This window comes from Peromyscus leucopus, chromosome 23 (genome assembly GCF_004664715.2).
Source record: "Peromyscus leucopus breed LL Stock chromosome 23, UCI_PerLeu_2.1, whole genome shotgun sequence".
Taxonomy (NCBI): Eukaryota; Metazoa; Chordata; class Mammalia; order Rodentia; family Cricetidae; genus Peromyscus; species Peromyscus leucopus.
Window position 1 is genome coordinate 36,931,221 of NC_051082.1, and position 144,179 is coordinate 37,075,399.

The window sequence follows — 144,179 nt, forward strand, 5'->3', positions numbered from 1 at the left end:
ATATTCTTCCTTTCATTTTCCAAGTGCTGGGATTATAGGCATCAAGTGCCGCCACCCCTGGATCTTGGGGACAATACCTTATTCTCAGGCTCCCTTTACAACTTCTCCCTCCCTCTCTCCTCCCTGACAGCCCTGAACTGAGCAACTTTGCTCCTCACCAGGCTCTTCTGCCTCACCACAGCCCCAAGCAACAAAACAAAGTGACCTCTTTATCCTTTCAGAGGGATGAAACCTCATCTGAAATGGAATCAAGATACCTCTTTACGCCTTTAAGTTTATTTTCTCAAGTCTTTTGTCACAGCAACATGAAGATGACTATTGCAGTGTTTGGAAGGGGCGGGGGCAGAGCCTGGCATCAGTACATCATAGAACTTGAGTAGGGTCTCCGGAGGCTTCTTTACACAGGGTGGCAGAGAAAAGAACAGATTCTCTAGCTAATAGGGTGCTTTCAACCATACATACAGTCCTGGGTTTCAACTGCAGCACTGTAATCAATCATGGTGGTGAATGCATGCCATATCTAGCACTTGAGAGGCAAGAGGATCAGAAGTTCAAGGCTGTTCTTGAGTATATAATGAGTTCAAAGCTCAAAGTCATCTTTGGCTATGTAGAGAGTTTGAGGGAAGCTTGAGGTGTACAGTAACTAATCTTGGTTGTTAGCTGCATCTGGAACCAACTAAAACCCAAGTGGCTGGGCATGCCTGTGAGGGATTTTTTTTTTTTTATATTGGATCATTTGAGATGGGAAGACCATAAATCTGGGCCACATGTTCTGGTGGCAGCCCATATAAAAGGACGTGGAATAAGGAAGCTCTTGCTTTTTGCCTGCTTGTTCTCACTCTCCCAAGTTTACCTATGCTGCTGCTGAGGTATTACTTCCCTGATATTAGAACTGACTTCCAACTTAGACTGAAGACCAGCAGCTCTCTAGGAATCCCCCAGGACTGCAGCACCACACAGTGACTGCTGAGCCTTGTGCACTGAACAACTACCACATCCTTGGCCTTTCTGTCAGGAGATAGCTATTGTTGGACTACCAAGACCACTTCCTGGAAACTGCTCTAATAATTCATATATATATATGTAGCTGGGCACTCCTTATCCTTATCCTCAGAGTCCAGTAGAATGAACACACACACACACACACACACACACACACACACACACACACACACACAATTTATTTAGGGAACCTGACTAATGCAGGGTAAATGAAACCAAAAAGGAAAAGAAGGGAGGAAGAACTTAGCATGTTTGAAGGCCACTAAGGATGAATCTTTCCCTCATAATCCACAGTTTGTGAAACCAGCAAGTAAAGCTCCAGGTCTTTGACTGGCACCTAACAGGAGGTCTGACTCTCCAGGGGCCTTCACATGTATGATCTCTGTCATCCTCGACTCTTTTCTTCTTGAAGAAAAACATTTGTCTATGTTGGCCTCTGGGACGTGGGGCCTGGGCTCAGTAGGTGACACAGGCTTGTTGTGCAGATGTACATGCAGCCACTCTTCTCTCCTGTGGGTCAACGGAAGGGCAGTGTCATGTGGATTTATTATATCCTAGGAGACTGGAGGCCAATACATTGTACATGAGCATTTGCTCCAGTGGATTATCCCTCCCAAGCTGCCACAGTGGGTGAGATGGAGACCCTAGTACCAAAGAAGACCTATGCAACTCCCAGTGGTTAGGGAAGGGATCCTACGGGGGAGGCAAGGATGGGCTCAGGACTCCAGCCCATGGGGATTGTGCTGCCCACACTCACAGTGGGCCTTGCCATCTCAGTTAACCTAATTTAAGAAACTCCCTCCCAGACATGTGCAGAGGTTTGTCTTGACATGATTCCAGAACTCTTTCAAGTTGTCAAAATAAGCCATCACAGGTTGGGGAGGAAGCAAGTGGAGGCAGAAGTCCTAAGGAACCCCCAGAATCACAGTGGTGATAAGTTAGCCACCATCTCCAGCCTCTTCCTCAGGAGCACTCCCAGGGCTGAGTGGACAGCTGGAAGGTTCAGAATGACTACCATCCTAGTTCTGTTTCTTTGATAAAGCACCCTGACAAAACAGTTCAGGGAGAAAGGTGTGTCAGCTGCTGTGACAATACACTAGACGAAGGCAACTTAGAAAAGAAAGTTTATTTAGGTTCACAGCTCCAGAGAGCTAGAGTTTTGATCATCATGGCAAGGATCATGGCAGCAGGCAGGCAGGCAGGCAGGCATGGTGCTGGAGCAGGAGCTGAGAGCTTGTATATCCATCCATAAGCATGAGGCAGAGAGAGCTAACTGGGAATGCCATGAGTCTTTGAAACCTTAAAGCCCACCCTGTAGTGACACTTCCTCCATCAAGGCCACACCTCCTAATCCTTCCTGAAAAGTTTCACCAATTGGGACCAAGTATTTAAATACAACCACCACAAATCAAACTACCACAAAGGAGGTTGTTTATTTTAGCTCACAATTCCAAATAACACCTCATTACTGTGGAGAGTGAAAGGATCAGCCAAGGCACCCCAAGACCAAGTTCTTAACACAAAGGAGATTTATTTGCTCCAGAGGGATAAAGAGCAGGGAATAAGAGACAGAGGATGAGGAGAAGGGAAAGGGAACAAGGGAGAGGGAGGAAGGATATTTGTCCTGGAGGGACAGAGACTGCCTCTGGATAAAGAGGAGACACATGTGGCCCATAGGGAAAAAGGGAAACCCTATGTTAAGATGAGGTGTTTATTTTGATTGGACATGTTAATTAGGTGAGCCAAAGGGGGCTTTAGATTGCTGAACTTCAGTATTTTGATAGCTGGACCTTGGTGGTCAGCCTGGGATGGGGGGTGGGGGGGGGGGGGGGTGGGGGTGGGGGGGTGAGAGTTTGGGAGTGGGGCGTGGGGGAGGGAGGAAATGTCCAAATAAGGGAATAGACGACCTTGGGGGCTAGCTTTCAGAGTGTAATCTGATGGTTTTTAGCAAGGCAGAGAGCATGGGGAAGGCAAGGCCTGCCAGAGCCGTGTTTGCCATGCTAGATCCCTTGGGAGAGGTCAAGGCGGCAGGAGGGTGAGGCAAGCAGTTGTATTCACAGTCAAGGGCAGTGCTTACTTCACTCTCCTCATTCTCATACAGTCCAGGGCCCCGAACCACGTAAGGTTGATGTCCAATTTCAGGCTAGATCTTCCCACATCAATTAAATCAGAGAGGATGATCCCAGACAGACCTTCCCACAGGCCAACCTGATCCAGGCAGCCGCTTGCTGAGACTCTCTTCCCAGGGGATTCTGGGTCGAGTCAAGTTGACAAAGCTAATGAGCACAACTGGGACAGCGGTTATTTGCAGGCAAAACACGCACACATAAAATAAGTTTAAAAACAAAGCCAAAAGGGGTGCTGAGGTGGGTAAAATGTTTGCTGCCGAGCCTGATGGCCTGAGTTCAATCTGTAAGACTCACACGATGGTATGAGAGAACCAACTCCCATGGGTTGTCCTCTGTCTTACACATGCCCACACATATACATAGTATAATAATGTAATAAAATATTTTAAAGTTTGAAAACACCATAACAATACCAGTACTCTGCATGCTAATTTAAAAAATAAATTAAAAACCCAAACATACAAAAAAAATGAGGCTTGCTATGCACCAAGTCCTGGGTTCTAGCCCCAGCCCTTCATAAACTAAGCATGGTGCATGCCTACACTCCCAGCACTTTTTTTTTTTTTTTAAGAGACAGGGTTTCTCTGTGTAGTTTTGGTGCTGTCCTAGATCTCATTCTGTAGACCAGGCTGGCCTCGAACTCACAGAGATCCGCCTGTCTCTGCCTCCGAGTGCTGGGATTAAAGGTGTGCGCCACCACCGCCCAGCAGGACCACTCATTTCATGAACAGTATTTTTGTTGTTCTGTTGAGAGGAGAATCTCACTATACAGCAAAGGTTGGTCTCAAACTTATTATCTTCCTACCTTGGCCTCTCCAGTGCTAGGATTTGTAGCATTTCTGAATCTTCCCCGATTGGTAAAGGGTTATATATTAGACAAACACTCTACCACAGCCCTCTTTTTACTAAGGCAGATCCTCACTAAGTTACTGTTAAACTCTCTGAACTCTGCAGTCCAGGCAGACCTTGAATTTGGATGTCTCAGCCACCCAGGTACCAAACTCATGCAGTGTGTGTGAGGGGTGGCGGTGGGGGTCGGGGGAAACTCATATATCCCAGGCTGGCCTTGAACTTCTGATTTTTCTCCACCTGTCTCCAAGAGCTGAGACTACAGATGTGCACCTCCAATTTTATGTGGTGGTAGCATTAGAATGTCGATTTTCATGCATCCTAGGCTAGCTCTCTACCAGCTCTACGTCTCCAGCCTAGAACTTTGTCTTTGATTCATGGCCTTGTAACCCTTGAACATCCTGTCTCCTGCCCACACACCTGCACCTGCACCTTGAGCAGGCACCTGTGACCGTACAAAGCTACTCGCTTAGACTCCCTCTCCCCTTCCCCATGAAAGCTGCTGGCGGGACAAGCCCTGATCCTTAAGTTGGGAAAGTGGGTACACATTCCAAGAAGTGCCCCTGAGACTTGGCCTCAGCAGGTATTGGGAAGCAATGGACCATAGCCGGCCGGCTAGTTTGCCACGCTGCGTCTCCAAGCCCGCAGCCACGCGGAGCAGCGTCCCAACCCAGCCTCACCCACCCTCATCCAGAGGCGCTGAGGAACCTGAGAAGCACGCGGGTCTGGGGGCTAAGGGTGGGGCTTGCATCCCCTCTACAAAAAGACTGCTGGGTTCCTCCCCCAACGGATGCTGTGGCTGAATTTGCACCCTGATGTAAGCCTCACCCAGAAGGCCCCACCTTAGGCCACAAGCTCTTCTATTCAGTACTTCATCTGTTGTTATACACCGGCTGTAAATTTTATCCACCAAGCCCACTCATATCTCCACCAGCAAGTCTCAGCCTCAAGTACCATTCCTCAAAACTCATCCCCTGGTGCCATTTTCCAAATCTAGACGGCAGCTTTCTGCCCCGCCCTGGATGCCTGGAGCTCTGAGCTCCATTTATCCAGCCAGACCTTAAGCCTCATTTACCTGCGCTTGGCCAGCACCGTTCCCCCAGCCCTACTCCCGGGCGGGGGGGAGGGGAGGCCCCGACTGAGTAGGACTAAGTAGAGCTGGAGAAATAGGAAGTTCAGAGTGTGAGAAATAGCCCCAGAAAGGACTGGGGTAGCCAGCCTCGAATGAGGGAGATAAAAAGTTAAAAGCAGTAAGTTGTGAGGTCTGTGGCAGGCCTTCCCTCCCCTCCCTGCACCTGCCTGATCTGCTGAAACCCCTATCCCCCAGAGGGTCAAGTTAACCAAAGGGAAGAAGAAATGCTTTCTAGGTGAACCTTGTTTTGCCTTCCTGCAGACAGGAGATGCCGTTACTTGGATCCTGGCTTCACATTCCAAACCAGAGCATTTCTTTCTTTCATTGCTGTGGTTGTTAAAAACAGTTTTGTTGGGATGATTCCCAATATAACATTGGGGGAAAATCACGTGTCGCTTACTGCCCCATTGGAAATAGACCTTTTCTGACAGTAAAATGACTGGAGGTGCCTGGCACTAAGCCTGATGACCTTAGTTTGATTCCTGGGTTCCAATGACTCTCCAAGTTGTCCCCAGATCTCCACACCCTTCCTCACTGTGGTTCTCCTAACCCCCGGCACCAGATAAATAAAATTTAAAAAGTGCACCATCAGCTGTAATTTCATTCAGCCATTGAAAATGAAATTATGAAATTTCAGGAAAATGGATGAACTGGAAAATGCACCATCAGGTGACCAGGCTTTAGAGGGAGTAACACTGAGTTCTCTCCCACAGGCCTCAGCTTTGCTTTGCTGGATGTATGTATTCATGTTGGAGCGAGTGTGTCTAAGTCTAGAACAGAGCAAGAAAAAGGCGAGATGGCTCCTTGGTTCAGTGGGTAAAAGCACCTGCCGCCAGGCCCAATGACCTGAGTTCCGTTCCCAGGACCCACATGGTGGAAGGAGAGAACAGATTGTGTCCTCTGATGCCATGGGTATGCCATGGTGCATGTGTGTGCCTCCAACCATGTACAAAACAGTAAAGAAAAAAAAAAGTTAAAAGTAATAAAACAATTTAAAAGCCAGTTAGTTATAAGAGTATCCATGAGAGGCTGGGGATACAAACTGTTAAGGGAGAGGGCTGGAGACAGTGTTGGACCCCATATAATAAGGTAGTGGGAGGAGATGCTGGTTGAGAGGCCTGGGTAAAGTGGAGGCAACTTCAAAGCTCATGAGGCAGGTAACCTGGAGAGACAGATGCAAAGGAGAGCTTGGTCTATCTGTGGGAAGTAGAAGCCCAGCCGAAGTCTCACAGAGTGGGGGAGGGGAGGAGCAAAGGAGGGAGGGAGAGAAGAGAGAGGGCAAGTCACTGCAGGGCGGGCTCTGACTATAAAGGGTGAAGGATTGATCCACAGGCAGTACACCCTACAAGCAAGCACCGGCTCCCCGGACCACACCGGCACTGGTGAGTTCTCCTCTGACTTGAGCGGGTCCTTTGTCACCTGCCTCTCTTTCAGAGAGTTCCAGGGCCTGGCTTGAGACACTGGTGTCTTTATCCTTCCCTCCCACTTCCATAGGTGGCCTCATTAAACCTTCAGGTACCCGGAGAGGAGATCTGGCCTGCACCATGAAACTGTGGCTCTTTGCCTGCCTGGTCGCCTGTTTTGTTTGGACCTGGGTGCCTGTTGTCCGTGTCCAAGGTACTGCCCGTAGCCACCCTTTCTTTGCTCCAGCTCTCCAGATGTCGCTTTCTCGGCTCACTTGGGCTCCCCGCCCCCTGCTTGTTGAACTCTTCACTGATTCTGTATCCTTTGAGTTCTTCAGTGTCTCTTGAGAGGTTGGGCAAAGCAAGAATTCCTGGTACTACTGGGGCTGGATGGATAGAAACAAAGGGTCCCCAGCTACCTATTCCAGGACCCCTCACCTCCATGCTGGCCTGCTTCCTTTGCAAGACTCAAGAGGCTTGGGAGCTGCAGGAAGCAGAAGGTGGCTTCCAACTGGGGGAAAATGCACTTAGAGCCAGGAGTGCATTTGGATGCCTTTCCTCTGCCTAGCTAGGGGTGTGAGGTTGAGCTCTGAGCCCTGGGTATCTACCAAAGTGGATTCCCTGCCTTTCCTCCCTGTGTAGTCTAGCTAAGGGCCTAACGTTGTCCTTTGTGAGACTCAGTTTCCTCATCTGCCAAGGAGAAATGAAAAATGTAAGAATCCAATGAAAAATACTCCCAGGTCACTGTCAGGGAACCATTTCTGGATCTTCTTCACCCTACTGGAAAGCAGGTACTTGAGGATTCAGTCACTCAAGGCCAAGTCTCAGCACAGAGCATCTCTACAGAGTCTTGCCACTCGGTGCTTCATCTGAGGAAACATGGGGTCTCAGCAGGTGTCAAAACAAGGTCCCAGGCCAGGTTGAGGACCCAAGATCCTACCCCTTGCCCTGCCTGCTCCTCTGCTATGTCCTACAGGCTCAAGCTTCCAGCAGAGTCTACTTTATGTTCGGGAGGGAGGCTTGGTTGCTTTCTACAGTCTGCTATCAGAGCCAGGCCCAGCCTCTGCCCTTTGATCCTGGGAGAAAAGTGGCCCCCAGTGTTTGAAAACACCTGCCAAGGATCCCCGGAGCCCCAGTTCTTATCTAGCACCACTGCCCCTTGTCCTCAAGAGCCAAAGTAGAGGAATGGCAGGGAGAATGAGTTCTCTCCCTGAACCACTGTGCTGGTTTCTACTTGACCTTGGATTTGATTCCAGAGGCAAGATTTGGCAGATAGGGCTCACAGATATCCTTGAAGGCTGGCTAGATTGAGGAACCCACTGTACTATCAACCCTTTTTTGTTTATTCATTTACTTTTCTACTTCCCAGAACTTTCTAGAATCATCTCCTTCTCCTTGGGCACTCCTCCGAGCTCCTGCATATACTCTTTTTGTGTAGAAAACTTCTCTGTCTCCTCTACCAGGTTGAAACTCCCTGAGACACTAGGTCCAATTTATGTCAGTATTGTCTAGATATTTGGTACCTAGGAGAACTCTTTTAAGCTTTTGTTAGGCCAGCAGGGGAATTAACAAAGAACGATCAGGTCAATTTAGCAGTTATTCAGATGGGTAGAGGAAGGAAAAGGAATTTAAGCTGGTATTATGTACGGACAGGCCAGACCATAGCTGAGTGAGATCTTCAGAAAAGTTAAGTAATCTGTCTGTTTATTTATCCTAGTTACATATATCCATTTATTTATTTACTTTATGTGGAGACAACAGGACAGCTCACAGGAGTTGTTTCTTTCCTTCACTATGTGGGTCCTCAGGATCAAACTCAGGTTATTAGAACTTGGTGGTAAGTGCCTTTGCCTCTCTGGCCCCAGATGTGTGTGTGTGTGTGTGTGTGTGTGTGTGTGTGTGTGTGTGTTTTAGAAAAGGTCCCACTATGTATGTATACCTCACTGTGTAGACCAGGCTGTCTTCAGACTCTTAGAAATCCTTCTGCCTCTGCCTCCTGAGTGCTGGGATTAAAGGCATGTGCTACTATACTTGGCCTTTAATTTTTTTTTTTTCATTAAAAAAAATTTTTTTTTTGGAGATGAAATTTCCCTATGTAGCCCTGGCTGTCTTGGATCTCACTCTGTAGAGCAGGATAGCCTCAAACTCAGCAATCTGCTTGCTTCTTGCCTACTGAATTTGGGCATTAAAGTTGTATGCCACCATGCCTAGCTAATTTTTCTTTTTTCTTTTTCTTTTTTTTCTTTTTCTTTTTCTTTTCTTTTTTTTTTTTTCTTTCTTTCTTTCTTTCTTTCTTTCTTTTTTTTTTTTTTTTGGTTTTTTGAAACAGGGTTTCTCTGTGTAGCTTTGTGCCTTTCCTGGATCTCGCTTTGTAGACCAGGCTAGCCTCGAACTCACAGAGATCCACCTGCCTCTGCCTCCTGAGTGCTGGGATTATAATTTTTCATTTTTAAAATTAAGAAAGGATCTTGCCTGATGGTGGTGGAATTTAATCCCAGCACTCGGGAGGCAAAGACAGGCGGATCTCTGTGAGTTCGAAGCCAACCTGGGCTACACAATGAGTTCCAGAACAGGCTCAAAAGCTACAGAGAAACCCTGTCTCAAAAACAAAACAAAAGATAGGGTCTCATATATTTCAAGCTGGTCTCTAACTTGCTACCTAGCTGACTTTGAAATTCTGATCTACCTGCCTCCATTTCCCAGGTGCTAGGATTCCAGGCATGTACTACCACACCTGGTTTATGTAGTTCTGGGGATCCAACCCAGGGGCTCATACAAGCTAGGCAAACACTTTACCAACTGAGTTATAGTCCTAGTCAAAATTTAGGTGGTGCTGTAAGACAGGGTCTCAGTGGCTCAGACTGGTTTCAAACTCATGATCATCTGCACCAGCATCTGGACTGCAGGGCTTACAGATGTGCATGTGCCTCGATGTCTACAAGTGTGCACCTGTCCTCTACCTCAGAGCAGAAACAGAAAGGCCCCTGGGATGTCTCTTTGCCTACCTGCACTCTACAATTCCTGCCAGCGTCCTTATATCAAGAGCTGAGAGCAAGCCAGGAAGCTTCCTTATCTCCCAGGTAGCCTGTTGACCTCTGTATCTAGAAGGTGGTGTACGTGTGTGTGCCATGCTCACATCTTTGATTGTCCCAGCCAGTAATGTGCCCCTGGAATCATGGATGTGGCTGGGTCATCAGGTTGCAGGTATCTTTTTGTGATTTTTTTTTATTTTTGAGTATTTCATATATGCAAATATGTTTTGATCAAATCTATTCCTTATTCCCTTTCCTTCTATATCACCCCTATCTCCCTACCACTTCCCCCACCTGACTTATTATTCTCTGTTTTTAAACCCACTTAGTCCACTGAATGTTGCCTGTATGTGTATGACTGAAGGATCATATATTAGAGCTGGGGTAATCTTTCTGGGACCATGTCCCTGAAGAAAACCAAGCCTCTCCTAGCAACCATCAATTTCCAATAGCTTGTCAGATGAGTCCCCTCCACCCACCCATGATGAGATTCTGACTGCCTTGATCTTGTGTGGGTCTGTGCACGCATCATGGCTCCTATGACTGATGCGTACAATGGTCTCGTCATGTTCAGCAAATACTCTTGCTTTGAAGATGTCTTCCTCTGAGTCTTGCAATTTTTCTGCCCCCTCTTCTGAGATAATCCCTGAACCTTGTGGTAAGGAAGTATGATAGATGTCTCATTTATAGTTGGAAATTCCATGGTCCCTTACCCTGAATGTTGATCTGTTGTGCGTCTTTGGGGTAATTGCCATCTAATATAAAAAGAAGCCATGGTAGAATATTATTTTAAGATATGTTACATTTGTTTATGCTCTGGACCATTTGTTTAATGATGCAAAGATGTGCTGCATTCTTTTATGTTGCATTTGTTTAACTCTGTGAAGCTGTGTTACTTGGCCTTTCTAAAGCACCTGATGGTCTAATATAGCGCTGAAAGGTCAATAGCAAGGGAGAAAGGATAGGTGAGGCTGGCAGGCAGAGAGAATAAATAGAAGGAGAAATCTTGGAAGAGCAAAAAGAAAGAGCAAGAGAAAAGAAGGAAGAGGATATCAGGGGCCAGCCACCCAGCTACACAGCAAACCACGGAGTAAGAGTGAAGGTAGGTTACAGAAGTAAGAAAATGAAAGAGCCCAGAGGTAAAAGGTAGACAGGATAATTTAAAGTTAAGAAAAGCTGGCTAGAAACAAGCCAAGCTAAGGGTGGTATTAAGAATAGGCCTCCGTGTATGATTTATTTGGGAACTGGGTGGTGGGCCCCCCAAAAAAGCAAAAACAACCAACAATAAAAGTTCACTGATGAGGGTATAACTTATGAGTATATGGATAAGAATGTAAAGACAGTTTATTACTATGTCTACTTATTAGAATAATAGTATTAGGTTCTCATTTAGGGCCTATGACCCAGTTTCACACACACACACAACATGCACGCACACACGCATGTATGCAACGCATGCATGCACGCACACATGTGCTACATGTTTATGGAGGTCAGGGGATGATAATTTGTGATTCTCTGCTATGTGGGTTCTGGGGATTGAATTTAGGTAGCAAGCACCTTTACCCTTTACTGAGCCATCTCACTTGCCTTTGTAGGTGCCTTTGAAGACTGCTGCCTGGGTCACCAACCCAGGATCAAATGGAATATTCTCCAGCACGCTAGGCATTATCGCGTGCAGGAAGTGAGTGGAAGCTGCAACCTACGTGCTGTGATGTGAGCAGGACCTTTCGTGTTGCTGGGTGAGAGTCATGAACACCTTAGATCCTCCATGCCCTAACCTGGCATCCACCTTTCCACCCTCTGTAGATTCCACTTCCGCCAGAAAGGCAAGGTGTGTATGAACCCAGAGGACAAGGATGTGAAGAAGGCAATGGAGATCTTGAAAGCTAAGAACAAGCCAGTTGACAATCCCCAGAAGACCACCTCAGGTAGGTAAGACCCCAGCCAACAGCTCAGGGAGGAACACAGCTCAGCATTCTAACATGCTGCTAGCTAGCCCTCTTCAAAGAGTCAGTTGCTAGTGAGTCAGCGATGGAATGAATAGCTAATCAATCGCATCAACCTCAGGTGTCCTCCCCCAAGAGCTTTCCCCTTTCTTCCCTTCAGTACTGTGCACTGAATCCAGGCTCTTGGATATGCTACACAAGTGTTCTACCACTAAGAAACCTCTCTAGCCATTCCATTTTATTTTCTCTGTGTGTGTGCTGCATGCATGAGTATGCCGTTGTGCATGTGGTGGTCAAACCTTTTATTGCTCTCCTGTCTTTACTGCCTTGAAAAAGGGTCTCTCACTAAACTGGAAGCTTGCCATTTTGACTAGGATGACTGGCACTGGCCTGTGGGCTCTTAGGCTGTGCCTATCTCCATTTCCCAAAACTAAAATTATAGGCATGTACAGCCATGCCTCATTTAAAAAAAAAAACAAAAACAAAAAAACCCTTTTTTTTTTCTTGTTCAGATAGTTGCACATACCTTTAATCCCAGCACTGACAAGGCAGAGATAGGTAGATCTCTGTGAATTCGAGGCCACCCTGATCTACAGAGCTAATTCTGGGATAGTCGAGGCTACATAAAGAAACCCTGTTTTGAAAAACAAAAACAAAAAAAAATTTTCTCTTATTTTTTGAGATCATAATAATTGCATAATTTCTCCTTTCACTTTCCTCTCTCCTCACCCTCCTGCATGCCCCTCTTGCCCTCTTTCAAATTCATGGCCTCTTTTTTCATTAATCGTTATGTAATACATAAATTCCTAAACACATGAATATAACCTGATCAGTCTATATAATATCACTTATGTGTATGTTCCATTTTGTATTCGATAACCAATTTGAGTGCTCTTCCATGGGGAAGACTATTTCTCCCGCTCTCAGAATGGGAGTAGTCTAAGGTTGAGGCCTCTTGGACTCCACCTGCCTCCATCTACATTAGTATGTCTACTGTTGCAAACTGCCTGGTCCCCTGACTCTTAAAAATCTTCCTGCTTGCTCTTCCACAATGTTTCCTGAGCCTTTGGGGCAGGAGTTATGTTGTAGATGTATCCACTAGGACTGGGCTCCACAACTTTGCATTTTGATTGGTTGTGGTTTTCTGAAGTGGTCTCCATCTGTTGCATCAAGAAGTTTCCTTGATGAGGGGTGAGAACTGCACTCATCTGTGGGAATAAGGACAGATACTTAGATTGTACTTAGGGATTATGCTGGTTTAGTAAAGCGGGCGTTGTAGGTTCTCTTCCAAGATCCGTGACTTCACTGGGCAGTTTGCCGAAGTTTCCAGTACCAGGCATGATTTCCCTCTCTTTGAGAAGTTCTTAAGTCCGATTAGAGAGTTGTTGGTTGCCACCAAGGTATGTGTGTTACTCCTGCCCGCTTTGGGTGACCATGCTGTGCAGGCTGTTGTTGTGGTTCACAGGCTGAGCAGCCTGGAGAGGGCTGGTGGTTGCTTCCCTCCTCTGAAAGCTTGCTGGTGCCGTGAAACATGCCTCATTTTTGCACAGTGCTTGAGGTTCAAACTCAGGTCGTCAAGGTTGCAGAGGAAGCACTCTTACCTGCTGACCAATCTCCTCAGGCCTCTATGTCTCATTTTTTTTTTTTTTTTTTTGAGACAGGGTCTCTCTCTCTCTCTTTTGTTTTTTTTTTCGAGACAGGGTTTGTCTGGGTAGCTTTGCGCCTTTCCTGTGACTCACTTGGTAGTCCAGGCTGGCCTCGAACTCTGGCCTCGAACTCACAGAGATCCGCCTGGCTCTGCCTCCCGAGTGCTGGGATTAAAGGCGTGTGCCACCACCGCCCGGCCTGAGACAGGGTCTCTTTATGTAGCCCTGGGCTGTCCTGGCACCCACTATGTAGAACAGGTTGGCTTTGAACCCACAGAGAGCTGCCTGCCTCTGTGTTTCTGTCTCCCAAGTGCTGGAGTTAAAGGTGTGTGCCACCATGCCTGGCTCCACCCTGTCTTTTGAGACCAGGTGTCTTACTAGATCTGGGGCTTGCTTCTTAGGCTAGGCTGGTTGGACAGCGCGCTGCGGAGATTTTTTGCCTCATCAGTGCTGGGATTACAAGTATATACCTACCACACCTGGATTCCTACATGGGCGCTCGGGACGGAACTCAGGTCTTCATGCTTGTATGACAAGCACTTTACCCCACTGAGCGTCTCTCCGGTACATCCCTGTTTTAATTAATGAATTAGGTTTGTTTTCAGGGAGATCTAGGGAGATTGCTCACCTGTTAAAGTGCTAATCATACAGGTGTGAGGACTGGAGTTTGGATCCCCAGGAATCCATGTAAATGTTGAGTGGGTGTGGTGGTCTTCCTGTAATTCCAGCCTCAGAGCATGGAGACACAGGACCCACCTAACAAGCTGGCAGCTCTGGGTTTGATTGAGAGACCCTACCTCAATGGATAGGGTCATAGAGCAACAGAGCATAATTTCTGACATCTGAGAGCCTCCACATGCATGGGCACACATGTGCATGTGCACCTACATGAGGAAAAAATGCATGCACATACATGCACACTGTAAAATGTTACAACTCAGAGGAGAAAGGTATCCTGACAGTCGGGAGCCAAGAAATGCCTCAAAGTCATAGGGCTCAACAAACCTCACACAGAAGATTTATTTGGAAAGACACAGGAGGGAGGGTGGCTGCCTCTGCTTGGGCAAGAAGCCGCAGGAATGGGTAGGAGACAGGGTTATGTAGGGTTTTTTTTGGGGGAGGGGGCGGCTTTCCAGTGTGGCCCGGGATTGGTGGGAATTTTGTGGTCTGGTCTTGGGACATGCTCAAGGATTGGTGGTATTCTTTTTCTTGACCCTGTCTCAGGCTTGGGGGTCAAGTCAGGGTCAGGATGTTCTTTTCTTGGCCCTTTTTATCCTACACATAATATAGATACAAAATGGGAAAAATGAAAAAAATTTTCTCCTCCCATCTCCTCCCTGGAGAGTTTCACTTTATTTCTACTTTAATGGACATAGACATGATTTTATTAGACTATATAAAATGTAGGAATCACAAATGAGAAAAAAACAAAACATTTGCCATTTTAAGATTGGCTTAATTCAAGTGGGGCAGTGGTGGTGCATGCCTTTAATCTCAGCACTCGGGAGGCAGAGACAGGCGGATCTGTGTGAGTTTGAATCCAGCCTTGTCTACAGAGTGAGTTGCAGGACAACCAGAGCTGTACTGCAAAAGACTGTCTTGGAAAAAATTAAATAAATAAAATAAAATCCATTTATTTTAATTTTATATATGAGTGTTTGCTGTAGCTAGAGTTTTCCTGCCTTGCCCACAGTCTGGACAAATCTTTGTCATCCGCCAGTCCCACAGCCGCTCAGACCCAGCCAAGTAAACACAGAGACTTATATTTCTTACAAACTGTATGGCTGTAGCAGGCTTCTTGCTAACTGTTCTTTTTTTTTTTTTTTTTAAATCTCTATTTTTTTTATTTATTTTACAACACATTCAGTTCAACATAATAGCCACAGATTCCCTGTTCTCCCCTCTCGCCCCCCCCCCCCCCCCCCCCCCACTCCCACCTCCTCCAGATCAAGGTCTCCCCCGAGGACCGCTAACTGTTCTTATAGCTAAAATTAGTCCATTTCCATAAATCTATACCTTGCCACGTGGCTCGTGGCTTACCGGGACTTTACATCTTCCTTGTTCTGGCAGCTGCTGTAGGCAGTGACTCCTGCCTTCCTGTTCTTTTATTTCTCCTCTCTGTTAGTCCCGCCTATACTTCCTGCCTAGCCACGGCCAATCAGGTTTTATTTATTGACCAATCAGAGCAACACATTTGCCATACAGACCATCCCCCAGCACAGCCAAGTGCAGACCATCTCAGACACCTGCACTCAGGCCTGTTGTCCTAATCATCCTCTATGAGGACCTGCTGGGTAAAGCCACGAGGAACCCAAGAACGGGCTCCCACAGGATATACAGAACATCCCACAGCAGTTTGCTTTTAAGTATGTGCACAAAAAGTGGCCCTGGTGTCAGATCTCCTGTAACTGCAGTTGTAGATGGTTGTGAACCATCTTGTGGGTGCTAGGAATTCAACCCCAGTCCTCTGGAAGAGCAGCAGGTGCTCTTAACACTGAACCATCTCTCCAGCCCCTGTTGGAACACTTAGCTGTTTCTCTCTCTGTTTTCCAATAGGCTCTCATACTGAGAGGAGGAAGTTAAACCATGTGAAGTCTAAGGTGAGGAACCCCAGCAGCACCAGCATGAGGAATGCCACCCTAGGCCGGTCTAGGTAAGGACTCTTGGTCATGTGACCTTCCTCCATCCATCACTTTGCTGACAAGGTCTACCCCCAGGAGCTGCATGGTCACACCCTGAGATTCATGTGCAAGGGCCCTAGGCGGCTGTTGACGTCTTTAACCCAGTTTAGGGGGCATTGGTAAAGGCTGATGTGAAACACCAGCGAGGTGGGCCAAGAGTGTCTTCTCACGCCACTCACATTCCCTGCCTCCCACCCCTTCCCTCTCTCCCCTTCTCTTTTTCTTTTTCCTTCTCTTAAAAAATGTTTACATAGGCTGGGCGTCGGTGGCGCACGTCTTTAATCCCAGCACTCGGGAGGCAGAGGCAGGTGGATCTCTGTGAGTTTGAGGCCTGCCTGGTCTACAGAGCAAGATCCAGGAAAGGCACAAAGCTACATAGAAACCCTGTCTCGAAAAACCAAAAAAAAAAACAAAAAAAAAAAAAACCCAAAACAGAACAAAAAAAAGTTTACATTGATTGAGTCATTGTGCGTGTGATTGTGTGTGTGTGATTGTGGGGGGGTGGGGGGGCGGGAGTGCTTACACAAACCATGTTTCCAGCTGGCGGCCATAGGTCAATTTGCAGGAGTCCTCACTTTCTACAGTGTGGGTTTCTGATGGAACTCAGGTTGTCAGCCTTAGTGGCCATCTTGCCCCTCTCTCTCCTCTCTTTCTTCTTTTTCCTTCCTGCCTTCCTTCTTCATTCCTTTCCGTTTTATGGTTTTTCCCCAAGCAGGTCTCATGTATCTCAGGCTGGCCTAAGACTCCCTATGTAGCCAAGGATGCTCCCAAACTTCTGATTCTGCTGCCTTCACCACCCAAGTGCTATGGTCACAGGCATGTGCTACCATGCTGGGTTATGCAGTGCTGGAGCATGGAACACCAGGGTGGCCCTTTGTAAGAACAGTACACACTTTGAATTGCTGAGCCATCTCTCCACACCATACAGAAGTCCGTCCTTCCTTCCTTCCTTCCTTCCTTCCTTCCTTCCTTCCTTCCTTCCTTCCTCCTCCCTCCTCCCTCCCTCCTTCCTTCCTTCCTTCCTCCCCTCCCTCCCCCTTCCTTCCTTCCTTCCTTCCTTCCTTCCTTCCTTCCTTCCTTCTTCCTTCCCTTCCTTCCTTCTTCCTTCCTTCCTTCCTTCCTTCCTTCCTTCCTTCCTTCCTTCCTTCCTTCCTTCCTTCCTTCTCCTTCCTTCCTTCTTTCCTTCCTTCCTTCCTTCCTTCCTTCCTTCCTTTCTCCTATCCTCTCTTTCTTTCTGCAATATTAGGGCTTGAACCCAAGACCTTGTGCATATTAGGCTAGTAAGCACTACCCCCATCCTTTCTATAATTTGTATTTTGAGGCAAGGTCTCACTAAGTTGCCCATTTTAGCCTTGAATTCAAACTGTAGCTGAGGCTGGATCTTTTTTTTTTTTTAATCTTTTTAAAATTTATTTTATGTGTATGGGTGTGTTTTGCCCTGTATGTGTGTCTGTATACCACTTGCTTTCCTGGTAGCCACAGAGGCAAAAAGGGATGTCAGATTCTGAGGCTGGATCTTTAGCTCCTTCTATCTCAACCTCTAAAATAGAGTTATGGGCATGTGCCATCATGCTTGGCTTCAATGTAACACACAGAACAAATATCATGTGTGTGAGCCTGCACACATGTATGCTTGGGTGTGTATGAGTGCATGCCACTGTGAGCAAGTGGAGGTTAGAGACAACTGTTTGGAGGTGCTTCTCTCTTCCCACCGTGTGGGTCCCAGGGATCAACCTCTGGTCATCGGGCTTCATGGCAAGCAATTTTGCTTGCTGAACCATCTCATGAACCATCTCACTAGTCCTCAACACGACACATCTGATGCCAGATCTGAAAGAGGAAGTTCCTCATGAATCAAGCAGATGCCAGATGTCCTGTAATTTAATTCAATTCGGTTCTGACATGTCTACATGCAGATCACATCTGGTTCCACAGGTTAAGGACACAGCCATATGAGTCTCAGTTTTCCCATCTGTAGATGGGGGGACAATACTAACACTGTCTATTTCACAGGATCATGATGATGACCAGAAAGATCCACAATTAAGTTATTCAGCGTGAGCACCAGCCGGACGATGGGAAGAGTCCCCTGAAGTGCTGTCTTCTGGGCATGACATGGCCACTGAACTCACAGAAGGCACAGTTACCTGTACTGGACTGGACTCAGCAGTGTTTCAGCGTGGGCGAGTGAGGGACTCACAGGGCCCCACCCCTCATCAAGGAGCTATTTATTGGCTGTTAATGATTGCTGGGGGAAAGGGAGTCTTTTTCTCCCCAGAAGTGTTACCATAGTCCAGTATACAATCCCCACCCATGCTCATGCAAGCAACCCTAATTAAATGCAGTGAGTCACACACAAAGGAAGAGAGGTATGAAAGTAGGACAGGGCTTGTTAGGAAGAAGGCATTCAGTGGGAGAGAGAGGACTACAGCAGGATGAGTATGTGTGTGTGTGAAAATGGTCAAATGCACACATACGTGAAATGGTCAAAGAACTAAAAATTAAAAAATTTAAAAGCCATTAAAAATGAATTACTTGAGCCGGGCAGTGGTGGTGCATGACCTTAATCCCAGCACTCAGGAGGCAGAGGCAGGCAGATCTCAGTGGGTTCGAGGCTAGCCTGGTCTACAAATCTAGTTCCAGGACAGCCAGGGCAACACAGAGAAACCCTGCCTCAACAACAACAACAAGAACAACAACAATAACCTAATTACCCACAGTGATGTCTGGTATGTAGCATGCTCTCAGGATGTTAGTGCCTGTACCTTGGATTTACCTGCAATAAATTAGGGTTCCTGTGACCCCCTCTTTTTATTCAGCCACTTTTACTAGATCATTAGCTCCTTGGGAAGTACTAAGGGAAGTACTTTTCTTATATTTCTTGGTTATTCTTTAGAATGTTATAAACGATGTAGGATGGGTGTTGCTGAAGGAGTCTTAGCTGGGGTTTCTATTGCAGTGAAGAGACACAATGACTCTTCTAAAGGAAACCATTTAATTGGGGTGGCTTGCAGTTCAGAGGTTTAGTCCATTATCCTCATGGCAGGATGTGGCAGCAGGCAGGCAGACATGGTGCTGGAGAAGGAGCCGAGAGCAAAGGAGCTACATCTTGATCCCGAAGGCAACAGGCAGCGAACTGTCTTACTAGGTGTAGCTTGAGCATATATGAGAACTCAAAGCCCACTCCCATAGGGACACACTTCCTCCAACAAGGCCACACCTCCTAATAGTGCCACTCCCTATGAGCTTATGGGGGCCAATTACATTCAAACTACCACAGAGTCTAAGGCAGGAAAATCATAAGCTTGAGGCCAGCCTGGGCTGCAGTACAAGTTTGAGGCTAGCCTGGGACACATAGCAAGGCCCTGTCTCAAAATATAAACAAAGAAATGAAAACTAAACAAGAACAGGACTGAGCAGATGGCTCAGGGTGAAAGAGCTTGCTTTGCAAGTCTGGGGTCTGAGTTTAGATCCCCAGAACCAAGTAAGCTGGATGTAACAGTGTGTGTCTGCAATCCCAGAGCTCCCACAGTAAGACGGGGAGATAGGAGAACCCTGGAAGACCGCTATGGCTGTAAGCAGCAGTGAGAGACAGAGAGACCCTGTTTCAAGGAAGGTGTGAGGCGAGGGTTGATACCTGAGTTCGTCCTCTAACCTCCATACTCTTCCTGGAGGGAGGCTCCTTAAGATTCAGAAAGTCAATGGCTCACAAGCATCAGCATCCCTGAAACCTACCAGAGGACAGGGCCCCTCCCTGCAGTAAGTACTGCCGAGGAGAGGAGACTCACGCCGCTGTGAGGAAACCTGGAAACCCTATTGGTTGTCAAGCTGGACTCTGGTGGTGGTGTTACTTGATCTGTAGCTTCTCTATCTGGGGTGAGTAGATATCTGTTCACATCTCCCCAGGAAAAGTGTCACACAACAGGGATGCACCACCTTCCTGGCACACGGATGTGTTTGGAATCTGGAAACTCTTTGAACCTCACAGTTCAATATTTTTATGGAGGTGTTTCCACACAGCATGATTGATTATTAACTTCACTTTCAAGCCTTCTCTTGTTTGGAGCTTGAGGAGTGGAACAGAAATCTAATCAATGGCTCACTTTTCCTTGTGACCAGCCCTTGACACACTCAGGAAATTCAGAGCCATGCAGGAAATCCTGAGGTCTTTGGAGCTCTGTGTCAGGATTTGGGGCCAAGGACCAACTATTAGAACAACATTTGCACAGGGGCCAGGGATGCGGCTGGCTTAGAGCTGTCGTCCAGCATTGATTAAGTCTTGGTTTTCACCTCATTCCTGCATAAGCTCGGTGTGGTAGGAGCGCTGGACCATCACCCAGCACTGAGGAAGCAGAGGCAGGAGGATCAGGAGTTCAAACTCTTCTTTTTTTTTTGTTTTTTTTTGTTTTTTTTTGTTTTTTTTTTTTTTTTTTCGAGACAGGGTTTCTCTGTAGCTTTGCGCCTTTCCTGGAACTCACTTGGTAGCCCGGGCTGGCCTCGAACTCACAGAGATCCGCCTGGCTCTGCCTCCCGAGTGCTGGGATTAAAGGCGTGCGCCACCAACGCCTGGCCAAACTCTTCTTTAACTATACAGTTTTTTTTTTTTTTTTTTTTTTTGAGGATGGGTGGGTAGGTTGGGTGTGTGGGTGTGTGTGCTTGGAATAGAACTCAGAGCCTTGTGCACCTTATCACTTTATCACTGAGCCATCTCAAGCCCTCAGTTCAAATCTATTTTTTTTTTCTTTCTGAGATAGAGTCTCAAGTAGCTCAGTTGAGGATGATGTTTAACCTCTGATGCTCTTGCTCCACCTCCAGAGTGCCGAGATTGTATACGGCACCACCATGCTCATGAAGCACTGGAGATGGAACCATCATTTCTGCCCCTGGTGTTCGTTCTCTCTCTCTCTCTCTCTCTCTCTCTCTCTCTCTCTCTCTCTCTCTCTCTCTCTCTCCTCTCTCTCTCCCTCTCTCTCTCTCTGTGTAGGTGTATATGTGTACATGTGTACATGCTTGTGTATATGGGTGCAGACCATGGGTGTTGCTCTTCAGGACAGTATCTGCCTTGGTTTTTTGTTCCTTTTTAAAAAATTTAAAAACCCACATCATGTTTTTTATTAATTCTTTAAGAATTCCAAACAAACATACAGTGTATTTTGATTATATTCACCACCAACTCTTTCCTTTTACTTCTTCAAAACCTACCCTCTCAACATCCTCTTCTCCTTTTCCTTTTGTTTTTTTGTTTTTAAAGCAAGTTTATTTCTGCAGAGGAAGCGTCTCATGTTTGTGTCCAGGGAAGAAGTAGAAAGGAACTTCCCCTCTCAGACCCAGATCCCTGAGTCCTCAGCAGCAGTATGTTATGTTCCATCATCTTCACTGGGGACCAAAGATGTTGGGATCATGAAGAGTCAAACCAGTCACCAGTTGTTCAAAGTTACCCAGGTTCCAAGGTGGACATGACAGATTTTCAGGGCCAAGAGACTAGAGGGGGGCTAATCGAAGGTGAGCAACAGATCGGTCTGGTACTGGGGCAGCCGAAGCAAGGCCCGATAGAGTGTGACGTCCTTTGCTACCTGCTGCTTGCCAGAAAGAAACCAGGCATCTTGACAACAGCCCCTCAGGGATAAGTTGTCCAAACAGAGAGGCTTCACAGATAACACGTGCACAGCCCCGGCCCCCTGCACCCCGCCAACGTCCTCAAAATGGTACCGCGCAGACGCTTTGCCCCGCATGTGGGCCTGCAGCTCCAGAAGTTCCACGATCAGACTCTGGTGGGTCACGGGATGGCAGAAAACTTCTTGGTTGTCCGGGACCAGTCGGAGGTCGCGCACATCAATGGCCCCAGGGGGGAGGATGGCAGAGAAGGCGCCTCCGAACAGTGGACAGTTTCTGGTGGGCTCCATAGATCTGGAACTTGAGTCTGGACATTAGCGAGGTTTTAAAGACACCTACATGGGCCTTTGAGGCATCACTTCCTCTGGGGTTCCTTCCTTTTCCTTTTTTTAAATTTGTATTTTCTAGGTTTCTTTGTTATCAAGAAAAACAAAGAATTAAAAAAATTATGGCTGGGAATCTTGGCATAGGCCTTTAATCCCAGGACTCAGAGGGCAGAGGCAGGCAGATCTCTATGAGTTTAAGGTCAGTCTGGTCTACACAGTAAGTTCCAGCCCTTCCATGGCAACATAGTGAGACTGTCTCAAAAAAAAAAAATACATTTTAAAGTGTGTGTGCCACAGCACACGTGTAGAGGTCAGAGGGCAACTTGAAGGAGTCAGTTCTCTCCTTTCACCATGAAGGTCCGGAGCTCAAACTCAGGCCCTCAAGCTTGATGGCAGGTAAGCGCCTTCTCCCTGAGCCACCTCACCAGCTACTCTTGGCTTTTATTGAGATGGAGTCTCTCATTTGGTGAGGGATCACCAGTTAGGTTAGGCTGGCCACTTAACCTCTGCTCTGGCTCCTCAGTGCTAGGATTACAGTTGGATCCACAGTGCATTGCGGCTTCTTCCTCTTCCTCCTCTTTTTCTTCTCCGTCTCTTCTTCTCCTCCTCCCCTCCCCCCCTCCTCCCCCTCCCCCTCCCCCCCTCCCCTCCTCCTCCTCCGCCTTCCCTCCTCCCCTCCCTCCCCTCCCTCCTCCTCCCCCTCCCCCTCCTTCTCCCCGTCCTCCTCCCCCCCCTCCTCCCCCTCCTCCTCCTAAGTGTGGGTCCTAGCTTAGGGATCAAACTCGGCTCCTCACGCTTGTCTGGCAAGTACTTTACCAGCTGAGCCGTCTCTCCAGCCCCATTTTTTGTTTGTGAGACAGTGATTCACTCTGTATAGGCTGGCCTTTGTCTTGGGACCCTCCTGCCTCAGGTTCCTGTCGTATTTTACTGGGAAATGCCCCAGCCTGGGCTGAATCCCATGTGAGTTTCCTTATCAGAAGATCTGTGCTCTAGTCTTCCTAATAGTTTAATAGATGGCTCCTTGGGGGACGACCCGGGGCAGGTCAGGTGTGACCTAACCTTGGACCATTGCTTCCTCACTTTTGGTAAAATGGGGCCCCTAGTTTATGTAGCGCTGGTTTTAGCCCAGGGCTTTGGTGCATACTAGACAAGCACTCTACAACTGAGTTACACCCTGTGCTCTCTGTCCAAATCTATTTATTCATTGCTGTTGTTGTGGGATGGTAGTGGTGGGTGTGCATACTTCAGAACATAATTTAGGGAGTGGGATCTCTTCTTTCACTTTGGGGTCTGGGGATTGACCTCAAGTAGTCAGTCTTATATAGCAAACACTTTTTTTTTTGTTTGTTTTTATTTTTGTTTTTCCAGACAGGGTTTCTCTGTGTAGTTTTGGTGCCTGTCCTGGATCTTGCTCTGTAGACTAGGCTGGCCTCGAACTCACAGAGATCCACCTGTCTCTGCCCCCAAGTGCTGGGATTAAAGGTGTGCACCACTACTACCACCACCACCACCACCACCTGGCCAGCAAACACTTCTATCTACTAAGCCAACTTGCCATCTTGCTGGCCCTTGGTGTATGTATGTATATGTGTGTGTGTGTGTGTGTGTGTGTGTGTGTGTGTGTGTGTGTGTATATATATATATATATTAAAACAGTGTCTCACTGTGTATCCTTGGCTAGACTGGAACTTGCTATGTAGACCCAGGATGTCCTTGAACTTACAGAGATATGCTCTTGTCTGTTTGCCAAGTGCTAAAGTGTGTGGGCCACTGAAGGTGTGAGCCACCACATCAGTCAAGGTCCAAATCTTAATCTCAGTGTCTGTGCTGAATTTCTCTGTAAAATTTGTCTGTAAAATGGGGGTCATTATGCTTGCTATGTCCAGATTCTGGGGGAATCTAGACAATGGATGAAAAAGCTTTCTGCCAGCCCTAATGGGATGCCCAGAGGTCACCGGGTCAGGCTTGGAGCAAGGCTAGAGCTCTGGGGCCAGGCACTAAGACCTGCAGATAGAGGTTGGTTATTCAGCTTCACTTCTGCCAGTCTTTGGGAGTGGTGGTGTTTTGAATGAGAATGACCCCCATAGACTCATGTGTTTGGATAATTGGCCCAAAGTTGCAAACTGTTTGGGAAGGATTATGAGGTGTGGCCTTGGTGGAGGATGGATGTCACTGGGGCAGGCTTCCAGGTTTCGAAAGATTCAGCATTCCTAGTGTGCCCTCTGCTTCCTGCCGCTGTTCCAGCAGCCAGCCATGCCTTTGCTCAGCCAGCGTGGATGGCCATGCTCCTGTTTCAGTCAGTGTTCTAATTGTGAGGAGACACCACGACCACAGCAACTCTTACAGAAGAAAGCATTTAACTGTGGCTGGCTTATGGTTTGGTGGTTTAGTCCATTATTGTCATGGCAGGAGCATGGTGGCACACAGGCAGACAAGATGCTGGAGGAGTAGCTGAGAGTTCTACGTCTAGATCTGTAAGAGAGAGAGAGGGAGAGGGAGAGAGGGAGAGAGGGAGAGGGAGGGAGAGGGAGGGGAGGAGAGGGAGAGGGAGAGGGAGAGGGAGGGAGCCACTGGGCTTGGGCTTTTGAAACCTCAAAGCCCACCCAGTGACAGATTTCCTCTACCAAGGCCACACCTATTCCAACAAGGCCACAATTACCAATTCTTCTCAAATATGCTACTCCTTGATGACTAATCATTCAAACCTATGAGCCTATGGGGGCCATTCTTATTTAAACTACCACCCCTCCCAAACCATAAGTCTCAGAATGCAGAGCCAAGCAGATGTCTGTGTGTTTGAAACCAGCCTGGTCTACAAAGAGAGTTCAGGCCAGCCAGGGCTACAACGTGAGACCCCATTTAAAACAACAACAAACTTTTCTAAAAAAAGCTGGAAGGACTAAGGAAGGACTCAGGGGTAGAGTGCTTGCCTAGCACCCCTACAGTAAAGCTGTGGGTTCAATTCCTACTACTGTCCAAACAAAAACACAGCAACAGAAACAACACAGAACACAAAAATCCTAAAACAAATGTTTTCTTTGTAGAGAGCACTCTTGGTGATTTGGAGCCAGACTTCAGAACGCAGTGTCAGGAAACACACACATACCCCCTAAAACAAACAAACACACACACAAACATACAACCAAACAAAACCAAAAACTTCAGGCCCTAGCCTGTACTATAAATGGTGATCCCATCAGGCTCCCATACATTCTCTAAACCTCAGGGTCCATGTGATAATACTGCTTTCCTTGGCTAGGCTTGCTGGGGACTAAATGTGCCAGTATTTGAGAGTTACCCTCCAAGTACAGAGTTCATATTGTGATGCATATTCCAGCTATTGTGTCAGAGCCAAGGCACAGTGATTGACAGCACAGTTTCCAGTGCTGCTGCCTGATCCTGGCCATGTTGCTCAACTCCTGAGCATCAAACGTTGTTCTATCAAACAGGGACTCTGTGGACACTTGCTTATCCTCCAGAGTTTCAAGACAAATAGCAAACAGGCGAACACCTGAGAAACCATCAGGGCCCTGAGAGCTTGCCACTGTCAGCCTAGCTTGAGGTTTGTGCCAAATGTACAGGTGTGATAGTGCCTTGACCCACTCTTTTCCCGATGCCCTGAGGTAAAGAACCTTATAGCCGGGGCTGGAGAGATGGCTCAGAGGTTAAGAGCACTGACTGTTCTTCCAGAGGTCTTGAGTTCAATTCCCAGCAACCACATGGTGGCTAACAACCATCTGTAATGAGATCTAGTGCCCTCTTCTGGCCTGCAGGGACACCTGCAGACAGAACACTGTACAAAATAAAATAAATATTAAAAAAAAAAAAAAGAACCTTATAGCCAAAGGCCAGGTAGTCCTGGGGATACACAAGATCAACTTGGGTCCTCCAGCTTCCCCAGGCAGGAGTCGTGTGTGTGTGTGTGTGTGTGTGTGTGTGTGTGGTGTGTGTGTGTGTGTGTGTGTCTTTTGTAGGAGGAGATAGCATCTACATATTTGAGAACACATAGGCAGATTCAACCCCCAAGTCCTTTATTGTTTTCTTCAGTTTCAATAGAAAAGGATCTTTAGAACCCTAGCCCAGGCTCTGGGGAATGAATCTGGTAGTCAAGATGTGGGGGACAAGGCTCCCATTTTGATTCTGAGGGCTGGCCCCCACACCCACCCTAGTCACTTGTTCCCATGTCCCACCAATACCCTTGGTGAATCATAGTGCAGTCTTGAAGTTTAAGCTTGAGGATGACAAGACGCAGTGAATACCAGGGGTCCCTCCTGCTGACCCTGGCTGTGGGGTAGGGGGCTGAGTGTCGTGACTTCTAGTTGAGTCCAGGAGAGATTGAGGTATTGCCCCACCTCAGATGGGATCACCTGGTGGGCTTGCACAGGCTGGGTTCATCTGAGGTCATAGTGTAATGTAACTCTTCCTGAGTTTTGAGGTTCAACTTGGTCAGCTTTTGCCCCCGAGATCAGTTCTAGCCAGTTCCAGAATCTCCACTTTCAGATGTCATGGGAACTGTAGGTGCACTGAGCTTCTCTGCTAGAGCAGCTGTAATTGGACTGTTAGCCGCAAGGCTCGCTTTGCTGGCCCTGGTTGACCCCGAGCTCCTGCTACACTCACCACCTCCAGCTGGTATTTCCCCCGTCTTGGTCTCCTATGGCCCAGGTGCAGGGAGCTGAAGCCATCCAGGTGATTCATGCAGAAGAAACCTTGGTCGTTGCCTCTGGCAATAACGTAACGGATCTGGCCTCCCAGACTCTCAAGAGCTGGTCGAAATTCTAAGATGTGCTTGACTTGGCCAAGGTGTGAGATGTACAGGCTCAAGGTCAAGGGGACTTCCGTGTCGAGGGTGGCCAGGCTCACCTAGGAGGAGGAACCAAGTGAACTGTCAGAGTCTATGTAAATAAGGATGCAAGTGGGTAGGGAGGAAGCTGTCATGTATGCTTGTTTCCTGGCTTCTTTGTCTAGTCATCTATGTAGAATGCCAAGGTCAGCTAAGGCTGAGAACGTAACAGCAAAGGCTAAAACTGGTGCTTTGATGGAAAAAAGAAAACTCAAGAGGAGAGAGACCGAGGACGGCTTAGGTAATAAAGTGCTTGCAGTCAAAGTCTGAAGATCTGAGTCCAGATCCCCAGTACCCACGTAGAAAGCTGGGTGTGCTGGTACATGCCTATAGTCTCACTGGAAGGGCGGGGAGAGGAGGACCCCAGGGGCTTGCTGGGCAGTGGTAATATCAAATGGTGAGCTCCAGGTTTAGGGAGAGTCTCAAAAAAAAGTAAGTGGAGCTGGGTCCACAAGTTGCTCAGCAGATAAAGGAGCTTGCCATCAAACCTGAGGACCAAAGTTTGATTCCCTAGAACCACATGGAAAAGAAGAGAGAATTAGTTCCTGCCAGTTGTTCACTGACTTCCACATCCATGTCTTGTGCATGAATGCAGACACACACAATCACCACCGTCTCTTGTCTCCAGACATGGCATACTCGAGCACATGTATGCATGTGCATCTCTCTCTCTCTCTCTCTCTCTCTCTCTCTCTCTCTCTCTCTCTCTCTCTCTCTCTCTCTCTCTGTGTTGTGTGTGTGTGTGTGTGTGAGAGAGAGAGAGAGAGAGAGAGAGAGAGAGAGAGAGAGAGATGCATAGACACACACACACAAAGATACCGACAAATATAAACATACCAAAAACAAAACAAATAAAAAAGCAACAGTTAGGGGATCCGAAGATTTGTGCCTTGAAGAACGCAGCAAGGCAGTTCAAGGCAGGTTAATGTATCTTTGGGCTCCAGAGACACTTATACAGTGGTGTGTTGTTATTTCAAAGGCAGGGCCTAGGTGACCTTTGAGAGGATATATTGTATATATAACCAAGGCGCCACAATAGTGCTCCCGCCCCACCTGGTTTCTCTTACCCCCTGCGATTACAAGCCCAAAAACTGAGAAAAAAAACAGTAGCATAAAAAACAATTAGATAATAAATGAGAACTAACTATTCAGTTCCATCTCAAAAAAGCACTTAAGCCCTCGGTTTAGAGAGAGATCAAGTAACGGAGTTACAGAACTATGGATAATCTTGCAAGACTACGCTCAGGAAAGAGAGCAAGGAGAGGCCCGCAGAAGAGCCTTCCCGCTGGGGTTCCATTGTCACTTCCCTGTCTGGCTCTATGCTCTGAGTGATGACCCCTTCTGTGTAGCAGATTAGAACAAAGGCCCTTCTTGAGGTAAATAATACTACTGAGCTCTATCTGATAGTTGCCTTTCATGCTCCCTGGCAGCAGGACTACTCCAGTGGGCTCAATGGCAGGTCTCCACCTGCTACTTTGAGAAACACCGAACGCGCGGTGCCATGCTTCTTTTTGATTTTCCATCATAAAACGTTTTTATCTTACTGTGCTTCATCATCCGTGTTTCTCGTATACCGGCCGCCCCCCTGGCAGGTAGGCTATGTGCTGTGTCTGTTTTGCAACTCATTTGCATGCCTGTTGGAGTTATTTGCCGGTTACTCTAGCTCTGGAGAGAGAAAAACTATTTAATCAGTCTCTCTGCACAACGCAATTCTGGGAAATCCTTTTCTTTGTGGTAGCGTGAGTCACCTAGCGAGCTCAGGCAATATGCTACTAACAAATATCTGACACCGCGGGGTGTGGCAAGCAATAAACAGTGCGGTTCAGTACTCCACAGAGCCACAGGCATGCAGTTATTCTTAGACAAACACTTTCACAGTAACTTCATACACAGTCATCCATTATCGCATTAAGCTCCAATATCACTGCTGTAGATGTTCGCTGTGCCTAGGTGCCCAGATCAACGACTTTGGCAACCGAAACTCGCTGAGTTGCTACTCTTACAACTCTGTTCTATCTCAGTGAAAAGTGCGACAGAATAGGGGCTGGCATAGGCTCAGAATATTAGTTGGGGTTAGTACTTTGTGCTTTTCTTAACCCATCACTGGAGAAATAGTTAATCACATCTTTTTTCTTAAGAGCAATAAAGACGCGTAAGAGAAAAACGTTGAATAAATGTGAAATGGTGCATATCAAACTAAAAGCACTTTTAGGAGGAATGAATTTGAATTAATAGATTTGAATCATATTTAGCATACCTTATATGTGTCGGACAAGTCTCTCAGACCCTAAATTACACAGTAAATACCACACAGATAGAAATTCAGTATTGGAGCCGGGTGGAGGACTTAATAAAAAAAGTGGTTGGGAAAGTCTCCTGGATCACAGCCGCCTAACATGTCACTCAGTTTGTCTTCCACAAATAGAATAAAGCATCTTTACTGTGTCTTCTGTTGCGGCAATGATCATGTTCTCTGTTTTTGAGCGATAACTAGGGGCTTATAAAGCAGTGGCTTATGTGGGTTTCCTTAATGAGATCCCCCCCCACTCCATCAGTTGTATTCACTGTCAGGTGAGCACGTGGGCTTCTTTTTTCTCGCTCTCGTCATATTCCTTTATGCTTATTGACGAGATTGTTTTAGGCCAGCTTGTCAAAGAAAGGTTTTGAGAGCGCTTAATTTGTCACAGGAGAATGAGTAACACTAGCTTCAATGGCCAAAGGATATGTTTTTCCCAGTAGAAAAGAAACACCATAAGAACGTTGGTGGCAGATAATGCCTATATAACACACAAAGCAGTCCGCGAGTGAGCAGTACAAATCCTAGCATTATCATATCGAAGGATAAGAATCATTATGACTACAAGGATAGTAACTAAGTTAATAATGGTAAGCACAGGGCTGCTTATGTCCTCTTCCCTTTTTATTCAATAGGACAGATACAGATTATTACCAACTGGGAGCGCTCATACTGGTGCATAGTGGTTCCTCATTACCATACTCAGGACAGGGAGCGAGGTGCTATTTGACATTGATGTCTAGTCTTTGTATTTATCAGTGCCGTGAGGAGCATGCTTCGCGCCCAGTTTCACATAATGAGTTCACATATGAACACTGACTTAGGACCTTATGCATTTGTCTAGCAAGTTATTTTTGCCAGCCTAAAGGTACACTTTCTAGATCTGTGAGTTCTCTCTTGAGAGATCACATGCTTCCTTCTGGATTACCCTCAGATAGCACCTGTTAGTGTGGTAGCTGTATCTCTTCACCACGCAGGTTGTAGTCCCGATGGCAACTGGAATAAAACACTAGTAATCCTGGGATGCTACCTCGCTTTGTGATGCTTGCGGTCTCTTTGGTACGCAAGATTTTTGAAACTAGAATGTGCTATTCACTTCGCTGAGTGGGTTAGAGGCCATTGATCTTGCAATTCATAGCAGGCTTTCATAGGGCGAAGGTAATTCTTCCTTATCTGGGGTGGCCTGAGATCCAGAGCTGAACCCAGGGCTGGAGATGCAGTGTCTGAGCCAGATGGTATGGGGGAAACGTTCAGAAGCAGGCTGGTTGGCACCTCACCCCCACCATCTCCATCATCCCTTATTCAGAGCCACCAGGTTACACGACACCATCATGACAACATGTGAGCAGTGTGTTTGTTTGTTGTGTTGTGAGTGTGTGTGTGTGTGTGTGTGTGGTGTGTGTCGTGTTGCTGTGCATGTGGCTGTGTATAGTGCATAGTGTCAACCCTTACTGGATGGATGTGTGTTTTGTATCCCTTGGTTTTTACTGTGGACCTGCTTGGTGATTATTGAGAAAAACCCAAGAGATGGCACTCCGACTCTCTTTATCCCTCCATTATTTGTGTTTGCACTGGAAGAGGATGGGAGATACACAGTAAAGGATAGTTGATTACCTGTTGTATATGGGTCCAGGGCTAAGAAAACAAACAAAGTGATTTATCTCATGTTGTGGCGACGCTTCATTGTACCAATTACATTATGGACAAAAGCGGGACGTATTGGTGTGCACAATCATCTAGTATCTACAAACACTCTGAGTTGACTCCTAGCAATTAGGAGAGATGCATTAGGATCTATATGAGTGGGGTTGGTAGAAGTCTAATTTAAGTAAAGTCCCATCACTGTTGAGGGCTTGCTTACATATGCTTCAGCTGACCAACTACAGTCTGAGTACATCTGCTCGTGCGTTGTAAAAGATCCGTCAGGAGGTTTCTGGGCCTAAATTTGCACCTCTCAGTTTTACGGCCAGGATAAATAATGTCCAACCATTATCAGTTGTATGCTTGTTTCTTCGAGATTGGCCAAGATGGGTTAGCACACCTGTTGTAGGGTTCTGGGGACATTCCTCATATGTCTAACGTTGTTGCTTTCACAAATGATTCTTAATGGCATTTGAACAGCGTATGGGTTACTAAGGGAACTTGTTGTGATCTTTTATGTATTTAGAACACTCGCTTCTTAGTTAGCACCTGTCATTTCAATCGCCTACTCGAATCATTTAGCCGTATATTCATAGGAAGTTTTGTTTTTCTTGGTAATGCTTCAACTATTCACCATAAAAAACGGATCGAGTGGTTGTTCATTATAGGTGTCCACTACTATATACAAGGACTAAGAATTTAACTATTTTATTATAGGCGCGTTTTAAAATTATGCAGAGATGATTATTTTAACTTCAAGGACAGGTCCCTTCTATATTATATGAGAGAGGAGGAATAGCTCTTAGTGCAACCTCTCCTCATTATACTTTCCTTCCTCTTATATCCCTTCTATGGACTTTCTTTCCGTTGTTATTCCTATAGTTTGCTGTGGGCTCCCATCCGCTCTCTAAGTGGCGACAGTTGGTAGAGATTATAGCATGTGAAGGCCATCCTTATTAGAGACTGGTTGTACACTTAGATGTCTGAAGTCGATCAACACCCAAAAGGGACTTTTATATGTTATAGTGAGCCTTCCTACATAGGCAATACGCCATGTCTACCGGGACACATAAAGTATACGTGAGCTATATCACCCACTCTAGTACTTGAGATGAATACTGAATAAGTTAAGAAGTATATGGAGGAACAATGGAGCTCTCTTTCTAGTCTTAAAGTAGCTCACTTCTTGTGAGGCGTTGCGTCGCGAAATAAATCCCAATGTCCACCATATATTGTACGTTCATTGATGATTAATGGACTTAGACTACATTTCTCGCAGTAATCTGGCATTATTGGAGGTTATTCCCAGTTGAGCCATAAAGGGTAAGTTTGATTGAGCTATGGGTTAATATAGTAAGCTTTGTGTGTGGTTGGCTGTTTTGATGGAATGTTCATAATTCTGGTCCTTTCTTTTGAGTTGATTTAGGTTCCATAAAGCACCTCCAGATAGATAAGACTAAACTCATTACATATTGTTCTTCAGGAGGTCTCTGAAATGAAAACTGTACTTAGCATTGAGAAAGCCAATGGACCTGATTTCAACACCACTCCCCACCGAAATTCGCTCCAACATTTCAACTCGGCGTTTAGGTGAAGTTGTATTGTATGCCTCCCCTCCCATTGGGTTCATATACAGCAGTAAGGAACACTGAGAAAGGCATTCTTGTTAAGGGTGCCTCGAGATTCTTGCAGTGACGCTCCAGGAATCCAGACTTCACGCTCTCGGTTGGCTTAAGTCATCATACAGAAAACACTCTTAGTGTTTCGAGTACAACACTCAGGATCTTTTCCTTACTGTTCTGGGTTGTGGGTTGTCCTTGCTTCCTTTATATCTTTATATACTTTCTTTTAAGATTTATTTTGTATAGGTTTGTGATGTTCACTACACGTTAGGCGATTGGTTTTTGTGCACGCTGGGCATTCATGTCATGCACCACCATGATAGAGGGAAATTTAGTAGTCCTCTCGAGTGGGATCAAAGACAATTATAATATGGTGGTGGTTTTGCCTTAGAAGACACACCATGTGAGCGGTGCTGGCGCAGGGTGTGGGGAATTTCTAAGTTTTTCTACAGAGACCTATCTGGAAGAGGCAAGGACTCCAGTGAACTTCACTGCCTAGTTTCACACTGCTCTGATGAAGAACTAAGTAAAACAGCAGATGACTTTTCTCCTTCTCTCAGCACTTTTGCAGGGGGTCCACTATTATTTACAATAGAGTGTAACATTTTTCCTCTGTGAGGCACATGGTCTTTATGTTGTTGGTGCGCTGTAGTAGGCTCGATCTATCTCTCACTATCTTCTCATAATTTATCTATAGTAACTCCAATTCTGGTTAGTAGTAAACTCAACGTGGTTCACCAAGTTTGGAATTTAATGGTATATTTCGGGAGTTAGTTTGCTGATACAGGTTGGTTATTTCTGTATTCTGGGGGTAGGAGATGTTGTTTGTTTTATTGTCACATTTTTCAAGGGGGTGTTACAGCACTTACTCTAATTTTAGCATTGGATTATTTTGTGACAGAGGAGCGTTGTTTGATTTTATTTGTGTGTGGAGCGGCGTTCATTGATGATATAGGCACATATCTTTACTAATGTGCTGTCGCCTTGATGGTCTTTTTAAGAATCCCTTGAGCAATGGTCGCATCTGATTAAAGAAAGCAGTGGAATAGGCTAGAACTTGAAACTTCGAATTGTTCAGTGTCGTGAACTCCGTTTTTAGAACACGACAAAGTTGGTGCATTGTATGAATTGCTCAAAGATGAGATAATCAGTGATGGCACTTTAGGACCTGTCACGACAGTCTAAATAAAAGCACTCTGCTGTAATTCGAAGCAATACGCATGCAGTTTTATACCCTGAATGACTTTTGCTGTGCTTTCTCGTCTTTAAGACTCAGACATGAGTTGTTTTTGTGCTTTATGTACAGGTAATATATAAAATGAGACGAGGGAGGGTGTTGCAGACCCATAACGTTAATACCTTCAGTGAGGGCCTATGTCCAGATTCCCTCTCATATAGGTATACGCGATGTAGGCACCGTGAACATAACGACAGGCAGATAGTGCCGTGCAACATGTGCTAATAACAAAAGACGTTGTTGCTTTCGCGCATATCATCATCAATGATGTGTTATAGTGCAGGGGTCCGCAACGTTCATGGGAGCATTATAACACGTAGTTTTCAACCTCAGTGAAGGCTATATTGAAGAGAAATGTTGCAACTTAAGTAACACTACACTCTTTTAGCCCATAAACAAGAGCTTCTATCCATCTCTCTTGAAGCTCTATAGACCCTTGGTCTTTCAGTCCCGGACAGTTAACCAACTGGAGGCGAACATCTTTGTAAGCGCTCAACACAAGATAGCCACGCTGCTAGTGGTTGGTGTTTGGCAACAACCATTAATCGGTGCAAGGGAGCTTGCGGACCTTGCATCGCTGTCACACTTATTGTTATTTGCACTGTTTTATGGCCAGAATAGGTCGCATAACAATAGTGGGCTAGTTCTTCCACATTCCTGGCAGGACGCCCGTCAAACGGCTCCTCTTGGGTTGAGAGATATAATTTGGAAAAACACCTCGAGAATTAGGGCTGAGACAGGAAACAACGTTGGAAAACTGGACAATCGATAACTGAAAATTGTTCAAGTGGGTGCAGCAAACAGTAGGCATCTACCACAACTGCCTTGGTGTGATAAGCTTACACTTACATATTTTAATCACTCTGTAGGTGAAGAAGAACCGATATTAGAGGGACAGGAATGGGAAAAGGTTTATAAACTTCGTAATTTTCGTATGCCAGTTGGCGCCTTTGGAGACCATTCACGACAAAAAAACCCCACTCGCATGATTATTCTTTACTGCTTAGAAAAGGCACGAATTTCGTTTCTTTCTTTGCGCATCCTTCATATATTACTAATGCTCCTGTTTGTTTTCGGTACTCAAGACATTTTTAGGCTAAGGTGCCAGCTAACCAAACACAGCATCTTTTTACTGGGTGTGAAAGCTTTCCAGTAAATCTCATTAGGAAGTTTTCTCAAACTATGTGTAGAGTCTGTCCTTATTGTGTCCATCAACCGATGGGAGTAATTATAATTTACAAGCTCCTAAGGGCCCTTTATTATGCCATTCTCAAATTTTCCCTTATACGTGGCTTTTTCTTAAGTTGCGCTCAGGCGGTACAACTCTAAAACGGTCTGAGAACAGGCAGCTTTCTATCTCATCTCACTCGTGGTAGCTCCAATGATTACATTTCTTGTGCGATAAGGGATTCAATTAAGAACTGTAGGATACCTGAACAGAGATAATACTATGAGATGCGCTTATAGCCATATGAATACTAAGGAGCAAACCAGTCATCCCCTACCTGTCACTCTGTACTCTTTTCACACACTCTCACCAATTATCAAACTGTACCATGTTGGCTGCGAGCAGGTAAACCAGAACGTACGCTGTTAGCTTTGTGCTATATTTAAGCACCAAGTCCTCAGGCGAGCTTTGTGTATGGTCAGATAGCCACTGCAAGAATCAACGTTCGCGACAGATATCTTTCCTCTACTCCGTCTGTCTAGCTCTTTATCGCTTTTCCTTCTCTCACAAATTCTAGAGCCTCTGTTTGCAAAGTCCTTAGTTAGAGCGTGAAAGGTAGAGAGTTGAGGAGAAAGTCAACAAGTGTCACTCTAAGTTGCATGAGTTAGACCAGTTGTTATGTCACACATATGTGAGAAATGTTGCTACTTAATAACAAACACGTGCACTGAGTTATAGTTATTATTAGATAAAGTTTTGTATCTTGATATATTAGATCTTCTTAATTCTATTTCTATCTATCTTATCTACTTATCTATTCATCTACTCATGCGTTATGTGCTCACCTCATCTATACTACTTTATCTAAGTCTCTATAATACATCTAAACTCTACATCATTATCTTTCATATATTTTTTATGATATATGTATACATAATACTATGATCGTATTATACTATCTAGTCTATTATCTATCTAACTATCTAATTCATTCCCTCTTGCTTCTACTGTGGTTTCCTATACTTGATGCATGTAACACAATCTTAAGGTGAAAAAAGAGGTTCAGCGGGATTTTGGAAAGGAAGTGAAAGGAACGCGCGTATAGTATGGGCAAGGGTTGGGAGGAAGAAAGGTGATGAAAGTATGATATAAGATCTTAATTTTTAGTACCTATGTACCAGTTCAAAAATGCAAAAAAGATAAGAACTAGTAGACGGTAGAAAATGTTTGAAAGTGATAGAGATGAGGGTGTTGATAGGAAAGTCTTGTCTGCATGCAAAATATTATGGGGAAATGGTTGTTGAATAGTAGAAGGCAAGTTCTTTTTACCGTTTTAAGAGGTCCCTCTTGAATAATTTGCTATGGTATTGAATAGACTAGAGTTGTGATACAGAGGGCAAGTTCTTTACCTCAAGAGCCTCTGAAATTGCTATGGTGAAGACAGCATGTGTGTCTTGAGAGGCGTTGCTGTACTCATGGCAGACATGACTCATCAACCACACTATTCTCTCCATTGCATCTATGGCAGGCATTGCTAAACCTTTCTACTCTGCGCAGACATTGCTAATCAATCACAGCATTCTTTCTGTTGCACACTTGGTAGACACTGTTAATCCCAGTCTTTTGGTGCTGCACTTTTTCCGGCTAGTCAGGCCATCACTCTGTAACAAATGGACTTGAACATCATGCCATGTTTGTTCACCAGGTCAGTGACTTCCCAGTGGTCAACCTTTTAGGCTGGCCCATTTGATTTATAAATGGACCAGCTTGTCATAACATCTGCAGGGGAAAAGATTCCTACTTGTCTGCTCTGGAAAGATTCTGGTGAGTGCTTGGCTGTGGTGATGTATTGTGTACCCTAATAAAATTTGCCTGGAGATCAGAGAACAGAACAAGCCACTAGATTAAACATAGATGCCAGGCAGTGGTGGCTCACACCTTTAATCCCAGCACTCGGGAGGCAGGGATCTGTCTGGATCTCTGTGAGTTCAAAGCCACCCTGCACTTCATGAGATTGACTCAGTCGAGGAGGGGAACGGAGCTGGGAAGTGGTGGCACACACCTTTCATCCCAGCACTTGGGAATCACAAACCTTTAATCCCAGCATGAAGAAGGAAGTGATATGGCTGGGCAGAGAAAGGTATATAAGGCTTGAGGAGACAGGAACTAAAGCTTTTTGGCTGAGAAACTCTTTTCAGATGGGGGGCCCTTTTCAGCTGGACCCCTTTTGGCTGAGGACTCAGAGACATTCAAACAGGACTCATGGAGTTGGCGAGGTGAGACATGGCAGTGGCTTGTTCCTTTGTCTCTCTGATCTTTCAGCACTTAGCCCAATATCTAGCTCCGGGTTTTTTATTATAAAACCTATTAGATTTTGTGTTACACTTGGCTTCCTCCCAGCCCTGGCCACTCACCCACACACTGGGCCCACTGGGCATGCTGGGTGAAGCCTTGGGGGCAGCTACAACGGTAGCCCCCCAGCTCATTCTGACAGCCAAACTGGCAGCGGTGGGGCCTGCCACACTCGTTTACATCTGAGACACAGAAGAGGAGAGAAGATCGGTGGGTGCTTCCTGGGATCATCCCCCAGGCTGAGAACCCACTCAAACTCTACTTCACCTTCACAGCTGTGGCCAGAGCTGTCCAGGATGAAGCCTCTGTTACACTCACAGTAGAAGCTGCCTGGGGTATTTTGGCAGTGTCCATGGGTACCGCACAGGCCAGGTTGGGCCAAGCACTCATCATTATCTATAGAGGACAGAGAATGGGTCGGGTTGCTTTGTGGTTAGAGGGTGAATATGAAGGGCTATCATGCTGGTGTTGACACTACACTGTGTGGCTTCAGAGGAGTCCCTCCCTTTCTGTGGTGGTTTCTTCCTCTGAGAAATGAGATAAGAATCGTTCCTAGCTCACAGAATTGCAGCCAGTGTTTGTGGTACTGCATGTAAAGTGCTTTGCGTGGAGTGTTAGGAAGTTCCCAGGAATCCACAAGGATGACTCCACCATAGACTACTGGCAATAGTCGAGAGGGTGCCTGAGCTGGCCTACTCTGATGACTGGATGGCAGAATACCCTAACTGTCATCATAGAACTCTCATCCAGTGACTGAAGGAGGCAGATGCAGAAATCCATGGCTGGGTCCCAGGCAGAGCTCTGGGAGTCCATTCGATGAGACAGAGGAGGAATTCTATGAGCAAGAGATGTCGAGACCATGATTGGAAAAAGTGCAGAGACAACTAGCCAAACTAGTGAAAGCACATAAACTGTGGACCAGTAGCTGGGGAGCCCCCATGGTGCTGGACTGGACCCTCTGGATAAGACAGTTGTTTGGCTTGAACTGTTTAGGGGGCCCCAAGGCAGTGGGACCGGGACCTGACCCTAGTGCATGAGCTGGCTTTTTGGAACCTAGTGCCTTGGTGCAGGGAGAAGGGGCTTGGACCTGCCTTGGCTGAATTTGCCGGGCTCTGCTGATTCTCCATGGGGGACCTTGCCTTGGAGGGGGTGGGAATGAGGGGTGCGTTGTGGGGGAATGCTGATGGATGGGAAGAGGGAGAATGGAGGAATCTGTGGTTGGTGTGTGGAGTGAGTGGAAAATATCTTAATAAAAAATATTATTAAAAAAGTGCTTTATTTGAAATGAGAATTCAGTGGATTTATCCATGAGAGAGCTTATAACAGTTTCTGCTATGAAAGTCAGACATTACCAAAACTAGGCTGAGGATGTAGCTTAGTGATAGCATGTTCTCCTGAAATTCCCAATACTGTTTTTAAAATGTTAACAAACCCTTATGCAGTCAGATGTGTTACACAGGCCCATAATCTTGATTACTTAGGGGCCTGAGGCAGGAAGATCACAAGTTCAAGGCCAGCTAGGTCAACTTAGTGAGAACCTGTCTCAAAATAAAAAGCAAAATGAGGGTCTGGGCAGCTGGCTCAGTCAGTTAAGTGCCTGCTGTACAAGAATGAGGACCTGAGTTCAGTCTTCAGAACCAGATGTGGTGTTTGTCATTATCCACGGAGACAGGTGGTCCCTGGGGGCTGGGCAGCAGTTCATCCTAATCAATTAGCCCCAGTTCCTAATGAGAGACACTGTCTCAAAAAATAAGGTGGGGATGGAGCTGGAGAAATGACTCAGTAGTTAAGAGTCATTTTGGCTGCTTTTCCAGAGGACCCTGGTTTAATTTCCGAAGCCAAGTAGGTAACTACAGTCTGTAACTCCAGTGTTCCCTGCCCGTGGCCCCTGCGAGCACTGCATGTGTGTGATACACGTACAGGCATACATACATACAGGCATACATACATACATATACAGGCATACATACATACAGGCATACATACATACAGGCATACATACATACATATACAGGCATATATGCATACAGGCATACATACATATATACATACAGGCATACATATATACATACATACATACATGCATGCATACATACATACAGGCAAAACATCCATACTCATGAAATAAAAATAAGTAAAATCTCAGGTCTGGTGATTGTGGCCCACATCTTTAATCTCTGCACTCAGGAGGCAGAGCCAAGTGGAACTCTGAGTTCAAGGCCAGCCTGGTCTACAGAGCAAGCTTCAGGATAGCCAGAGCTACAAAGAGAAATCCTGTTTCAAAAAAAAAAAAAAGTAAAACCTCAAACAAAACAAAACAAAAACTCCAACAAGGTGTGTGTGTGTGTGTGTGTGTGTGTGTGTGTGTGTGTGCTTCTGTGTGCATGTGAAGGCCAGAGATTGGCCTCAGGTGTCTTGCTCAATCACTTCACCTTCTTGTTGAGAGTTTCTCGTGGGACTTGGAGCTTATTTATTTGGCTAGACTGGCTGGCCCTCACCGCCCTGGGATCCTACTTTCTGTACCCCCCCAGGAGTGCCTAGCTTTTAATGTGAGTGATGGGGATCTGAACTCAGGTCCTCATAGCCTGAGCAGCAAGCACTTTTTGCTGACTAACACATCAGTTCCAGGATGTTTATCAATCAAATAGTCTATGGACATCGTTACCACAGCTGGTGCTAGCTTAGAGGGTTTTGGGAGGGGGGGCTGGCACTAGAGGGAGTTCTCGTTCCCACAGGCCCAGAAGACACTAAGAGGCCATGGCAGATAGCTTGGTGGCTTTGGCTTCTGAACTACTTTCTCCAGAGTGACTGTGTAAACTCCTGAGTTTGGGAAACATCCTGGGAAAGCTCAATAAGAGAGGACCCAGCAGGGATGGATCATGGGGAAGGGGAGACATGCTGGGCCCAGACCAGAGGGATTTCTGAGGGTAGCCCTCCCACCTCCCTAGGGTAATGAAGAAGGTTCTAGGTGTCACCAAGATGCGTGTATCGAGGGACTGTGTTCTAATCACCCCCTGTCCTCCCGGCCTGACACATGAGGAGTGCTTGACGCTGCTTTTGTCTCACAAACAGGTGAGGGTGGGGTTGTGAGGGTTGTGTTGGGGAGCGGGGTGGGAAGCAGATAGCACAACTCACCGAAACAAGCTTGCTGGTGTTGTGTGAAGCCAGGGGGACAGCGGCAGGCGAAGGCGCCCACGGTGTTGACACAGACGAACTGGCAGTTGTGTTGCCTGGAGGCGCACTCATCCAGGTCTGCGGACAGGGGGTTCCAGGGGGCAGGGGCAGGGCTCAAGGGTGGAGCTCAGCCAGAGGACTAGCCAAGGGGACGGTCCTCAGAGGAGCTTGGGGATGGTGGTGAGGAGACAGGCTCGAGGGTGTGTGGGTGTGGGGTGGCTTTAGAGGGCGGCTTGAGAGGAAGTTTCAGAGGCTGGGCTTGAGGACAGAGTTCAAGGCTGGGACCATATGGGACCAGCCCGGGAGGCCGGGCTCAGAGGGGGTTTGAGGGAGGAAGCTCAACTGTGGGCTTGGGTGTATGGAGAGGGTGGGGAGTAGGTTGGAGCGTTGCTGGGGCGGGGAGGCTTGATAGGTGATAGCTCAAGGACAAGGGTTCAGGGGATAACCATGAGTGGGACCTAAGGGTCCGGTCAGGGGTGGGGCCTGGGATCACTCTTGCCACTCCAAGCAGGGTGCTCTTGCCACTGATGGAGTGGGAAGGGAGGTATCCTGGCTGTGGTGGGGCCAACTCTATGCAGCTGGGAGTGTCTTGAGTCCAACAGTGACGAGGAAGATCGAGGGAGGGAAGGACATCACCTTTGCAGGTCCTGAGATCTTCCTCCAGCAGGTAGCCACGGGGGCAGGCGCACAGAAAGGTACCCTCTGTGTTTTTGCAGAGGAAGGAACATGGCTTGGGGTCCTGGCCGCACTCGTCCACGTCTAGAAGGGATGGCAGGGCATGAGGGGGACTCATACAGACATATCCAGGGCTTGATGGGGGCCTCACAGGCTGGGACCCCTGCTCAGACTCTGGTTATCTGAAATTGTGGAACTACTTAAGTTATTTCATTTTTATTATTAAACTTTATTTCTTTACTTTTTCATTTTCATGAGATAAGGTCTCGCTGGGTAGCCCAGGCTGGCCTGGAACTCACAGAGATCCACCTGCCTCTGCCTCCTCAGTGCTGGGATTAAAGTTGTGGGACACCATGCCTGTCCCTAAAACTGTTAATGACATTTACTTATTGCCCGTGTATATGGGGGGGCACACATATTTGACAAGTGTGCATGTGGAGGTCAGAGGACAACTTGCAGGAAGGAGTTGGCTCTCGCCTCTAACATTTGGGTGCCAGGTTTTGAACCCAGGTCAGCAGGCTTGTTGGCAAGCATCTTTACCCACTAAGGCATCTCAATGGCCCTGTTTTCTATTTTTATACAGTGCTGGGAATCAAACCCAGGTCTTTATGTTGGCAAATGACAGGAAAGAACTCCACACCCCACTCACACTTTTTCCAATAAAAAGCCAGATAGTAAATAGAGTACCTGTGGACTCAGCAGTGGAAAATATTTTTTGGGAAAAAAGTGTCTGTACTGAACATTCAGATTATTTTCTTTCTAGTGTCCCAAATAGTACACATCACAACTGCTACACTGTATCAGCCTTCATCAATACTGAAGAGACAGTGCATTAGCATCTATGTTACATTGTAATAGAGATGAGAAATCATATAGAAATGATTATTTTATTTTATTTAAAATGAAAAAAAGATTTTGTGTGTGTTTGTACGGATGTTTTGCCTGCATATATGTATGTGTGTACCTCCTGTGTGCCAGGTGCCTGGAAGGTCAGAAAGAATGTTGGATCTCCTTGAACTGGAGCTACAGACAGTTGTGAGCTGACATGTCGGTACTGGGAATCAAACTCTGCAAGAGCAGCTGGAGCTCTTAACTGATAAGCTATCCCTCCAGGACCCCATTTTATTTTAGAGACAGAGTTTCAACTTGTAGCAGAGGCTGGCCTAGAACTCACAAAGTAGCCAAGGCTAGCCTTTAGCTCACTGCAAGCTTCCTGCCTCAGCCTCCCATGTGCTAGGATTGTAGGTATGAACACCTAGCAAGATGGCTTAAACATTTTTAGGATGCAAATATGGGAAAGGGGATTATAGGGAGGAGGTGGGGTGTGACAAAGGTGGGAAGGAGATGAGAGCTGGGTGAGTGTAATGGAAATGTATATAACACATATCATATATAACATGTAGATAATAATTATATAATGTACATCCACGAAAACTTCAGAGAACAAATTTAAATAATAAAAATACTTTTAAAAGGAGTTGTGGTATGGCTCAGCAGTAGAGTGTCTTTCTAGAACATACCACCGAGGGGCTGGGGGAATGGATTAGAGGTAGAGCTCCTGACTAGAACCCAGTGAGGGGCTGGGGGTGTGGCTCAGTGGTAGAGCCCCTGCCTAGAATGTGGGGTCCCTAGGTTCCACTCTTATCATCACAAAAAGTAAAAATGAAAAAAAAAAAAAACCTAAAGGAATATACAGGAGGATGTGTGTAGGTCATAGGCAAATACTACACCATTAAAATTTTGTTATTTTAATTTGTGTGTGTGTCCCTGAGTGTTTTGTATGTGCATCATGTGAGCGCAGAAGCCAGGAGGCCTGAAGAGGGCATTGGGTTCCCTGGAATTATAGTTACAGGTTGGGGAGCGGCCCACTGTGGGTACTGGAAACTGAACTCAGGTCCTTTGCAAGTTCTCTTAACCACTGAGCCATTTCCTCAACCCCAAAGCCACCATTTTATACTAGAGGTTTAAGAAGCTCCCAGTTTGGTATGGTAGGGAAATGAATATTGGAAAAAAAAAAAAAAAACCTTTGGGTCTGAGGGATGAATGAATGTTTACCTTTGTGGGTGTGGTGGTTTGAATGAGAATGTCTCCCATGACCTCATGTATTTGGACCCTTGGTCCTCTGTTGGTGGTACTGTTTGGGGAGACCAAGGAGGTGAAACTTTCATGGAGAAATTATGTCACTAGGGGTGAGCTTTGAGAGTTTAGACTCCTGCAATTTCTGGTTTTCTCTCTCTTCTCTGTGCTTGTGGTTCAAGACAAGGACCTTTTAGCTTCCTGCACCTGCCACCATGCCTGCCGCTAGCTGCCACGCCTCCCGCCACCGTGCCCGCTGCTACACCTCCTGCTGCCTTGTCTCCCAGTCATGGAAGACTCTCATTCCTCTGAAGCGTAAACCCAAATAAAGTCTCTTCCATAAGTAGATGTGGTCATGGTGTTTTATTACAGCAGCAGAAAATCAAACTAATATAGTTGGTTGCATTGTGTAATCACAACTAGCTAACACAATCTGCCCATCAGGAAAATAGTCACCGAAGGTAAATAAACACACAGGCATGGCTGTGTGCCAATAAACTTTACTTACAACTTGGCCCTCAGATTGGAGTTTGTAACCCATGATTTGGAGGAACACCTGGTACACGGTGTATTTAAAAAAAGAAAAAAGAAAAACTTAGGATGTATGAAATAACAGGAGGAAATAAGAGCTGGAAATGTGACCCAAACAGGATGGAAATGCCAAAGAATGTTTGCTTCTGGTCTATTTTTTGGGTTCCTTAGGATATGGGAACATTTTGTGCATGAAAACCAAGAGACAGAAAGTGGGTAGGCCCCATGGAAATGGGGGCTACAGGCTTTTACAGAAACATAACTAGACCAAAGGCACAGGGTAGGGGTGGGGCTTGGCTCACCCATGCAGGCAGTGGCAGTGGCATCTGGTGTATACCCAGCTTGGCAGTCACAGTGGAAGGAACCAATGCTATTGATGCACTCGCCATGGGGGCACAGGTCGGCAAACATGTGACATTCATCCACATCTAGGAACAAGCAGAGCAGGGCAGAGGTTGGCTGGCTATCTTGTTCTCCTAAAGCACACCTTCTCTACCCACAAGCCCTCTTCCCAGAGGCAAGTCCAGTCTTCCTTTCCTTTACTCTGACCACATGGCTGCCACCCTTAGGCTTTGGGTCAGTCCTGAGCCAACAGGATTGCTGATAGAGCTTCATTCCATTGAGTATGCACACACACGCGCGCACGCGCGCACACACACACACACACACACACACACACAAATACACACATATACATACGCATGTACACATACATACATACATACATACATACACAAATAAACACATATACACATTTACCTCAGCCTCAGCCTGACGAGCAAACAGCAACACACATACTCAGAGGGACTCATAAACACATAGAGCATCTTACTTCAGCCACACACCCAGATGCTGCTGCAGAATCTTGAGTCACAGGGACATGCACCCAACCCAGGGCTCCTTAGTCCCTCAGGCACACTGAAAATAGGCATTTCTGAGGTCTGGCCATATCATTGCTGTTTACTCAGGAAAACCATTTCGCCCTTAGTGATATACATGGTCTATATATATAGACTCACACTCATTCACAGATATGCATGCAGTCATGTACCTACCCTTATAAACTTGGTAGAATTCATTAACACCTGACAGGCTCACTCTTCCACACAGTTTTCTAGTTCATGCAATGAGTTGTTCACAAAGTCCAGTAGCCCCCATGCCCAGGAGCAATGCAGCACTCTGTAAGCTTTCACACACAGAGGATACAAACCAGCTCATACACACATACATTAACAGGCTTTCTCAGAGAGTACACACCTCCTAATAGGGTCTCCCATGCACATTAACAAGTCTGTACACACCACAAACAACACACACACACACACACACACACACACACACACACACACACACACACCTCTTCCCATGTCTGCTCACTTGGCCATTGCAGTTCATGCACGCACAGGGCAAATACTGTTCTTGTATCTGCTAGCACACTGGCATACACACACATGCACAAGCACACAGAGTAGCTCACACCATTGTAGCACAGCCACATAACTTTAACATGACCTCAAGGACACTCACCTTGGCCCTCGGTGCTATAGCCCTTGCCATGGGGGCAGAGCTTCCTGTGGGCGGAGGTGCCAGGCAAGGGACAGGGCTCACAATGGGGGCCCCAGCCCCGGCCGCCCCCGCAGCAGCACTCGGCTCTGGGCACGGCCTCACCACTGCTTGACCAACTCTGGCACATGGCCTGCAGCACCTCAGAGAAGCAGAGCCCCTGCCGGATATCTGCAGAGAATTGGTAGGAAGGGTGGGCAGGAAGACTGCTTTGCTCAGGACCTCCTTCTCTGTGGTGCCTAGCAGCCAGGCATATGAGTGTAGGAGGGGCATCTTCCCCTTGGCACGGGACACTGTGAAACACTCTCAAATGGGTTAGGTAACGCCCGTTCGCCTCAATGGACTGGGGCAAAAGCTACCACCCACCCAAATATCAGTGTTAGCTCTGGGATAGGTTATGAAAGCTGGGTGGCCTCTGTGGAGGGCAGTGTCTTTGGCCACTGTGAGAAAGGATAATTAAAGGGCAGAGGGAAGCAGGGGAACAGAGCAGGAAGAGATGATGCTTGGGATAGAACAACAGGGACAGAGGAGAAAAATATCGGGGCTGGTGAGATGGCTCACTTGCTGCCAACCCTGATGACCTGAGTTTGATCCCTGGGACCCACAAGGTAGAAAGAAAGAGTCAATCTCCACACATATACCATGGCACACTGTGCACAATGGTCCCCAAACCCTCAACATTGATAGCAAATAAAGTGTAATTAAATAGAATAAAAAATAAGATCAGAGAGAGGTGGGAAGTGAGGGCTAATTACAGACGGGAAGATTCTCGGCTGGTCACTCCATAAAGCCAAGTCAGGATATTCCAATCACTGAGATGGGGTTGGAGGCAAAAATGCTGAGCTGACTTTGGGGTAAGCTATAGTGTTGGGGTTTGGGAATGGGGTGTCTAGAAGATGCATAGCATCTGGCCTGAAGCTAGGGGATGCACCTTATCCATGGGGAGGAGAGAAGAGGATGCAAACAGGAATGGACAGGTGCCTAACACAGAAGGCACTGTTAAGGTCATCTGCTGGGTTCAGTTCTTAGGTTGTTGTGGGAAACCCACACAGAGATCATTCTGGGGTGATGCCTCTGGGGTCAGAGAAGTCATGGAGGTGGGTGGCAAAGAGGAGGGGGAGGACAGGGAGGAACTAGCTCCTCTATGGAGCGTGTACAGGCTCATGTATCTATATTGATGATGGCACAGCGATTCCCTTCATGCCTCCTCAGTGTTCCTGACCTCATCCTTGCCTCAGACCTCCCAAGTTTCTGTTCACCTTGCTTGTTCCTGGTTACACTCACCATGGCACTCAGTGAGGGTGGAGCTGGGATGGAAGCCCTCATCACAATCACACCGGAAGCTTCCCACTGTGTTGATGCAGCGGCCGTGGGCACAGAGGCTGGACTGGGCCTGGCATTCGTCCTCATCTGAGATGGGAGGGATGAAGCAGGCCAGAGGGGGAGGCCAAAGCCACCAAGCCAGTTGCCCTTGGCCTTGAAAGTTCCCCTTTCACTTTGAACTCTCCCCTCCATGTAGCTTTCCCTGTGCCCTGGAAGTACCACGTACCTGTGCAGTCCTCCCCAGAGGGCTGGGGTTGCATGCCAGGCGGGCAGATGCAGATGTAAGTGCCAATGAGGTTTTTGCACAGCATGCCTCGGGTGTGGCAATCCTGAGACCCATCTGCACACTCGTCCACATCTTTGGATGACCAGAGAAGGTGGGTAAGTCAAGGTCATGCCTTCCACAGCTTGGTTCTAGATGGGACGAGCCTAGATCCCATCCCTTAGCAGCCATAAAGGGTCAAGGTGTCCCCCAGAAGCTCATGAGTTACAAACTTAATTCCTAAAGTTTTATGGTGATGGTATTTAGAGCTGGAGGTGATAGGATTAGATGAGGTCATGATGATGGGGGGGGCTCCCATGATGGTGTCAGTGGTGTTATAAGAACAGACCTGATTCAGCACCTCGATCTGCCTTGCTTTGTGCCACCTGGAGACCCTCACCACTAGCACCAGGTGTGCATATCCACACACATGCAAGAAGGCAGAGGGGACTGTCACATATCCTGTTCTGTCACGCTCTGCCTTGTTTCCTTAGTCTAGTATAGTCTAGTCTGAAACTAGCTAACCTGGTATCCAGCAAGCCCCACGGATCCTTCTGTCTTTGCAGTGCTGGCATTAAAGGCCTTCATGTGGTCTCACCCAGATTTTGACATGGGTGCTTGGGTCTGAATTCAGGTCCTCATGCTAGTTAGTACAGCAAGTGCTCTTAGCCACTGAGTCATCTCTCCTGTCCTAGATTCCTGTTCTTTATCAATTACCCAGTCTGCAGCAATCAGTTATAGCAAAAAGCTACTACTTCTCCAACAAGCAAAAACCACTTCTTCTTCAAAACCAAGTGTCTATTTCCTGCCCCAGTCCAGCTGTCTGCTGTGTGAGCTTCTTTGCTGCTCACTTCTACCCTCTGGGGTCAGTTCAGTTTCAAGACAGGAAACCAGAGTGCTGAGACCACATCTGGATCTGTTCGAAGTCAGGACCATTTTTGGTGTGATGTTAGTACACAGTGGAGATCATAAGATCAGTGGTGGGGAATCAGAGAGCCCTGCCATTGGCAGTCCCTACCTTGGCACATGGCACCATCCTTCCTCAGTGCGTAGCCAGCTGGGCAGGTGCATAGGTAGGAGCCCTCAGTGTTGTGGCAGCGGAAAGCACAGAGCAGTGGATTCAGGGTGCACTCGTCAATGTCTGTGGAGGCCAGCAGAGGTTTCATCTGGGCAGGCTCTCCCTGGGGTACCCCTGGTACCTCTTAAGGATCAGCCCATGTCAATGTTATACAGCTCTGGTCTTGCTCAGGATGTATCATACCTTCACAGGTCATCATGGGGCCGGGCTCAAAGCCATCAGTACATGTGCACTTGAAACCTCCAAAGACGTTGGTGCACATGCCTTCCCCACAGGGGTTCTCAATGGAGCATTCATCTGTGTCTGGTTGGAGACAAGTGAGGAGGACATCATCACTTGAAGAGAGCTCCCTCCCCTCAACACTGCCATGTGTTTTCCTTTGACTGACACAGGTTGGATGGGGCAAGATTTGTGGCACCTTCAGACTGGCTGTGGGTATATGTTCAAAGAATGAATAGCTGGAGCATGAATGAAAGAATGAACAAGAGAGCATATGAACGAGCCAAGAATTTGGGGGATACATGTGTGAATGAGTAAGAGAATGAATGAGCAAGGGGACAAATCAATGCATGAATGATGAGGTAAGTTCGTGAATGCATGAGCGAGCAAGGGAGTAAATGAATAAATGATGAAATGAATAGATGAGTGAATGAATTAGTGAATATGTGTGAATAAATGGGCAAGGGATGAATGAGTGAGCAAGAATAAACAAATAATCAAGGAAATGAATAAATGAGTTTATGAATAAGTAGATGAACAAGTGAACGAATGAGTTATTGGGTGCATTAGAGAATGAAAGAGGTAATAAATAAGTAGTAAGGGAAGTATATAGAGGAATGAATTAATGATTTGTTGGAAGAGTAAATGAATGCATGAGAAATGAACTGAATGAGCAAGGGAATGAGTGAACAAGAGATGAATGAATGACAATATAGTACTAGAAGTTCTAGCTAGAGCATTAAGACAACAAAAGGAGATCAAAGGGATACAAATTGGCAAGGAAGAAGTCAAACTTTCCCTATTTGCAGATGATATGATAGTATACATAAGTGACCCCCAAAACTCTACCAGGGAACTCCTACAGCTGATAAACTCCTTCAGTAAAGTGGCAGGATACAAGATCAACTCAAAAAAATCAGTAGCCCTCCTATACACAAATGATAAAAGGGCTGAGAAAGAAGTCAGAGAAACATCACCCTTTACAATAGCCACAAATAATATAAAATACCTTGGGATAACACTAACTAAACAAGTGAAAGACCTTTTTGATAAGAACTTTAAATCTCTAAAGAAAGAAATTGAAGAAGATATCAGAAAATGGAAGGATCTCCCATGCTCATGGATTAGGTAGGATTAACATAGTAAAAATGGCAATCTTACCAAAAGCAATCTACAGATTCAATGCAATCCCCATCAAAATCCCAACACAATTCTCCACAGACTTGGAAAGAAAAATACTGAACTTCATATGGAAAAACAAAAGACCCAGGATAGCTAAAAGAATCCTATGCGATAAAGCAACCTTTGGAGGCATCACCATCCCTGATCTCAAACTCTACTATAGAGCTATAGTAATAAAAACAGCTTGGTACTGGTATAAAAACCGACATACGGACCAATGGAATCGAATTGAAGACCATGACATTAATCCATGCACATATGAACACCTGGTTTTTGACAAAGGAGCCAAAACTATACAATGGAAAAAAGAAGTATCTTCAACAAATGGTGCTGGCATAACTGGATCTCAATATGTAAAAGATTACAAATAGATCCATATCTGTCACCATGCACAAAACTCAAGTCCAAGTGGATCAAAGACCTGAACATAAATCCAGTTACACTAAACTTAATAGAAAAGAAAGTAGGAAGCACTCTTGAATGCATTGGCACCGAGACCATTTCCTAAATAAAACACCAACAGCACAGACCCTGAGCACAACAATTAATAAATGGGACCTCTCGAAACTGAGAAGCTTTTGCAGGGCAAAAGACACAGTCAATAAGACAAAAAGACAGCCAACAGAATGGGAAAAGATCTTCACCAACCCCACATCTGACAGAGGATTGATCTCCACAGTATATAAAGAACTCAAGAAACTAGACATCAAAATACTGAACAGTCCAATTAAAAAATGGGCTAAAGAGCTAAACAGAGAATTCACAAAACAAGAAACACAAATGGCTGAAAGACATTTAAAGAAATGCTCAACATCCTTAATCATCAGAGAAATGCAAATCAAAACGACTCTGAGATACCACCTTACACCCGTCAGAATGGCTACGATCAAAAACACCAATGACAGTCAATGTTGGAGAGGATGTGGAGCAAAGGGAACACCCCTCCACTGTTGGTGGGAATGTAAACTTGTACAACCACTGTGGAAATCAGTATGGCGGTTTCTCAGAAAATTAGGAATCGAACAACCTCAAGACCCAGCCATCCCACTCTTGGGCATATACCCAAGGATATAGCAGCACTATTTGTAATAGCCAGAACCTGGAAACAACCTAGATGCCCATCAATGGAAGAATGGATGAAAAAAATGTGGTACATATACACAATGGAGTACTACCCAGCAGAGAAAAATAATGAAAGCATGAAATTTGCAGGCAAATGGATGGAACTAGAAAAAATCATCCTGAGTGAGGTAACCCAAACCCAGAAAGACAGTCATGGTAATTACTCACTCATAAGTGGATTCTAGATATAAAATAAAGAACAATCAGACCACAACCCATAGAACCATGGAGGCTATATATATAGCATGGAGGTCCCTAGGACGACTGTGGCTTATAATAAATTTCGGTTTTACTCAATTATTGAAAAAAAATAACCAAATGAATGGAAACACAAGAACTATGAACCAATGGCTGAGGGGCCCCAGCTGGATCAGGCCCTCTGAATAGGTGAGACAGTTGATTGGCTTGATCAGTTTGGGAGGCATCTAGGCAGTGGGACCGAGTCCTGTGCTCATTGCATGAGTTGGCTGTTTGAAACCTGGAGCTTATGCAGGGACGCTTGGCTCAGTCTGGGAGGAAGGGACTGGACCTGCCTGGACTGAGCCTACCAGGTTGATCGCAGTCCTTGGGGGAGGATTTGCCCTGGAGGAGGAGGTAGGAATGGGGGGTGGACTGGGGGTAAGGGGAGGGGGTGGGGGGGAGAATAGGGGAACCCATGGCTGATATGTAGAACTGAATGGTATTGTAAAATAAAATAAATAAAATTAAAAAAAAAAAAAGAGATGAATGAATGAGCAAGGAGAAGCTAAGGGAAGAATGAATCAATGGAGTCTGAGTTGGTGAACAAACAGTGAATGGGTGAGTGAACTGGATGAGTGAATGACCATGAGGACAAAATGGAGAAGTGAGTCAGTGAATGAGTGGACTCAGTGAATGAGTGAACAAATGAGTGACCAAATGAATGCATAATTAAGAAAACAGGTGAACCAACTCCAATGTTAGTGAATGAATGCATGCACAATGGGAAATGAATAAGTGAAGGAGTGAGCAATGGGAAGGGAGGAGGCATGCTGAGCTCTCATGTTACCTTGACACACCTGGGAAGAGTCTCAGTGAGGGATTGTTTACATTGGGTTGGCCTGTGGGTGTGTCTGGGGCGGGGGAGAATGTTTTCATTAATCAATGTGGGAAGACCCAGCCCACTGTGGACCGTTTCATTGCCCAGACCTGGGGTCCTGAACTGTGTAAGAGTGCAGATGCAGAGCTGAGCACAAGAAGTGAGCATGCATGCATTCATTTCTCTCAGCTTTTGACCTCGGATATCATGTGACTAGTTGAAGGTCTTGCCTTGACTTCCTCACTATGATGGACTATAATTGTGAGCTGAAATAAACTCCTTTCTCCTCTACATTTTTTTTTCTTCCTTTTTGAGACAAGGTTTTTCTGTGTAGTTGTGGCTGTCCTAGAACCCACTCTGTAGACCAGGCTGGCCTCAAACTCAGAGACTCACCAGCATCTGCCTCCCGAGTGCTGGGATTAAAGGCTTGTGCCACCACCACCCTGGCCCAAAGTTGCTTTTTGTCAGGATTCTTTTTAATCACATCAACAGTAATTAAAGTAGGACAAAGAGAATGGAGAACGAGGGAAGTGCCAGTGTTAGTGAAGGACTCCTTGGCTACCCACCAACGCAGGTGCTGCTGCTGAAGTCCAGGCTGTAGCCGAGGGGACACTCGCAATGGAAGGAGCCATCAGTGTTGACACAGAGGCCACCAGTGCAGATGCCAGGATTCTCTGCACACTCATCCACATCTGCAGGGTTGAGACAGTGTCTGTCCGCCTGTCACTGAGTAGGTTCCGGGGCAACTTGTGGAATCTAAAGCTTGAGGATCCATGGAGAGCTGAGTCAGGAGGAAGGAGTTCTTAGAACCCAGAAGAAAGTCTTACCTTTTCTGGAGTCATCTGGGCCTGGGTCAGCCCCATGGCCAAAGGGACAGAGCTCTTGAAAAGTAACTGGGAAGAAAATGGGATTAGGGGTCAGCACAACAGTCTCCAGCACCTAAGAAGGGCAAGTGAAGAACGGAGGAGGGAGGAATGTAGTGGGACAGAGGCTCAGAGAGGCCAGAACTCACCACTGTCATTCTGAGGGCACAGCTCACAGGGGTCCCCCCACCCCTCGGCAGGGTTCTTGCTGCAGCAACACTGGGTCTTTGTGGTGTTGAAAGCTTTGGGCACTGAACACTTTCCGGCCTCAAACTGGGTGAAGCAAAAACTCTGGCGAGTGTCTGTGAAGAGGGAGGTGGGGACGATAATAAAGTGATTGACAGCCAGCAGCTCTACCTGACTGCCTCTCCTCCTTTATCACACCTTACTGAATGGGCGACCCTGGTCCTACCAGCAACCAATGAAAGCATGCCATACACTTGGCTATAGAAATTGCTTAGGAATGAACCTGTGATGCACTCTGGGCCAATGACAATGAGCTGGGAATCCTTTCCAGCAGTGTTCCAACCACCTTGTGTGTGTGTGTGTGTGTGTGTGTGTGTGTGTGTGTGTGTGTGTGTGTGTTGCTGACAAACTTTCAATGTGGCCCTTGTGCCAGGAAGAATAGCTAAACTCCACCCATTACTTTTGAATCAGAGGTCTCTTCTTAGAGTGACAAAGATAATTTTCAGAGGGCTGGAATACCTGGTGTGGCAAACCCTCAGCCTCCAAACTGTCAGTCTGTGCTCTTACAGGCAGGCTGGGGTACGGTTCACCACTGTGCCCTGTGTTCCCTAACAGCTGATACTGGCTAAACTGGACTGTAGGCTCTGGAGCAGGCATTTGTTTATATTTCTCACAACACTCACAGAAACAATAGTGTCCACTGTCAGAGAGGACGAAGCCAGGCGGGCAGAGGCACTGGAAGGTCCCAGGACTGTTGGTACAGGTGCCAAAAGAGCAGAGGCTGGGCTCCTCCAAGCATTCGTCAGTATCTGCAGAGGCAGCGACGGGGGCTGAGACAGGACAACATGGATCTCCAGCAAAGCGGGGAGGGTTAGCTCTCCAACGTGAGCCATTCTAAGCATGGAAGCAGGGTGGGGACCTATGGTTGCAGTGTGAGCCACCACTAGGTGGGCAGTGTGTACTGGAGGTCTTTCTCAGGTGTCTTCAGAGTCAGGCTCATGGTCAGGAGTTCATCTTTTAAATTTATTTCTATGTTTTTACGGTGTGCGTGTTTGTGTGTGTGCACATGTGATGTGGGAATGTACCCATGAGTGCAGGTGCCTGTGGAGGCCAGGGGTACTGGCTCTCCCTGGAGCTGGCAGTTGTCAGCTGCCCGATGTGGGTGATGGTCTTCTGCAAGAGCAGTATGCTCTCTGCTGAGCCACCTCTCCAGACTCAGAAGTTTATCTAAAATAAATAATGCTGGATATGGTGTGCATGTCTTTAATCGTAGCACTCAGAAAGCAGAGGCAGGCAGATCTCCATAAGTTACAGACTAGCCTGGTTTACATGGAGAGTTCCAGGATAGCCAGGGCAACATAGTGAGATCTTGCCTCAAAAACAACAATTATTACACTTTTATTTATTTTGTGTGTACATGTGTGGAGATCAGAGGACAACCTACAGGAGTCCCAAAGGTTGAACTCAGGCTTGGTAGCTAGTACCTTTACCTGCTGAGTCATATCACTGGCCCAAGTTCATCATTAGAGACTTAAAACTGGGCAAAGTTAACTGAGACTAGAGATACTGTGCCTGTACTAGTTAGAGTTAGCTCACATACCATGCTACCCTAGGTAGACTAAATTAAAAAAGACCAGGCTGTACTGGTCTAAATGAGTCCATTCTATACACAATAGCACAATTGCTGAAGCTAGAGTGGTCTAAGTTAGCCTAGGTTATACAAGGCTAGCCCAAATGGAAAACAGTATCAGATGTTGGCGAGTCAAACTGGCCCAGATTGTGAAAGGTTGGTACAAATGGAAGACTGGATTATCAGCAGTTGGGTCAGACTGGATCAGATCATGGCCAAGCTGACACACTTGCCCAACCAAGGTGGTGCACTCATAATGTCTGCAGAGGGGAGTGGGAGGTAGGGTCACCATGGACCCCAAGGTTATTGAGCTTTCCTTACGTTCTGCCCACTGGCTGATCAACCTGCTCAGGTTAGACTAGTCCAGGTTAGTCTATACTATATGAGACTAACCTGGTGAATTAACCAGATAAGATCAAGTTAGACTAATTAGTCTAAAGTATATGAAATGATTCTTGTGGGTGAGAATTCAGAGGAGTCTCTGAAGTACGGTGACACTCCAAACCCAAGTATATCTTACAGGGCGCACAAAGAACTCTCTGAGCCCTTGGAGGAAGGCCTGAGCCAGGAGCCAGGACAGTTCTGATAACAATGGAGCTGCACTTGGTGCTATGCCGTGTGCACCTGCACTCTGACAGGGGTTGGACACTCACCAATACAATGGCCGCTCTGCACCTCGAAGCCAGGGGGGCAGGTGCACTGGAAGGAGCCTTCCGAGTTCTGACAGGTGCCTGGCAGGCAGGTCCCTGGGAGCCTCAGACATTCGTTGATATCTGTGGAGGGAAAAGGAGGGGCATCCAATGCCAGGGAGGAGGCAGAGCGTTCCTGAGGTCTTTGGCTGGCACCCACAGGTTAGCTGGGGGACAAGCCCTTCCAGGGAACGTTTTGGGTCCAAGGGAAAGGTTGAGGCTCGGGAACACAGAGGCAGCGGAGGAAGGAAGGGTTATTTGTTCTTGCTGGGTCTATGGACCTGGAGGGAAGCAGGGAGCAAGATTTATGAGCCACTTGCAGGGTTCCTCCAAGATTTCCATGCCATCCATTCAGTACGTCTGCTATTTTTTATTTCATAAACTTCCCGTTTGCAAGACGGCCTCACCCTGAACTATAGTCAGCTCTTCTTTTTTTATACCTTAAAATAAATAAGATGGATGAGTAAGGAGCTCATGAAGTCCCAGCCCACCTGAAGAGCTGCTGCAACTGCAGGCTGCTGCGGGAGGAATCCAGTTTTCGACCAGGATATGGCCCCTAATAGGCTGCCTGTGCTCTAGCAGAGGACCCCACACCCACCCACATACTGGCACCAGTAAATGGACTCAATGTGCCTAACAAAGAGCACATGAGGTTGAGAGGGAAAGTGGTGGTGGGATAGAGGAGGTGGAGGGTAGCGAGCTGGGGGTGGATTTGATCAAAACACATATGCATGTCTGAGATTCTCAATTTAAGAAATGCACAGATGTGAACTGGAACTATGCTCAGTCAAAAGTAGCAACTGCAGGTATATGAGGAACAGACTCTCTGAGATGGGCACTGGGGAGAGACTCACCCATGCAGTCCTTCTTGTCAGCTGTGAGCTCAAAGCCATCTTGGCAGAGGCAGTGGAAGGAACCGGCTGTGTTGAGGCATTGGCCAAGCTGACACACTTGCCCCACCAGGGTGGAACACTCGTCAATGTCTGCAGAGGGGACGGGCAGGTCACCACGGACCCCAAGGGGACTGAAACTTCCTTGTATTTCTGTTCACAACTAATTAACAGGTTGACTTTGATTTATTAAGGACTCTATATTTTATCTTGTGAGGTAGGTACCAATATTTTCTAATATACAATCATGTAATTCTATGAATTTGTCACTAAGTACTCAATTAACTATATCCCACACATTTAGATTTATGTTTTCATTCTTATTTAATTAAAATATCTTCTAATTTTAATTTATTTCATTTTGTTATACTATTTATTATACTCTTTCAAATTTATACATTATTTCCTAATTTAATTTACTAAATTTCATTTAATTAAAATATTTCGTATTTTTTAAAGAATCTTTACTTTTATTTATGAGTCTGCATATGAGCCTGCATGAGTTTACATGAAACACATGTGTGTTGGTATTCATGAAGGCAAAAAGAGGGTATTGGATCCCCTACAACTGGAGTTACAGATGGCTATGAATCACTATGTAGGAGCTGGGAACTGAACTCAGGTTCTCTGCAGGAGCAACACATGCTCTTCACCAGTGACCCCTCACATCCTCAGCCCCCACGTCACGCAGGCTTTGAAGCTCTATTTTTGGATTGCTATGTGCTATGATTAGGTCTTCTCAGAGGGATGAACCTGCTTAATGTATGCTCTGCATCTTAGTCTTTAACATGGCCCTGAGCATGCTAGGCAAGAGGTGCTATTGTTTCCAGACAGGGGAGATGGAGGCACAGGGGGTTAAATTACTTGCCTAGTGATGCAACTGTAGTCATATTTACACCCATGCGCCAGCCTTGGACTACACAGGCAGGACTCACATCCTGCCTACATGATCTCATTCCACCAAAGCCATTTCCAACTTCTAGGCCCCAACTGCTTGTACATTCTCTCTTCTGCCCCAATCTTCTCTGTCCACATCAGACTTAGGACTAACAAAAGAAGTTCACATGCCCAATCTCATTGCAAAAATACCACCAATATGAAAGATCAAGCCACCATCTTCTCTCCAAAACCCACCAGTCCTGTAGAAAGGTTTACCAATGAGAATTAGACTAAACCCAAGATACAGAATTTAAAAGAACAATCATAAATTTCATCTAAGAATTCAAGGAGTTTAAAAAAGATACACACACAAAAAAATCCAGCTTGATGAATTTAAGGAGAAAGAATTTAAGGAGCATAAACATGTGAGAGATGTTCAAGAAAACACAAATGTAAGGCTGATGGAAATGATGATAATACAGGATTTGAGAACGGAATTCAATATGGAGACAGAAACACTGAAGAGGACTCAAGCTGAAATTAAGATGAAATTGAAAAACTCAAAGGAAAGTCTTACATATAAAATGAATCATGTGGAAGACAAAATATCAGGTCTAAAGATAAAATAAAGGATCTATACCACTCCCTGGATATGCCCAAAGGACTTGACGTTCTACTCCACAGATACTTGCTCAGCCATGTTTTAGTGAAGTCATGAGTCTTGGAGGAGAACCTGCAACCACCACTTTACTAAACCAGCATAATCCCCAACTACACCCTAATATTTGTCTTTATACTCATAGATAGGTGTAGTCTTCACCCTTCATCAATGAAAGTTCTCAATGCAAGAGACAGAGACCATTACAGAAAAGTAGAACCAATCTAAATGCAGAGTTGTGGAGCCCAGTCCCAATGGATGCATCTACAACACAACTCAGGGAACATGGCAGAATAGGGGGCATAAAGAACCAGAGGATCAAGGGATTAAGGAATTTGCTGAGACATTGTATTTCCTAGTAATTTCCAAAGCTATACCCATAAAGTCTCACCAACACGACTGCCTAAACATGAGCTGAACAAAGGCAAGAACAATAGGCAAGGTAAAGTGGACAGGGTAAAGCCCAGGAGACCTCAACCCTAAACAAAGAACTACAGGCAACCGTGGAATAATGAGTGGGAAAAAGAGTCTTCTCCAGGGAAAACACTAATTGGTTATCCAATACCAAATGGTCAGCCCTGAAAACATACATACAAGTAACATTGTACAGTCTGATATGGCTAAGTTTAGGGATATATATGAATAGACATAAACATATATGCAACAATTAATGAAAGAAGAGACTATGAATTTGAAAGAGAGCAAGGAGGGGTACATAGGAAGACTTGGAGGCTGGAAAGGGAAGGTCTACCTTCTAAATTTCTAAATAATGTAATTATATGATAATCTCAAAAAGAAAAGAAAAAAATTCTAAAATAGCACATCTTAAGCTGGGCAGTTGTGGTGCACACCTTTAATCCTAGTACTCAGGAGGCAGAGGCAGGTGGAGCTCTGTGATTTTGAGGCCAGCCTGGGCTACAGAGTGAGTTCCAGGACAGCTAGTCCAGTTATACAGAGAAACTCTGTCTCGAAAAACCAAAACCAAAACCAAAAATACATCTTAAAAAATAAAATAATTAAAATTCCATTTATATATTTAACTTTTTCCCCACATAGTCTTATTTTTTTTCTTTTAATTCAGAGCTGAGGACCGAACCCAGGGCCTTGCGCTTGCTAGGCAAGCACTCTACCACTGAGCTAAATCTCCAACCCCCATGGTCTTTTTTAAATTTAAATTTTATCTATTTATTGTATGAGCATGCGTGCACGTGCGTGTGCGTGTGCGTGTGCGTGTGTGTTGTTATGAATCATGTGTAGAAGTCAGAGGATGGGGATCAATCATTGGGGATTGAACTCAGGTCATTAGGTTTGGGGGGAACTGTCTTTACTTATTGAGTCCTGTGTCCCAGTCACAGGGCCACTTTTGTGTGTGCTTGTCCAACCCAGGCAGCTCACCTGCACAGTCACTGTTGCGTGTCACCACAAAGCCAGGGAAACACAGGCACTTATAGGAGCCAGCACTATTCCTGCAGGTCCCATTTCCACGTGGCTTCTGGTCACATTCATCAAGGTCTATCAGAGCAAAACCCACAAATCCAGAAGACTCAACCTAGGGAATTAATTAACCAGAAGGTCAAACTGGCTGGAGCTTGCCTTCCTCCCCTGCCTCTATCCCTGCCCAAAAGTGACCCCTGAGGAGATGACTGGGAAGTATACTCATGTTAGTATCAATGATGCCCATTTGACATATGGGAAAACTCATGTGGAGAACAATGCAATCCCAGACTCTCAAGATCTCAGTGTCTGGGTTTAAATCTTAGAGGGGGCGTGAATTAGGATAGATAAAAGGATAATATCCTCAGAAGAAATGAAGACCCCAGAGAGAGAGCCAGGCACATGGTTTGGTCAGGTGAGGCTTGGAAGCCGTGGTGACAGAGACACATAGCCATCCCCAGTGTCCATGCAGTCACCATGGCTACAGACATTTGGGATGTCCAAACACTCCTTCAAACCCCACCTGATGACGTTTTGCTGAGATCTCCGTATACAATACATGTAGATAACAGGGAGCAAAACTGTTCGGAGCCCCATTCAAGCTCCAACCAGGACCTTGTGTTGCTGACATCAGGCCCAGGTGTCACCTGTCACATTTTTACTCTGTGCTACCAATGGCTGCGCTCTGAGCTGCTCTTCCATCCTAGCAGTGGCAGCCACATCCTACCTGAGTCATAGCAGGTGGCAAAACCTGGCTTGCTTACTTCCCTTCCTTTTGCTTTGCTTAAGTCTGACCTGTCACCTCCCGGGGGACCCCACTCAACTACACAGGTCCTACTGGGGACAGCTTGAATCCCTGGGCACACTGCATTCATGACTTCCAGGGACACTGATGCAGACTGCGCCCCTCTGGCACAGTCTCTTTCCATGGGCACACTCATCCACATCTGGGGAGTCCCACGAATGGGATGGGGTGAAATAAAAGCCTATCCTGATAGAGCCCCAACCTCTTTTGGAAACAACTAGAAGTGAGGTAAGGTTGATTATATGGGACAGAGACTCTGGGGAAGGTGCCAGTTCCTTAACACAGACAGGGAAACTGGGGCTCGTGGAGTGCTCAGACTGGAGAGAGAGAGAGAGAGAGAGAGAGAGAGAGAGAGAGAGAGAGAGCCCAGCCATAGAGTTCAGAGCTCTCTGTGTGCTGCATCTTCCCAGGCCCGAAAGTTTCTACTGTAGTTGAAGCCAATGGGGCATTCGCAGTGGAAGCTTCCACTGTGGTTGGTGCAGACACTGTGGGCACAGACGGCTGGAATCTCCCCACACTCACTGATATCTGCGGAGAGGGTAAGTCATAAGAGACAGCCCAGGCTAGGGGACCTTCCAGGTACACTGGACCTCCTGAAGTCTGACAGAAGATAAAGCCACAAGATGGCAGGCGCTCCAGAAATCATGCTCTGAATAAAATACAGCCATTTATACCTCAAAGAGGTCAGGATGTGGGAGGAGAGGTGAGATCAGGGGAACGGTTGGTACAGTGTGTGCCTTGCCAGCATGAAGGTCTGAGTTTAATCTTTAGCTCATACATAAAACAGCTAGTGTAGTACCTTTCATAATCCTAGCACTGGGGAGGCAGAGACAGGTGGACCCTGCATCTTGCTGGCCAGATAGCAGGCAGAAAACAGTAAATTCCAGGTTCAGTGAGAGACTTGGTCTCAAATCATAAACTAAAGTAATTGAAGAAGACGTCCTGATGTCTGCCTCTGGCCTCCACCTGTGTAATGCACCAGCATACAGACCTATACAACACTAGTGCGCGCGTGCACACATACACACACACACACAGACACACACACCACAATTAAACAAGTGTATCTCAGGAATAGGGGTGTCTCTCAGAGGGGAAGTATGCTTGCCTAACATGTGCCAAGCTCAGGATTCCAAACTTTGAACCACAAAATGAAAAACAAACGAGAAAACACCAAAAGTTGTTGGGGTTGTGTTTCCCTAGTTGGTGGAGTACTTGTCTAGGATACACAAAGCCCTGGGTTTGATCCCCAGCACTATACAAACTGGGTATGGTGGCAGATATCTAGTCCCGGCATTCAGAAGGTGGAGGGTGGAGAATTAGAAGTTCAATCTGTGGTTGCATGGCAACCTCCGGGCCAGCCTCAGCTACCAGAGACCCTGTTTTTAAAATCAATCAATCAAACAAACAAAAAACAAATTGTCAAGTACAACCAAATCAATTAAACAAACAAAACCACAAATTGCATCCCAAACTAGACATGGTGGTGCTTGCGTGTAACCCTAGCATTTAGGAAGCTGAGGCAGGAGGTTCATGAATTCAAGATCAGCCTGGGCTACAAAGACAGACTCTGTTTCTACAAAACTAAAACGACTTGGTTATGGTGGTTTATACCTGTGCTCCCAGCATTTGGAAGGTGGAGGCAAAAGGACTGTAGTTTGAGGCTAGCCTGAGCTACATAGTGGGTTCCAGACAAGTTTGAACCTGGAGACTCTCTCCAAAAAACTATACCCTCCCTACAACGCTCCCCAAACTCTCACATTCGAGGCTTAGGAAGCATCGTGGAGGAAGTCCAAATGTCTAAGAGCTGATGGATGGGGACATGGCATGGCTGTTGCAGGCACAAACTCACAAGATCAAGCCAGTGGGCATCCCAGCGGGGGGTCAGGGAGGGCCTTCAGAGCCCCACCCTCAGCGGAGGAGCTACTGGCAGCAGACAGCTAAGTGAGGAAGAGTCCCTCTCCTTCAGGTACATGGCTGTGATCTCCACATCCCAGCGGAAGGCCCTACAACCATGTGCAAATGGGCAGCACTGACTGGACACAGGGGCTTATTAAAAACAAAAAGGAAGAAATGAAGCTGGGAGGGAGACTTGGGGGAGGAGTCATGAGGGGGAGCTGGGGGGAGGTAGTGGTGCATGACTGTGATCAAAATATGTTGTATGAATGTGTCAACATTTCAAAGAATAAAAATATTTAAAAAGGATTAGTATATATGTGTATATATACCTCACTGTAAATAAATTAAAACCCAAAGGGTAGTGGTGGTGAAATCCAATAAAGAAAAAAAAGAGATGTGTCTAGGGCAGGATTCTTCAGGGTGCTGGAGGCACAGAGCCGGTGAGGAGGGAAGGTGGACAGGAAAGAGGCAGCGGGGAGAAGGTGAGGTGAAGGGATCTGGGACTGTAGGTGGAGAGTTTGCTGGCTACTCACCGAGAACCTTCCCTGTGTGGATGTCAGCAATGAACCCTGGCACTTGCTTCCCACAGAGGAGCTGGTACTCAGCTGGACAGAGAAAAACAGAACTCCAGACCATACCCCAGCCCACCCTGACAGGTACATCTCCACACTCCCATAGCCTAGCCCTGCCTGGCCTCCCACATTCCTTCACTCTGTGTTGACTATCCCTAGGTTCAAGGCTGCCCCAAGTCTATGCAGGGTTACTTTCCAGAACACAGATGGGAGACTTCCTGGGTGTTTGTCTTTGGTGAGCAGCACCAACCATGCCTATTACTCTTATTAAAGAGAGGACCAGGGAGACGGGTGAGCTGGTAAAGTGCCTGCCTTTGAATCATGAGGATCTGAGTTTAAATCGCAGGACCTATGTATAAAAGCTGGATTGGTGGTACATGCTTGTATTTAAATCCAGCGTTAGGGAGCCAGAGGCAGGCAAATCTCTGGGTCTATACAAAATAAACGAGGAACTCTAAAAATATAAAGAGGAGAAATGACTGAAGAAGACATCCTGATGTCAACGTCTGTCCTCCACATGTGCACCTACACCCATGTACACACACACACACACACACACACACACACACACACACACACACACACAGTGCTCAGTTACCACCTCAAGACTTTTCACTCTAGCCCCCACAGTCCCTGCAGGGAAGATTCTTGCATGTAAGTCCCCAGAGTTCCTGTGTGACCATTAAGTTTTAATTATTAAAACTTGACAAAACCTCGATTAGACAGGGAAGGAAGTCTCAGTACGGCACTGCCTAGATCTGGCCTTTGAGCATGTTTTGGAGGCATTGTCTTCATTGCCTGAATAGATGTGGGAAGACCCAGCCTGAGGTTTCAGGCTCCACTGTCCCCTGGCTTGTCGCCCTGGGCTGTGGGAGTGGAGAAGGTGAGCTGAGCACTAAGCATGCGTGCCTTCATTCTTTAGCCTCCAGCTGTGGGTGTGGTATGACAGGCTGTTTCACGTTCCCGCTGCCTCGACTTCCCTGCAATGGTGGACTAAAACCTGAAGTTGTAAGCTGGAACAAACTCACAATATGCACCCCAAGTTGCTTTTTGTCAGAATATTTTACTCCTACAACAGAAACAATACCAAGACAACCGGCATGTCCCAGTACGACCTGCTCCTTTAAGCTGCCAGAGAAGAGGAGCCTCTTCCATGGCCCTCCCTAATGGCTATCCTTACAGTGTGTCCTCCAGAGTTTCCATGTTAGAAATCTAAGCCCCAGGTGGGATGCTGACGGTGTCTGGAGAAGAGGCTTAGAGGAGGTCAGCAGGATCAGGGAGGTGGGGACTCAAGGTGGCATTACAGCTTCCAAAGAAGAGAAAAGGCACCCAAACTGGCACCCGTGTTCTGTCTCACACCGACACCCTCCACCATGCTGGGATGCAGCAACACAGCCCTCCCAGATGCTGGTGCCTTGATACAGAGCTGCTAAGCCTTTAGAACTGTAACTGAACAAATTTGTATTTGGGCTGGACACGCAGTTCAGTGCTAGAGAGCTTGCCTACCATGAATAAAGCCCTGGGTTCAAAACCCAGCACCACGAAATAAAAAAGAACCCCCAAAACCAAAATCCAAATCAAAACCTCTATTTTTTCTTTTAAGGATTATTTTGTTTTAAATTACGCATCTATGTGTGTGTCTGAGTCTATGAACGCAGGTGCCAGTGCTGGCCAGAAGAGGGAGCCGGATCCCCAGGCACCTGAGTTAGAGGTGGCTCCGAGCTACCTGACAGAGGTGCTGGGAACCAAGCTTGGGTCCTCTGGAAGAGCACTACATGCTAAGCTCTCTCTCCAATTGTTTAGAAGTAATCTAGTCTCAACTATTTTGTTACAGCAACCAAACCTCACACTTAGAGCCATGGCTTGAATGTGAAATGTCCCCCACAGGTCAGTTTGAGTGATTGGTCTGAATGATTGGTCTCCAGCCGGTAGTGCTGTTTTGGGAGACTGTGGAATCTTTAGGAGGTGAGTGGGGCTTAACTCAAGTGAGTGGGCCACTGGGGGTGGGTGGATCCTTGGAGGCTATGTCTGCCTTTGAACAAACAAACAAAACTAAGCCCCAGGTGGATCTTCGGCCTCCACAAACAGGTAGGTACTCACACATGCATATACCGCATGAAGACACATCCACATATGTGGCACACACAGAGAATAAAGCAGGCCTAGAAGCCTCAAACTATGTGTCCTTCTGTACTGTGCTGGGAGGGGCTAGGCTGAGAAAGTGGTTGGGGAGGGGAACTCACAGCTGGCAGGGGTAGACAGGCTTCACAGGGTCTATTCTAGGCCTGCCCCATGTTGTAGGAGCAGCAACACATCTTCTGGGTCACACCGAAGGTCAGTTTTTTTTCGCACATGAACCATAATAGCACCAGAAACACACGCTCTTCTTCATGTCTGCAGTTGAAGTCGGGGCAAAGAATGTGGGCCTCAGATTGGTGAAATGGCTCGTCTGGTAAAGATGGTTGCCACCAAGCCTGACACCCTCTGACCTCTACATGTGTGCCATGATGCACACGCAGCCCCCATTTCCCATGCAGTAAGTAAATGAAAGGTAAAAAGAAAAAAAAGAAAGGATATGGGAATGGGTCCAAGTCAGAGGAAGAGTGCAGACTGGAGAGGGAGCTTATCTGTGGATTGCTGTGAACACTGGCTTGATGTCTCTTCTCCAGTATCTTTCAGCCTTTGTTGGTCAGAGCACGACCTGGGAGGATTACTATGGCTGCTCTGGGCTCCTAAGTCCTGCAGTATCGTTCAGTGTCACATTTAAGCACGTCAAACATACGCATGTGTACTGTTTCTTCTTTCAAACATACCTCTCTCTGCACCTTCCAAGGCTCAGAGGCTCTTGGTAGTTCTTCCCACACCCAGGTTCTGCCATAGCAACCACCAGCCTTCCAGCCCTCAGCCCAGTCATCACACTCCCTACCCATACAGTCGTTGCCACCATTGACCTGCAGGCACTCTGCAGGGTGGACACAGGTGTAATTTCCTAAGTCTTTGTAGCATGTGCCAGGGTCACAGATGTCTGGGTTATGGGGCACTCATTCATATCTGCAGGGGAGGGAGGGTGGGATAGGTCGGGTGAGAAATGTCAGAGATTGTTTGGGTGACTCCCTTGGGGGATTCCCTACCCCAGGCCAAGTGAAGACACCTCATAATTGGCTTCTGTTTGGTTTCATTAGCTTAAAATTACACAGCTATCTGGGCCAGGGAGACAGTTCAGTGGGTACAATGATTGCTGCACAAACTTGAGGATCTGAGTTTGAATCCCCAGAACCCACATATAAGCTAGGTAGAGTAGCATACAGTCCAGAGCTCCTGTGGCAAGGGTGGGCAGGGACAGAAGAATCTCAGGAGGCTGTAGGTAGCTAGCCTGGTACACACAGGGCACAGACCCTGTCTTTGATAAGGAGGAAGGCAAAGACTGACCCAAGGCTGTCCTCGGACCTTCACATGCACACTGTGGCATGACCACCCACAGTCACACTCCCTGTGATGATTTTTTTGTTTGTTTGTTTGTTTTTCGGTCAGGATATTTTATCACAGGAATGGGGCTGACACTAAGAGACAATACGCAAATAACTAAAAGCAATAAAAGCAGGAAGTGGGGCCATTACTTCCTACCTTACAGAAGCCAAGGAAACATAAGACAATAGAATAATTGTATGCCCTCTCAAAGAATCAGATGGATTAGAGGAAATTCATCCATTCCTAGAAGCATATAAACATAAGTGGAGCTGGACAGATAAGAGCATGTACGTTCTTGCAGAGCATTCACTGAGCCACTGAGGGGCTCTGAAACCACTTGTAATTCCAGCTCCAGGGGATCTGATGCCCTCTCCTGGCTTGCATGAATACTGCACTTGTGCACACAAAAATTAAAATAAAATCTTAAAGATTTACACAGAGAGAGAGACGGGGGTGGGATGGGGTGGATATTGAATGGCAGTATAATAGAAAGAGATGGAATGCAGTAGTTTAAGACCTTCCAACCAAGAAAAGTCCATAACTAAATGGCTTCACTGGTGAATTCTACCACATTCTAAAAGAATACCAATTATACTCAGGCTTTTCCAGAAACAGTAGAGAACCATTCCTAACTCATCCAATGATATCAGAATCACCTCCATATCCAGAACAGACAAAGATACCACAAGAATAGATGCTGCAGGACAGTACCCCTTGTGAATGCCCCTAAATGCAAAGGTCTTCCATAAGTGGTCGGAAATGAGGGGCTGGCAATGGGGTGCCTAGCACCTGTCTAACATGTGTGAGGCCCTGGGTTCCATCCCTAGCCCTATAAAAGAAAATACTTGAAGCCGTTATCAGGCCGGGGAAATGACCTGCCACTTGCACTTGACACACAAGCCTGATGGCCCGTGTTTAGATCCCTGGAATCCACCTTTAAAGCTAGATGTGGGATGGAGAAATGGCTCAGTGGTTAAGATCACACACTACCCTTCTAGAGGATCCGAGTTCAGTTCTCAGCAACTAATGAGGCAGCTTACAGCTGCCTGTAACTCCAGCTCCAGGGGATTTAACACCTTCTGACCTTCATGTGCACCTGCACACATGCACACACACATAGAGACAGACACACATCCTACACTGGGATGGGAGGTGGAGGCAGGAGAGTTGTTGGCAGTCTGCTGTGGGATGGTCTTTCTGTAGGCTGTGAATATGTGTTGCTACCATTGGCTAAAATAGAAGCTGTCTTGGCCTATCGCAAGACAGGTTATAGCCAGGCGGGAAATCCAAACAAAGATACAGGGAGAAGAAAGGCAGAGTCAGGAAAGATGCTGTGAGCTGCTGAATTGAGCAAGATGTAAAGCCATGAGACACGTGGTGATACATAGATTAATAGAAATGGGTTAATTTGAGATGTAAGAGCTAGCTAGTAGTAGCCTGAGCCATTGACCAGTTTGTAATTAATATAAACCTCTGTGTGTTTTTTTGGGACCTAGCGGCTGCAGGACACAGGAAAAATTTTGGCTACACCAGTCAATCAGGAGGACTCAGGACACTGGCAGGAACAGAGACCCTAACTCAAGCAAGGTGGAAGGAGAGAATCAACTCCTGAGAGTTCTCCTCTGACCTTTGCACACATGCTGCAGCATGAATGCCCCCTACACACTCACACACATACATACACACACGCATGAACACACATACACACACGCATGAACACACATACACAATACACATCAGCAAATGGAATCCAATAGCATATTGTAGAGATGATACACCATGACAGTCAGTGGTTTTAATGTCAACTTGCCACACATTAGAAGCACATGAGCAGGAAGCCTCACCTGAAGGGTTGTCCTGATTGCCTTAACTGAAGTGGAAAGGCCCACTCAAATTGTGGGTGGCACCTTCTGGGCACAGCCCTGATAGAAAGGGCCTGGCAGGAGGAAGATGACTCGCCTTTTGCTCACCTGACCTTTCTTCTTGCCTCTGAGTTGATTTATTCTGTTGCTGTTGCTCAAGATTCCTTATCTGATAGTAGAACCAATATTTCCAGGCTTCCATACTAAGAATCAATAGCCCTTCAGGAACTCTCAAGGTTTCTGGCTCCCGACTGGGACTAGTGAAGCATCCAGTACCATGGACTGAGCAACTACCAGGTTGTTGGTCTCTTTAGTGTGACCCAGCCACTGTGAGACCACTCTAATTACTGAGGTACCAGCCAATAGGACCAAGCAACTACTGTTACTATCTCAACACAAGCTGTTTTTCTGTCTGTCTATCTATCTATCTATCTATCTATCTATCTATCTATCTATCTATCTATCTATCTCTATATATGATATATATATAATCTCTCTATATATATTTTATATACACATGCACACACACATATATATGAAATCTTCAACCATCCATCCATCCATCCATCCATCCATCCATCCATCCATCCATCCATCATATGGTTCTCCAGGGGGCTGGGTAGATGTGGCATATTGATTACATCAAAGAGCTCAGGCTTCAGGGTCAGAATGGTCAGGCTCAAGCTGACCCACACCACCTAGATGATTCTCTCCTTCAACTCGCTTGAGTTAGGGTCTCTGTTCCTGCCACTACCCTGAGTCCTCCTGATTGACTGGTATAACCGGAATTTTTCCTGTGTCCTACAGCCACTAGGTCCCCCAAAAAGAGAGGCTTATATTAATTACAAACTATTTGGTCTATGGCTCAGGCTATTATTGTAGTTATTATCATAATAATAGAAAAACTTTCCTTATGGGGATATTGCAGTGGTTAGATATTAAGTGAGGATAGTCAGCACAGTGGTAACTCACAGTCCTGGCCAGAGTCACTGTGAGGCCACTACTACAATGCTCAATTCAGGACAATAGAGAGAAATGTGAAGTGTTTGAGTCAAAATGAGACCATTTCTTCTCATGTCTTTCCTTTCCCACAGTTAGCCATGGATCTTGGTCAGCTTTGGCTCAAGGGAGGAATATCAAGGTTGCTATTAAGCTATGTTACTTCCAAGTGAGTAGAAGGAAGAAAGAAGGGAGCTGGACTGATGAGGGAGAGAAGTGGGGCGGCAGGGGCCAGTAAAGCAGGGAGGCCATTCCACCCATTAGTCTTCCACCCCTGACCTTAGGAAGCTTGGCAGAGCAGCATGTCAGAGATGGAGAGGAAGTGCCTGGGCTAGCCTGGGTAGAGTCCACACTCACCCTCACAGGTGCAGGTATCTTCACTGAGGCTGTATCCAAGAGGGCACTCACACTGGAAGGTACCGAAGGTGTTGGTGCAGTTGCCTCCCTGGCATAGTCTGGGTAGCTCCTGGCATTCGTTGATATCTGTCAGGAATTGAGGAAGCTGAGTAAGAGAGCTAAATCCAGCAGAGAACTCGAGGGATCCCCACAAGCTGCTCTGGGATCCTATGGGCTCGTTCAAGTTTTCCCAAGAGTTATCTCCATGACTATTGGGCATTTGGAGAATCTCTCTCAAAGGCTGGACACTTGAGTCAGTGCTGGCCTGAACCCAATGCCTTTATTTTCATCTTATCATGCACGATAGTTTTCTCAGGTTAGAGTATCTTTTCCAACACCATCACTCCCCAAGAACAGAGTTGACGGGAGGATCGATGGCTGGATATGGAAAGTAGTGACTGAGCAAATATGCAAGTGGGTCGGTGGATGAGAAGGTCATGTGTGGATGAATAGAAGGATGGGTAGAGAGGCGAGTAGTTCGATGGACAGAGGATGGGTAGATAATATTGGTAGATGGAAGATGAGTCAGTGGGGTGTATGAAAGAATGGGTGTAAGCTTGGAGATGGAAGGATGGATGGATGCATGAGCCCATGAATTAGTGAGGGTAACTGAATGAGTAGATGGTATGTAGATGGTGTGGTGATTTGAATGAGAATGGACCCTCTAGGCTCATATATTTGAATACGTGGTTCCCAGTGGGTAGACTTGTTTGGAAAGGATTAGGATGTGTGGCCGTGTTGGAGGAGGTTATGCTTGCCTGCTGCTGTGCTCCCTGCCGTCATGGTAATGGGCTCCACCCTCTGAAGTATAAGCTCTAAACAACCCCTTTCTTCTGTAAGCTGCCTTGGTAATGGTATCCTATCACAGCAGTAGGAAAGTAACTAAGGCGGATGAATGAACGAGGATTGGCTAGATGATGTGGGTGTTCTGGGATCTGGAGGTGGACTAGGTTTGACATAGATATGTATAGGTTGCTGCGTGGGTAAATTGAGGGGTAGTGGTATTCGTAAAGCTTTTGGGAATGCTCTTTGATGGCATTATGAATGGATGGACTTGAGATAGTGATTATAGATCGTATTCATGTGTGTATGGTATTGAGCATCGGATGAAATCTAGTGGTGGATTGTGTGGGTAGTGTTTATCCATAAGGTGGAAATTTGATATGGAGGCTGGCTGCTGGTAGTATACTATGTGTGTTCTGTAGTAAGTGATTTTGGGGTGGTGAGGATGGACATTGGATTGTGATGGAAAGAGTGGGGTAGATTAAAAGCTCATTAACAAACATCAGTGGAGAAAGAAGAATTATCAGATGATATGTATGTCGATGTAACTACAGTTATCATGCATACTAGTTGTTCTGCAACTAGTCCAGTTGGTGAGGAGCATGGTTCTGCCCAGGCCTGCCGACATGAGCCCATCTTACCTCGACAACGGTGCTCCTACCGTACTATCAGATTATTATTTTTGTTTGCTGGTCTGTTTTCTGGATTTTTATAGATTGGACATTGGCTCTTAGATATAATGGTTTTTGCTTTTTCAGAGGGAGAATCAATTGCTGCGTTCATTTGTATTGCAGGCTTAGAATTAGATGTTCTTTAATGATGTTTGCAGAGAATGTTTAGATAATAGATATTTTAACTTAATATGAAGATTTAAAGTCAGTAGTATTGGTATTTGTAGGGCTTTGAATTGTCTTGTTGAGAATGATTTTACTGCTCAAGATAAAGGGTGAAGATCTCTTGGAGGCACGTGGAACGGGATTGTGTGAAGAGACTCGGTGTTGGTGGTATGTATTAGGGGATTAGCACTGATCAGTGACTTCCTGTCTTGAATCACAAAGCTTAGATGGGATTTATGGGGATCAGGGAAGTTCTTTACCTTTACCAAAGGGAGCATTATAAAAAAGGGTGTCCTCTTCTAATTAGCTCGTCTTGTATAGGTGAAAAGGCTTGCATGTTACGGACCTATGAAGAGAGAGGATTTAGGATTAAAGTACTAGCTGACTAAGGCAAGAGGTGACCCATATGATAATAATGGTGTTATAGTCGGGAGCATTTTCGCTCTTAGCGCTGTATATACTTCTGCCCTGATTTAGATTGTGCACTTCAATGCTCAGCTTTGTGGGGCTTCGAATAGAGATATTTCAGTCTATCTTGTATGTGATGCTGGGTTGTGTGGGATATCAAACATCGGGGTTCCTTATTGCATAGTTGCATTGGAAATTTGTGTGCGCTCTCGCATGGAGAGATGCTGTGTTCCAAATGTATCAGTCACCCTTGTCCGCTTTTACTTAATCCGGCGCTTAACTTGTTACCGCCGTGCCTGATGGCTTTGGGACTTATTTTTTGTTATCCTCTGGGTCCTATGTTCTTTATAGCACACAGGCTTAGAAAGGAACTCATATCCAATGTTTGCTGACTTGACTTGAGGGATCGAGGAATAATGTAGTATAATACGAGGAGGGGGATTTACAGAGAGTATGCACTTTGGGAGAGAGTCTTCCTGGCGTTTGAGAGCTGGGCAGAGTTTGGCATGCTTTGTGATCGTTGGTTCTGTGTCTTTCATTTGTCGCCTCGTATACCTTCTGCTCAGGCTAGGATGAATTCGGGCCTGCGAGGCTTTCTGAGTCTCTGGTCTTCAAGGCTCGTGTCCTCAATACGCTATCAGGGTGTTTGGCCGAACCTGATGTCTAGGTACACTGGTTGCGGATGTGCCCTAGGGCTTGGTCCCGAGGGAAAGAGAATTTCAATGAAATCGTTCTTGTCTCGACTTTTATGGCGGGTTTTATACAGTTTTTAACCAGCCGCAATGTTTAGCTTTCTGCTATCAAGTAGAGCTCTGTCTCCATAATTTCTATCTGCACAGGTTGACATGAGTGAAGGCCACGTTGCCTGAAGGTAGAGGTCAGCTTTGTTGTTTTTTGGAAACAGGTACCCTGGGGTGGAGGGCACGTTTTTGATCACTAGAGAAACGTAAGAATTTCCCGGTCAGGGGTGGGTTACTGCACATGGAGCTAGCCTGTGGCTGTATGGCTGCGCAAAGATGGTTGGTTTAGGCAACATCTGCGACACTATTTGTTCTAGTGGTGTGTGTACTGGGCAGACTTCGGGTGATCATCCCAACTTCCTGGTTAGCGTTGTAGCGGTACGGTGAGCGTTGATTGATGTGTAATGTGATTTGTGATGTGGTTGTGTCTGCCCGTGTGTAATTGTGTGTGAGTTTGGTATGATGCTCATAGTGTGTCTGGTTGTATATATGCGTGTGTGTAAGATTCCTATCGATGTGAGGTAACTGTTATATCTGTTGGTGGATGTGTCGTGAATTTTAGAGTGACATAATGTTTTGTCGTGTAATGTGTGAATACTTGTGCATAACAACATGCTATGTTGTAATGCGTTTCTCTAGTGTTGTAATATTTTTATTTGTGTCAGTAGTGCTTCTCTGCATGTAAAACATGTAGAGTTGGTGTTTGCGTATGATCTTGTTTATAAAGTGGATAGACGCTGCATTTGTCGTGTGTATGTATAAGCATCTAAGGTTATAGGTTTGAAAATATTTTGAGGATTCCTAACATGTTACCTCCTACTTTTAAATAAATTTTGTGAAGTTATGTTTAAACGATGAGCGTAGTGGAACTAGCGATTAAAATAAAGGTGTGGTAAAGTATCCCACATTTTGTTGTACTTCTCGGCTAGTCATGTTCGGTCTAAGATATGGTTTGTGTTTTGAAGCTGTCTGTTATATCTTGGGTAAACTTTTGTCACTGGCTGTTACTTGCAGTATTAATGATCGAAGTGTTTAATATGTATAACAACCTCTCTGTATACTAAATTTATGGTGTGGCATAAGGTTGTCGATTTGTGGTCTAAGTATATGTCCTCGGTCCAGTGTAATTCTGCTGTTTTGTTTCAAAATAACAATCTCTCTGTAGCGTGTGTGTAATTTACATGTCCTGCTGGAATGATCTCACGCCTATTTTCTGGTTGGTGTGCGCTGGGGCGTGTTCATCTATTTGATAATTCATGTAGATGGTATATTGCTTGGGTGTTATACAGATGTAAGATACTCTCTCTTGGTGTGTTCTGGTATCGTAGTAAGTTTTTGTCTGTGTACAGTTTGTAGTCACTGTAATGTATTAATTGTAGTGCAGATAGTGTGTAAGTAACAAATTTGGATCTGTTAATATATATAGGATATAATAGTTGGATTTATTATATTGCTTAGATTGTCACCATGATATTATTATGTCACGTGCTCGATGTATAAAGAATTATGTTTCTATGCGGTGTATGGCTTGGTTCTTTGTGTATCGCCTGCATGTTTTGTATAATGGGTTAGAGTTTTATATTACTAACATGTGGTGAAATTGCCTCTTGGATAACTGTTTGGTCATATCGGTATATTTAGATCGTCTGTCTCTAAGCTGTACATTTGTGTGTGTGGGTAGTTTCGTGTGGTGCCTCTCGCATTGGCAGCTGCTTGTGAATAACGTGTAGTAATGTGTCTGATCCCTAGTGTACGTTGTTGGGTGTAGATCGTGTATTGTCAGCATCAGAGTAAATACTAAATGGTATATGTGTGTGTTGAGATGTGTCTGTGTCTCTGTAAGTTTGTATTTCTAAATGTGTAAGATTGAGATGTGTGCTGTTTCAGCATTTTTTGCTGTCTGGTGGTGTTTTAGCTATGCTCGGTTATCGTTAATGTGGATGTACTGGCGCAGGGCTGCTGGTGGTTGTCTGACGCTGGATTGCTGTTGAGGTTTATTGATGTAGTTATCTGTGCTGCTCTTGTTAGCCTTGGACTTAGTTCAGAATCTGCAGTATTTCTATGTGTAGTGCCTCCATATATCCGCTGCTTGTATGTAGTGGTTGAAATATTCCTGGACTGGACAAGAAGATATGCACGTGTGTCATTGTGTGTGTACGCTGACCATGTGTGTCTAGACAGAAGGCAAGTATCACAACAGGTGACTTCCAGCCGAGTTCGTTCTGCTGTTGGAGAGGAACTGATCTTTACAGCTGACACCGCAGGGTGACCCAGGGCATTAGCCAGCAGCAATACTGACTCCCGAGTTCTCCCAGCTGCTGGAGGTGTAGACTCACCAAACAGCACTCACTGGGTTAAGCTGGAATCTGAGGGCAGTGCAGAGGTGCTGCCAGAACGCTGCACTCACACAACAGGCAACCATTGATGCAGTTTCGCAGGTATTTGCACAACTCATCACATCCTGGTGAGGTGACACGCAAAACCACTGGGTCAGGGCTAGGAGCCATCATCTGTTAAATCCTATGTTTGCCTTCCATTTCTCTCTCGTGCATGTGGTACTAGGGTCTTCAGTGGCGCTCCCTTTCATGCTGAGCTTGGAGTATGATTCAATGGTGGCTCCTGCCAGGATGAACTAAACACAGGCATTGGTCTCGAAGATGTCTGTGACTAGGCCATTCACTCCGGCTACCTGATATTCCACTTCTCTGTCAGTAATCCTTCCTCTGCTTCGGTTCCATTTCAGTTGTTGATATTCTCTGTTCTATATTCTTTCTCTCATGTCTGTAGGTTTTTCCTCAGAGTCCAACAATAATAATGAGTATCTCAGCAGTGGAGTGCTTAGACAAGACGCTTTTATTGAGACCAGGGTTTGGAAAACATCTGCGCGCTAATGGTGGTCAATGGTCGTGGCCTCACTAAACTGGCTTGGTTTTGTTCTTCAACAAAGTTTTATGTGACACATCGATTGTGAGCTGGTGTTTGTGGTGTCGGATACAGTGATTGAGATTGAATGAGCCATAATTTATTATTTCATATCTGTGAAAGTGCTTAGTGGTGGCAAAAGACACTCCATTAGTTTGAGAATGGCTGGAGGCTGTCTTTGTTTTAGGCCATCGTTTGTGCAGTATGTAAGATGGCTGGGGAGTGAAGTGGGCATACCATGTAGCATGGGGGTTTGGGGTGGAGTAGTTGTCCTTATATTACTCATCACTTGGCATGTATGCTAAAGGGGGACGTGAGGATGGACGTATGGGGCATTGAGATGGAATGTTCGTGTTTCAGGATAGATCAATAGCTCATATTCCAATATCCGGAGGAATCTGGGCTATTTTGGCGAATTAGAGGATTCAGTTGTGAAGACTGGTGTGACACTGTTGGCTGTTCTGGTATGGTTTTGGTTTTCTTCTTTTTTGCTTGGTTTGTGTTTTTTTTGCTGAATGGTCTGAGGAGACTGTAACATGAGTGTGGTTTCACGTTAATTGGATTTGGGAAGACTCGCTAATGGTGTAGAGCATCTCCCTAACCTCTTGTGCAGAGAGGCGAATGGAGAGATGAGCTCATAGCCGAGTACAGCCAGTGTTACGCCTATGGGCTGGTCCTATCGCCCGGTCTTCATGCCTGTTCGATATTGTTTTGCTATGATGTAGATTTTGTCTCGTGTACCTCAATGTCTCTGTCGCTGGTGACACTTCCACGCAAAGTGTAAAGATGAAGCTATAACGCCAGATCACTGTGAAGTGGGGCCCATTGACCTTTTTTCTCACGTAAGAGGATTTTGCTTTGTTGCTGAGGAATTTCTTTATTATTAGATTCATAGGAGCAGAAATGGTATACTATAAACAGAAATAATAATCACGAGTTATCGTAATATTAACGAACGTATGGTAGGCGTGGCATCGGGCGATTGGTGCTCAGTGGTTTAAGAGTAAAGTGCATGCTTGGTCTGGTCACAACGCGACCTTGTGTTACTTTTTAGCTCTCTCTCTGCAGAATCGGTGCGAGAGCATACGATTTGACCTCCGGTATAGGCTTCTGGTCCTCTGTGGGCACCCGAGGGGAGCTATGTGGTGTGCACTTATGCACACTCATGCTATTACTGCTATTCATCATTCGAATATTTATTAACAATTATTATATAACATAAATTGGCTTGAATTTTTAAAATATATAAGGTGTGAAGGGGTTTGAAGAATATGGCCGTATCCGGAGTTGTACTTGGTTGTTAATAGCGCTAGCGCATTAGCTAGCATTGGTGTTCAGATTCTCCCAGCTCATTAAATGTAAGAGTCTTGAGTGCCGCCGTGGTTACAAGGCAGGGGTTCGCTTATTGTCATGGAGACGTGATTTGTCTTCCAGGTTGCTGTCTTTGTCTATGATATAGCTTTCAAAGTCAGCTACAGGACATAGGCTGCTGACTCAAGAGGATAAGATGGAGAGTGATAGAGCAGGATGCCTGACATCCTCCTCTGGCCTCATGTGCACATTCACCACACACATATACCAGATGCATATATTATATGTACACACCCCCAGAATATAGTACATATACTCAAGGGGAGTGATGGAAACTATTCTAGACTGAGAAGTCGAAGGAGAGTGCAGCGTTGGGGCAAGCTGTGTCCCCTACTCTCAGTCCTGTGCTCTTACTCCCCAGCCAGGCCCACTCCATACCTGTGCAGTTGCTTCCACTTTGGTCCAGCTCATAGCCTTCATCACAGCTGCAGCGGAACATTCCAGGCAGGTTTTCACAGTTCCCAAACACGCACAAGTTTCCCAAGAGCACACTCGTCCACATCTGCCAGGGACCTCATTTCCAGCAGCTATGGTGCTGGATAGTCATGCTCTGGAATGCCCACTCTCCACACACCGCTGAGCTGGACAGGCCAGCGAGACTTACCCAGTCTAGCACCAGCTTGGTTCTTGGTAAGGTTAGAAGCCGCATATGCACCATTGACAGTTGGTACCCACCACTTTCCGGTCCGCTGCCATGGGTAGCAATTTGAGGCCACTGTCCGTATCTTCTCATCTAAGGCGATTGATTTTCCATTTGCATTTCCCAGTCTTGTCTGAGAGAGATATGATTGAAGAACCATAGGCTAGTGGACCAACTAGGTTAAGGACGTCACACATTGATGGGCAATGGGAAAACAGTTGGATTAAATCTATCATTTAACTCATCGACCATGATTCCCTAAGTGCGTGGAAGCGACTGCAGAAACTGCAGATGCTAACTCAGAATTTATTAGGCTATGTATGGACTCAAGATGCGGGGAATTAGAAGTAACGACAGGTTTGGCCAATTGACATGTAGAAACTCGTTCAAGTTTGTGTCTGCCACAGGGGACTTATAATATCACGATTACCAACGAAAATAAGATGGTAGAAATTGAACTAATGGCGGACTGTAGGATTTTCACAAGAAAAATCGAATGGGAGAGTGCGGGAGCTAAATAGGGTGGGGAGAATTGACTCAGTGTGGTAAATGCGTGCTGTGCCATAGGTAAATTTTTGAAGATTCGTAAGACTGCACTAGCGGACTTCAGGGGGATAAAGCACAGGTGTGTATGTGGACACAGGATGTAGATTCTGCGCGCATTGTTCTGTGGGAACTTGGTGATCCCTTGGGGCTCGCTTGGATCCTCTGGAGGATGCACTGAATGCGCAACTAGCGTAGGCTTTAACTGGCAGTCTAGGAGTCTAACGCAGAAAACTGCCTCAAAACTAAAGATATAACATAACACAAAACAAGGAGGGGTACTCTGGAAGGTTCAACCTCTGCACGGACACAGCTCAGTAGGTTGGGTCTAGAACTGCACTGAGTGTCAACATGATCTCGCGGACAAATCTGTTCGGGTACGTAATACACACATCAGGCAGGCATAGGTCTGTCTGTTGTGCCGATGTCAGCCAGTATTGTGTAAGTTTGTTTTTTTTCCCGACTGACTCACACAGACACCCTCTACCGACCATGTGCGGGGGTCCGGAGCGATGGTCCAGATAGGTTATTAAGGATAACTTAAAAAAAATAGCAAAGAAAAAAGATGGTAACCAAGAAGAGAGGGAAGGTGGATGCCGGACAGTGGCTCTGTGTGGCGAAGGATCCAGCTAGACTCTCGAGTACGCGCATTTTGGGGCAGGGGATAGACAACTGGACTTGTGAGTCCCTTTTGCAGGTCCTGCCTTTCCTCACTTCACAGATACAGTGGTTTCGTGCCACAGAATGCCTTTGGTTGGCACCGGATGGCCAGTGGTAAAGCAGCCGGCGACGTGTATGCGTGCTGTTGAGGTGATGTCAGTTGGGCATTGGCGTTACACGATGTCTGTTCTGGATGGTGGCTATTGTCGTCAAGTCTGTCGCACTTGAGATATAGAGCAATGGGAGCTGTGTGAGGCTGTTGGGTTGGCTGTCCTCCTTCAATGTGCCCAGCTCTAACATTGTCCCACAGAATCTCCACATCTATAGTCCTATTTCCCGCTGTACTTCTCCTCATATTTCTCTATCTGCTGAGGGTATTATTCACGTGCATTTTTGAGACCGTTTTTTTGCACTCTTCAATTTGGCTTTAAGGCGTCACAGGGCTTCTCAGACAAACCTGTTGAGGTTATGAGCAGCCTTAGTCAGCTTCTGAAGGTTTGCCCAGGGAGTGGTTGAAGGACATTGTGTGTTTTTTTGCGAAGCGTTCGCTGCCTGTCACAAGCTGTCGCTGCTGCCTAGAACTACACATTCGTGATCCACTACATTTCGTGGGGATGATGGAACAGTGGTGGGCAAACAGTCCTAAACGCAAGGGAATGGCGGCAAAGCATAGTGATCAGGACTGGCGAATAGGAGGAAGTGATGAGAGGAAATAGTGGGTGCTTAGGCCAGGACGGCCTTTTTTCACCGGTTTTTTTCGTTCTACTAAGGCCCAATGGAAACTAGCCCCACTCAAAGACGCACACAGGTCCCTGAGTCTTAGCATCACATATAAGAGGATGCTCTGTTTGGTCAAGTTGCATAGAAGAGAGTACGTATGGAGCTAACTTTGATTATGTTGCAATTTTAACAATGTAATCTAGTTATAGTATTCCTATTGGATAGTGAGTTAATTTAAGTTTAACAATTCTGAGATCGATGTTTTTTTAAATGAAAGTCAATCTAAGATTTACCAGTCAATGGTACATAGTGTCATTACCTGTGGTTTGTTGAGCTACCTGGTTTACTAAATCATTAGTTTTTTTTATGAGGTTCCCTCATTTGGGAGCGTGTCGGCTCGAGAGATATGAGGTTTTTTTTTTTAAGATTTCACGTCTCTCATTCATTGATCTATTTTTCCTATAAAGGTAGCTTCCATCATTTCTGCTCTATTCATAGCGTGCCAGTTTAAAGGCTGTCTGTCTGTATGACTTCGATAATTTTTGATTTCATGCGGTGCGAGTGTTGCTGGAGATATATTATTGATGTAGTTCACCATGCTCGTTTTTAACATACGTACCAGTTAACGGCCTTGGTAGGGCTAGCGATGTTTCCTTGTCTGCCTGTTCTGTCTTATTAGAGCCTGGTTATTGAAAGTTGAGCAGCGTATTTGTCTGCACATGTTTTGTGTATGTGCTCGTAGGTGGCAAGGGGTGTCTTTTATGACTCGAGCATACCCAAGCCCTTTTTATTTGTTCTTTGGAAGGCGTTCTTCAAACGTCTTGACTGGGCTCTACTTATATATTAAATAAGATGTTTGGCTAGAGAACCTTGAGAGACTCTTTACGAAGAACTACAGTCAATCATACAGAGTACAGGAATGACAGATATGAGCCTATGCTTCAGTTTTTTGACTATTATGTTTTTTAAACAAAATTGTTTATATCACACCCTAAATACGTGTAAAGATGTATTGCGGAGGTTTTGTACTGTGACTGTGTAGCTCAGGCTGGTTTAAAAATGTGTGGCCTAATGTAATCGCTCAGATGCTAGAATGGATGGGCCTGTGGTATTTTGATGGCCACAGGATGAGGGTTCATAAAAAAAATTACCCGTACACTACTGTAGCAGTATCTGATTGATTATACATAGCTAAAACAGCATATTGTTTAAAGTATGAATTGACTGTGGGGCGTGCACAACGATCTCGGATAGTTTGGTGTCATGCTTGCTTATAGTAATCCTTAGAGTTGGGTTGGGTCTGTGAGGTTCAGTATGTCTTCTATATGACATCTTCTTCTCTACTCATTTAAAAATGTTTAATTGCATGTTCTCGTGTTTGTACTTCTTTCGGTCTTTATATTGACGCTCCCTAGAGTCCTCTGTGAAGACAATGCGAAAGTAGAGTAGAAAGACTGTCTGTGAGCTTCACTGGGCTTGTTCAAGCTCTAAGCCTGATTGGTTCAGTACGTGCCTCATGTTCATTGATGGACTGCTGCCTCAAAAAAAGGCAGGTTGGACTTACTTCAAAGCAGATTGAGACTAGGGATTTGCATCTGAGAGCGGCTTTGTGGTGCTCTAATATGAACGTACGGTCGTCTTCTAGGCCGACAGCGAGCCACGAGTGGGAGGGAGATATAGCGCGCTCTAGGCCCACGAAAAGGCACAGGTTGTTTGTCTGTGAAGGCACGGGGATAAGCAGGGGAAAACCACACAACAGTTCCTAACAGCCATACTATTAGGCGTTTGGCACTTTTGTGCGGGTCCGCTTGTGGCGTTCGGCATCTTCTCGCAAAGCATCAGGAAGTTTACTAATTTAGTTCACATCTATGAATGTGAACGTTTTAGTTAAGAAAGGTCTTTTGTATCTGATTCAGCTTTGATATGCTTAAACAGCATTTTCATCGGATTTGGACATTTCGTATTTGATCCGTGAATTTAGTTCTTGTAAGAGGGGATCTTTAGGCACATGACTCTCTAGGTGTAACGATCCATCGCACGAGTTATAATAGATGTCGCAGTCAGTGGCGGTGTTTAAAGACTGTTTCCTTATTGAATCTTAAATTTCCACCCAGACTGACCAAGCAACAATGCTAGTTCAGCATACGTGGAGGTATGGTATGCGCGATGGTGGAGGGTTTCTCTAGTCTATTGTAGTCGAAGAAGCGACCAAACCTGCCCATACTCCCCGCTCTTGGGTTCCACGACTACTAGCTGTAATTCATCTTGGAGGCGATGCAGATATATCCTGGGGTTTAAGTCCGACCCATGTGTGTGCTTCGATTGTTATTGCAGGTGTTCTATCGCACTCTGAAGTATGCTGACATTCCACTCTGACTAGTTAGATTTCTTGAAATGTTATCTGGAGGCCTGTCTTTCGGCGCAAAATCCTCTGGCATGGCGTGCTTTGCTTTCGTGGAATGGCTGTCTCTTCTCTCCTTTGGGGTTCTCTATTGAGCATTTAAGAGCTCCCAATGGGCGCTTTATTGCCAAGAGATCCTTCATTAGTTGGAAACGTAAGAATGAGTTTTGTTGCCTTCCTGTCTAAGGCATGGAGAAGTGCTAAGGATCTTCAACTAGCTCTTTGGATGTCTCCCAGCTCCTCTGGATGACTATTTCACTCACCGGCGCAGCCTGTGGATCTCTCCTGCCCTGTGACATAGCTCTATGCAGGGAAGTGGCACGGGTAAAAGGGATTTTATTTTTCGTGTTCTCACGTTCGCCATTGGAGAACGAGGGTATGGGAATTATCGTTTGTCATCGCTGCATGGTCAAATCTGTGGAAATGTGGCCGGCATGGGGTCTATGTGTGTATTAGGACTTTTTTTCTCTGGGTGATGGGAGAGAAATAGGAGCAATGTGGGAAGGGGAGGCAGGACTCATGAGTGAGACGCATCTCGAGCATTTCTCGTGGCGGGGTACGATCTGCCATTATTTGCCGCGAGAGATCTCTACTGGAGGTGTGGGACGTAGTTGGGTGGTCCTGCAAAGAAAAGTTGATGGTTAGTTTTTTATCGTGGTCAAACTTGTCACAACCCGTAGAGACCATTCACCTAGGTAGCAGACAGCTTCCATGAAGGACTGTCTACACATTGGGCTGGCCCTGTGCAGCATATCTGTAGAGACGTCTTAATGTTAAGTTTTATAATGTGGGAAGACTCGATCAATGTGTAAGTGGCATCGATTTCCAGTAGCAGGGATGATGGTGCCTTGAACTATGTAAGAGTAGGAGAATATGGAGCTTTGACTAGGCAGAGCATTGAGGAAGCAGTATTTTTCACTTCTCTCTAGTATTTTGGTAACTGTGGTATTGTGTATTGCAGCTGCCTGTAGTTGAAGCTCCTGCCTTACACGCCACAGTAGAATGATGGCATTGTATAGAACTCTGAAATTTATTCAAGCTAATATTAAATTATATGCACTTCGTTTATCCTGGCGCTAAGTAGCTTGATTTTCTATATGGGTTTTGATGTCGCCATATACAGCAATCGTATTGCATATTTATGACAGAACAGGTTTGTAGCGCCGTTCTTCTCTCTCTCGTGCGGACTATCTATTTGGGTAGTTGTTGCTAGGTGGAGTCAGCTGATCAGTGGTTTTTCTCTAGAGCTCTCTATGAAGAGTGACTAATGATACCGTAGTTTTCGTGTCCTTTGCCCGTGGGATTTGGCAAGGTCCAGTCTGTGGTCTAAGCCAACACTTCAAAAGAGTTTATGGTTTCAGTTTCTGGAAACTTGGTCTGTTTTCTCCCCTGCTGAAGCTCAAGGCTTGCTGGTTTGTCGTCTCCACATGCACGCATGCATACTTGGAGATTCTTACATGGTGCATGTACTTTTGTTGTGTTATCAATTGCTCAATTAAGCTTTGTGGCTTGACTCTCTATGACCCTGATGATGGCTGTGTGGTCGCTTGATCTGTCCCGTCCACCATGATGCGAAACTATACTATATCAAGTACCACGCTGTTCTAATAGGTAGTCTTAATAGGACGTGAGTGTGGTGTATGCGTATGAAGTATGCTGGCAAAGACCGTTCCTGGTCACCAGTAACTTGTTTGCCTATTGTCTTATTATCTTCTGATCCTACTGGGTCTTTCATCGCGCTTTTCGGCCCCTGAATCATTGTTGTTTGCTCAGGAAGATGAATGCGGCCCTCTGCTGTCCAGGTCAGGGTAGTTATAAGTTGGCGCGCATCTTCGGTGTGAGTCACTCTGCAGGTGTCAACTTTCTTTTTTCAATTCGGAATCCCTACCACAGGTGGGCGCTTTGCACATGCTGTCTTGGTCGCTAGCCTGTGCGGTGAATCCACCCGGTGCTGACTATGCCTTTCCAACAGGCGGTATTGTAATGAAAGAGTGGTGTTTGGATTTTACTAGAATAAGACGAGCCAGGTTTTTCTTGTCTGGGTCACACGACCGGGGAGGAAAGAGGCCTTACACAGCTGCAACCTAACATTTCACGAGCTTAGACAGCGTTTTGTGTCGGACCTCTGGAAATGTGCTTTTAGGCAGACATGTGTTGTGGATGGTGTCATTCTGTTGGTTATTCTAACGGTTGGTTTATTGGACTTAATGTAGGATAGGTTAGTGAGCAGATGGCCGCCAATAATATCATATACGATAGGTGAGATTTTGGATTTGAAATTTTTTTTGGGGTGGTGGTCATACGGTGTCTCATTATGCACAGTTCTGGAGTATTGAACTTTGTAGGTGCTGTCCTGCTCTTTATGTTAAAATAAGAGAGAGGCGGATGTCTTCTGGTGTAATATGTATGTATTTCTCACTTCGATATTTTGTTCCTCATATAGGCTTGTCCTCTGAATAAGCGTTTGTTCTCTGACATGCTACTAGTTGACACCTCTTTAGTGTGGTTCAGAAAGACTTTCGGTGGGGTTGTTGTGTACATTACTCTGGTATGACTACTTGACTCGGCTGTCTCTGGCAGGCTCGGCCTGACATGGTCGTGCCCAGGTATGCATGTATTTCTACTCCCAGGTGGGAGACTGGCCTGTGGCCATGCGTGAAACTGGGGGATGTTTGTGTGGCGCTCTGTTCCTCTAAACCAGTCTTTGGGGCAGGGTTGGCTCAGTACTGGTGAATACCTGGGTCACTTAGTCACTCTCTGCTAGTTGTGAACAAATGCCTTGGTGGTCAAATTCATCCTTTGCCGGTTTAAAACCAACCAGGGTCAGATTTGAATGTGAGTCAACCATATCCAACCTATCATATCTAAACCGAATCTCAACTGCGAACAGCAGCTCTGCGCTTGTGAGTGAGATTTAGACTAATCTTGGCTGGGCCCGGTTGCTCCCGTCAAACACGCGCAAATGCGGCGGTTCATATAGGCATGAGTCTCTTGAATTAGGTTCTCTGGACATCGTCATTGGTGGGGGGTTTCTGTATACTCGCTAGATGGGTTGAATAAGTAAGGTTTGGGGTGGGCTCTGCTTCTCTTATGTGCAAGAGTTCGGCGCAGGCTTCGTAGAGAATTGTTTCAGGCATGGTGCCTGAACCACCTGCTCTGCGTAGATGCTTGCTAGCCACTATATCTCATGATTCTGTGAATTGTCTTTGAAAGAAGCTGCGTCATCCTAACTAGATGCCGAATGTAATGATCCTGGCATGTGTGGGACTTACTTGTCGTGTCACTGGCGTCGTTCTTACACTGCATTTAGACGTAGAAGATGGGCCTAGGTTTCTTCACCATTCACTCACAGAGGCATCTTGAGAGGAGGGCATAGTAATATGGGGATTAGGGTAATAGTGTATTATGGTTGGGACAGGTATTCGTATCGGAGGGTCAATCGAGGGGCTCTCTTGTTCGCAGGTGCTTAGGTATTTGCAGTGGTTTGTGTCTGGATCAGCGCCTGGCTTGTGCTATGCAGGGCCCTAAGGTGAGGTTGTTATGGTATGCCATGGCCTCTCCTGTGCTCCACAATCAAGTACGATGGGAGTCTTAGGCGGTCTATCACTCCTTAGGATGCCTTGTGCTATTTTCTTCCGTTCAATCTGTGTGGTAGCATGGTGGCGATCCACGCCTCGCATTGCTAAGCGCAGTGCACTGGAGAGTTTTCCAATCAAGTTGTTTTGTACTACTTAGGCTCTTTCGCATAAGCGATTCCGTGTTCTGGACTTGGGTAATTTCATGCTGTCTGTCATAGGTGTCAGACTAGATGGTCACCTGATGTTGGTGACTTTGGACTGAATTTAGGGGGCAGGAACTAAGAGGAGTATGGAAGTAGAGTGCGGGGAGGAGTGTGTCTGCGCAGCAGGGGACTTGCAGAAGAGCATCCTAGGGATGGTGAAGGGACGCTGTCTCACGCACCCACGCAGCCCGCGGCCATTCGGTTAGAGTGACTGCGCTGGAAGCCAAGTGTGGTAGGAGGATGGAAGCACAATGACATTGATTGCAAACTGGACAATGCCCGGTGGAACAGGAGGCTCTCATTCGCTGTCGGCATTCATTCTCGTACTGATCTTGTGGGGTGGAGAATTAAATGGCTATAGTGGACGGAGTAATTGGACAGGAGAAGCGCTGTACTGTCCGCTCATCCCCTGTCGCATCACACACATCCCAATGAGGATCTCAGCTGGCTGCGCGTGCTTGCTCAGCACTCATGTTCCTTTGACTGCCTGTCGTGACTCATCAAACAGTCTGTGAATATCTATTGTCACAAGGCCCAATATCTTCATTGCACGCTCTTTGTTGTAGACACATGGCGTCATCGGGGCGAGAATAGAAACTGATGCGTCACTGCCATATGTGTCCATGATACAAGTAACTAACGCTGATTATTTTTCTTTTGAAGACGCCTTTTTGTTTTATCCTATAGGTACACTCGAGATAGTGCTGGTGTTGCAATATAGTGGACCCTCACAGACGACACCTCAGAATACTGATGTCTACTTGGTAGCTGTGCCTTACATAAATGCACAGCTCTACAGAAAATACATCTGCTTTATTTGATTGCACTCAATCTTAAAAACATAGCTTACTTCTTGTGCGATTTGAACACTTGGTCAGGCTCTGCGTGGTGCTAGTTGAGAAGGCATTCTGTGATATTCGTTTAGGAGTGCTGATCTCACTTAGTGGAATCGTGGTCTTTTTGGTGGACATTTTCGTGTCTTGTAGCATTTTTAGTTAACTCGAGCGTCCTCCTGTCTGCATTATCTTCAATGCACCTCTCTGCTTCTGTCCTTGTACTGTGGTTTACCAACGGTGGCTATTGTTTCGGTTCGCGCGATGGTCTTCTCGTCTGCCAGGAATTGGGTTTGGTTATTCACTGCAGTACTGTGGACTGGCACATCCTTGGTCGACGAAGGATGAATTCGGCAGATGGGAAGCTCTATAGCCCTTTTATTGACATGGCTATTTGAACCTCATCCTGGTGATACATCGGCGCTCTGGTAGTACTACCCACAATTGGGTGCTATTGTGGGGCGGTGTGGGGTTGCTTTTCTAAGCTGTCGCACCGCAAAATCCCACACTACCACACTACACTCACCACCCCGTGCTCTCACAGGTTTTTCACATTGCAAATTACATGAGCCTTGCGAGTTGCTGATACATTCACACCCAAATACATACTTTTATCCTCCTACAGGCTCATCCACGTGCACATATACTTAAATGCAAAAATTTGTCCTTGCACAGCCAGACACACCTCCACACAGATTCACAGACACATCTGCTTTTGCATAGACACAGCCGCATAGATATTCACATGGGTGTGTTCACAGACACAGTTCCCACTTGTATTTGTTACTCTCCTCATCACTGTGACAGGATATCTGACAGAAGCATTTATTGAGGCTCCCAGTTGGTACAGTCCATCAAGGCAGGGTAGTCATGGTGACAGGAGCATAAGGCAGCTAGCTGGTCATGCTGCATTCACAGGAAACAGAGCAAGATGCATACTGGCGCTCAGCTCCCTTTCTCCTTTTTATTCAGCCCAGAACTCCAGACTAGGAGATGATGCCACCTACATTCAGGCTGGGCTTTCCCATCTCAATTAACTTAATCTAGGAATTTGAACTCCTCACAGACATGCCAGAGGTTTGTCTCCTAGGTGATTCAAGGTCCTGTCAGGTGAACAATATTACCCACCTCACTCTCTTGCACACACAGAGACACAAATATACACCCACTACTCATGCATATATGTTGACATTTCACACTCACATGAACACACACAATCTCGTGGATGCAAACACACCACACACACACACATACACACACACACACACACACACACACACACACACACACACACACGGTCATCCTCAGAGACACACAAATGCACTTCACCATCTCACATTTACCCTGTGCATTTGGATAGACACACAGATGTGAGCACGTGTCAGACCCTGCCACTCTCTTGCACACCTTGCTGCAAGCTCACCTTCACAGGCAGTGCCTTGGGCCTTCAGCTCATGTCCAGAGGGACAGTGACACTCATAGCTCCCTTCCGTGTTGACGCATGTGCCTCCCTGGCAGAGCAGCGGGTTCCCGGCACATTCATCCACCTCTGGACATGTGAAGACATCAGGCTGATGATGCTGACCCGGATGGGATGATTTAGGAAGCTCCTCTGTGTGGCACCTCCTTCATCATTACCCTGTTTGCATCCGGCCACACACATCCGTCTACCTCACACCCATCCCAGAGCTTTGCATGTGTCCTTCTGGTCTCTGTGCCATCTCCTTACAACCACACACGCTGCTCCTCCAGCCACGTGGCATGTGTGTGGAGGTCACAGCAGACAACTTGTGGCAGTTCCTTTTCTCCTTGTATGATTCCAGAGACCAAACTCAGGTCCTTACGCTTGGCCTCAGGATCCTTTACCCACGGAGCCGTCTCCCTAACCCCCACCTCTCAGCCACTTCTCAGCTCTCCCTACCCCATTGACTACCACTCTCCTCGGCCACCTTCCCAACCTCACAGAGTAGGTACATCCCCTGGGATGTACATTCCTATAGGACCACATAGTAATTTTGTTTTCTTGGGGAATGTTTTTTAAACTAGTTCTTTGAGAGTTTACTCACCCAACTTTGTGCCTTTCTTAACCCTTCAAGACCAACTTCATTTGTCTCCCCATAAAGTTATAAAGCCCTTGGTGCCTAAGCTCTCTGCATTACCCCAAACCAGTGGAGGTGTGTGAACTGTTCATTGAATGATGGGGGCCTCTTTTATTTTGGAGAAAGGGTCTTGTTATGTAGCTCAGGTTGGCCTAGAATTAGCAATCCTCCTGCCCTAGCCTCCCGAGGGATGGAATTATGAGTCTATGCCATCATGCCCAAGCTAGAGTCTTCTTAAACGGCTTCTCTGGGGGTAGTCCTGTCCTTTTCCCATAAAGCACCCATTCTCAACGTGCTCTCCTAATGACAGTATCCCACGGCAGTACAATGGCACACCGAAGCTTCTCCTCATATCTACACAGCAGCATGCTATGCTCACCACCCCTCTTCTGGCCGTCCACCCTGCCCACGGCTCTCCACCATGCCCTCACCCTGCCACCACTCACCCACGCAGTTCTTCATCAGTAAAGAGCCACTAGTGAAACCAGGAAAACAATCACACTCGAAGCTGCCTGGGGTGTTGACACAGGTACCCTGGCCGCAGAGGTCAGGGGAGATCCGACATTCATCGATGTCTGTGGGGACAGAGATGCATGGGCCAGAGGTCTGTGTGTGTAAACATGAGGATGCACAGACCACGGGTTTCAAGTAAGAAGACATAGGGGCTGGGTCTCTGTAGACATGAGGGGCTACCCAGGAACCCCAAGAAACTGAGTCTGGAAAGGAGAAGTGCCTCAGGTGAACACAGAAAAGGGGCAAGAAATATCCTTTCAGAGGTAATCTTGGCCAGTCCTCCATAGAGACAGTAGAGATCCTTGCAGCCCAGACAGGGTGATGAGCTGTCTTAGGCCACACAGCTCATCAGTGGGTATGCTAAGAGGAGACTAAAGACTGAGCCTTGTCTTCACATCCAATTCAGGGACCCCTCCCACAATTTCCTGCCTGCATGACCTGTCCTCACCAGATGGGGAGGGAGTGGCATCTACCTGTACAGTTCCTCTCTTGGGCATCCGGGGTAAAGCCTTTGTCACAGGTGCAGTGGAAGCTGCCCATGGAATTGCGGCAGGTGCCATGTGTGCACAGGCCGGGGAACACCTTGCACTCATTCACATCTGGAGTACAGAGTATAAACAAGTCAGCTGCACCACACTGAAGGTCTTCAGTCTGGGATTCATACACTAAGCCCTCCCTAGGTTCTTACCTCTTGAGCTTGCTAACATCTCTCTCTTAGGAGTCTTTCATATTTGTTTGTTTTGTGCATGTGTCTGGGTGCACATGCTGTGGAGGTCAGAAAAAAATTGAGAGTTCATTCTCTCCTTCCACTATGTGTGCCCTGAGGATTGAACTCACTGTCAGGCTGGGAGGAAAGGGATGCCTCTACCCACTGAGATATCCCCTCTTTTTCTTTTCTTACACAGTACCACACTCACTATGCAGCTAGGGTGACCTTGAATTCCTGCTTCTACTTCCCAAGTACTGGCTTGACAGGCATGCACCACCACACTTTGTGTGTGTGTGTGTGTGTGTGCACGCGCACACGTGTGGGTGTGCATGTGGAGGCCAGAATACAGTCTTAACTGTTGTTCCTCAGGAGCTTTGAGGAGGAAAAAAATCATCTCTGTTTTTTCAGACAGGTTTTCTCACTGGCCCGGGACTGACCTAGGCTGGCTGGCCGGTGAGCCCCAGGGACATGCCTGCCTGTCTTTGTCTGCTCAGCTGTCAGATTACATCTGTTTAACCTGTACCCAGCAATTCACACAGGCGCTGGGCACTGAACTCAGGTTCTCATGCTTGCAGGGCAAGCATTTCATCAAAAGGTCACCCTGCTTTTTGATTTGTCCTAAAACGGTCTCCTGTAGCCCAACCCAAGCTGACCTTGAATTTCTAGTCCTCCTGCCTCTACCTCCTGAGTGCTGGGATGACAGTTTTATATCACCACGCCTTGGATACTAAACGTCCTTTCTGCAAATAATGCTTTGCACCATCAGGCCTTTGCCCATGCTGCCCTTTACCAACTTTCTTTTCCTTCCAAGACCTTCTCCTCTGGTGTGCCCTTCCCCAGACTAACCTTTATAGAAGGGTCGGCCAGACAGGAAGTCCTGGCTGGCAAAGCCCAGCCCTTGGGGACACAGGCTGGAGAATTCTGGGGAGCTGGGCTCCGGGCAAACCTTGCACTCAGCTCCCCATGAGGTCCCGATGGAGCAGCAACAGACATCCATCTGGTACTTGCCAGGCAGGGCAGTTCCACAGTCTTCCTCACCCCAACGCAGGAAACACAGCCCCAACCTCACATCTGCACAGAGGAACGGTTGATCACTGGGTCCTATCCTTGTCACACTTAGGCATGCTTGTCAGTTGGTATCACTTGCCTGAGACCCCTACCCCCAACAAAGATAGATTCAAAGGGCTGAAGTTGATGTCACCTCGCTGCCTGGGTGCTTAGGAAGTACTATGTATTATTCCAAGTAAATCCATCCATTTACATTTCAAAGTAATGCCTAGAGGAGGGCTGAGGCTGTAGCTCAGCCCAGAGCTCCTGACTAGAACCCTTAGTGAAGGTCTTGGGTATGTGCTCAGTGGTAGAGACTCTGACTAGAATACACTGGGATATTGTAGTATAGAGTTACTAGAATGTGGATAGGGGTTTTGCTCAGCAGTAGAGCACCTGCTTAGAATCTTCCAGTGAGGGCCTGGTAATGGACTAGCAATGGAGTACCTGTCTAGAATCTGCCAGTTAGGAGCTGGGACATGGCTCAACAGTAGAGAATTTGCTTAGAATCCATCACTGAGTGGCTGGGAATGTCCTTGGCAAATCCTAAAACTAAGTCATTGTCACTAACCTTGACTTCTACTGCACCAAGAGACAGCATAAAGTGACTGACATATGCCACACATACGTGAAACAAGATCTAAAATGTTGAGACAATATAAAAAATACCAAGTGGTCCATTTCTCAAGATGTATTCCCTTTGTCAAGCAATGCGTGATTGTATGCTTCTCCACAGAGCCTGTATATCCCTGAGAGTGAGTCTCATGGGAACCCAGAGGTGATCCTGATGATGTGTCAATGTAACAGAGTTGTGGCTGTAGCTGCAAGATGCTGATGGTGGTGATGCTGGGCACTTAGGACAAGATGGGTTACATAACACAGAGGGCTTTTTCAGTTTTTTCTTTCTTTTTTGCCTGTGTGGTTGTGTAGCACACATACATGCTTGATATTGGTGTGTCTTTCTCCCCACTCCCCACTTTGTTTATTGAGGTAAGGATTTTCAGCTGAACCCCGAGCTCGAAGGCAAGTGGAGCTGGCTTATTTGGGAGTCCCCTGTCTGCCTTCCCCGTGTGGGGATTACTGGCAGCCACCATTTTCATGTGCTTCACTGAGCTATCTCCCCAGACCAACTTTTGCTGTGAACCTAAAACTGTCCTAACACTGTGTGTGTGTGTGTGTGTGTGTGTGTGTGTGTGTGTGTGTGTGTATTATATGTATGTGCACAGTTCATGTGTGCATGCATGTGTGGGTACGTAGGTGGTTGGAGGCCAATGCTGGATATCTTACTCAATCACTCTCCACATTATTTTTTATTTTGAGACAGGGTCTCTCACTGAATCCAGAGCTGAAGACTCAGTTAGACTGGCTGCCAGTGAAGCCCCAGGTCCCATCTGTCCTGCATGATACTACAATACTACACGGGTTTTTTAATCCAGGTTTTCATGCTTGAGTGGCAGGTACTTTACTCACTGAGCCATTTCCCCCAACGCACTGCGCATTATTCAAAAGCAAACAAACCCAAGAAGAGTCATCAGGACCCATCAGTCTACTGAGGAGGAAGAGAGCCCATGGCGGGGCTACAGACAGGCTGAAGGAACTAAGGTAGCGATGAACTGGCAGAATAAGTTTTCCTCCTAGCCGACAGCTTGTTTTGGCTAAGAGGAGGCCAGAGGAGGCAGTGAGCCCACCTAACCGCACACATGGAATATGGAAATAAAATATCCCATCAGCATCTAGATTAAGGGGCATCCATCCTTTTGACATCGCACCATGACATCACCTACAAATGTTTTGGGACACATTAGTAGCCCTCAGGTGGTAAAGCTGGACTAAAGGTGGAGAAGGCTGGCTACCCAGGGACCTTTGGCACCAATTATGGGGCAGTGGGATGCTACTGCATTGAGCTTCAAAGGTCAGGGATGTGGTCAGGGATCAGTGAGTGAAGGGGCTTGCTGCCTGATGACCCGAGATTGGAACCCCGATTTCCATCCCTAGAACACAAGTAAAGACGGAGAGGGAGAGCAGACTCCACAGAGTGATATTCATATGCATGCAAGTGCTCCCCTCCCCCTCCACAAAATAATAATGAAAAGTCAAAATAGTTCAATTTAAATACAAAGAAATAAATAGGTAAATAAATTAAAAAAAAAAAAAAACCCAAGGTGGATGGTTCCCTAGGAACTACACCCGAGGCTGTTCTCTGCTGTCCTTTCCACGCACACATACTGGCACAGACATGTGCACCCTCATGCATAAACATGTATATACACATACAAACACACAGACAAAAGAAAGAAAACACAGAAGCAAGCGTAAGCACTGCACTAAGACTAAAGGACCGTTGGGTGTCTGGCCATGGATGGGCTGTCCCTATCACTTCCTACAAGGCTCAGGGAACGCTGTGGGAGAAGGACAGAAAAGGAGTAGGAATTGGGAGCAACATGGAATGCTGACCTCCTTGAGCTCACAGCAGCCGCAATTAGCTGTTCAAGATCTGCAGAACCCTGGGCACATCAACAGCCTGCTCCCCCATACAACCTCACCTCACCCCTGCAACTCCTCCATCAGACCTGAGCTTGAAACCTGCATGGCACACACACTGAAAGCTGCCCTCTCTGTTGCCTAGGTGGCAAAGGTCCCCATGGATGATACACTCATCCATATCTGTGGGGAGGAAATCACAGGCAGTCAGAAGGCATCATCTTCCCCTGGCCAGGCCCCCTCTCATTTCCTCCACTCTTGGATAAATGAATGAATGGGTGGATGAATAGAAGATGGGTAGAAGGATGGTCATATGGATGGATGGGTGAATGGAGAGAGGGGTAGACGTGTGAGTGAATAGGTGGTTGCATGGACGGGTGATAAATAAGGGATGAGTAGCCTGGTAAATGGGTGGATCAATGGGCGGTAGATATTTGGCTATATGGGTAGGTAGATGAGCAGATGGATGTTTGAGTGGGTGGGTGGGTGGATGGATGGTGGGTGGGTGGATGGATGTGTGGACAGAAGGATGGATGTGTAGGTGGGCAGATGTGTGGATGGAGGAGTGCATAGAGGAATGAGTGGTTGGGTGGGTGGACAAAGGGGTGGGTGAGTGGATGGGTGGGTGAATGGATGGGTGGGTGAATGGATGGGTAGTTAGGTAGGTGCACGGGTGGGTATGTGGATAATGGATGGATAGTCATACCCACACACACACACACCTCCTTGGTGAGCATGGCCTGGAAACCTTCACAGAAATGGCAGTAGTGGAACCAGGAGTGTTAGCACAGTTACCACAGCATTGCTGGTACACTTGCTCACATCTTTGCACAAAAGACCCTGAGCCCATCTAGGTAGTGCCCACCCAGCCGCACCTTGCTGGTCCATTCTCCATGTAAATCATAGGTATAGCCCAAGTTGCATTCACGGTGGTAGCTGGAAGGTGTGGGAGGGCAGCAACCACTGAGGCACAAGATGGTGAAGTGGTAACAGATGTCCACGATCTGGTCCAGAGTGGCTGTGTTTGCAGTGGAGCCAACAGGGATACCTAAGCACCAGAAGCCCCTCACCCACCCAGAGCCTGGGCTTTGCCTCTGGGTTCTGACACCAATAGAGTCTTTGACACGTCTGGCTCAGACACCATCTTCTTGTCTGAGCTTGCCTATTCAGACGCCCACCTCAGGACTAGGCCCTCACCTTGGGTGCAGAGCCTCAGTGTAGAGTAAGACTCCTTACTAGGGCTTGAGTCTAAAATGTCTCTCACAGGCACATTTAGTGTGTGTGTGTGTGTGTGTGTGTGTGTGTGTGTGTGTGTGTGTGTATGCTATTGATGAGCTCAAGGTCCAGTGAGAGACCTTGCCTCAAACAATAAGATGAGGTGCACGTGTGGCTGCTGTGCCAGTCTGCTGTCCCTTCTGCTTTGTTGGGGACAGGGTCTCACATCGCCAGGCTGATGACCCTGAGCTTCTGAAGACCCTCCTGTCTCTCCCATATTACGGCAGGAGCACTCACTGGGATTACAGATGTGTGCTATTGTGTTCTGCTTATGTAGGTTCTGGAAATCTGAATTCAAGCCCTCACTCCTGCACATCAAGTTCTTTACCTACTGAGCCCTCTCTCTAGTCCCTCATCTTATTTTTTCTGAGGCAGAGTCTGTCACTGGACCCAGGGCTTATCAATTAGGCTAGGCTGGCTGGCTAGTGAGCCCTGGGGATCCTCTTGTCTCTTTGGAATTACAAATCCATGTTACTACATCTGGATTTTTAAATGTATGGGTTCTGGGGACTGAACTCAGGTCCTCATTGCAGAGCAAACACTCCAACAACTGAGTCCTCTCCAAGGTCCTTATCTAGTTTTTGTTCAGAGACAGCATCTCACAAAGCCGAGGCTGGCTCTGTATTAACTATGCAGCTGAGGATGACCTTGAACTTCAAATCCCAGTACTCAGATAACAAATGTGCACTCCCATGACTGTTTTATGCAGTGCATTGGGCAGGAGAAGAAACTCATGGCTTCACACGTGTTAGGAAAGACTCTGCCAACTGAGACACACTTCCCAGGTCCCTCATGTGGACTTCAAATAGTAATAGATAACTTACAGTTCCTGATACAATACAATGCTATGCTAATATTCTCCTGTGCATGTGTGCTCGAGAAAGGGAGAGAGGGAGGGAGGAAGAAAGAGAGGGAGGGAGGGAGGGAGAAATGGAGAGAGATAGAGAGAGAGATAGAGAGATAGATAGATAGAGAATGAATTTATGTGTGACTGTGTATGTGTGTGGCTGGGTGTGTGCATGTATGTGCAAATATCATTTTTTTAAAAGATTTACTTTTTTTATGCCCATGTGTGTATACACATATGTGTGCAGTTCCCTCAGAGGCCAGAAGAGGGCCTTGGATTCTCTGGAGCTGGAGTTACAGGCAGTTGTAGGCCCCCAACTGGGATCTCTGGAAGAGCCAGCTCATTCAAATAGTTCTTATACATTATTTATAAAACAAAGAAAAGAGTTGGTATATACTTAATAGAGATGTTTCCTTTTCAAATATTTTCTAAGGTTAATTTAAATAGTAGATATGGAAGTCCAACTATAATTTCACCCTGGGACTCCTTATCCAAAACCCCAACTCCATCAAAGAGAAGCCTCCTTCCCTTCTTCAGGGTTGCTTCCTCAGACTTAAGCCCAGCCCTAGTTTTTGAAACCCCATACCCCACCAGGGCTCACCGTAGTTAGAGTTGCCAGAGATCAGTGTGGGGACTCCATGCACACGGGAACCATGGGGGTTGTGTTGTGCTGGCCTCAGGGCAGGCCCCAGGTTGTTGGATCCAACTTCTGAGAGTCCAGGGAAGAGGTCTGCATAGGCAGGCAGCAGTGGGAGCCCTTGGGCACACAGTCTCAGGAATTCACCTGCAAAGAACCGAGTCTGAAGGCCAGTGACCCACGGGGCTTACCTTGAAGGCCTGAAGACATGAGTAAGGGTAGAGGGAGAGAATCAGCTTCACATAATTGTTTTCTAACTTCCACATGCATGTACATGTATGGTCCTCCCATCACACAATAATAAAATAATAATAATAATAATAATAATAATAATAATAATAATAAATAATAGAACACAATCTGAAACCAGGCTATTGATCCCACCACAATATAAGCTCAAACTATCACTCACCAGAATCCCGGGAGGGACACAGCTTTGGTGATGGACCAGGCGCCCAGCACCTGCCCTTGTCACAGCAGCACTGTCCGTAAGTATAGTGGCCAGTGAGGTCTGCAGCACACTGACCCCTGATAAGCACCGAGAAGCAGGTGCCCACCCGGCGATCTACAACAGGATACAGGGTGGGGCTGGTTAGCACAGACTGGGCACAGATGGGTTCAAATCCCAGTGGTACCTGCACTGCTTGTAGAACAGCTCTCCTTGCCTATCATAGCTCTGTTTTCCCATCTACAAATGAGGGTGCTCCAAGCACCCACAGTGCCTCAGGAGAGTGGTACTTTGAAGAAAAGTCTGGCTGGAGAGATGGAAAGCGCAGGATCTGATATCGAACCTCAGAACCACATAAAAAGCAAACCATCTGGGTGTGATGGCACGCAGTCCCAACCCCAGCACTGAGGAGGTGGGGAGGGGTAGAGCCCTAGGGCTCACTGGCCAGTCAACCTAGCTAACTTGGTGAGTTCCGGGCTAGAGAGATCCTGCTTCAAAAAGGGCAGTCAAAGCAGGGGTGCTCTCAGTGGTTAGAGGCTTGCTTCTTTCCCAGAGAACCCGAGTTCAGTTCCCAGCACTGACTCTGCGTGGCTAACAACTACTTGTGATTTCAGCTTTAGGGGACTTGATGTCCTCTCTGGGCTCTGCAGGCACCTGCACATAGATGGCATACACTCACACAGATACATGCACATCAATAACAAAATATAAACAATAAATAGTACAATAGATACAATAGAAAATCATGGTTCCACTGGGGCTCAAACCCAGGACCTTCTGCAGGTTGAGCAGCCATGACAACCATTATACTATGGAACCTTGGAAAAATATTTAAAAAGGATAGTGCCTGAAGAACATCGCCCAAGGCTGGCCTCTGGCCTCCACAAGCACATGCATGGGCGGGTGCACACGCGCGCATATACACACACACACACACACACACACACACACACACACACACACACACACGTAAACCCTGCTCAGTACCTCCTATTTTAAAGGTTTCTAAATCATTGTAGACAATAAATTTGGGCTTCATCTGGACCACAGCCCCAGCATCTCTCCCTACTGGAGTATTCAAGCACAATGCAGAAGACCTCTTACTTCTGAGAAGGGTGGGAGCCCCTGTTGCGAACTCAAGCAGAGATGTGGAGAACAGGTCCATATGTCCTTGCTTGCTGGCCTCGGCTATCACAGGGAAGTGTGGAGAAGCATTCCCAAGGGACAAGTGGATGCTCTAGTAGCCACTGCCCTCTGAAGAAACTGATCCAGAAGTTACCCTGGCATGAGAATCACAGACACTCCTCTGTAGGGAGTAATATTTTCTCTCTCCTGAAAATATTAGCTGATGTCCTTTGGTTGAGAAACTACTCCTACCATCTGAGAAGGCTGCCGGCAGCTGCTCCCGTCCCACACTATGCTGGAAAGTCATGCCAATTTTCATACCATCCTAATTTTACCCTGTGCATCTGGTGGGGGGTCTCCCAGATATGTGTGTGTGTGTGTGTGTGTGTGTGTGTGTGTGTGTGTGATCTTCACTTGGCTCTCAATTCTCTGTAACTCCAGTTCCAAGGGATCTAATGCCCTCTTCTGGCATCCTTATGTATCAGGCATCCTTATGTATCAGACATCCATACGATATACAGACATACATGTAGGCAAATACACACAAACACACACACACACACACACACACACACACACACACACACACACACAAACACAAACAAAAACACCCAGGACCAAATCATAGCCCATGTTTGGAGACAATTGGATTCTGTTTAAACAAAAATTGCTGTTGAGTAGCTGGATCAGTCTCTTGATATCCAGAGGACATGTTGAGGTCCTCCCATTAAGCTAGCTACGAAGGACCCTGGAGGTGGAGACTGAACAAATCCCAACCACAATATATTCAGTCATATCTCATACAGACCTAGCCAGAGGCGCCTGAGGTGATGTTGGGAATGGGCCACACCTCCTTTTCCTTGCAAACAGAGGTCTGTCCATCCTCCACTTCCATCCCCATTCCTAGGCAGCTTTGTGAGCCCCAGAAAATGTCTAGATTTGGAAGCTCATGACAATTATGTGTGGGGAACAGAAGTTAAGGATAAAATATGATAGTGGGGTAAAGATGGCCATCGAGCCCAAAGGGCATAGAACGAGAGCAGACAGGCATGGTGGGAGCATGTTTGAGTGTAGGAAGATGGGCGAACAGCAGAATCAAGATTGCTAAAGGACACAAAAAAAGAAGGTCAAAAGGACCCCCAGACCAGAGTCTGTGAGAGCACAGAGGCTGGATGCTAGGTGGGAGGAAACAGAGGTCCAGAAAGGCAGAGGATCAGGGACCAGAATGATGGTCTTGGGGTGAGAGGAGCATTTTGCCCACTGTGCCCCTCCTCTGCTCCTTGGACCATCCCATCCAGGCAGTGGGCTCCATCCAGCCTGCTGACAAAGCCTCAGTGACTGATACAAACACAGCTCCCAATTGTGTGTGTGCAGTCACCCCCAGAGCAGGGTCCTGGCACACTAAGACACTCCTCCAAGATCTGCACAGACAGACAGGGTCACGGCCAGGCTTCTCTTCAGCCCAATCCCTCCAGCCCTCTGCAGGGAGCCAAGATAACATAGCATACACCACCTTCACATTCGGTGCCTCTGATATTGAGCTGGTGTCCAGCAGGACAGCGACACTCGAAGGAGCCCACTGTATTGAGACAGCTGCCACCCAGGCACAGGCCTGAGATGACTTGGCACTCATCCACATCTGCGGGGAAAAATTCCAGAAAGGGAGTCAGAGAGAAGAACCAACTCATGGTGTGTGTGTGTGTGTGTGTGTGTGTGTGTGTGTGTGTGTGTGTGTGTGTGGTGTATGTGTGTGGTATGTGTGTAGGGTGTGTGTATGTGGTGTGTGGTATGTGTGTGGGTGTGTGTGTATGCTGTGTGGTGTGGTGTGTGTGGTCTGTGTGGGGGGGTATGGTGTGTGTGTGTGTGTGGTATGTGTGTGTGGTATGTGTGTGTGGTATGTGTGTGTGGGGTTGTGTGTGCTGTGTGGTGTGATGTGTGTGGGGGTATGGTGTGTGTGGTATGTGTGGGGGGGTTGTGTGTGCTGTGTGTTGTGGTGTGTGTGGTCTGTGTGTGGGGGGGTATGGTGTGTGTGTGTGTATGTGTGGTATGTGTGTGTAGTATGGTGTGTGTACGTGTTCTGTGGTGGTGGTGTGCGTATGTGGTGTGTGGTGTGTATGGCGTGGGTGGTGCTGTGTGGTGTATGAGTGTGTGTGTGTGTGTGTGTGTGTGTGTGTGTGTTGGGGGGAATTTCCATTCAGCTCTGGCTCCCTAGGGGCTCCATTCTCCCTTGCTCACCCCACAACTCACCTTGGCAGGCTCCTGTGTGAACATTTAGGATAAAGCCTCGGCGGCAGGGGTGTGGCTGTGCCGGGCAGAGCTGGCAGGGAAGTCCCCAGGCATGGCCCACAGTGGCACAGCAGAGAGCTTTGGTATACATGAGACCTGTCAGCTGGCGCTGGCACCCCTCAGGTCTCACTTGGGGGAAGCACGGCCCCATCTGGTAGTCTGTGGATCAGGCAGACACAAGTATCTAGCTTTGAACTGTCCAGGCCACTGCCCAGGCCTCTATACCAACAAATCTGGCCTTTTCTTTCCTATGAGTCTTTCTAGTTCCCTGTTCTGATAGGATGCCTTTTCCACCTAACAAACTACTATTGGTTCTTCAAAATATTTGGTACCTTCACACAAATAACCTCCAAGAGAATCTTCAAGCCTTCTTAGACTTGATCTCTCTTGCCCTTCCTTCAAGCAGCGACAGTGGATGCCTGGCAGGAGAGCCTGCCTCACACTTGAGTGCACACCTGGCCCTGCTGAATCTCCTCTCGGCTCTCATAGCACCATGTCCCTGGATGCTCAGGCCTAGTACAAGGGAGCTGCCTCAGTTTCCCCAAGCACAGTGCACAAGGGCCCATTTGTGACTTCTTGTTTCCACCCTTCAGATTTTTCCGATAATAAGGCTGGCCCAATGCCAAGGGCAGCCCTCCCAGGACAAGCCAACCACTCTCCTTTCTAGGCCCTGCATAAAGGAGGGCTTCAGAGGTAGCTTGGTACCCAGCCCTCCTGGGGCTTTGATGCCCACCACCCACCCTGGGCTCCGCCCCCCACCCCCCCGCCACACACTGACCTGCACCCTCCTCATCTTGACAGTCGTATTCTAATTTGTTTCTCTTTTGGTTGAAGTGCTTCCAAAGACACCATTCTAGAACCCAGGCACACCCCCTGCAGCCCTCCAGCTTCCAATTCATGACAAGCCTCTCTTCAACCTAGAAACTGACCCTTGCCACCATCAATAACCTCAGCCCCTCACTGGGGACTCTAGGTGGGTGCCCTTGGGCTGAGTCTCACCTGTAACTCCTCTCGGGGAGATTGCAGGCCAGTGTTCCCCAGCGAGTCACTCCTTAGACCTCTTTATTACTTTTAGAGACAGAGTAAAACCATGTGGCTCAAGCTACAGCAGTAGTTCGCCCCTTGCTGCCATCTCCCACAACAGGCATCATTTCAGGACCCCGATGTCCTTCACCGTTAGGCTCCTCAACTACACAAATGACCCTGACAACTGTGTATGAAAATCCGGCCCAAGTCTTGTCCTCCTATCAGCTGTCCTTTCCACCTTTAGACACCACGCTTCCTGTCTGCCCTGAGATGCCAGGCTCCCCCCTCTCCTCGCCCTCTATTTTCTCCCTCAGCTGCTCCAAGCACTCAGTCCTCATGGACAGGGCAGCCTTAGTGGCCTTCTCAGGTTCTTGCAGGTCCCTAGCTAGTAGTGAGATCAAGGTCTCCCTTTCCCTGCCCCTCATACACTGCCTTACCTCAACTGTCAAGACCAGATCAACTCTCAGCTACACCCCTCTTCTCTACCCCACACCCAGCCCTTTTCAACTGGTTTAGTTTGCACAATCCACTCACATCCACCAATGGACAGTTTTAAGAGCTAGGATTCAACTGGGTGTGATGGTGGATGCCTGTAATCTTGTCTGTTTTAGAGGCTAATGTGAAAAGATTACAAAGTCAAGACCAGTTTAGGATACACAGCAAAACCCTCCCTCAAAGAGTTAAAAAGAATCTGGAGTGGTGGTGCACACCTGTAAACAGAGCACCAAGGAGCAGAGGAAAGTGCACCTCTGTGAGTTCAAGGCCAGCTTGGTCTACATAACCATTTCTAGGCCAGTCAGGGCTGCATAGTGAGGAGACTCAAGGAAGGAAGGTTGGAAGAAAGGAAAGTAGGAAGGAAGGAAGAAAGGAAGGAAGGAAGGAAGGAAGGAAGGAAGGAAGGAAGGGAAGGATAAAGGAAGAAAGAAAGGGAGGGAGGGAGGAAGGATTTCCTTATGGGGCTGGGGAGATGGCTCAGCAATTAAGAGCGTGTACTGTTCTTGCTTCAGTTCCTAGCACCCATATCAAGCAGCTCACAACCACCCCCAGCTCCAGGGGAACTGATGCCTTCTTCTGGTCTTTATGGACACCTGCATTCATGTGCACATACTCTCCCATACACATAATTTTAAAATAGTAAAATAAACCTTTTAAAAAATAAAAGGTAAAAAGGGGGCCTGGTGAGATGGCTCAGCTCATAAAGGTGTGTGCTACCAAGTCTGCGTGTGTGTGTGTGTGTGTGTGTGTGTGTGTGTGTGTATGTGTGTATGTGTGTGTGTGTATGTGTGTGTGTGTGTATGTGTGTGTGTGTGTGTGTGTGTGTGTGTGTGTGTGTGTGTGTGTGTGTGTGTGTGTGTGTGTGTGTGTGTGTGTGTGTGAGGTCCCCTGGAAATGGAGTTACAGACAGCTGTGAGCTGTCATGTGAATGCTGGGAATTGAACCTGGGTCCTCTGAAAAAGCAGCAAGTGCTTTTGACCGTGGAGCCATCTCTCCATCCGCCCCCGCCCCCCAACACAAACTCTTCCAAAGCAGGCCAATGAGCAACAGCTGCTATGCCGAGTGCCTGAGCAAAGGAAAGCCATTGTCCTCAGACTGCCCTGGAAGTAGCAAAGCAGCTGTCTGTTTGCGCTTGGAACCCAGCCATGTCTTGTTCACTGCCCATTTTCCTCCCCAAGTTTCTCAGTACCTCTCTCACACTGAGGCCCTGTGAATCCATATACACATGCGCAGAGGTTTGGCCCGATGCAGCGTCCTCCATTACGGCAGCCATGGACACAGATAGCTATGGACAGATAGGGGATGATGACGGACAGTTTCCTAGAAGCAGAGGGGACTGGGACCTAAGTAAACCTTTCTTTATCCAGGGATACCCGCCACCTGGACCAGGGTGAGTAAGACTGACCAATGAGGGATGACTTAGTCAGTAAAGTACTTGCTCTGTAAACATGAGACTCTGATCTCAGATTCTCAGCACCCATGCAAAAGCCACAAGCAATGGTGCTCTGTAATTCCATCTCTGGAGAGCCAGAGGTACATGGGTCTCTGAAAGCTCACTGGCCAGGTAGCATAGCTAAATTGGTGAGCTCCAGGTTCAATAAGAGACCTTGTCTCAAAAAATAAGGGGGAGAACAATTGATGGAGATACCTACCATTGATCTCTGGCCTCCACATGCACACATACGCACATGCTTGCACAATACATGCATGCACATCTGCACAACCCCTCCCCCCCACACACTAGTGCAGCTGTAACAATGAGCCTGTCACCTTTGATCTTTGGTCTTAGATGAAGGACTTGTGAACAGTGGGCCCGTGATGAAGAGACCCCTTCTCTAGGATTCCGTGTGTAAGTGAGGGTAGCAATGGGGTACTCACGCTGTCCACACACAGTGCCTGTGTAGCCTTTCTGGCAGAGACAGGATTCCCCGTGGCAGCTGCCCCCATTCATGCAGCTCATGCTACACCCCAGTGATGCTATGGATCAGGAAAAACATACAGTAAGGTAAAGATGTTCCAGGAAGGCTTGACCAGGGCCTCTACTTGGCTTGGCTCTTGTCCTTCAATGAAACCAATATGGGCTCCTAGTGGCATTCAGATGCCTGGAGTCTTCTCTTCCTCCCCCAAGAGACCACTGGCTGCTCACCTCTATTTACTCCACAGCTGGGGGCCAGGGTCCCGTCCATACAGGTACACAGGTTGGGCTGGGAGCAGAAGCCATTGCCACAGGTGTGTCTGCAGACAGCTGGAAAGGCAGAGTGTACGGCATCAAAATCAGGCCCAGGGCCTGTGGGATGGCTCATTGGATAGAGGCACTTGCTGCACAAGCCTGGTGACCTGACCTCATTCCCTAGAACTCATGTAAAGGTGGAAGAAGAGAACTGACTTCATAATTGTCCTCTGACGTCCATATGTGTGTCATGGCATGTGGGCCTCCACACACTCAACATGCACATACACAGTAAAAACTAATTAACCGACTAAATAATACCAGCAAAATGTGGTAGTGTACATATATCAACCCAGCACTTGGAAGGGAAGGGAGCAGGAATGGAGGGGGAAGGCTGAAGGGAGAGGGGAAGGGACATAAGTCCTATGTCATCCTCACTCCAAAGATGCCCAGGCTGACAGATGCCTCAAGGTGGACCAGCTGGGCTTCTCCAGCTCCAGTTCTACCCCCACCCCACATACATGGGACACCCCCAAGTCTCTATCAGGAGTTTGCTACATCATCAGAAGCTGGAGTTGGGGAAGAGGGTGTGAGACTGACGTAAAGACAGTGTGAGAGGCCTGAAGAGACATGCAGACAGACAAGAAGACAGGAGAAACAGACAGACATGGCAAGATGGGAGGGCAAAAGAAAACACAGAGTAGGTAAGATGATTCAGAAGGTAAATACACTTGCTCCCAAGCCTGATGACTTTGATCCCCAGGACCCACATGGTGGAAGGCAAGAATTGACTGCTGCAAGTTGCCCTCATGTACACCATGTCATGCTTCATCCACCCAACAAAATAAATGAAATATATTTTTTTAAAAAAAGAGACAAATGAGTGCAGCAAGTCACCTGGAGTCTAAGGACAAAAGCATGGTACATTAGTGGGGTTCACCCAGCAGCCCCGAACTAAGTTCTAGCTCCTTATGTAGACAAGGCTAGGATTGCTGACAGGTGGCAGGGAGGACCCCCAAGCATCCCTGTACCTTCCATCTCCACGCTTCAACACTCACGCACTATACACTGATTCCTGCCAGGCAGAGTCCTCCAGCCAGGGCAGCAGTAGGCATGAAAGCGGGAACCACATACATTAGGCCTTTGGGAGAAAGTGGGTGATGTAGCCACCCCTCCCCTCACCCCAGGATAGCCCTTCCATGCCCCACACCCAGGTACTTCTCAGCATCCCAGGTACCACACACCCCTGCAAAATGATGGCAGGCCTGCCTTGTCTTCTCACATGACCTGGACCTGCAGATTCCAGAGTCTCATCCCAGTGGCCTTGGCCATTTTCCATGCACAGTAGAACCACCAAGGCCAGCAGAATCTGAGCTGGAGGACCACAGGCTGTAAGGAAGACTCCAGATCCTCTCCTTGCCCAACATGGGCCTTGCAGAGTCATGATGTGTCTTTGGAGGCTGCAAGGAGCAAGCAGAGTCAGCCCCAAGTGAACTGCATGGCAAAGGGGCACCCCATAGAGTGAACAGCAGTGGGGAGCCTGCCTGGGAAGACACTAGTTCTGACTTGGGAGAGCAGGAGAACAACTGAGGTAGGCTTCTTGAAAGAGTATGATTTTTTTTTTTTTTTTAATGTTTGTCATGCGTGCACATGCAGGCCACAGGGCGACATCTACCATCATTCTCAGGAGCTATCACACTGTTTTTTGAGACAGGGCTTCTCACCGGACTGGAACTCACCAAGTGGGTTAGGCTGGTTGGTGAATGAGCCCCAGGATCCTTCTATCTCCACATGCTCAGTGTTATCATTTTAAAGTGGGTCCTAGGTGATTGAACACAAGCCTTTTCGAGCTTACAGAGCAGGCGTTTTCCTGACTGGGCTATCTTCTAGTCTCAGCATATAATATTTCACAGGTGAAGCCACTTAGATAATGATTCTGGGGTGGAGGGTTTGTGACCAAAAAGAGGGTGCAGAGTGGAGAAGGGGACAGGTGGGTCCATGTACATCAAGGGCAATGAAGAACTCTTGAAATGATTTTGGTGAGGGACAAAGATGAAGTGAGGAAGGATGTAGGGTCCCAGAAAAAGCTGGGTGGGAAGATGGCAGGGCCAGATGACAGGGGTTGATAACAAGGAATAACGTAGAAGTCAAACAGTCAACAAGAGTAGGTGGGGATTCCAGAGGAGGGAGGGAGACGTAGTAGACCCCCAGAATTCTGAGAGAAGGGATGGTTAAGGACTGGAGATATGGCTTGGGCTTGCCTTGCACATGGGGATCTGAATTTTACCTTCCAGAACCCATGTAAAATGATCAAGGATGGTGGTTAGTGCTCTTTTCTTTTTAAAATATTTTTTTTATTCTATGCATATGGTTATTTTTGCCTTCATATATGACTGTGTACTATGTAAGTGCCTGGTGCCCAAGGAGGCCAGAAGAGGGCATTTGATCCCCTGAAACTAGAGTGTAGTTGGTTTTAAGCCTCCATGTGGGTGCTGGGAATTGAACCCAGGCCCTCTGAAAGATCAACAAATGCTCTTAACCACTGAGCCACTCTATTCCCATGGTGCATGCTCTTTATCCCAGTACTGGGGAGGAAGAAACAGGCACATCCCTGGCTCACTGGCTGGCCAGTCTAGTCTGCTTGGTGAGTTTCAGGTTAGTGAGAGACCCTGTCTCAAGAATCAAAGTGGATGGTGCCTGAGGACCAATACCTGAGGTGATCTCTGGCCTCCACAAGTATATGTATGTGTGCAACCACACATGCACACACAACTACACATTCCACACTTAAATAAGAGGATAAGTCTAAGGAGGCAGTTGGGCATTCTGACAACATTTGCGTCAGAAGATGCAAGGTTCAGCCACCCACCCGCTCCCAGAATGGTTGGCTTTCTTTCCTTGGCCAGGGAGAATGAGTGTGGGAAGATAAGGTTTGGAGCACTCCAGACTGAGGTGATTCCCCCAAAGAGTAGATTTAGTGAGAATGCTCAGCCCAATAAAGGCACTTGAGGACTTAAGTTTGATCTACACAGACCCACAAATTGCTCTCTGACCTCCATATATGCTTCCTCCCACCCACCCCCAGCCCGGCTCATAAACTAAACATTTTCAAAATGTAATAAAAGTAGTGATTTATATTATATTATATTATATTATATTATATTATATTATATTATATTATTTATATTGTATTATATTTATTATATTATATTACTGTAAAAGGTTTGGATGGAGCATACATGAAGCCCTGGGCCAGGTCTGCATAAACTCGGTGTGGTGGTGCATGCATGTAATGTCATCTTGGGGAAAAGAAGAGGCAAGAAGACAGCAAGTTTAAGCTCCTCTGGGCTACATGGTAAGGCCCTGTTTCAAAAACAGTTTGCAGAGTGAAAACTCTGGGGCTTGAGTGACCTGAAAGTCCAACCAGGTGTCCCCAAGCTTTTGTTTACTCAGAGCTCTCAACCTTCCTAATGTAGTAACTGTATTAACCCTTTAATACAGCTCCTCGTGGTGTGGTGACCCCCATCTATAGAATTATTGATGTTGCTACTTTATAACTGTAATTTTGTTACTGTTATGAATTGTAAATAAATATTTTTGGAGATGGTTGGACAGCGGAGTCGAGACCCACAGGTTGAGAAACTCTGACTTAGAGGCCCGACTGGGCAGGGGAAGGGGATAGGGACACATTGTCTTGCTTCCAGTGGATCTAATCGACCTAGCCAGTCTTTTTGCTCTTGGCAGTTTCAGCTCTCACCACCACCCTTCTCTTTCTTTTCTCTTCTTCTTTTTTCTCTTCTTTCTTCTCTGTCTCTTTTTGTGTGTGTGTGTGTGTAAGAGAGAGAGAGACAGAGACAGACAGAGACAGAGAGAGACACAGAGAGAGAGAGACTCACCTGACCCTCCCTTACTTCCAAGCTCTAGGTCCCCAAGATTAGCTGAGTGAGTAAGTTGCCTCAAAGGCAAGCAGATGCGCCCCCCTCGCCCCTCCTTGCAGCTTCCGCCGCTGCCTCAGCGAGAACAAGGGAGTCCCTGGAAGGAGGCACCCCTGAGAGTGCTCGAGCAGCGACCTCCAGCCACCAGTGCCAAAGCTACAGAACCTCCTTGGAGCCTCAGGGTGGTGCTCGGCCCCGCCCTCACCTGCGGATCAGAAACTGGAAACCCAGGTCCTCCGGTGGAGTACGGGGTTTCCCGGCACCCTACAAGAGCGCGCCCAGTGGATAGTGGAGAGGGGAAGGGGGCTGGGCCAGGGGCTGCCGGGCTGCAGACAAAGGAATCCCCAACTCGGTCCCGGGCAACCGAGCTCCCGCCGGCTACTGCTGCACCCCCTTCCTCCGCGTTCCGGGCGGTCACTGGTTCACAGGCCCGCCTTTCCCTACCTGCGGGGGCTGCTTGAAGAGGCTGACAAGATGCGCAAGCTAGGGGCCCCGGGAGCAGCAAGGCGAAAGCCTGGGAGGGCCGAGCCGCTGCGTGCCCGGTTCCGAATTGAGGGCGGGAGGAGTTTGGGGGAGGGCGCGGTTGCACCTCTGAGCCTGGGCGGGGAGAATTGAGAGAGGCTGAGGCTGGGGGGGAGGCTTGAAGCTAGCTTGCTACTCCAAGGAGTTGCAGAGATGGAAGGGGTTCCTGGAACTGCGGGCCTCCTTGGGGGCATGTTTACTGTTAGCAGTGGAGTTGGGTGTGTGTGTGTGTGTGTGTGTGTGTGCTGAGGTGGGCTGGGGTGTGCAGGGTGATCAGAAGGCAGTAGGCACAGGGAGAGCCCAAGACTTACCTGAGAGGTCTCCGTTTCCCATGTTCCTGCCACTTTCTCCCTGGGGCAAGGAGAATTCTAAGTATGGCATTGGAAATTCACCTGTGTATTAGTCAGGGTTCTCTAGAGGAATAAAACATACATACATACATACATACATACATACATACATACATACATACATACATAATTTATTAGAGTGACTTAGAGGCTGTGGTGCAGCTAGTTCAATATTGGCTGTTGAACTAAGGGAAGTCAATCCAGTAGTTCCGTCCCAAGGCTGCCTGTCTCAGCTGGTCTTCAGAATAAGGCCAGAATCCTGAACGAGGAGGCTCTAGTGCCAGTGAAGGAATGGACTTGCCAGCAATGGACTTGGGCGCAGGCAGGCATGCCCTTTACATAGGCTGCTACCAGAAAGTGTGGGCCAGGCTCAAGGTGGATCTTCTCACCTCAAAAGATCTGGATTAAGGTGGGTCTTCCCACTTCAAATTACTTAAGAAAAATCCCTAAAAAGAAGAAAAAAAAAACAAAGAAAAATTCCACACAGACGTACATCAGCCCTTAGTTTAATGTGTGTTTACACATGCGTGTGCAGGCTAGAGGATGGCCTCAGTTATCTTCAGGGACACTATTTACCTCCTCTGAGACAAAATGAAGCGTTTAGCATAGAGAAGCTGTTAGAATTCACATTTCAGCTCAATCACTGGAGATTGAACTCAGGGCCTCACACATGGTAAACCAGTGCTCTGCTGATGAGCCACACTCCTACCCCGCTGAGGTCTTCTAGGCAAGGGCTCTACTCCTGAGCCGGTATCTAACCCCTCATGGGAGGACTTTAGCCCCCCCCCCCTTTGTGGCTGAGCTCCCAAACTCTAGAGGTATCTCCCTCATTGACGTTTCTGGCAATATCATCACGGCTTTGGGAATAACCGACCACCAATAATCCTGAACATGGGGTCTTGACAGAAACTGTTTCTTTGACCTAAAATTGTTACTTCACCCAACAAAATTCTATGTAGCTCGCAAACCAAAATTGTTTTAGTCTTCTTTTCCTCCAAAACATTAGCTTTCTCTGTGCAATCCCCAAAGCTAAATGTACTGACCATACATCCACATCACACCTGTAGAATGTAGAAAATAAATACATCAATAGCTTATAACAATTTGAAGTGGTGTCAGGCAGTAGTGGTGCACACACAACTTTAATCCTTTAGAAGACAGTGGCATGGGCTGGAGAGATGGCTCAGAGGTTAAGAGCACCGACTGCTCTTCCAGAGGTCCTGAGTTCAATTCCCAGCAACCACATGGTGGCTCACAACCATCTGTAATGAGATCTGGTGCCCTCTTCTGTATACATAATAAATAAATAAATCTTTAAAAAAAAAAAAAAAAAGAAGAAGACAGTGGCAGGCAGATTTCTGAGTTTGAGGCCAGACTGGTCTACACAGTGAGTTCCAGGACAGCCACAGCAAAACAGAGAAATCCTGTCTCAAAAAACAAAACAAAACAATTTGATGCATTGTTGAATGCTTTCAACTTGACAGGCTTGATTTAGACTTTAGTAGATCACATCTCACTTTATTTCAGTTAAACCCATTTCCACTGTGTTGATTTTGATCTTGCTGTTTATCATAGTAATAAAGCAAACCCAGACAGGTCCCCTATGTAGGGAGGTGTGTGTGTGTGTGTGTGTGTGTGTGTGTGTGTGTGTGTGTGTGTAGGGCAGAGGGCAACCTCAGGAGTTATCTTGTTTTTCAGAGAGGATCTCACTGGACCAGACCTGACCAATTAGGCTAGGCTGACTGTAAGCCCCAGGGATCTTTCAATTCTCCTCCCCATCTGGGATGACAAGCGTGTGCCACTGTGCCTGGCTTTTTTTTTTTTTAAACAGAGACTCTAAGGATCAAACTTAAATTCTCATGCTTGCAGTTCAAGCACTTTATCAGCTGAGCCATCTCTCCAGCCCAATCCCAGTATGTCTTGAATTCCCTTTTCTTATCAGTGTTTCTGGCCTGCACTAACTCTCGACTGAAGCCCATCACAACCTCAGGCTCTTATTTTGACACCCCATTACTACCCTGTACCTGCTAGTACCTTACACCTTTTGTCTAATTTTCTTTTTGAGGCAGGGTCTTACTATGTGACTCAGGCTAGCCTGAAACTTGAGGTGATCCGTCTGCTTCAGCCTGGTGAGTGCCAGGACTGCAGACATGGACCACGAAGTCTGGATCTTTCATCTGACACGTTCATACACATGTCCTTTGTCACCAGACATTAGCTTCCCTACTTACTTATTGAAGGGGCTCTGGCCAGCTCGAGCAAGGCAAACATGGCTCTGACAGGCCTTGCCCTTCTTCCCCATGCCCTCTGCCTTCCTAAAAACCGTTAAATTACATTCCTAAAGCTAGCCACCAAAGTCTATTCCCTTATTTGGCCACTTCCTCCTCCTGAGGCTGACGACCAGGGTCTAGCTATCAAAGTATTGAAGTCCAGCAATCAGAAGCCCCTTTGGCTTCCCTAATTTAACATGCTCAATCAAAATCAAACACTTCATTCTAACATGGGTTTCCATTTGTGCCTTTATAAACGGCCATTTCCCTATGGGCCATGTCTGTCTCCTCTCTATCCAGAGGCGGTCCTTTGTCATAACCCCCCCCAATACTCCTGTCCCCTCTCCCTTGCTCTCTTCCCCCTCTCCCTCATCCTCTGTTTCCTGTCTTTGCCTCTTATTCCCTGCCCTCTGTTCCACAAATAAGTCTTTGTGCTGAGAACTTGGCTTTAGGGGTCCTGAGCCGATGCTCATTTAACCTCTTCACTCGCCTGCAACTTATCAATGCCTTAAGCTCTGCTACAAGGCCTTACTGTTCAGCACATAGGCCCCAAGATAAATGACATGAGACATGTATCATGATATGTGTGTAGGTTACAGACAACTTATAGGTCCTAGGGATCAGACCCAGGTGGCCAGAGTTGGTAGCAGGTGTTTTCACCTGCCAAGCAACCTTGATAACCCCTAGTTTATTTTTTGAGAAAATGTCTTTCAGTGAACCTGAATCTCATTGTTTTTTCTATATTAGCTGGCAAGCAGGATCCAGATGTTTTCCTATCTTGCCCCTTACCCATCTCTGGGTCACATGTGCCATGCTGGGGATCTGAACTCAGGTCCTTGTCCTTGTGTAGCAAGCACTTTACTCCCTGAGCCATCTCTAAAGATTCTTGGTCTCTGGTAACATAGCCTATGCTGGTCTACAAACTCACTGTGTTAGGCAGGGTTCTCTAAAGAAACAGAACTATAGAATGAGTACAGTCTGTGTGTGTGTGTGTGTGTGTGTGTGTGTGTGTGTGTGTGTGTGTGTATCTGCATGGAGGTGTGTGCATGAGTGTGATTTATTAGCGTGGTTTATAGTCTGTGGTCCTGGTAGTCCAACAATGGCTGTCTCACAAAGGAAAGTTTGAGAATCTGCTAGTTGTTCAGTCCATGAGGCTGGATGTTTTAGCAGCCTCAATCTGGTGCTGAAGTCCTGGAGGATTCCTAGAGAGCTGCTGGTCTTCAGTCAGCATTGGAATGCCCCCCAAAATTGATTCTAATACCAGTGAAGGATAGATGACCTTGCCAGCGAGAGTGGGGGCAAGAAGGCAAAAGCCAGAAGCTTCTTTCTTCCATGGTCTTTTTTTCATATCTTTTTTTTGGTGAATATATAATAATTACATCATTTCCCCCCTTTCCTTCCTCCCTCCAACCCCTCCTCCCATGCACTCTCCCTTGCTCTTATTCAAAGTCATAGCCATGGCCTCCTTTTCTCTAATTGTTGTTGCATATGTATATGTGAGTGAGTGTGTGTGTGTGTGTGTGTGTGTGTGTGTGTGTGTGTGTGTGTGTATACACACATGTTCATATTCCTAGATACAGAACTACAACCTGCTCATTCTGTGTGATGTTATATGTATGTGTTTTCAGGGCTGACCATTTGGTGTTGAATAACCAATTGGTGTGCTTCTGCCACCAGAAGGTGTGGCCCAGATTTAGGGTGGGTCTTCCCAATTGAAATTATCCAGTCAAGAAAATCCCTCACAGGTCGATGACCAAGATTAGCCATCACACTCTCTATAGAGCTGAGAATGACCTTGAACTTCCAATCTTCCTGCTTCAGTTTCCCAAGTGCTAAATGACCTCTGCCCCTCCCCCCAATCTTGCCATGTAGTTCAGATTGACCTAAAATGCACAATCCCCCTGCTTCATCTTCCCAAGTGCCAGGATTACACGTGTCCCGAGATCCCCTCCACACCCTCCTCTGTTATCCTCAGTGAGCCCAGCTCATTGTTCCTTCTGTGTACCCCATCCTTTGGTTTTCTGTGCTTCCCCAGAGGCCCTTCTTGGGGACAGGCCATAGAGCTGTGGGCCCAGAGTGGAGGGATCTTTTTTTTTTTTTTTTTTTTTTTAAAGATTTATTTATTATGTATACAGTGTTCTGCCTGCAGGCCAGAAGAGGGCGCCAGATCTCATTTACAGATGGTTGGGAGCCACCATGTGGTTGCTGGGATTTGAACTCAGGACCTCTGGAAGAGCAGCCAGTGCTCTGAACCTCTGAGCCATCTCTCCAGCCCGAGTGGAGGGATCTTTAACTCTGTCCATTTGTGCAAGCTTGAGCTGAAGATTTGGACAGAGTAGGATGTGTTCAAGAGCCCAAGACCAGGCTAGGGACAGGGTGGTGTGACTGACCGGTTAAGGTGAAAGTGGAGACATTCTACAGAGACACTTGTGCCCCTGGTTAGACTGTGGTAACAACCGACCCCTACAAAACTGAAATTCCCCCAGAATAGGTCAGTGGTGGGCAGGACCACATCTTGACTGGAGACTGCTTCTGCATGAATAGCTCCAGCCTCTACTTAAACCTTAACCTCTCAGAACCCCAGAGATGGATTTGGAGGGTGAAGGGGTCACTGGATCTCTTTGTCTTCTCAATGTGATCTCATTGAATAATCTGCTTTTCACTTTTAATTTGGCTACTTTAACTGACTTATCTAGGAAGTGACTGTCTCAGGGCCCAAGCTGTGACCCTAAGTCCAGTAATGGTGGGTGGGGAAGGGTGGGTACTTACAGTCTAGTGTATAGTGTGCTAGCCTTGCTGGGGACAGAGCCTTCTTTGTCTGTGCTCAGGAAGCAGCTGGTGGAAGCGAAGCTGGAGCACATGGCTGCATGAGTTTGGCTGGAAGCCTGGGAAAGAGGCTGAGGGAGGACCTGAGAAGGGCTCAGAGGAGGTCAAGCAAGACCTGAGAGGAGGCAGGAAGTGCAGCTGGCCCCTGAGGGCATCCTGTGTGGTTTTATGGGAAACACACCCCACCTCCCTTTTGTGGGCCATGTTGTCACCCTCACAGCAGGCTCCTGAGGCTTTGCTGTCACCCATTACCCAGATCATCAAACTGAGGTTCAGAGATGTCCGGGCTGTCACCCATATCCCACAAGCCAGGAAAGGACTGTAGATCAGAGGCAAGGACGCATGCTGGAACCCTTCCCTCTTATGGTCTTAGCCATGTCCTCCTGATACTCCAGTGTCAGGAGCCTGGGCAAACAGCCCAGTCAGTGTCTTAATTACTGTTTTAGTTTCTTTTTTTGTGTGTTTATGATAACATACCATGACCAAAAGCAAGGACAGCTTTACTTTGGCCTCTCGTTCCAGCAGGCTAGATGTCCATCAAGTTGGGGAAGATATGGCAGCAGAAAGTTGAAAGATCACGCTTCCACTGCACACAGGAAACGGAATGAGACCTGGAAGTGGAACAAGGCTGTGACGTCTCATGACCTGCCTTCAGTGACTTAATGCCTCCACTAAGGCTCCTAAAGGTTGCACAAACCCCCAAACAGCACCACTAGGGGGGCCAAGTGTTCAAATACATGAGACTATGGGGGGAACTTCTCATGAAGAATCACCATATTACTTTCTTGTTGCAGACATAAAAACACCCAGACAAAATAACTTACGAGAGAAAGGATTTATTTCGGCTTCTTGTTCCAGAGGGGGCAGCCCACTGTGGTGGAGAAGGAGAGGAACGTGGACATGGCAGCAGGAGCTTCCTCACTAGCTAGCCCAATGAAGAAAATCTCTCTCCTTTCCTAGCAACCATGAACTTTCTGTTTACAGGTCCCTAGGGAAGGGGGAGTCTTGTGAGCTCTTCCCACTCTGCATTGTAGACGGCGGGTGGGTTCAGTCTGTGCAGATAGTTACAGATGCCGAGTGTTTAAGAGAGCAGCCGAGCTGGGCAGTGGCGGCGCACACCTTTAGTGCCAGCACTCTGGAGGCAGAGGCAGTGGATCTCTAAGTGTGAGGTCAGCCTGGTCTACAGAATGAGTTCCAGGTCAGCCAGAGCTACACAGAGAAACCCTGTCTTGAGAAACAAACAACAACAACCACCACCACCACCACAACAAAACAAAAAGAAAAAAAAGTGCAACAGATATGTCACACACTAGAAAACAAGCATACTTCAGCATTCCGCCCTTCCATTGGGTCTTAGACTTCACGAGCCTCCTCTGTGGGGAGAGTAAAGGGTTCTTTCCTGTGCTATATTAGAGCACTGGGGAGCCACTGAGGAAGGACTTTATGTTGGGGGTGACCACAGGTTTGTGTTCTGCAGACTGGGACCTTGCTGGACAGACAGAAGACCTACTTAGAGCCCTGCCCTCTGTACTATCCAGGCCTCTTCTTGTGGTTGAGGCTCCTCTTGGCAGCATCCTACCCTGACCCAAATCTGGAGTTTATTAAGTAAACATTAATCCAACATCCACTATGTATGGCATTGTTTCAAGGAGTCTCTCCAATAATACTATATGCAAGGTGTACAGCTCAGGCTTCAAATGTAAAAAAACTAAGTCCCAAAGACAGAATTGGTTAAATGCAAACTATCAAACTCAGAAACCCAAGCATGACTAAATGACTATCCTCCTTAGTCTATCATTCTTAGTACTCAGTATTTCCTTAGTCTGTCATCCTTAGTACTCAGAGTACATCCTTAGTCTGTCATCCTTAGTACTCAGTAAGAGTACATCCTTAGTCTGTCATCCTTAGTACTCAGAGTACATCCTTACTCTGTCATCCTTAGTACTCAGTAAGAGTACATCTTAGTCTGTCATCCTTAGTACTCAGTAAGAGTACATCCTTAGTCTGTCATCCTTAGTACTCAGAGTACATCCTTAGTCTGTCATCCTTAGTACTCAGTAAGAGTACATCTTAGTCTGTCATCCTTAGTACTCAGTAAGAGTATATTCTTAGTCTATCATCCTTAGTATTCAATAAGAGCTCACTGAATCAGACTGGGTGAATGAATGAATCTGAGCAAGTCTGGTGTGGATGGGAGAAATGGGTGGCAGTGCCTTGAGGAGAGTGGAATGGGATTCAGACTGAGATGGGCCTGGAAAGCCGGGAGTGTGGGTATATCCTGGAGGCGGGAGGACCAGATCTAAATTGGAAGACACAGATGCCAAGGGGTGCAGTTCAGGAAATTTGTCACTAGAGGGCACTCCAAGCCTTGGCCTAGATCATCTTTTATTCCCCAAATTTAAATTTGTTTATTTATTTATATATATATATATATATATATATATATATATATATATATATAGTGTGTGTGTGTGTAAGTGCATGTGTGTGTGTAAGTACGTGTGTGCGTGTGTACCCACATATCACCTTGTGCTCATGTGGCGGTCAGAGGACAACTTGTAGGGACTGGTTCTGTTCTTTACCATGTTTATTGTTTGGTTGTGGTGATTGAAGACAGGTTCTCAGGTTTGGCAGCAGGTGCTTTTACCTGCTGAGCTATCTCATTAGCTCTTGCTTCTCTCTCTCTTTCTCCTCTCTCCTCTCTTTTAAAAGAATATTTTATTTATTCCTTGACAATTTTATACACATATGCAATGCACCTGTCTAAATTCTGCAGACACACTTCAACGTGTTCCTTCTTCAATCCTCCCCCTCCTTTCTTCTTTCTTTTAAAAATAAGCGACTGAGTATAATTAGCTGCCTGTGGGAATGCTGGCTGAACTTGGCTTGGCCCTGTACAGGTCTTGTGTGTAGGCAGCCATACCTGCGGTGAGTTCATGCGTGCGTGGCCATGCCGTGTCCACAAGACAGCACTTCACAGCGACCTTCCACATGCTTCAGCTCTCACACTCTGCTGACCCTTCTCCTGCGGTCTTCCCTGAGCCTTGGAGGCTCAGTATAGAAGTCTCATTGAGGGCTAGGCATTCAAAAGTCACTTATCCTCAGCCTTGATCAGCCCCAAGTCTGCCTGCTGCCTGCTTCAGAAAGAGACTGAGAGCAGGACTAATACATATGCACACACAGAAACATTTAGAAGGCAGTTTGACAACACAATCATTTAACAAAACAACAGCAGTAGACTCCCTCAAAGAGTTATGGCCTCCCGAGCCCTGGGATTTTGATCAGGTCTGAAGTATCAGATATCAATTCCCTTCTGTGGAGCAGGCCTCAGATCTAATTAGAAAGTTGTTGCTTATGCCATAATAGTTATGCCCCAAGGGCTGGAGAGATGGCTCAGAGGTTAAGAGCACTGACTGCTCTTCCAGAGGATCTGGGTTCAATTCCCAGTACCCACATGGCAGCTCACAACAGTCTATAACTTCAGTTCCAGGGAATCCGGCATCCTCACACAGCCATACATGTAGGCAAAACACCAATGTACATAAAATAAGAACAAAACAAAATTTTTAAAAAAGAAAATGCCCCAAAGGCTTGTCTATAGCAATTTGATGGAGGCATCTTCTCAGATGACTCTAGCTTGTGTCAAATTGACAAAAACTAACCAGCACAGTTATAAAAAGAAACAAAACCACCCCCTAAACCAGAAAATAAGACAGCATGGTATTGACAACAACAACAAAAAAAGACATTGAAATCAATAGAACAGGGAAGGCCGCCCAGATTCAGACATGTACAAATATAATCAATAGATTTTGGCCAAAGGAGCAACGGTGATTCAATGAGAGAGAAAATTCTGTTTCTGAACACACTGGGAAAATTAGATATACAAATGTTTAAAAAATGATTTCAGGGCTGAAGGCATGGCTCAGGGGGAGAACCCTTGCCTAGAACCCCCAGTGAGGGACTTACCTGGACAGTACTTGTCTAACTCATACAGGACCCTGGATTCTGAACCAAGAACCACAAAAAAATAATGTCTAAACTCTAGCCTTACAGCTTAATGAAGGGAAAGTTTGCTGTAATGAGATACAGAGAACAGGCAAGTTCACAGAAGCAGAGACTTCTATAAAGGGAGAATTAGCATTGAGTGAGGAGAGAGTTTTTGTTTGGAAAGTTCTTCAGATGGTAATAATGGCTGCTCCACAACCATAAATGTGCTTAATACCAATGAGTTCCCCACTTGAAATGCATAGACTCGGCCTGAGTGGTGCACTCCTGTAATCTCAGCACTGAGAAGGCTGAGGCAGAAGGACCCCCAGTTTGGGGCCAGGCTAAGAAAGCTGCATAGTGAGGGTCTGTCTTAGAAAAGCGAAAGTAAAGCTCAGTGGTCAAGCATTTGTTTATTGTGCACAAGACCAAGGTCAACACTCAGCATTGGAAGAGAAGGCCTAGAGTAATTCTTTCTGTGTCTCGTATGTGTGTGTGTGTGTGTGTGTGTGTGTGTGTGTGTGTGTGTGTGTGTATCACCACACACAGACACAAAGAACCAGAGACCTGGTGTAACACACAAAACTATAGTCTGTAGAAGGGAATAGGAGAAAAAATCTAGGTGGTTTTGGTGGTGAATTTTTAGAAACATAATACACACACACACACACACACACACACACACACGCACGCACACATGCACGCACGCACGCACGCATGCACGAATGCATACACGCACGCACGCACGCACGCACACACACGCAAACACAAAACTGACACTAAACTTTACTGAAACAGAAACTTAAGAGACAGGGGTTTTGAAGTTAAGTGGTAAAGTTCTGGCTGAGCGAGTGGGAGGCTCCAGGCTCCGTCGTCACTCCTGTGAGATAGAAATTAAAATAGAATTAGAAACTTTTGCTTTGTAAAAATCACTAGAGAGAGAGAACAAAGACAAAGAGCAGAATGGAAGAAATTGCTTTGAAACACATTGTTGTTTGTTTGATGTGCCCACAGATTCACACAGACACAGATCAAATTATCTCCCCAAGCCAGACCTAGTGGGACAGGCCTGTCATCAGAGCCTCTTGGGAGGCTGAGGTTGGGTAGTTCAAGGCTAACATGGAACATAGTGAATTTAAGGATAGCCCAGACAATGGAGTGAGACCTTATCTCAAAAGAGTAAAAAGAAGGCTGGGGATGTGGCTCAGTGCTTGAACACTTGTCTAGCAAATCTCAAAGTCAATCTCAGCGCGCGCGAGAGAGACACACACACACACACACACACACACACACACACACACACACACACACACACGTACACACACACATCCAGTGCTATGCTGTGGTTTGAATGGATGTCTCTCATAGGCCCGTATGTAAATTTGTGTTTTCCAAGGTGGTAGTATGGGGGTGGGAGTGGGTGCTGTGTCTCTAGGGGAACTTAGTACAGTTGTTTAGCTGTTGTTTAGTTGTTGAGGCACCAAACTTTATTCATAATGTCTATGTTTACACCTAAAGAAACACCCAGCATCAATCAGAGAAGCTTCTCTTTGTAAAGAATGATGGTGAGCACAAAGAGTGTAGCTGCTCAAGGTATGGAAAATAAGGGAAAGTTGAGTGCTGAGCCCTAACTAGGACATTTATACCAGTTTCAGTCATGCTTAGGGAATGTCACAGAAAAGGAGACAGAGAATGCAAAAATCAGATATAAGGAGAAGGGCCAGGATGTTATCTTCTGGGCATGACACAGCCATTACAATCATGAACTCACAGTAGCTGTCAACAGTCAATCATGGATGGGGAGGGACTTACAGGATCACATCCTACCCTGCTGAACTATTGACTATTGATGGTTTTTGCCTGAGTCAGTCACTGTCTTCAGTTCCAAGCCTATAGTCACCCAGGTTAAACACAGCTGGTCACAAAACAAACAGATATGAATGTCAGAAAGGGAGGAGAGGGGGAGGGCTGACGGGGGGGGGAGAGGAAAGTGGAAGAGGGAGGGGTAGGAATAACCAGAATACATTGTACATGTGTATGACTTTGCTAAAGAAGAAAATCAGTAAGAGTTATGTATTAAAAAAAACAAACAAGAAGTGGGGTCCAGTGAGATGTGTTTCCTGGCTCAAGACGTGACTCCTTTTCTTAGATACATGTTTCTACCATTGATATGGACTCCTCTCAACAGAAGCAAAGCCCAGTGTGTCACTTGAACTTGGATTTGAACCTCCAACAGTGGGAAAATGAACCTTTTCTCTTCGTAACTTAAGTACTTGAGTTATTTCATGAGAGTGACAAAGAGTTGACTAGTTCTTGTGTCTTATTTTTAACATAATTTTTTTTTATTGATTCTTTGGGAATTTCACATCATGCACCCCAATCCCACTCATTCCCCAGTTCCTCCATATCTGCCCCTACCCCAGTAGCATGTCCCCAAAAATAAAATTTAAAAAATATTAATTAAAGCAATACAAACAAACAAAAATCCCACTTTGCTCCTACATCTTTCCCTACCTTTCCATTGCCTCTCCATTTGTCTTGGTGGCATTGGTTTTAGTGTGTCTGTGCATGTGTGTATGAGTACATGTGTAGGTATAGACTCCTGTATATGCATATAAGGAGGCCAGAGGAAGATGTTGGGTATTTACTTGATCTCTCTCTCTCTCTCTCTCTCTCTCTCTCTCTCTCTCTCTCTTTCTATATATTTGTCTATCTACCCATCCATCAATCCAACTATCTATCTATCTGTCTACTAATTTTTGAGGGAGGATCTCACTAACTAACCCTGGTTGGCCTGGAACTAGACATATAGACCAGGATGCCTTAAATGCATAGATATCAGCCTGCCTCTGACTCCCAAGTGCTGGGATTAAAGGTGTGTAACACCGCACTTGGTTCTGCTCTTATTTTTTCAGATAGGGTTGTTCACTGTCCCTGAAGCTTCTGTTTTCCTCTAGTACAGCAAGGTCCTTGGCTTCACCTGTCTGCACCTGCCAACACTAGGTTATAGGCAGGTGTGATCACGATCAACTTTTATGTTTGTACTGGGGATTTGAACTCTCTGGTACACTTGATTTCTCAGCAACTACTCTTACCACTGAGACATCTCCCCAGCCTCTCTGGTTTTTGAGACTGTGTCTCACCCACTGTGGTGGTTTGAATAGAATTGTCCCTCACAGGTTCATATATTTGAATGTTTGGTCATTAGGGAGTGTTCAATAGCTTTCCTAATCCAAAGTCCCCAAATCTTCCACATTGCACCAGCAAGCAGCATGGTCATGCCTAATCCCTTGACATGGGTTAGGAGGCATGGCCTTGTTGGAGTAGGTGTGGCCTTATGGAGGAAGTGTGTCACTGGAGGTGGGCTTTGGGGTTTCAAATGCTCAAGTCAGAACTAGTGTCTCCCCTTTTCCTGCTGCCTGCTGATCCGGACGTAGATCTCTCAGCACTTCTCTAGCACCATGCCTACCTGCATGCTGCCATGCTTCCAGCCATGACTACAGTGGACTAAACCTCAATCCATAAGCAAGTCCCAATTAAATGCTTTCCTTTACAAGAGTTGCCATGGTCAGGGTGTCTCTTCTGCAATAGAACACTGACTAAGACAGAAGTTGGCACCAGGAGTAGGGCATTGCTCTGACAGGCCTGACCTTGTTGTTTGTTGGTGAAATGTGGAAGACTTTGGGACTTTGGATTAGGAAAGTAGTTAAACATGTTAAGTGAGGCTTAATGGGCCATAGTAGTAAGAGCATGGAAGACAATGCTGAGGGTGATTTGAACCTGGGGACCCAGCTCAAGAAGTTTTAGAAGGAAAGAATATTAGTAACTGGCCTAGAGATGGTTCTTATGATATTTTGGCAAAGACATGGCTGTTTTCTGCCCTGTCCGAGAAATCTGCCTGCATTTCGAGGAGTTTTTGGGTTAATGGTGCTGGCAGAAGAGATTTCAAAGCAACTTAGTATTAACTGTGTCACGTGGTTATTAGTGGCCAGTCAGGTAGATCTATAATGAAAAGAAGCAAACTGAGCAAGGAAAAATACAAAGTGTACTGTTTGAGGAGAAAAGAGGCAGCAGGAGGTGTAGTGGAGGTAAGTCCTGGACTCAAGGAGATACAGCTTGTGAGATAAAAAAGAAAGAAAAGAAAAGCTTGTGCAAGGATGCTGTCAGCGCCTCCTCCTCCTCTGCTCCTGCTCTTCCTTCTTTTTCTTCTTCATCTCCCTACTTCCTTCTCTCTCCTCTTCGTTCTCTCTCTCCCTTTTCCTTCCCACCTCTTCCTATGCAGGGTATTGAACCCACGGTCTTGCACATGATAGTCAAGTATTCTACCAATGTACCACTGAATCTTGGTTTTTTTTTTTTTTTGGTTTTTTTTTTTTTGGTTTTGTTTTTATTTGAAACAGGTCTCAAGATTGGTCAAACTAGACTAAAACTTAGATCCTCTGCCTCCGTCTCTGAAGTGCCTTGGATGCCAGGTGTGCACCAGTACTCCTGGTTACTGCATTTTCTTTCCACATGTGATCTCAGCCCTACAGCGGCCACCCCCACCCACCAGTATTGTCCTGATTCTCATTTTGCTGAGGAACAAAATTCAAGGCTCAGAGAGATCTATGAACTCACCCAAAGCCACCCAACTCTAAGTAGCACAACTGAGATGGGGCGGTGACTGTGACACTGTGTAATCCCGATACTTGTGGGCACTCCAGAGCTCTGGAGACAGTGACTGTGACACTGTGTAATCCCGATACTTGTGGGCACTCCAGAGCTCTGGAGACAGTGACTGTGACACTGTGTAATCCCGATACTTGTGGGCACTCCAGAGCTCTGGAGACAGTGACTGTGACACTGTGTAATCCTGATACTTGTGGGCACTCCAGAGCTCTGGAGACAGTGACTGTGACACTGTGTAATCCCGATACTTGTGGGCACTCCAGAGCTCTGGAGACAGTGACTGTGACACTGTGTAATCCTGATACTTGCGGGCACTCCAGAGCTCTGGAAGGCTTTTTTACAATCCAGAACAGGGACTTCTCCACTTTGATGGGAAAGCTTAGTTCATTGTAACTAAGAAATTAACACTGTAACATTGTATGTTGTATGGTAGTAGGATATAGTGAAATAATCTAGTGTTATTTGCTGCTGTATATAACATTCATAGGTCCTAATAAAAATCAAGCTCCTGGGACCACAAAATTGATCATTTTTCTGTCTTTGAGGACCTCCCTGGTCAACTGGGATCCTTTCCACATACCTCAGATCCTGCCATTCCCATATGCTAAACTATCTATGCCTGTGCTTTTGTGGCTTATTTTCTTCTGACACTAGGATTGAACTCAAGGTCTTGCACTTGCTAGGGAAGAGCTTTACTACTGAGCTACATCCCTAGACTGTGTGGTCAGAGTTAGTTCTGCAAGGTTTCTCATGTAGAATTCAAGGGAGTCACTGAGAAGGGTTGCTGGAGAAGAAGTTTATTAGGAAGATTATTAGTGCCACGGACAGACAGACAACATCATGGTGGCAACTCTGAGTAGACTCAAGCCCTAGTACCACACAGCTTGAAGAGGGCTCTGAAGTAGAATCAGAGAGTGTGACAAAGTGGGGGAGCATTTCTCCTTATGGACTCTGAGGAAGTAGGGGGAGAAGTGGGTTCACACTATGAGACTTTAGCCAGGCTCTCTGATTTATTAGATTGGAAGGGGAGCAAGGTAAGGAGCAGGATGTATGGCCATTTGGTAGCATTTTGATAGACCAAATCCTATAAACTCACTTCCTCAAGAGGCAAATCCCAGCACCTGAAGTCTGTCCTAGTTAAATTTGTATTGCTGTGTGTGACTGCTATTCCTGATTGACAACTTGACATTAGGAATTAACTAAAACCCAAGTTGGTAGGTACATCTGTGAGGGATTTTTCTTAATCATTCGAAGTGGGAAGATGAACCTTTCATCTAGGTCTTTTGAAGTGGGAAGATAAATCTTAAATCTGGGCCACACTTTATGGTGGTAGCCTATATAAAGGATGTGGAAGAAGGAAGCTTTTGCTTTTTGTCTGCTTGTCTTCATTTTCACTGGCCAGTTCATTCCTTCACTGGCACTGGAGAATTCTGGCCTTATACAGAAGACCAGCTGAGACATGCAGACTCATGGACTGAGCAACTGTACTGGATTTTTGGACTTTCCTTTGGTAGACAGCCATTGTTGAACTAGTTGGACCACAGCCTTCAAACTGCTCTAATCAATCCCCTTTATAAATATTTATATAGATATATTCATTCTATCAGTTATGTTCCTCTAGATAACTTTGAGTGATACATTTGTGGTAAACTCTATGATCACAAGCTATTTGAGGAGGAAAGGGTTTTATTGTCCTTTATTTACAGCTTATAATCATGAAGGGCAGGAGCTCAAGGCAGGAACTGGAGGCAGGAACTGAAGCAGCGACCATGGAGGGACACTGCTCACTGGCTTGTTCCTCATGGCTTGCTCAGCCTGCTTTCTTAGCCCACCCAAGACCACTTGCCAACAATGGCACTGCCAATGAACTGGGCCCTCCCACATCAATTGTTAGCCACGACAATGCCCTAAAGACTTGCCTATAGGCAATGTGATGGAGGCATTTTCTCAACCTCTTCCCAGTTAACTATCTTGTGTAATGCTGACAAAACTTGACAAGGACAAAGTCTGATTCACAGACAGTAATCTCAGTAGGGAGCCTTCCAGTGACTGTGACATTGCAGATATTGTGACCTGAGCAAAAGCCTGGATTCTAACAAGTTTCATTCATTCTAGAAATATAAAGTGGGAGGACAAGGGTAGGAGCAGGGCCTTTGCTAGCTCATTCCCCCCTTTCCAGCCTGGGTCACAGACCTGGCTCTACCCTCCAACTTAGTCAGCTCACATTGTATCAGGGGGATGATGGGGTTTCTTTTTAAAAGTCACATTTATTGTGGATATATGTGTATATGCATATGCACACCAGGGTGAGTGAGGAGGTCAGGGGACAACTTGTGAGAGCCCATTCTTTCCTTCCATGTGTATCCTGGAGCACAAACTCAGGTGTCAGCCTTGGTGGCAAACACCTTTGCCCTGTGAGCCATTTTGCCATCCCACGTGGCATTATTCTCTTTTCTTCCCTCTGTTCCCAGTTGGCCTAGTACTGAGGACTTGATTGTGTGGTGAGGGAGTGACCTGGTGTCCCCTTACACCCCCAACATACAGACAGAGGTGTCTCCATAGCTTCATTCAACAACACTCTCTCTGATGGCCTGGTAGTGGTTGCCACTGGCAAAATACTGTCTCTATGTATAATGGGACAGGGAAGTAATACAGATTACCCAATCCTAGAGGGAGGAATCTACCTGGTCGGCAGCCCCAGGTGCCCCCAGGTGCCTTGTCTCTGTTGTTCTCCACTCAGACTAGGTGTGCCCTCTGCCTGCAGGTGCTAATCTTTCATAATTTCCATGACCTGGCCTTTGTGCGGACCATGCCATCGCCACCTCTACTTTCCCCTCCAAGTTCATCTGTCCCTTTGAGTCCCTCTAAGCTTTCCAAGGTTTCCTCCATTATTCTTCCCTCCAGGAACCTCTTCTTACCTTCACTTTCAGCCCTGGTCCAGGCTAGGTCTTTGAACACATTGCTCTGGCCACCTTCCTCCCTTCTACACTTCCTCCTCCCATTTAATCTTCCTCTTCTTTCTTTGTACTCTCTCCTCCCTTATTTCACTTCCTCTGTCTTCATCCTCCTCCTTTCTTTCTTTTCCTCTTTCTTCCCTTTTCATACTCCTCCTCTTCTTCCCTCTTTTACCTTCCTATCCCCCCATAGTTTTTTCCCTCTTCTTTCTTCTCCTGTGTTAAGGATGCAACTTACCTATGCTTTCAGGCCCAACCATTTGGCACTGGACCACCAATCGGCATGCACTGGACCACCAATTGGCATGCACTTCCCTGGGAAAGGCCACTTTTCCTGCTCCTAGCTCTCCCTGGCTGTTTGGAGTTATTTGTATAGGGTTGAGGCCTCACAGGCTCCCCCTCAGCCCAACTCTGTCCACTTAGGTGTGTTCATTGTTGTCCATGTCCAGCTCATGTTTAGGCAGTCATGTTGGTGAGACTTGTGAGTGTAGCTTCTGATATTCCTAGGAGAAACAATCCCACAATAAACTCCCTGATCTTCTATTCTTACAGTCTTTCTGCCTCCTGTTCTGCAATGTCCCCTGAGCCTTGGGTGCAGGAGTGTTTTGTAGATGTATCCATTGGAACTGGGCTCCACAACTCTGCATTTAGATTGGTTGTAGTTTTCTGTAATTATCTCTATCTCTTGCATTGGGAAGTTTCCTTGATGAACAGTGAAGACTACACTTATCTGTGAGTATAAGAACAAATGTTTAAAGATTGTAACATCATATGGACTGAGCAGGTATATTTAGTAATATATATGTATATACATATGTTCATACAATAACAGTTAGTGAAAAAAGAGGCCATGCATTTGAAGGAGAGTGGGGAGAGGTGTATGACAGGGTTTGGAGGGAGGAAGGGAGGGGAGAAATGTTGTAATTATAATTTAAAACCAACTGACCAAACAAAAGGATACAGACCCTATATGGTCTTGTGTTCATCTAGTATGGACCAGCACTGACCTGTGGGACTGTTTCCTTTCTGCACTGTCTCTCAGCCTAACCCCTTTCCTCCAATGTGTCGAATGAACTCAGCCTTAATTTCTGCTTCATTGTTTCTGCAATGACTTTCTCCTTCTTCAAGGGGATTACAGAAGAAGGTTATAGGCTGCGATGTGTAACACAGAAAATATTAAGATAAGATTTGGGTATTGGCAGGAGGCCTAGTTGGCCAGGCCCTGTAGTCAGCCAAGGCAGATGAGTGATTAATTCCTGTTTAGTCTCAGCAAAACATAGGCTCCTTTTCCCTGGCTGACTGGTTAGTTTTCTGGAGACACCAAAGCAACTGGGGCAGGAAGAAGGGTTCCAAGAAGGTCTTGCCACTCACCTGCTGGGTACCCACCTCATGCCTTCTGGGCTGGGATGTAGCAGGGACCACAGGGAGTGTCAGACCAGGTACTTCACATAGAGAGAGACATGACCTAGATCTGAGTTTTGGCTGGCCCCATATAGGGCAAAGAGTGGGAAACAAGGGTCCTGTGGCTGGGTCACTTTAGAGGCTGGAGGAGGCATTGGTGCAGAGGGAAATTAGGTATGGCTGCCAGAGGTGGGCAGGTGAGAATTCTAAAGTAGTACATCCTTCTTCGTCTCTCCTTTGAAATACTCCATTCATTCACTATGTTCTATAAGCATGTATGTGCGTGCGTGCGTGCGTGCGTGTGTGTGTGTGGTGTGGTGTGTTCACACATACAGGAGCATGTGGAAGTCAGAGGTTAACATCAGCCACTCTCCACCTTTTGCTAGCGGACTTGGGAGTCACTACCTATGCTAAGTCAGGTCAGCCACCTGTCTTCAATAAGCCAATAGAAAGAGCTAAGCTAAAAGTGGAAAGAAAAGGCTGGGCCTGGTAGCATAGGCCTTTAATCCCAGCAGAGGAATCAGAGGCAGGAGGATCTTTGTGAGTTTGAGGCCAGCCTGGTCTACTTAGTGAGTTCCAGGACAGCTACATAAAGAGACCTTGTCTCAAAAACAAACAAATCAACAAACAAACAAATAAACGTGGAAAGAAAGAAGGAGGATTTCCACAGTGAGGAAAGGGACAGAGAAATCCAGTGACCCCCAAGTCTGTCTTTGGGGTCCTGAGAGATCAAAGTTTAAATCAAAGTCTCCAAGGTGTGGGCAGATCTCAGCCCACCCACTATTATCTGGGTGTCTATCTCATTCTGTAAGGTGATCTGAATAGAAAAGGTAGTTTCAAATAGTTGTTAGAACGATTTGAAATCTTTTTCTAAGAGACAAGTTTCCCCCTTGGCTGGTGATTCCTGGAGAAATTACCATTTCTGCTGCCGTCCCATCGCGGCCTGGGTTCAGGTCCTCAGAAGGGATGTCAGCATGATGAAATGGGTGTCAGTATGAAGAAAATGAGTTGTCCAAACACCAGTTTCACACAAGTGGCCGGTCCCAAATAGCTCCATTTATCTTTATTTATACATCAAAAAACAAGCATGTTTTTCCATACTAACAAACAAGTTTTCCCATCCTCCAACATTAACCTCTGGCAAAAACACATATGTCAAATATGTTTTCTCTAAACTTTTACATCAAAACATTTTTAAGCCAAAAAGAACACTTATCATTTTGCTAGCTTGACCCAATATCGAGCCGGGTATACTGTCTTTACAAAACTAAAAGGTGATAAACATAGGCACACATTTTCAAGAACAGCAATCCCATCCAAAACATCTTTACAGAAATAGGGGTGATCTGCCTCCGATCCTGTCAGCACTGAGTCAGAACAGCTCCCGGGTCTGAAATGACAGCTGGCACCCCAGACAAGAAACCTGAGAAGCATCAAATACTCAGGAAAAAATGGGGTTTCCAGGAATGATCACACTGTCCGATATATGTCTGACAAAACAACACTAAAACCACCAAGAAAATCATGAATATTATGAGAGAGAAGACAGCAAACAGGCCTCACAGTCCCAACAGTGTTCTGGGCTGTCCTCAAGTCCACTGGTCCTTGCCGAGTGAGACTGTGCCCATGGGCTTTTGCCTCGTCTGGAGACCTGTTGGACAAGCACACATCTACTGGTTCAAAACTAGGCTGCACGGCTCCCAACACATTTCTTTGGGGTCCATTGTTTCAGCAGTCTGATAGTCAGTGCCTCTTTAGAATATCTTCACTCTGCCAGGCCAGTTACACTTTTTCTTGAGACAGGGTCTCACTGTGTAGCCCTGGTTGACCTGGAATTTGCTCTGTAGACCATCTGGCCTCAAACTCACAGAGATCTGACTGCCTGTGCCTCCTGAATACTGAGATTAAGGAGTGCACCCACACCTAGCTGCTCTTCATCTTTAAAAAAAAAAAGGAAAAGAAGGATTATTTGATTTATGAGAACACAAGGGTTCCATGGAGCAAGAACTACAGGCGTTTGTGAGCCACCTGATGTGAGTGCTGAGATTTGAACTCCAGTCCTCTGATAGAATAGTAAAAACACCCCTAACCACTGAGCCAGCTGTCCACATGATGATGATGATGAGGAAGAAGAAGAAGAAGAAGAAGAAGAAGAAAGAAGAAGAAGAAGAAGAAGAAGAAGAAGAAGAAGAAGAGGAAGACAAGATTTTTCACTGAACCTGGAGCTCACTGCTTCATCTAGGCCAGTGATCCTGTCTCTTCCTCCTAGTGCTGGAGTCGCAGAAGCATGGCCCTACACCTGGCTTTCATGTGGGTACTAGGATATGCAAGTATTTACCCATCGAGACATATCCCCATCTTCTGAAATACTACATTTATACTGTGATGTACACAAATGTGTGCATGCTTGTGTGTGCATTTGTGTGTATGTATTTGTGCTACCTCTCCCTATACCTTCCTAGCTTTTTCTTTCAGTTGTGCTAAAAATCTACAGCAGCAGAGGGGCTGAGGCTAGAGGTTCATGGTAGAACACATACACAACATGCATGGAGTTCCTGGGTTCCATGTCTGGCTATAAAAAAAAAAAAATTAAATATTGGCTGGAGAGATGGTTCACTGGTTAAGAGAGCTTACTACCTAGTTTGGTTCCCAGCACCCACACTGGGTGGCTCACAACTATCTGTAACTCCAGCTCCAGGGGGATCCAGCTCCTTCTTCTGGCCCCTTACACACACACACACACACACACACACACACACATGCACACGCAGACACACACGTACACACACACATCAATCATTAAATAGAAGAATAAGAAAACTTAATCTATAAGAGAAAGATTACCTGTAGCTAGAGCTTTCCTGCCTTGCCCACAGTCAGGACAAATCTTTGTCACCCACCAGTACCATAGCCGCTCAGACCCAACCAAGTAAACACAGAGACTTCTATTGCTTACAAACTGTATGGCCGTGGCAGGCTTCTTGCTAACTGTTCTTATAGCTTAAATTAATCCATTTCCATAAATCTATACCTTGCCATGTGGCTTACCGGCATTTTCACATGCTGTTTGTCCTGGCGGGTGGCTGGCAGTGACTCCTTCTGCCTTCCTGTTCTTTCTTTTCTCCTCTGTTAGTCCTGCCTATACTTCCTGCCTAGCCATGGCCAATCAGGTTTTATTGACTAATCAGAGCAACTTGACATACAGACCATCCCCCCAGCACAGCCAAGTGCAGATCATCTCAAACACCTGCACTCAGGTCCGTGGTCCTAATCATCCTCTATGCGGACCTGCTGGGTAAAGTCACGAGGAACCCGAGAACGGGCTCCCACAGGACATACAGAACATCCCACAGCAATTACCATGTTTTCCTTCCTTTCCTCATGCTGGAGAGTGAATCCAGGGCCTTTTACATGCTGCTTAAATGCTCTACCATTGACCAACAGAATTTCTTTTCTTTTTAAGGCTGAATAATAAATATTGAAGTGTAGGAATGGATCACACCGCATCTATCCATTAATTTGCCACAGACAGATGTTTTTTCCAATCTTAAAAATTTTGTTTTGTTGGGTGGTGATGACATTTGGCTTTAATCCCAGCACTTAGGAGGCAGAGACAGGTGGATCTCTGTGAGTTCAAGGCCAGCCTGGTCTACAGAGCAAGTTCAAGACAGCCAGACCTACACAGAGAAACCCCATCTTGAAAATACAAAATCAAAACAAATTTGTTTTACCTTGTTATATTTTACTTTGTTATATTAAAAAAAATGAATGAATGTAAACCTAGCCACTAGGGTAAAGGTTAACAATGGAACTGTCATTTATACCTGCCAGGAGAGGGAAAGTCAATTTCCTCCAATGGAGTGGCACTAGGTATATTAAGCACTCCAAGACAGGCCTAGTGTTCAGGAGTAGCTGGCCAACAGATAATGAAGTCCATAAGATTTTTTTTTTGCTTTTATTTGGTTACAGTTTGGTGTTTTTATTTTCTTTTTGTGTGTTATTGTATTTTGTTTTCTAGGTTTTGGGGGTTTTGTTGTCATATTGAGTTTTTGGTTTGATTTTTAAGAAAGAACTTAAGGTTGATTGATAGAGAGGAGGAGAGGAATTGGATGTACTTAGGGGAGGGGAAGAATTTGATCAAAATATATTTAAATTTAAAAATTGTTTTAAAATAATAAAAATATAATAAGAATAAAAATTAATAAAAACTGAATTGTGATTTGGATTTCTCTTCAGTTGGCTTCCCCTATATGCTAACTTATTTGTTGTTGTTTAGAGACAGGGTCACACTTGTGCAGCTCAGTGAAGGAACCCATACTCCTCCTTCGTCGATCTCTTTAGTTCTGTTCACCATCACGTCCAGAAGTGCTAATATTTTTCCAAACTGTTCTTTGCTTTTGAAATGAATGCATGATGTGCACATCTTTTGTGGTGCCTCAGCCCACAGCTGGTTGGAGGAAAGCTTCCTGGGCTGCACAGGTTCAGTAGGAGGGCCGGGTGCCATTTCTTCCTGGGTCTAAGCAGCTCACTGAACCTCTGGTGCTGCCTTGATTACACTCCTTCCTTCTCGATGAAATGAAGACAAGCACAGCACTTTCCTGTCCCCTTTCTCCTCTCTCTCCCCCTTTCCTCTCCCATCCCCTCCTCTTACTGTCCCTGCTCCCTCCCCCTCCTCCCCATTGCATTTTACCACCTCCCCCAAACCCCAATAAAATAAAAACAATAGCTTTCATTTCAAAGGAATAAAAGAGATAGTTTATTCTGAAGCCAGAAATGAGTGACCACGTCCTCAGGAACAAGTCCTCAGATTCCATGTTGCAATGAGGTAGCAATTTCATGACGCTTTTATAAAAACAGCAAAGATCCCGTATCAACACAATCTTCAAATACATTGGTGGGAATGTCAGAGAGGTGGGGCACAGCAGAGTGGGGATTCTCTGCTTCCGGACTCAGGTACCCTCTGATGACACTCTTAGCCTTTGGGTGGTAGAAGTGGGCAAGAAATAGCTATTGAGGGAGTTGCAGACAGCCTAAGAATAATTCTTATTAGGTTCTGGACTTGCAACATTCCAACCTCTGTGTAATCTTTGAAGTTCTATTCAATTAAGCAGCCTTTTTTTTTCCCAGGCACTTTAATTCTTTTCTCTTTTTTACTTTCTACTTTCCCCTTCCCTCCACTTCTCCCCCTTCCCCTCCCCACTCCTCCCTTCCTTCTCATTCCCCATCCCCTTACTTTTCCTTTTCTCTTCTCCCTCTCCATTTTTTTTCTTCTAGGACTCTCTATGTACCTCAGACAGGGTTTGAACTTGCAACTCTCCTGGCTGAGCCTCCCAGTGCAGTGATTACAGACTATTAAGTCTTGGTTTAATGTTGGACTTGCAACATTCCAACATCTATAACACTCTTAGAAGTTCTATTCAGGCTTCTTTTCAGGCCCTTTAATTCGGGCATATTGAGTCCATTAAACTAAATGGTTTAAACGGTTTAATACATGATAAAAACATACCTTCACTCTTTGATAGCAAATCTGAGATGAGAGAAGGTGAGGCAAGTTTTTTGTTAATCTTTATTTTATTTTTTTGAGACAGCTTTCCCTATGTAGCCCTGGCTCTTCTGAGATTTGCTCTGTAGCCCAGGCTGGCCTATCACTCAGAAATCTGCCTGCCTCTACCCACTGAGTATTGGGATTAAAGGCATGTACCACCACACCCGGCTCTTTTTTTTTGAAACAGTTTTTAATATATGATTATGCAGAAAAGGACAACAGCAGAGTGAAAAGGCAAAGACGGCTGGTGTACTGATTTGGCGCAGACAGTGGTTTTTAAGTCCCTGCATCTTTTTCTCATAAACAGGTGCTCCAGAGACTTGCACTCTTTCTGGTCCTCTAGCCCAGCTGCTTCCCCAAGTCCCCATTCTGTTGGTTCTGGACACAAAGCCTTATTTAATGAATATACTGGGGCTTGAAACTGCTTCCTTTTCAGATTGTGTGGGCTCAGCCACATAGCTGCCCGCCAGCTATCAGCTAGGTGCAGAGAGGCCTGAAGTCTTCTGCTTACCTGTGACTCTTTGATGAGCTCTGAGCACACCTCATACTGAATGTGGACCAGAATGATTTATTTTTTTTACAGTACACTTGAAGAATTCACACATGGGGCAAACACGCTTGACCACGACTCTGCATTTAAACACTCCTTCTAGCATGGCATGAGCCATCCCACATGGGGATCACCCGAGATCTTATTGGTGGAGATGTTTGTATGACATTTAGGCTTTGTTATCATGGGAAATGAACTATGGAATCACCTCTGGGGAATTTTCTCACATGCCCAAGTTCGTCTTGAGGAATTGCTGCCTAGAATCTCTGTGTATGTAGTGTGTGTGCAGGAGAAAGAGAGGGAGGCATCAGAAGAGGGAGGGAGGGAGGGAGAGAGAGAAAGAGAGAGAGAGAGGAGAGAGAGAGAGAGAGAGAGAGAGAGAGAGAGAGAGAGAGAGAGAGAGAATTTCATATATATAAAATGACATGATTGTAACACCTGTGTACCCCTCCAACTCCTCTAATATCCTCCTGGTATGCCCACCAACTTCATGTCTTATATCTGTCTGTCTGTCTGTCTATCTGCTCACCCCTCCTTCCCTCACTCCCCTTCTTCCTTCCCACTTATTTCAGTTAGTTTAGCCTGCCTGGGCCCCTGTGTGTGGCCATCCTCTGGGGAACATCCTTAAAAAACAAAGATTCTCCCCACTGGCACAAAGGTTTTAAAAACTATTTATTTATGATTTTTTAAGTTTTTTTTAAAGATTTATTTATTTATTTACTTATTCATTCATTCATTCATTCATTCATTCATTCATTCATTATGTATACAGCATGTATGACTGCAGGCCAGAAGAAAGCACCAGATCTCATTGTAGATGGTTGTGAGCCATCATGTGGTTGCTGGGAATTGAACTCAGGACCTCTGGAAGAGCAGTCAGTGCTCTTAACCTCTGAGCCATCTCTCCAGCCCGATTTTTTAGGTTTTTGAGGACAACATTTTTTGTTTGTTTTGTTTTTTCTCAAGAGAATGTTTCTATGTGTAGTCCTAGCTGCTCTAGAACTCACTTTGTAGACCAGACTGACCTCAAAAACTCACAGAGATCCACCTGCCTCTGCCTCCTGAGGGCTGGGATTAAAGGCGTGCATCACCACTGCCCACCTACATTCTTTTTTATTTAATATTTTTCAAATTTATTACTTGAAAACTTTCTCTTTGTGTAAATGTATTTTGATCATAGCTGGTCTCTGTTACTTCCTCCAAGTCTTCTCAGGTCTCCTACAATTTCCCTCCCCCAACTTTATAGCCTTTTTTTTTTTTTAATCCATTCAATCTAATTAGTACTGCCCATATGCTTGGGTATGGACCCACCCACCGGAGCATGGATCACTACCACGCGCTACATCCATGAAGAAAACAAACGGACTCTGTCCCCCAGCAGCTGTTGAGTTTCTCGGCCTGGGGTGGGGGCTCTTGAGCCCCTCCCTTATTCTACCTGGATTGTCCTCATTGTCCTGCCTACAGGCTGCCCCGACACCAGATCACACCTTTCATGTAGAATGCTCCCTCACTGACTTCACACCCAGACAGGGACGTCTGAAAAATCAGCTTTATGCAATGTGATACAGATATCAGAGCAGGCACAGAAGGAAGTACTGTTTTGGAGATGGACCAGAAAGGAGAGAGTTCAATATTCTAGGGAGCCAGAATCACTTAGGCATGCTGGAAAGGCATGCCAGCATCACCCCAGGGCCATCAGAGCTCAGTTGTGAAAGGCTTATGTCTCCAGCTGAGAGGCATCAATCGGATCCTTGTCTGATTTTATAAAGAAAGATCCAGGGACCAGTGAGATGGCTCAGACAGTACATGTACTTGCTTCCAAGTCTGATGACCTTTGTTTGATCCCCAGGACCTACATGATGGAAGGAAAGAGCCAACACCCAAAAATTGTCCTCTGACCTGAACAAGCATGCTCTGACATTTGGCCACCCCTGTCCCCATACACAAATTAAAATGCATGCCAGGCAGTGATGGTGCACACCTTTAATCCCAGCACTCAGGAGGCAGAGACAGGAGGATCTCTGTGAGTTTGAGGCCAGCCTGGTCTATAGAACAAGTTTCAGAACAGCCAGGGCTACACAGAGAAACCTTATCTTGAAAAACAAAAAACAAAACAAAACAAAACAAAAAATCAAGTTAAAGTGTAAGAAAAGTTCTAAAGAGAAAGACCCTGGGCTGGGGAGATGGCTCATTCGGTAAAGACACTTGCCACAAAGCCTGACAATTTCAGTTCAGTCCCTGGAACTCATACAGAAGCAGGAGGAAATAACATCCTGAAAGTGGTTCTCTGACTCCAGCATGCACACTGTGACACCTGTTTGCCCATGCACACATACAATGCACAAACACAATAAATAAATGCCCAAACATAAAATGTCTACAGATAATTTTGAGGGTGTGGAGAAAGTGGAACTCTTAGCCACTGATGATAGGACTGTAAATAGCAGCAGTCACTATGTAAATAAGAATGGAATTGCCAACGCCTTTAAAGCACTCGGGAGGCAAGTCAATCTCTGTGAGTTCAAGCAACCAAGTGAGCTCCACGCAAAGCTATGTCTCGGAAAACCAAAAAAAAAAAAGAATGGAATTGCCTCAAAACACAAACAAGAGAAGCACTATATGACACAGGGAGATAATCCTAGATATCTACCTGAAGGACTCTAAGCCAACACACCACACACACGTGGACATCCATGTTCATTGCTGCACTATTTACACCAACTAGGAAATGGAATTGGGATGGAGAGATGGCTCATCTGTTAAAAGCATGTGCCACTCTTGCAGAGGACCCAAGTTCAGTCCCAGCACCCACACTGGGCAGCTCACAACTGCCAGTAACTCCAGCTCCAGAAGGATCTAACATCTTCAGCTTCCAACAACACCTGCCCTCACATGTATATACCATTAGACATACAAGAATATATACAATTAAAAATAATAGGCCGGGCGGTGGTGGCGCACGCCTTTAATCCCAGCACTCGGGAGGCAGAGGCAGGCAGATCTCTGTGAGTTCAAGGCCAGCCTGGTCTCCAAAGCGAGTTCTAGGAAAGGCGCAAAGCTACACAGAGAAAACCTGTCTCGAAAATAATAATAATAATAATAATAATAATAATAATAATAATAAAAGTTAATCTTAAATAAAAATGTAACTAACCTAGATGTTCACTGACAAATAAGATAAAGAAAATGTGACACATATATACATGGGATTCTATTCAGTCACAAAGAAAAATGAAATCATGTTGTAAGGAAAATGGATGGACTTGGAGAGCATCATGTTAAGTGAAAGAAGTCAGGCTCAGGATCACAAATGCCATATGTTTTCTCTCACATTCAGAATCCAGATTTAAATTTACAGATGTGTGCAATTGAGAGGGGTCACGAAAAGGGATGAACAGATGCTAAAGGTGGGGGAGGGAAGGAAATAAAATACATGAAAGCAGAACAAGGCTCTCTTTGGGGACAGGAGATGGGGAAGGGTCAACATGAACATTTTCATGGTGTAACGGCTGGCACAGTGCCCACACTCACTCCAGTAAATAGTCCCTCGCCTGGGAAAAGGAGGACTCTTTAGGGAGGGCCAAGGAGGTAAATACAGGAGGGAGGGAGGTAAAATGACAGTAGGGATATCTGAAAAATCCACACAGAATCATATCATCAACTATTTACCTAAAATAACCCTATAATGATGTAATTCTGTGTATAAATACATGTATACAATTGAAATGAACTTTTCTCAACTGAGATGACAATGTCCCCTCCAAGAGCCAAAGGCACCTAACAAAATCCCCAATGCCAAGCACGAGAATCCCTCCTTTTAGTTGGTGGCCAGGGCTGTCCAAGGAGCATCCAAAACATACAGACTCTTGCTGTTTTCCTTGGTTGCCCCTCTACGTGTGGAAAGTAAGTTCCTATTGTTCAAGACACCATGCACTTCAGACACAGGACCCAGACACTTCTGAGCTGGAACTGACCTGAATGCCCTTTCCCTGGGGACTAGCTTTCATGATACCAGAAAGCCCTATGCAAGCTTCCAAAGGTGGGAGGTAATCAGCAGTCCTACCCAGTTATGGAGCCTATGAACCACATCAATGACCAGTGTGGCAAGATAACCACAAGAGGGGAATAGTGGCATGAATACCTTAGTGGTAACCAACAGCTTCCTAATTGGACTTAGAACATACCCAGTCAACAAGAAGTAAGCCAGGTCTGGCACTGGAAACCTAGCTATCTACTTAGTGATTGTGAAGTCAGGGATATTGGAGGAGAGTCTACAACTGTTACTTTACTAAACCAGCATAACTCTGAATAACAGTCTAAACATCTGTCCTTAAGTCCATAGACGAGTAACTTATCAAGTTACTTTGTCTTTGCAATAGGTGGAGACCATTACAGAAAACCACAGCCAATCAAAATGCAGAGTTGTGGAGCCCAGTCTCATGGATACCTCTACAAAACACTCGCCAGGCACGAGAGAGTTCAGTGAATGTTACAGGAGAGAGGGCAGAAAGATTGTAAGAGCCAGAGGACCAGGTTGTTTCCTGTGAGACTGCATCTTCTAGGAATGTCAGAATCTGCACCCATAAAGTCTCACCAACATGGCTGTCTAAAGATAGGCTGCAACAATGGACAAGGATAACAATGGACACACCGAAGTGGACAGAGAAAAGCCCATGAGGCCCTAGCCCTACACAAATAACTACAGGCAACTGAGGAATGCTGGATGTGGGAGAAATAGTCTTCCCCAAGGAAGAGGACACCACCTGGATATCCAATACCAAATGGTCAGCCCTGAAAACATACCTGCAAGTAACATTATACAGACCGAGCAAGTTATATTTGGGAATATGTGTATGCAAATATGACACATATTTAAAATATACACACACATATATGTGTAATAATAATTAATAAAAAAGAGTACGTGAATTTGAAAGAGAGCAAGGAAAGGTGTATAGAAGAGTTTGGAGGCAGGAGAGGGAAGGGAGAAATGTAATTATATATTATCACCAAAGTAAAAATGAAGTTAAAAAAAGTATTGTGTCTGTAATGATGGAAATGGAACTTAGAACTCCGTGCATGCTAGGTAAGGACCCATCCTCAAGCAACGTCCTCAGCCCACATATGGAAAAAGAATTTCCAGTATGACAACAGTTTGGGTCTGGGGTGTGGCTCAGTGTAGAGCCCCTGCCTAGAATCCCCCAGTGAGGTGCTTTGGTCTTGGCTCATTGGTAGAGTACTTGTTTAGACTCTTGCCTATCTTGATTGAGACTCTGGTTACATTCCCAGTACTGCAAAATAGATAGATAGAATAGATAGATAGATAGATAGATAGATAGATAAGAAGATTAAGAAATATTTTTAATTTATCTTACATAGTAGCAAGTTTCCTTATGGTTCTTTTACACATACTTAATTTAGGTTGACCTTATTTCCTCCTCTTCCCATCTCCCAGAATGCTGTCTCTGTTTAAATCTTTTTATCTCAGTATTCTCTCCAAAGTTGACACCTTTACAAGGTGACTAAGCCGCAAACATTGGGAGCTCATGAGAGGATTATTATAGCAAGAAAATGTGTGTGTTAACAAAAAGATGAGTGTAACTCAAACTTTCTTGTTTTTTTTTACCTTTTGGTTATGTTCTGACACATCAGAAGGTCTTTGGGGGATGGTAGCACCATCTTGGCCATCTCAGCCTATGAAATTTGGGGCAAATACATTGCTGTGGTTTATAATTTACCCAGTCTGTAAGGTTCTGTAACAGTAGCAGGAACACTGAGACTATTCTCAACCTCCTTCAGGGACTGAAAGGTAGGCTATCTTATCTCTAGGACAGATCCTCCTCCTCTTCCTCCTCTGTCCCCCTCAAGGTCACGTACAATCTGGTATCAGATTGGCCAAGAACAGATTTTGGCAAGTTGTGGCATGGGCATGCATTCAATGCAGGTATAACAGCCATGGGAACAGCCTGAGATTTTATGAGCCTATTAGTCACAACGCCTATGACTAGTTCTGGGAGTTAACAAGCTGAGCCACCTTCCCAATATACCAGCCAAATACATAAGTAGGACCTGGAGAAGGCTCAGTGGGTAAAGGTGATTGCTGCCAAGTCTGAAGACCCAGGTTCAATCCTGGGACCCACATAGTAGAAGGAGAGAACTGACTCTCGCAATTTGTCCTCACACACAAGATAAATAAATAAATGTCAAAAAAAAATGTAGAGGAGTAATGGTGAAAAACAGAAAATTTTAATCAATGGGGCCACACTGGGAAAAGGAAAAAGAAAAGTGTTCCAGTGAGTTTGTCTTTGGGGACCTGACATGAGTCTTAAGTTTAAACAGATGAAGGGTTGGTAGCAAAGGGAAAGAGGTGTACATAATTAAGCAGTGCTGTTGTAGACAGGGTGTGGATGTTCATCGTTTGAGTTATGGTTCTATAAGTGGCTGAAAGAAGTCCTATTATTGAGGGGAGAAGCAAAGTGCAGCCTCATCATTGCAGAAATTGTCCTCATTTAGGGTGTGGTGTGTCCCATAGAGGTTTATTTTCCCAGAAATCCAGTGCTGCTGCAGGATGAAGACAATGACTGGAGGTGACCTTTAAGTGATTTGGGAGGTGTGGAGCTGAACATTGTAAAAAGCAGAGATACTTCAGTGGGGCTGGAGAGCTGGATCATTTGATAAAGTAACCGCGAAGCAAGTGTGAGGACTTGAGTTCAAATACTCGAGTCCATATTTAAGGAAAACCAGAACATAGGATAGACTTGTAAACCCCAAGCTGGGGAATTGGAGACAGGATGATCCTTAAGGCTTGATGGCCAGATGGTTTAGTCTACTTAATAAGTTCCCAGCCAATGAGAGATCCAGTTTCAAACAAACAAACAAACAAACAAACAAACAAACCACTCAAAAAAACGGTAGACAGCACCTGAAGAGTGACATCAGAGATTGTCTTCTGGCTTCTATATGTACATGCACACACATGTATATACATGTACATATGTACATGTGCACCAGCACATACATACATACCACCCCATGAACATGCATGGGTGCACACACACATACATTCAAGATGGCTCTGTTACTCTTATGTTTGAGCCTTCAGCTTTGAAGGGGGAAGACTAGGCAGTGAAGACAATTTCTATCTATTTTTTAAGTTTATGTATGTCTGTGTGTAGGTATGTGCATTCGATGGAGATGTCCATAAGACCAAAACACAGCATTGGATCCCTAGGAGCTGTAGTTACAGGAGGCTGTGGGCTGCCTGATGCGGGTGCTTGCTGGGAGCCTTCCCTGGTGGTGGACAGGTCACAGAGAGGATGCCAGGAGTCGGCGAGGGGAGGAGGGAGCCAGGCATGATGGTCGGGAGAATCCTGCAGCCTGACTGACTAGCAGCCAGAGTGCTTCTTTATTGATACAGAATTTAGTAAACAGGGATACATTCATATGGTTCCAAAACATAGAACATACCATTTTTGCTTTTGGACATGTGTTTCACTTCCTCTTGTTCATCTTTTAGTCATCATTGGTAAATTATGACAGAGCAGAGTTATTTTTTTTTAAAAAAGTTATTTCAATTCTGGCATAATACAATGTTTACATTTTATATCTTTATGGAATTTATTTACATATCTAGCCCTGGCTTTGTGTTGTTCTTTGGTCATAAGACACCACAGCAGCTCTGCATGTGCTAACGTTTCTAAGAAAAGGGGATCCTGACATTTCATTTTCTTATCATCTTTCCACTCCATTCTTCGTTCATCAATATAAGTCTCTGTGTAGAGCAGAGGTAACTTCAGCTAATCTAACTTTGTTGCTGTATATGGCATGTAATTGCCTGAGTGTATAGCAGGAAGAGGCTTGCAATCAATCTGATCTGTGGCCAGCTCCTCTAGCCCACCAAAACTTGTTGACTTCTTAAGTTTACTTTGTTTTGATTATCTTGTTTCTGAGTAAGTATAGGGATAGATGTTTCAAGACTGTCTCATAGCCTCATAAAGAGACATCTGGCTTCTTTATGTGTGTGTCACAATCTCCAAAGCATAAGGAAGACCTTCAAGTAGATAAGGATATCTCCCTCAAAGTGAGAAGGGTAATATGTTCAGGACTTTCCTGGGGAAGCTTAGAAGCAGTACTCCTTGGAAAAGGCATAAATTATTGGAGAAATTATTTTGGCCACTCCACGTAGTTAAAAGGATATTTATTTAATGGTGTAACTCACAAATTAAGTAATGGGTAGGTCGCAGGGTCTGGGGAAGGTGTAACGCAGTCCAGCGGTGTTCTCCGGAGCTCTGCACAGTCAATCTCCATCGGTCAGCATCCTGGCACCGAGAGAGCGCCCAGAGCGAGCGCTCGCCCATCCAGCTCTCGGGTCCCCAGGTGCCTCCCCTCGCCCCGCCTCGTAGGCGTGACAGTTGCCAGAGTCTCAATGGGGGTTGGAACTTCCAGAACCAAGCTGGAATGGCTACCCACTACATCTCCCCCTTTTTGTCTAAATAAGGAGGTTCTAAACTAATACAAGACTATATACAAAGGAATGGTTATCAAATATTGTCCAGAAATAATGAAAGATAATGACCTAGATAAGATGTAACTACAACCAATGCAAACAATATCAAGCAAGAAACACATACTAAAATCCAGAGAAGTATAGAGCATAGGTAAACAGCATGTTATAAAGATCATTCAAAGGTGTCCTATCCTAAAGAACCTGAATCTAATACTTAATATGTTCTATCTAAGATATTATATATACTAAGTTGTAACTATAACTGCTAGTCTTCAATCCCATCAAAGACCTGAGAAGGAACATAATGGTACCTGAGAAATGGTAGATGGATGCAAGCAACTTTCGGGAATCTTGCAAGAGTAGACCAAGACAGCTGGCAGCCTGGACAGTCACCTAATGTTTCTCAGCATTGTTGGTGCATTCAAATTGGCTACAGGCCTAGAGTATCTGACAGACCATTTTCAGAAGCAGGATTTCTGAAAGACCATCTTACCCTGTCTTGGCAGAGTACAGTGGTCGCTTTCCTCGTGTCCCGCTTGTCCAGAAAGGAGAGCATTGCATTTGTACTGTCAGCCATCAAGGCAAGGGCAGTTCTTTGCCCAGTAGGCCATTTTGTGCCAAAAGACAAACTTCCAAATGGAAATGTCTTAGAAGCCCAACATTCTCTCGGGATCAATTGGTGCAACCAGGAGCAATTGTGTCTCATGTCAACAGAATTCTAAGTTATTTAAATGCCATATTCTCCAGGTCTATGAAGTGTTTGAAGATTACCTGCCCATCTGACCTATGTATCTGTAAATCTGGATAACCTAACTAACGTAACTATAGAGATGACAGGCATAGGCGACTATAAATCTATAAATCTTATCTATCGAAATAACCTAAGGACTAAGGCTTCACGTAAATAAGGTAAACAGTCTATAAGCAAATGTATGGTGAAGAACGATGACTTCAAAATTGTGACAATACACAAGATATTTATAACAGAGGTAGGAATATATAGTGCAATATGCAATATGACAATAATCTTAAATATATATCAATATACCGAATATCCTAAACAGAAGTAGAACATATATAAAGTATGACAGATATAAATTTACATTTGTATCAATATAAAAATGTTTCAAATAAGAGTAGAAATATATGTACATTATAACAAATATAGTTCTGTATTTGTATCAATATACAAATTATCTTAAACAGGAGTATAAAAATAGTTTACATTTGTATGAACATATAAGAATCTATAACAGTACAAATTACAGTGCAAATTATCCCAGCAACAATAAATGATTCATAAGAAAATTTCCATCAATCCAATATTCCCAAATTGTACAAATATTAAGTCTCCCAAGTATGCAACAGGTGGAGATGAAAATCAAAGGTGGCACAGCAGCCATCATGTGGCTCAGCTTTGCTGGATCTTTGTCAAGCAGCTGTGCTGGCTTTATGGCTTTTGCCATTCCTTTCATATATGGCTGTGCCAGGTGCTGGGAACTGAATTTGGGTCATCAGCAAGAACACTACATGCTCTTAAGCACTAAGCCATTTATGTAGGCCCCATTACCAGGTTCTAGGTAGATACTCCTTGGTTGAGCAACACAGTGAGTTATATGTCCATGAAACTAAAGTAAGGAGACAGACACAGAGGCAGATGCCAGACTTTGGTTTTGCTTTTGCTTCCTTGTGGGCTAGGAGAGGCATTGATGTAGTATTTTTTTTTTTTTAATAAATGTCTTCTAAGTGCCTGTATTAAAGCAGGATGAGATGCTACTCAGTCCTCATCTTGGGTCAGATGACAGTTTTCATGTAGGTTCTAGAATATATTTGGGAAACTAGACTTAGATATCTGGAGCTTCAGGAAAGATAGAAACAGCAGAACTCACACATGTTGGAAGCCGATGTATCCAGACTGGAAGGCAGCCAGGGCTAGTGACAGAGTGCTGTCTTTGCTCTCCTCCTTTATTTTACACATGTCTAGGCACATGTGTGTGTGTGTGCTTGCACATGGACATCTGCGGTTAACATCATGAATCAGTCTTCCAACATCAAGGCCACGTCTGTCAATCAAATGCAGAGCGCTACAATAAGGATCATTCTCCTGGACGGACTCACTGGCCAGCTTGCTCTGAGAGTCCCTTCTTCAGCTTCAGGGGAGTTACAAGTGGGTTTCCACTCTCACTCTGAGTTGACACAGGTTCTAGGGATCTGAACTCAGATCCTTATGCTTGTTCAGAAAGTTCCTACACTTGATCTTAGCCAAAAGGCCGAGAAGCGATCAGAAAGTTCCTTAACCATTGAGCCATCTCCCCAGGCCCAGAGTCCTGATTTTAAAGAAAAGCTAGCTGAACAAGGGGCTGAGACAGAGAAGAGGTGTAGAGGTGCAGAGAGACAAGTGAGCAGATTTACAAGGGAGAAAAGGTCTGTGTATCATGGCGTGTGTGTGTGTGTGTGTGTGTGTGTGTGTGTGTGTGTGTGTGTGTATGTGTGTGTGTGTGTGTATGTGTGTGTGTGTAGGGCGCATTTGGTGTCTCCCTCAGTCACTCTCCACCTTGTTTTTTGAGACAAGTTTGGTCACTGAAGCTGGAGCTAATTAATTCAGCTAAGACTGAGTGGCTTAGCTGCCATGGGGATTACAGGCCTATGCCAAGGAGTCCAGATTTTTCATAGATTTGGGGAGATTGAACTCAGGTCTTCATTCTTGCACCATAAACATTTTACTGACGGAGCACCCTCAACATCATCTATCTATCTGTCTGTCTGTCTATCTGAGACAGAGTCTCACTTTGTGGTACAGGCCAGGCTTGAACCCACTATGTGGTCAAGGATGACCTTGAAATTTTGGATCTGTTTCTACTTCCTGAGTGCTGGAAAGATAGATAGTCAGCACTGCTCTGCCCACTGCTCTGCCCAGCTTATGTGATGCTGCCACTCAAACCTGGGATTTCATGACAGGCAGCGCTCTCACATCAGTCCCAACCTCATTGCATCTTCTGATGCTTTTTGTCTGCAGCCCTGGGCATTTCACCTATTAGGTAAACAACCGTCTTTGAGCTCTGCCCACAGCCCTTTCGCCTTGCCTTCTGGAGCAGCAGCCAGGATTAGCTAATATCCAGAACCCATAACTAACAGGTTTACCCAGTAGTAAATTTTTCATGTGTATACCAACCAGTACAAAGCTCACACTCAGCAGCTGCCTCACACCTCTAGCTGATACTCCTCTGCTCTAGTTTCCTCAGGATCAGGTACCAGGCAAAGAGGAACAACTCTGATGATCTGGAATCCACTGAAAAGATCTGTTGACTTTGCCTTTTCTGTGAAAATTGCTATAAAGGCCCTTGGACTTCATTTGCCTTTGTTCTCTCTGTCTTTTGATTGTCCCCAGTTCCCTATGTGGCCCCATATGAAGTCACATGCCTTCTGCTTCAGTGAACTGCTGTCATGGGAAAACTGTAGCAGCATCTTGGTGGCTGTCCCCCAAAAGGGCAGAATGTTCTTTTGTGGCTTAAACACCCTTCAAGCACCTATTAAATTGCTTTCACTACATCAGAAATTTTGAAGGCACCAGGGTGTTTTCCTATATACATGCACCAACAAAGGCTGCTGTCCTTAAGAGTAATAAGATTACTTTCATTGGGGTTTTAGACATTCTTCCCTTTTGTAGGCTTTTCAAGAGGATTGGGGGAAGAAGAAATACCCCAAAGGGAGAGCTGGTCCAGCATAATTTGGGCAAAATCTTCATGACCCCCAAAGGCCTGATACCTCAAATACTGTTTGTGATGGTTAGCTTTAATTGTCAACCTGACACACCTAGAATTACCTAGAAAAAGAGTCTGAAGGAGGGAGTGCCTATATTGAGATGGCTTGTGGGCATACTGTCTTGATTGTTAGTTGATGTGGGAAAGCACAGCCCACTGCAGGTGGCATCATCCCTTAGGCAAAGTCCTAAACTGTGTAAGAACGAAGAAACTGAGGTGAGCACAAGCAAACAAATAAGTGAGCACACACACATTCTCTTTTCCTTCTGTGAGCATGCACACATTCTCTTTTCTTTCTGTTTTTTTTCTCTTGACTGTGGGTGTAATGTGTCTTAAATTCCTATCTTGACTTCCCCACAACAGACTGTAACCTGGAATTAATAAGCTGAAATAAACCCCTTTCTTCTCTACATTGCTTTTTGTGAGGATAATTTATCACAGTAATTGATTGAAACCAGGAAACCACTGGCATATAATTTTAAGGACTAAGTTTCCAACACCTAACATTTGAAGATACACATTCAAACCATAATCCCTTAGCTTATTCAAACAAAAACCCTTACACATTTTAAAACAGGAAATTTTCTAACAGCATGGTTACCAGGCATAGTGATTATAATCTTAGCACTCAAGAGGCAGGAAGATTGCTAGTTAGAGGTCAGCTTGTGATAAATACCTAGAGTTTGTTTCAAAAAAAT

General features: G+C 46.0%; 2 protein-coding genes and 1 pseudogene across 2 annotated transcripts; 1 reads left to right on the forward strand and 2 right to left on the reverse strand.

Annotated features, from left to right (window-relative positions):
- The first annotated feature begins 6,443 nt into the window (after positions 1–6,443).
- Positions 6,444–18,381, forward strand: Ccl25 (C-C motif chemokine ligand 25). The gene is made up of 6 exons (XM_028860708.2): positions 6,444–6,494; positions 6,607–6,729; positions 11,146–11,263; positions 11,357–11,478; positions 15,699–15,795; positions 17,837–18,381. The coding sequence occupies exons 2-6, from the start codon at positions 6,657–6,659 to the stop codon at positions 17,868–17,870; spliced, it is 444 nt and encodes a 147-aa protein (XP_028716541.1). The 5' UTR covers positions 6,444–6,494; positions 6,607–6,656; the 3' UTR covers positions 17,871–18,381.
- A 2,698-nt stretch (positions 18,382–21,079) lies between these two features.
- LOC114686069 lies at positions 21,080–21,804 on the reverse strand (annotated as a pseudogene).
- Positions 21,805–25,776: 3,972 nt separating this feature from the next.
- Fbn3 (fibrillin 3) lies at positions 25,777–106,691 on the reverse strand. Its single transcript, XM_037198534.1, is given in 53 exon segments — positions 25,777–26,622; positions 29,827–29,894; positions 30,042–30,121; positions 36,950–37,100; positions 37,186–37,314; positions 40,054–40,170; positions 40,729–40,851; positions 43,677–43,802; positions 44,902–45,108; positions 46,222–46,347; positions 46,487–46,618; positions 47,541–47,663; positions 47,784–47,903; positions 51,747–51,872; positions 52,008–52,073; positions 52,193–52,345; positions 52,913–53,038; positions 54,513–54,632; positions 55,403–55,531; positions 58,371–58,490; positions 58,807–58,868; positions 58,870–58,932; positions 59,237–59,276; positions 59,279–59,361; positions 59,622–59,742; positions 61,647–61,718; positions 63,925–64,036; positions 64,039–64,079; positions 64,612–64,710; positions 65,840–65,866; positions 68,372–68,516; positions 75,805–75,954; positions 75,956–75,983; positions 86,378–86,597; positions 87,594–87,722; positions 88,134–88,259; positions 89,216–89,440; positions 91,794–91,815; positions 91,965–92,080; positions 92,610–92,669; positions 92,672–92,698; positions 92,701–92,737; positions 92,773–92,945; positions 94,621–94,803; positions 95,069–95,221; positions 97,743–97,868; positions 98,477–98,674; positions 101,226–101,321; positions 101,915–102,013; positions 102,183–102,281; positions 103,265–103,347; positions 103,451–103,666; positions 106,586–106,691. Coding segments are annotated over 52 exon segments (6,081 nt in total). The 5' UTR covers positions 103,651–103,666; positions 106,586–106,691; the 3' UTR covers positions 25,777–26,298.
- Positions 106,692–144,179: the final 37,488 nt, after the last annotated feature.

Coding starts and splice junctions, on each gene's coding strand:
- Ccl25 (XM_028860708.2), top strand. CDS start 6,657: ATGAAACTGTGGCTCTTTGCCTGCCTGGTCGCCTGTTTTGTTTGGACC. Junction 6,730..11,145: donor GCCTGTTGTCCGTGTCCAAG/GTACTGCCCGTA, acceptor TTGCCTTTGTAG/GTGCCTTTGAAGACTGCTGC. Junction 11,479..15,698: donor TCCCCAGAAGACCACCTCAG/GTAGGTAAGACC, acceptor GTTTTCCAATAG/GCTCTCATACTGAGAGGAGG.